This window comes from Solea solea, chromosome 11 (genome assembly GCF_958295425.1).
Source record: "Solea solea chromosome 11, fSolSol10.1, whole genome shotgun sequence".
NCBI classification, from domain to species: domain Eukaryota; kingdom Metazoa; phylum Chordata; class Actinopteri; order Pleuronectiformes; family Soleidae; genus Solea; species Solea solea.
Window position 1 is genome coordinate 25,440,627 of NC_081144.1, and position 144,179 is coordinate 25,584,805.

General features: G+C 42.5%; 2 protein-coding genes across 3 annotated transcripts; one reads left to right on the forward strand and one right to left on the reverse strand.

Moving 5' to 3' along the window:
* Positions 1–4,279: 4,279 nt before the first annotated feature.
* cacna2d3a (calcium channel, voltage-dependent, alpha 2/delta subunit 3a) lies at positions 4,280–114,161 on the forward strand. Of its 2 annotated transcripts, XM_058642736.1 has the most exons (37): positions 4,280–4,853; positions 5,596–5,677; positions 19,784–19,900; positions 25,156–25,215; positions 41,319–41,481; positions 43,004–43,135; positions 43,848–44,059; positions 45,685–45,759; positions 48,728–48,817; positions 49,494–49,607; positions 54,197–54,275; positions 58,234–58,367; positions 61,056–61,073; positions 64,052–64,123; positions 64,407–64,487; positions 66,227–66,301; positions 67,565–67,648; positions 67,930–68,001; positions 68,433–68,494; positions 68,572–68,639; positions 69,287–69,332; positions 69,921–70,018; positions 70,556–70,649; positions 70,730–70,825; positions 70,935–71,056; positions 72,187–72,264; positions 91,395–91,456; positions 91,714–91,758; positions 91,845–91,907; positions 93,126–93,196; positions 96,523–96,598; positions 96,958–97,010; positions 97,373–97,428; positions 100,668–100,782; positions 109,026–109,138; positions 110,914–110,996; positions 111,842–114,161. In XM_058642736.1, the coding sequence occupies exons 1-37, from the start codon at positions 4,735–4,737 to the stop codon at positions 111,932–111,934; spliced, it is 3,273 nt and encodes a 1,090-aa protein (XP_058498719.1). In that variant the 5' UTR covers positions 4,280–4,734; the 3' UTR covers positions 111,935–114,161. The 2 variants fall into 2 exon arrangements, with proteins under 2 accessions (XP_058498719.1, XP_058498721.1); XM_058642738.1 differs by lacking the exon at positions 61,056–61,073 and having other exon boundaries at positions 4,281–4,853.
* Positions 76,786–85,946, reverse strand: LOC131468463 (leucine-rich repeat and transmembrane domain-containing protein 1). Its single transcript, XM_058642739.1, has 4 exons — positions 85,387–85,946; positions 81,074–81,467; positions 80,791–80,996; positions 76,786–79,161 (listed from the first exon to the last, which is right to left on the reverse strand). The coding sequence occupies exons 1-4, from the start codon at positions 85,391–85,393 to the stop codon at positions 78,557–78,559; spliced, it is 1,212 nt and encodes a 403-aa protein (XP_058498722.1). The 5' UTR covers positions 85,394–85,946; the 3' UTR covers positions 76,786–78,556.
* Positions 114,162–144,179: the final 30,018 nt, after the last annotated feature.

Below are 144,179 nucleotides of genomic sequence, written 5' to 3' on the forward strand. Positions count from 1 at the left end.
GAGCGTCGTGTACGCCAGAGCGTCGTATACTGTCAGTGCATCGCAAACCGCAGTGTCACATCCGTCAGAGCGTCACATACCGCCAGAGCGTTGTATACCGCCAGAGTGTCGTATACCGTCAGAGTGTCGCATACCGCCAGAGTGTCACATACCGCCTGAGCGTTGTATACCGCCAGAGCGTCGCATACCGCCAGAGCGCTGTATCCCGCCAGAGCGTCGCATACCGCCAGAACGTCGTAATCGTCAGAGTGTCGCATACCGTCAGAGTGTCGCATACCGCCAGAGCGTCGCATACCACCAGAGCGTTTGTATTGGCGGGGACTTGAGCTGGCAAACCCCCCGGCTGTGGAATCCTACACAATCTGAAAATCCTCAGTAAAAGAATTTCAGCCGAGTCATGTTTGTTTCTGGTTTTTGGGACATTATTTGTGACACAGTTGGTGAAATGAGTTGTTATTACGACTTCATACATTCATAAATAGTCTTTAATGACGACAGGTTTTTGGTAACGGTATCGGCAAGTTCCTTTAACAGTTATATTCCATTTAAAAAAAACAACACTTTACGCATTCAGTCAAAGTAAATGTTAAATATCAGCTGAGTCATGGTGGTCGAGGCACTCAGCAGGTTCACTGTGCTCTCCAGAATCTCCTGTGATTACACAGCTGAGGAAATGGTCGTGGGTGTGTGAAGATGAAGATGAGGTGGAAGAGTGGGTCATTAGTCTTTGATGTTTTTTATTCTTTCCTCAGATGTGACCCATGACTCATTCTCTGTGTGTGTGTGTGTGTGTGACTTTATTATCCTAGAGTATATGAAATCATGTGACTTTGTTGGTGCTATAATAAATTCAGATTGTTCACACAACCACATTAATAACCAGACCATACAGAACACACACACACACACATCACCTCCTGCACCAAACTCCATAGAGAAAATCAACAATTTAACGCCACAGCACACAGGAGTAGTTGTGCTACCGTGTTATTTTTGCGACTTCAGATTTTCTAATCCGGCGTTCAGATTAACTTCAGTGACACAAACTCACCACAAGAGGCAGCAGTTGTCCAGCAGCTCCTGTGTCTCCATGGACTTTGGTGCAGGGAGAGTGACAACAAAAAAAAATCAGTCTGCTGTGCATAGGGTTCCCATGGATCCTTGAACTCCTTGAAAGTTTGGGAATTTGAAAAAAAAATTGTTTGAAAATAACACTAAATAGACATGAGTCATTGAAATCCTTGAAGGTTTGTGAATTAAAATAAATTCAAGGACCTTGAAGGTTTTTGGAAATCACCCTAAACAGACATGGGTCCTTGAAAGTGCTTGAATGTTGTGCAGTAAAGTGAAGTTGATATTGAGGTAAATGTCTCCCTTGTTTGTGACGACGCCACCTACTGTTTGATGCCCTGCGTTGCTTGATGTACGTAGACGAGACGACGCAGGACAGACGTGGAGACATCATGACTCACTGTCCACTGTCTCTCTCTCCGCTGCTGACGTGAGATTCCGTGCAGAACAATGAGCGAGTAAAGTTAAGAAAGAGAGAGGAAAAAAATGACGACGTGATGATTTCTGTCTCACCAAAGACAAAAGACAAAGACGGACTTTGACTTTGAGGACAATCACTTGTCCATCACTTAAAAGTGGATCTCGGCTGTTTTCCCTCACAGAAAATCCCGTCCTCTTCCTTTAAGCGTGGTCAGATTTTGAAATCCGTCACAAATGACGCATTTACTTTCCTGGTGTTAGTTATTTTTCACTTGTTCATCAGTCGCTGCACTCACAGCAGCTTTTATTTAGACTCTCAAACGTCCTTGTTCACAAAAACACTTTGCACTCAGGGGAGCTTTTAGCCTTGTTAAAAATCATACTTTTTATTTGTTTTATTTGTATTTTTGCAGTTTTCTTGGTATAAAGAAACCTTTTGTGTGTGTTTGTCATGTGTGACGTCGGTGTGTAACTTCAAATATCCCTTTTAGTTTTATGGATATTTTATATTAAACATACTGTATTGAAACATATGGTGTCAGTGTAAAGCTGAAAATCAAACGGGGAAACAAATTTGAGGGTGAAACAAAAAACCTTAAAGAGCCATTTTAACATTTGACTGATGGATCAGTGGAAAAATAACAGAAACTGTTTTGTTTTTTATTGTTTAAAAAAACTGTCAAATTTCATTCATTCATCGATTATCAAAGTAGTTGCTGATTAATTTAATAATCGATTCATAATAAAATAATCGTTGCATTGTTGTCCCCACGGGGACAAGTCCTCGTCATGTGACTGTGTCAACAGAGTTAGGTCCCCACAACAGTAGTAATACCTGGACACACACACACTTTCTAATAATCTGCCTTCAGCTTTCATGTCAGATTAACTCGTTCACTCTTATGTCGAGTTCACTGAAGCAGAATTTTACTGCTGACTAAAGACAGACGGAAGAATAGAGAGTGTGTGTGTGTGTGTTTTCTGTCATAAACACTGACCTTGTCAGGACCGGTCGTCCTCATGGAGACATAAAACCTGGTCCTGATGAATTGTGGTTATAGTTAAGGTTAGTGTGAGTTATTAACTGGTTATAGTTAAGGTTAGTGATGAGGCTTTGGTTGGTCTCACATTTTTTTGGGTCTTAAGACCTGGTTTTAGTGTGAGGGTCCTCACTTAACATGCAGAAGTGTGTGTATTTGTATTAATGTCTTTGTGGGGTCCATGCAGATGTGTGTATGTTTGTATTAATGTCTTTGTGGGGTCCATGCAGATGTATGCGTGTTTGTATTAATGTCTTTGTGAGGTCCATGCAGGTGTGTGTGTTTGTATTAACGTCTTTGTGAGGTCCATGCAGATGTGTGTGTGTGTTGGTATTAATGTCTTTGTGAGGTCCATGCAGATGTGTGTGTGTGTGTGTTTGTATTAATGTCTTTGTGAGGTCCATGCAGATGTGTGTGTTTGTATTAATGTCTTTGTGAGGTCCATGCAGATGTGTGTGTGTTTGTATTAATGTCTTTGTGAGGTCCATGCAGATGTGTGTGTGTGTGTGTTTGTATTAATGTCTTTGTGAGGTCCATGCAGATGTGTGTGTTTGTATTAATGTCTTTGTGAGGTCCATGCAGATGTGTGTGTGTTTGTATTAATGTCTTTGTGAGGTCCATGCAGATGTGTGTGTGTGTGTGTGTGTGTGTTTGTGTTTGTATTAATGTCTTTGTGAGGTCCATGCAGATGTGTGTATGTTTGTATTAATATCTTTGTGAGGTCCATGCAGGTGTGTGTGTTTGTATTAACGTCTTTGTGAGGTCCATGCAGATGTGTGTGTGTGTTGGTATTAATGTCTTTGTGAGGTCCATGCAGATGTGTGTGTGTGTGTGTGTTTGTATTAATGTCTTTGTGAGGTCCATGCAGATGTGTGTGTTTGTATTAATGTCTTTGTGAGGTCCATGCAGATGTGTGTGTGTTTGTATTAATGTCTTTGTGAGGTCCATGCAGATGTGTGTGTTTGTATTAATGTCTTTGTGAGGTCCATGCAGATGTGTGTGTGTTTGTATTAATGTCTTTGTGAGGTCCATGCAGATGTGTGTGTGTGTGTGTGTGTGTGTTTGTGTTTGTATTAATGTCTTTGTGAGGTCCATGCAGATGTGTGTATGTTTGTATTAATATCTTTGTGGGGTCCATGCAGATGTATGTGTGTTTGTATTAATGTCTTTGTGAGGTCCATGCAGGTGTGTGTGTTTGTATTAACGTCTTTGTGAGGTCCATGCAGATGTGTGTGTGTTTGTATTAATGTCTTTGTGAGGTCCATGCAGATGTGTTTGTATTAATGTCTTTGTGAGGTCCATGCAGATGTGTGTGTGTGTTTGTATTAATATCTTTGTGAGGTCCATGCAGATGTGTGTGTGTTTGTATTAATGTCTTTGTGAGGTCCATGCAGATGTGTGTGTGTTTGTATTATAGTCTTTGTGAGGTCCAAACAAATATACAAACCTGTCTTTGTGTGGACATCGTTGGGACATGTAGTCACATCCCCATGATTTTAAAGGGCTTTTTTTTAAGAGTTAAGACCTGGATTTAGGGTTAGGCACTTAGTTATGATGGTTAAGGTTAAGGTAAGGGGCTATAGGGCATTATGTCTATGAAGTGTCCTCACTAAGATATAAAAACGTGTGTGTGTGTGTGTAATAGAGCAGCATCCTCAACATCCTCTGATTCTGGAGAGGAAGTGTGTGAGTGTGCGCGTGTGTGAGAGGCTGCAGAGCTCTCTCTCTCAGGAGGAGTGGGCGTGTCCATCTTACGCGCTGCATCGTTTGATGATCTCCTCTGTTTCCTCCTTTGAACCTTCACTCTGCTGCGCTCTCACTGTGTGTGTGCGTGTGTGTGTGTGCTCCGTGGAAATTACACAGCAGTCACGGGAGCAGCAGGAGGAGCAGGAGGAGGAGGAGGAAGAAGAGCGGTTTCTCTCGAGCTCTACTTTCCGCCAGTGAGAGCGCAGACGCCGCGACATTACGCGCACTTTGGCTCAAAGACGCACCGCAGCGCGAGGACATGATGAGCGCTCCACGCTGTCCTCATATGTGACTCCTCACCTCCTCCTCTTTATTCTCTTTATTACCTTATTTTTTTTCTTGTGGAGGAGAAGAGAAACAAATCCACGGTGGCGGCTTAAAAAAAACCCACACACTAAAAACTCGCTGTGTGTGTGTGTGTGTGCGCGCGCGCGGGGAAGATATTTGCGCCCTGAAGATGCGGCTGGATCAGTGGCGCGTGGTTTCCAGCGCGTGTGTGCTGTTACTTTTCTTCAGCGTGATCTGCAGCAGAGTCTCGGATGTGTCGTCCACGCACCAGAGCATCCCCGCGTCCGTGTGAGTACACGAGTCGTGTCCACGCGGCGGCACTGCACTTCTTTAACAAGTTAGAATAATTAACGTATTGTTTTTTTTAATTAAGTCTGTAACAAAACTCAAGGTAGAATTTAAATAAATGCAAATTAAAGTATTACACTGTAAACTATTCACAACATTTACAGTAAATTAAAGTGAAATGACAAAGTGTTTATTGGAGCTTATTTATGAGACTTGTTTGTTTTCTTTTTCACAGTGAAATCACACTAAATAGAAGAATAGAATAGAAAATACAACGAATAAGCTCTAAAATTAAGTAATTAACTAAAAGTATTACACTGTAAAATAAGCTGCTGTATAATTTTAAAGCATTAAAACTTCAGTCATGACAAACACAGGTTCATATTTTTACTTATTTAACAGGAATAAAATATAAATAGAAGTACATCTGCACAAAACTCAACAAATAAGTAATACAACATTAAAATATTGCCCGGTAAAAATATTCCACTGTACTTTAAATAACTGTGTTTACAGTGAATTACTGAACTATATTGTGTACTTTTCCTGTACGTTACTGTGTCATTTTATAGTAAATGACGATGTTGTGTTTTTTTGTCCTAAAATAAGTTAAGCCTTTAATTTTAAAAAGCATTACAAATATTAAGAACAGTTTCTGTAAAGTGAGCAAAATGAAAATGTAGTTGAGTTTTTTAATGTTTAAAAATGTGCTGAAGTCGACTCTGTTGCTGTGTCGTTGCAGAGTGAAGCTCTGGGCTTCAGCGTTTGGTGGAGAAATGAAATCCATCTCTGCAAAGTATTCTGGTTCTCAGCTGCTGCAGAAGGTGAGTTTGAATCCGTCGTTTCTTCTTCTTCACCTCAGTGTCTTCTGCTCGGCGAGCGGCTCCGAGAGGAAAATAGTCAAAGGTCATTGTAGATGATTCTGTGAGGACTGGACGAGTTCCCACGGCTCCTTCAAATCCTTCAAATGTATGTTTTTTTAGTTCCTGCTCTGACGACGTTCAGCTGGTACTAAACTGTGACATCATCAGGCTGCTGGCCTCTGATTGGTCAGAGAGTGTCGTCACTGAAGAGTCATGAGCGCGAAAAACATGCGTTCATCGGCAACATTCAGCAAATGTGTTTTCACAGTCTGGAGTGGATTCACAGACCGCACCATCGTCACCACGTTCACTGGGATTTCACTTTCTGTCAACGTATCCGAACTCATGATTCTAATGATTCTAATGATTCTAATGATTCATTTTCACCCAAAACAACTGCTTTACAAGTCACATGTTGGTGTTTGTGTCAGACGAGAAAGATGTTCCCACAGGTCCTTGTAAGGTTGTGAATTTAAATAGTTTGTGTTTCTGCACTTGCCACTATGACCAGCAGAGGCCGACAGAGGCTTGTTGCGTCTGCTTTGTTTGTGTTTGTGTCGCAGAGAAAACTGCCCTCGGTTCAGTCGCTCCGAGTTTGCTTTCACGCTTCAGTGAAACAAACTTTTAAAAAACGTATTCGCCTCATTTTCTCCCGGCCGTCGTTCTGCACACACGTCGGTGTGTTTACCCACAATGCCCTGCGCTGTTGTCCGCGAAAACCGAGACCTCCGTTTATAGACGAGCAGAGTTCACTTCTTTGATGCTTTAAGAAGAAGCTGCTGTGAACGCAGCCTCAGTCTCATCATCACTGACGTTAAAGGCAACAAGAGCCTTTTCTGAAAATCACTGTTTAACATGTGAGTGAGTGAGTGAGTGAGTGAGTGAGTGAAGTGCTGCTGAGTAATTTTCTGAGTGGAGAGAAAAATGTCACCGTTTCTCCGTCAGAGTGAGAAAAACCTGCTGCTTTTACAGCCACTAGAGAAGAGTTAATGTGAGGCAGAGACTCTTTTAAAAGCTTATTCACAACATGTGCCTCTTTTTAAACGGCTGTCCATTTCTCCAGCACTCTGGCAGATGCTTTCACACACACACACACACACACACACACGCCTCGCTGCGAGGGTTTCTGAGTGTGGTGGAATGCAGATTTCTCTCTAATGCAGGGTCAGTTGTTGAGTTAACGCCGGCTAATGGATGAAGGTCAGAGCTGAAGATGACCTCTGAGTGGGCTCACGCGTCATGTCGTGTGTGTGTAGAGGCGTGGATGTGCCGTGTCGTGTGTGTGTGTGTGTGTGGCAGCTGTAAGATGTGATGCAACAACAATCATCAGCGTTTACTAAACTCAGAAACAGGTCTTAATTAAATCAGCAGCACCGTGGAGCTTAGTCATTACTGTATATTCATCATGTAGGCGGCCTGTTTGTGTCAATATCAAAAAATACACAAATATCAGTTTAATCATTCATAATTATTGTATTTTATTTGTTTGTTTGCAATGATGGGAACTTCTCTGTCAGATTTATCTTTGAGATGTTACCAACGAGTTCCAGAGTTAAAGTTACTTTGGCCCCATCATGGGTCACCATGGAAACCACGGACAAACCCGCCTGGGACCCATATTGTCAGCCCGAGGTTTATTCCCGGTACAGTTTCAGATTAGCTTGTGTCAGAGGTTTCCCCTCCAGGGCGAGCTCCATTTTCCATGCATTACAAGTGTTTACATGCAGGAGGAATCAGATTATGAGTCACATTATCCAGGTGTGTTAGTCCGACTAAGATTAGCTCCATTTTAGTCAGACTAACAGGTTTATATTAGGGCTGGGCGATATCTCGATATTTAAATATATATCGATATATTTCTAAACGAGTTAAAACACAGGACAATATCGCTTGTATCGATATCGTTCATTTTGTGTTAAAATGACAATAAACGGGACTCACACCTATTTCTCCTCTCCCCCACACACACACACACACACACACCGGGGCGTCACACCCGTGGGGGAGGTGGGTGTTTTAACACACCTCCCAATGAGCCCAAGAAACGTCAAACATTAATGTTTGCACTTAAATACACATTTAGGTGATTTTGTGTTTTGTGAGTTTTAACTTAGAGCAACAGTTAAAAAATACGATGGTAGTTGAAGGGTTAAGGTTGTGGTGATCCTTGTCCCTTGTCCCTGCAACATTTAAGGGCTTTTTTAAGGGTTAATCTTGGTTTTAGGTTTGGGTTAAGTGTTGTGATGCTTAATGTTACGGATACAAAGATGACGAATGCCACCGTTCATTTTCTCTCACAGTATCTATGATTCCTCCATGTACCAGAGGAAGGTCACGTACCACAGTTTGAGAACCAAAAAAAAAAGTAATTATCGTTATCGTCAAAATCCCCCCCCCCCCCCCCCCAAATATTGAGATATTATAATGTTTAAAAATGAATAACATGGTTTTATCAGCTGCTGATAAAACAGACGAGTGTCTTATCTGTTTGACGGGATAGACGAAAAAAAGGGAAATTTCCCCCTCTCATCTTTTCTCTTTTCTTTTTCCGCCTCCATGAAGCAGATAACCCTCCCACAGAGCGACGACCTGCTTCTGAAATGGAAATGAAGGCCTCAGGGTTAATTGAGTAAAGAAAAGACCTCTTTGTGAGGGAAGAGCATCTTTTCTCACAGAAAACACACTCTGTAGTAAAAGTGTTATTCAACGTGTCCGTTTGTGCGGAACGTCCACATTCATGACACGTGTGTGACGGAGTCCAGGTCCCGGTTCAGGTCCTGAACGCTGGGCATGAACCAGGGATTCTCCCTGAGGTCACAGATGCTTTTAAAGAGAAGAAGAAGAAGGAGAGAACACACACACACACACACACACACACACACAGACCTCTTCAGGACCTTTTCTGTCATAAAAACTGACGTTTACGTTCACATTCCTGTTAAAAGTCTGATCTTAGTCAGACTAAGACAATAATTCACGTTAGTCTGACTAAAATGGAGCTAGTCTTAGTCTGACTAACATACCTGGATAATGTGACTCCTGCATGTGAACACTTAGTCAGACTGGAGTCAGACTTGGTGTTCTACCAAGTCTGAGACCAAAACCTGTTCCTAACGAGGCTGGTTAAATTTAGTACTGTGTATTAATACTGCTGTTTATTATTAAATTTACAACTTACAGATTTTTGTTGTAAAACAATTATGTGATTAAACAATGACTAAACCCCCCCCCAAACACACGGGGAGAAACAAAGAAACCATTTCGTGTTTGAGCACGTCATCATTTTCATCAAACACTGATCAGTATTTTCTGACATTGTAACGACTCATCGATCGACGATGTAAATAACTGTTCAAACAAAGACCTCAGGAGACTGAACCTCGGCTCTGACGTCAGCAAAGTTCCGAAACATCAAGACTTATGTGTTGTGTCATGCTAAATATGATGAGTCATGTTATTTTAAAAGCTGTAACGTTCGTCATCATTAACAAAATACAACTGAACATTTATTTTTTTACGCCATTTTCATAGTTTTAATTCAGATGGAGTTTATTCATCCTGTCATCTCACACTCACCTCTCCTATTTCCTCCTTTCCTCCTCTTTCCTCCCCCCTGACCTGATCTGTCCTCTCTTCCCACGCCCCAGCCCACTTCCTGTAACCATCGGAAACAGCTCCTGTTTCAAGGTTATACCAGTCACTGTGTGTGTGTGTGTGTGTGTGTGTGTGTGTGTGTGTGTGTGTGATCAATGAAGTTCTGCGCAGTACTCTTGTGTACAAATACAGTTCCTATGCAGTATTTACTCTGCATTGAATTCCATTCCATTCCTTGTCACTAACTTTAACCAGGTTCTGCCTCATTAGGACCAGGTTTTTGGTCCCCATGAGGACAACTGGTTCTGACAAGGTCAGTGTTTATGACAGAAAAAAGTCCTGAAGAGGGAACAGATACAGGAACACACACACAGAGTTCTTAGTGAAGACATTCCAACCTTTACCATCACACATGTACACACACACACACCCTGCACGTCCAAGTCCTGTAGTATCTGACTTCACCATCAGGTGGCGCTACAGGTCAGGACGCATTCCTACCAAAGAAGAAGAGAACGATGCTTCATCTCCCTCGGACACGTCTGGTTCTGACAGGTCCGTCAGCTGGGTCGAGGGTCGCCAGTTGTTGTCGAAATGTTTTTTTCTGCTTGGTGGGTGGGGCTTAATACTCCACGTCCCGGTGGGACGGAGATTCAGTTTGTGCATGCGCCGTCCACGTGCATCCAGCGCGTTCTTTGTACACGGTTCCAAAATCTGGGCTGCACACGCAGCAGCCTGCGCGCTGAACTTTGTCTGTCGCATACATCGCGCCTGTCGCCTCACCCTAACCCTTACCCTAACCCTTAACCCTTAACCCTTAACCCTAACCCTTGCCCTTACCCTAAACCTAACCCTGCGCGCTGAACTTTGTCTGTCGCACACATCGCACCTGTCGCACCCTAATTCTAACCTCAACCTAATTCTAACCTCAACCTAACCCTAACCTCAATCTAATTGTACCCTCAACCTAACCCTAACCTCAACCTAACCTCAACCTAATTCTAACCTCAACCTAACCCTAACCTCAACCTAATTCTAACCTCAACCCAATTCTAACCAAAACCTAACCCTAACCTCAATCTAACTCTAACCTCAACCTAATTCTAACCTCAACCTAACCCTAACCTCAATCTAATTTTAACCTCAACCTAACCCTAACCTCAACCTAACCTCAACCTAACCCTAACCTCAACCTAATTCTAACCCTAACGCTAAAACCAGGAAGAAGTACTTTACAGATGTGGGACTGAGACAAAATGTCCTCATGATGATAGGTTGGTACTTTTTTTGGACCTCACAAAGATATAAGTACAAGTATAAACACACACAAAAAACTTGTTTTTAACCCAGGTCTTAACCCTGTGAGGACGAAGATATGTTTGTACGTTCTTTGGACCCCACAAATATATTAGTATAAGAACATGTGCACACACACACACACACACACACACACACAGACGTGTGTTTGAGACACATTAAATGTCTCCCACTGACAGCCTGAATTAGCTCTGTGTGTTTTAGCCTCCTCGCTGCTATTCTGTTCAAATCTTTAATTTCATGTATCATTGAGCAACCTTGTCTATAGGAGTGTGTGTGTGTCTGTCTCTGTGTGCGTGTGTGCGTGTGCGTGTGCGTGTGTGTGTGTGTGTGTGTCTGTGTGTGTGTGTGTGTGGCTCTGTGGAATCAAAGCACTGCGACTCGACGTGACGTGTGGATAAGACGAACCATGATTGTGTTGCATCGACAGCAGAGCAACTATTACGTGTCATTATTGATAAATCTGTTGGTTAGTCTTGGCCAGATAATCCAATTGTCACAAAGTGATTTCGCTAAATGTAAAAAGAATCTGTTTGAAAACTCTTAAACCTGTTAAAATCACTTTAGCAGGAACTTTGGAAAAACCCAAAAATTCAGCCGAAGAAAACTACTCGCGATTCGGTACTTTTACTTCTCAGTCCACGTCCTCAGGTCGTTTCCTCACTTCCTCCAACAACGGATTTCTCTGCTTTTTCGTGTTTCTCACGAGACCTGATTCTCAGGACTGTGGGTCGACGGCTCTAATCTTGCCCCCGATCTCTTGCCCCATTAAGTCGTAAAACCTGGTGTCGATATTTCAGACCCAAATGAACTGAACCAAGGTAGTAAACACACCAGGATTTAACTGCACTAACACACACACACAAAGGAAAAGAGCAGAGGATGATGGGAAGGTGTAATGATGTGTGACAAGAGTGTGCTGGAATCGATTTGCCAGACTGTGGAGTGTGTGTGTGTGTGTGTGGTGTGTGTGTGTGTGCGCGCGTGTGTGCTGCAGCCTCTGACGTCTCATAGAAATATTGTGAAGATTCATAAACGATGATGTTCTCACTTGTTTTTCTTGGTTAGAGAAGCCGAGCAGAACGCAGTCAACATGTTTCACATTTTTCAAAATTCAAAAATGGTTGCCAGTTCAGCGTGGAGTCAGTCACTCAGGGGCCATTAGTGTGGTGTGTGAGTGCTGCAGTGGGTGAAATGTGCTCTGTGAGTGTGTGAGCTTTTCCTGCCTCTCAGGAACAGCATGCAGGTGTTAAGGGATGCCCCGCCCACAAGCACACCTGAACCTAGAGGGAGGGAGCACAGTCGGACAGAAAAGTAGGCCGTCACAGTGGGAAAATGTGTGTGTGTGTGTGTGTGTGACACTGACAGCTGAGGCGTTTCAGTGTAACCGTGTGTCAGTGACGGGGAGACGGTGTGTGTGTGTGTGAGTGTGTGTGTGTGTGTGTGTGTGTGTGTGTGTTTGACACTGACAGCTGAGGCGTTTCAGTGTAACCGTGTGTCAGTGACGGGGAGACGGTGTGTGTGTGTGTGTGTGTGTGTGTATGTGCATGTGTGTGTGTGTGTGTGACACTGACAGCTGAGGCGTTTCAGTGTAACCGTGTGTCAGTGACGGGGAGACGGTGTGTGTGTGTGTGCATGTGTGTGTGCGTGTGCATGTGTGTGTGTGTGTGTGACACTGACAGCTGAGGCGTTTCAGTGTAACCGTGTGTCAGTGACGGGGAGACGCTGCAGATTAGATTTAGCTTTGGGAAAATTGAATAGCTGTCAGGTTTGGTTCAGCACGGCTGCCGATGAGGTGAGCGATGGAGGTGTGTGTGTGTGTGTGTGTGCGCGCGTGTGTGCCCTGGCAACTGCCCCTCCTCACCCTCTCATCACTTCCTCTCTCCCTCCCTCGTTCTCATTGACCAAACTGTGATCGAGCTGAATTTGATTCTGCTCATGGGGAGGGAACACGGTGTGTGTGTGTGTGTGTTCTTGTATTTGATGCCTCTTTAGGACTTTTTTGAAACACTGACCTTGTCAGGACCAGTCGTCCTCATGGAGACAGCTTTGTCTGGTCCCTGCAACATTTCATTTAACTTAAGGGCTTTTTTAAGTGTTGTAAGAGAAGCTGTTGATGGTTAATGTTTCTAATCTGAGCCACAGTGAAATATAACAATCATTTCCTGTTCCTCTGAATGACCACAAACTGTTTTTTAAAGTATAAAGATTTGTCAAACTTTTTGATACAAGTCCTTCAACCTGTGAACCTCCTGAAAGAAGAGGTGAAGACATGTTAGGCTGAGGTCAGAGGTCAGGGTTAGGATTAGGCCAGTAGTAATTCTGGTTAGGGTTAGCGTTAGTCTCCAGGAAATGAATGTAAGTCAATGTAATGTCCTCTGAAGTCATGGAAACCATGTGTGTGTGTGTGTGTGTGTGTGTGTGTGTGTGTGCGTGTGCGTGTGTGTGTGAGAAAATGACACATGTGTCACTGAGTTAATTACTGAAGCGCATCCTGTGCTGCTATACTTTCATGTGCTAGTGTTGTTAGCTTTAGCCAACGCACAACCAGTTACTCACACTGTAATTAGAGAGAGAGACAGTTTCACTGCTTCATGTCTCCTCACGGTGGCGCCGCTCAAATGAGTGAGTAGAAACTTGTGTGTAAGTGACTGAAGAAGACTTTGTATCACTGTGTGATACTGATTATCATTGTTGTATCGTGATATTATTGGTATCGTGTATCGTATTGTTCGTGACCCGGGTTCCAGACCCGGGGTTCCAGACCCGGTCAGAACAAAGGTGTTTCTGCATGGAGGTCACATGTTCTCCCTGTGTCTGTGGGTTTGCTCTGGCAGGTAAACTGGACTCTAAATTGGCCGTGAGAGTGGGCGGTTGTTTGTCTCTGTGATGGACAGGTGACCTGTGACTCCGCCTTTCACCCTGTGCCAGCTGGGATTGGCACCAGCGCCCACATGTGGAGGAGAGAGCGGTAGAAGATGGATGAATGTTTGCACCTGAATGTGATTCATAGTGTTCATTAAATTCCCGTTGAACTTTGCAGTTAAAAAAGTTTTCACCGTGTCTCAGATTCGCTTCGTTTATTTCCCTCATTTCTTTTGTTAGCCTTTCAAAGTAAACTCAAATAAAACCACAGTCCAAAGAAAAATAACTTCCCCCTAATAAATCTCCACTTGGCAGGGATGAATGTCGCCTTTATACCTCCACCGCCGCCACTTCCACTTTCACGCTGGCTGCTGCTCGAATCAATCTGAGTCTGTGGGAACGTGTGGAGTGGAATCGTGGAGCGGAGGACGGCCACACTCACGCAGCTGCTGAGGATGACAAATGTTTTCCAGGCACACGGGCGACTACAGATACACCGAGGACAATGAATCAGTTCCATGTGAATGGATGAGCGCTGCTCTCTCTGCTATTATGTTCTCTGGTGAATGTGAATTATGGCTGTTTATGAGAGGACGTGGAGACTGAGGCCACTTCCTGTTTGAAGGTTTCCAGAGAGCCACGCTTTGCTTCAGAATCCATCATTTTGACGTGGATCAGAATCACAATATGTTTTAATGAGTTACATTCGCTCCGTCAGGACGGAAATGAAGCTCAGAAACAGAAAATAAGGAACAACATAGAACGCTCCGAGAGATGACTCGGCACTTTTCTGAGGTTCTGTGACGATAAAAAGAACAGAATGTGTTTCTAGTTCATGTTTCACAGTTTAAATTATAGGTGTTATGATAATAATCTGTGTCTCTACTGCCCTCTCTGGTCAAACACCAGCTGGTCCTCCACTAACCGCGAGGCTTGTTGTCCTGACTCCTCCCCTTTCTATAAACCCAAGAGCTGTCACTTTGTCGCAAGCGCCTCGTCAGGTGTCAGACCACGCCCCCTGCACTGCTCCTCCCTCCTCCTCTACCTCCCTCAGCTCTCAGCCCACTTCTTGGCATTTTTCAAAATCAGGCACTGGGTAGAGTTAGCTGCAGTGAGTGGATTTAGTTTGACTTTTTAGGACCAAATTAACCCGTCCCTGCAGTCAGGGTGGAGCTAGACTGGCTCCACCTACGACAGTCAGCTGACTAGACTACAGGAAATGCCACGCCCTCTTTGACACCTGCAGTCTGTTCTAATACAAAGTTTGACTTTGTGTTGTTGAGACAAACCGCTTCATTGTCATCGTCTGTGGTCATCGCGCCGCTACGACATCATGCTACGCGGCAGCCCACAATCCCCGCCTACCAAGTAAAAGTAGTGATGTCAGTGGAAACACAAGCCTGACCGAGGACTTTACCGTTCCAGACCGTACCAAACTGAACTGAGCTGAACCGATCTGAACCGTACCATGATGGAAACACAGCATAGTGGCCCTTTTCCACTAAACAAGTGATCGAACGAGGTCCAGCTGATACTAACATGTGACGTCATCAGACTGCCGGCCTCTGATTGGTCAGAGAGTGTCGTCACTGAAGAGTCACGTTCACTGGGATTTCACTGCAGTGTCTGCAGGACTGAACCATTCTGTCAACTCATCTCAACTAATGATTCTAATGATTCTAATGATTCACTTTCACCCAAAACAACTGCTTTACAAAAGCAACTCAGCTGTGTAGAGTCGAGTAGAGGAGAGGCGTGGAAGTGAAGTGCCATCACTAGGGCTGAAACAATTAATCGATTATTAATCAATAACTAAATTAATCGACAACTATTTTGATAATCGATTAATCTGTTTGAAGCTTTTTTTAATGATTAAAACAAGATTTCCGATTGTTTAAATGTGAATATTTTATTAGTTTCTTTGGTCTGGAGAACAAAGAAATGATTAAAAGTTCATCTTTAGGTCTGTGGACAAAACAAGACATTTGAGAACATCATCATTTCCAGGTTTGACCGATCAACATTTTAAGGTTTTCTGATATTTTATGGACCAAACGATTAATCGATGAATCGAGAAAATAATCAAAAGATTAATCGCTTATGAAAATAATGGTACCAGGTACTATTTTTAGTCCCTGCTCTGGTGAGGTTCCAAAAGCGTGCTGAGTTGGTAACTGTGTGATGATTGTTGGCGTCCCAACAGCGCCGAACTGTAGATCAGTTAAAACTACTTAACAATCCTAAAAACGTGGGTTAATCTCCAACAACTACCAGGAGTCTGCTGTAAAGATGGAACCTAATCATGCCGTGGGGAGGCGAGTAGAGCCGGTGGAAATATGCCATAAGCATTTCCTGCCAACATGGCGGCGTAAACAGTGTCATGTGATGTCTGGAGATAACTTTCACTTTCCATATCTGTCACTTATTCAACCGTTGAGGAATCACAGTCCTGAGAAGCTGACGCTGAATCTCGCCTGTGATTGGATGCTCGCTACGCTAAAGTCCTGAGGTTCTACCGTAATGACGAGTGTATGAGTGCAATTACAGTTCTATTTCTCTGCTTTCCGGCATCCATCCATCTTCTACCACTTTATCCTTCACATGACGGTAACGTTGACCTTTACAGATCACGTTGCTTCTGTCGCTTTGCACTATTCAATATAAGAAAAATCCGACTGTACCTAACTCAACAGGCTCCAGCTGCTAACAGGCCTCCCCACGTGTGCTGTGAAACCACTACAGATGGTCTAGAACGCCCCTCTGTTCATTGACCTCCTCTGGCTATTGTGAGCCGCCCGCATCAAATTTAAATCAAGCTCTTGAAAATCCAGCTCTTCCAAGAGCATCTTCTGTCTTAGCACTTACCTTAGCTCCTCCCCTGCACCTTAGCCCCTCCCCTGCAGTCTCACCCTCTGTCAGTCCATTATTCCTATCAAGTGAAGTTCTTTCCAAGACTTCTGTGGAGCTTATTCCTCAAACCCTGGACAGATTGCCACAATGGTCACAGAAGGGTGAAAGGATTAAGTGCTGGATGACCGTGTGAAGGTAGATTTCCTTGTCGCGTTCGTCGTCCTCCATCGATCTAACGAGACGTCTCTGCTCTGTGATCAACTGTCCTCGCTGACGGAGAGCCACGATGAACGTGTGAATGCTCGAGGTCTCGTTTTTATGTCTGTGTGTGATTTACATTACATTAAATTACATGTCATTACATGTCGTTACATGTCAGTTCATGTCATCTAGCAGACGCTTTTATCCAAAGCGACTTACAAGGGAAGTGAGTACAACCTGCCAGGGGTGGAGTTGAACTTGCGACCATGAAGTCTTTGCACACAGGGTCTTAACCACTGAGCCTTAACCACACCCCCCATGATTTGCATTTACACTGTGTGTGTGTGTGTGTGTGGCCTCACTATCTGCAGGAAGTGTGTGCGTGTGTGTGTGTGTGTGTGTGTGTGTGTGTGCGTGTGTGCCACCAGATATGAGACCAACATGCTTTCGAGGCAGGGAGGACAAGCGTGAAATGAATCGTTCCACTTCATCTCCGTCCAGTGTTCTTCTTCTGAGGAAACAATTTGTTGGTCGTCGTACACGAGGAGAGAGGAGGAGAGAGGAGGGAGGAGGAGGAGGAGGAGGGAAGAGGGATCCACAAGTGATTAGGGCTGCAACAATTATTAGATTTTAATCGTCAACTATTTTGATCGTTCATTAAACTGTGTGTGTGAGTGTATTTTTCAGCTTCTTAAATATTTAAATTTAAATGTAAATATATATATATATATATATATATAAATCATTTGTGGACAAAAAACAAGATGTTTTTGACAAACACAAATCAATATTTATAAAAAAACAATGGATTTGTGGAGAAGTTAGTCGACAAATTTTTAGGTGGAAAATAAAATGTTTTCATATTATTTCTAAGAGAATTCAGATATTTTAAAGCTTCGACAATTTCAACACATTCTGGATTATATTCTGGATTATTTCTTGATCAGTGATGGAAATAATCCTTTATGAAGCTGAACAATCAGAAATAACCAGCAGACAAAGAGGAGTGGTGCTAACTCCTCCCTTCTTTCTTTCCTTCTTTCTTCTTTGTCTTTTCTCGAGCGTCTTTGCCCTGGAACATTTTTTCCCTGATGCTTTTAAGCTTCACGTATTAGTTGTTTAAAAAGAGCCACATCATTTCAGTGTCTCGGTCAGGACATCAAAGAGTCTGCTGAGTGGAATTATTGGCCTCTGTTTCTCTGCTCGTGTTACACACACACACACACACACACACACACACACACACACACACACACACACACGCTATGGGGGTCATTTAATGCCAGCACACTATACTAAAAACGCGTGTACAGCGTCTATGCGATGACATCAAACCTCTAACATGTGTGTACATTCATTCACTTTCAATGGACAGACGGGCGTCATGTAGGCGTCATGCAGACGCTGCACACATGTTGTCGCACATGCGCCTACGTGACGGGTGAAGGACGCCTCAAATACGTGACATGAAGACCACGCGTGACTGTTAATGAGAAATCAAACAGCCAGGGGTCATTCGTGCCGTGTATATACATATATATATATATATATATATATATACATATGTATACATATATATATATATATATATATATATATATATATATATATATATATATGCATGTATATGTATATGTATATATGTATATATATATATATATATACATATATATACATATATGTATATATATATATATATATATATGTATATGTATATATGTATATATGTATATGTATACTGAAATAGCCTAAACTGTCACATTGGTCTCTCTTGGTAACACATGGACTGCTTGAATTGTGAAGCGAAGCAGCTGTTAAACTCAAAATTTGTCATCATAAAGTAAATCATTATTTGTATCATATTGTGTATCGCGCGCCTGTTTTTCAGTCTTTATGCAGGTGTAGGCGACGCGGTTAAGGCGGTTTAGTATAGTGTGCTGTCTATACTAAACACACACACTTATCCGAGTCAAACCTCAGACTCAATCTTCAGACAGAAGCAAACGAAACAAACAGCCGCTCTGCTTTTTGTGAATGATGAACTGAACCACACACACACACACTCACACACACACACACTCTGCCTCTTCTTCCCGCTGTGAACGTTTGGCTTCATTTACTGAGAAACATTGGAGTGAAAAACACATAGAGAAAATGAAAACACTATTTATATTTAGCTTTGATTCATTCACACACACACACACACACACGTTTGATGGTTTAAAATGATTTATTGTGAGTCATAATTTAAACATTTTGTGCAGTTATTGGTTTACATGTTTCTTTTCTGGCTGATCTGCAGAAAACCATGTCTGTGAAATTAAGATTAAACAGTTTCATTTAAATAAACGATCACATAAAGTAGTTTTTTTTCTTCACTGAACAAAGTCTCTGCAGTATTTAAAATAAGTGTGTGTGTGTGTGTTTGTGTGTGTGTGTGTGTGAGTGTGTGTGACAGCTGTACGGTGATAGAGGTAAAGTGATGGTGCGTCAAATGAGCTTGGATTAAGATTCTGTTGCAGTGTGAACTTTTTCCTCTTCATCAAACCCCATTTATGTGTGTGTGTGTGTGTGTGTCACTGTGTGTGTGTGTGTTAGTGAGATTAGTGTCACTGTCGTTGGGTTAAGTCGCTGGTTAATCTCAATTCTCTGGTTTAGATTTAAAGCTGTACAATGTGAAGGTGATGATTTCCTCGTCTAAGCTGATTGGTTTTTCACTGGAGAAACAACGTATAGAAGCTTTATTTACTTTATTTATTTCAAATTCTCAACATGTGACAAGAGGAGCTCTGCTGTTATGACTGAACGTGCAGTATTACCTGTGTGTGTCACAGCTGCTGCTCACTGTGTGGCCTGAGAGAACCTGGGGATCTCACAGTCAGACCTGGACCATGTGGTCAGGGACAGGAAGTCTGGGACCTCATGCTCGAGCAGATCCACCCACGTCCTGACGATGTGTTTGACAGTGAACACAGTCAGTGTGTGTTTAACGCTGTAAGATCTGACAGGTTTGTCGCTCCATGGTTCTCAAACTGTGGTGCCTCTGGCTCCATCTTAATCTAATGTCACTCGACCAGTGTGTGCAGAACATATGAGGAAGATGATGGGAGAATAAATCTGCCTCGTTTCTCAGGTGCTTCTTGAGAACCACGTGGTCATGTGAAGGTCATGTGACGGTCATGTGACGGTCATGTGACGGTCATGTGCTCGTGCTCTAACATGACTGCGGCTCTCTTGCAGAAATATAAGGAGTTTGAGCGAGCGGTGCGCGTGGAGGAGATGGACGGTCTGCGGCTGGTGAAGAGGCTGGCCGAGGACATGGAGGAGATGTTTGACAAGAAAGCTCAGGCCATGAAGGTAACACAACACAACACAACACAACACAACACAACACAACACAACACAACACAACACAACAGTCTCTGCCCCTGGACGACAACTCCAGGAGTGAGAGGGAGTGAAATGAGTGGGTGAAGAGCTTGTCTCTGACCGAGGGGATTAATGTCTGAAGAAGTGCTGCGGTGTCACAGTGTGTGTGTGTGTGTGTGTGTGTGGGAGTGTGTGAGTGTTAAAATTAGATTTAATTATGATTAAGGATTATTCAATTACTAAATTAAGCACCAACTATTTTAATAATCGGTTTTATTGTTTTTATAATAATTCAAATAAAATATATTCTCTTACTGACTGCTCGGTGCATCGTGGTCGTTGTGTACAGTCTGTGTGTGCGTGTGTGTGTGTAGGTGTGAGTGTGTGTGTGTGCGTGCATGTGTGTGTGTGTAGGTGTGAATGTGTGTGTGAGTGCGTGTGTGTAGGTGTGAATGTGTGTGTGTGTAGGTATGAATGTGTGTGTGAGTGTGTGTGTACATGCTTGCGTGTGTGTGTGTGTAGGTGTGGGTGTGTGTGTAGGTGTGAATGTGTGTGTGTGTGTGAGTGTGTGTGTGTACGTGCTTGCGTGTGTGTGTGTGTGTGTGTGCGCGTGTGTGCGTGTGTGTGCGTGTGTGGAAGTGTGTGTGCGTGTGTGTGTAGGTGTGAATGTGTGTGTGTGTGTGTGTGTGTGTGCTCTACCTCTGCAGCTGATCGATCGTATCAGGAGCAAAATGTTGCTCTGCACAGAAATTGGATTTCTCGGCTGCGAGGACACAAGAGAGGGAGTGAGGGAGCGAGGGAGGGAGCGAGGACACGAGAGAGGGAGCGAGATGCAGATAGTGAGCAAACAATTTCCTGCTTTAGTTTTGCTCGTGTTATTATCAGGACTGCATTAACAAACTCAAATTTCATTTGTGACAAAGACGGACTTTGAGGACAATCACTTGTCCAGATGCATAAAAGAGGACGCCATCATGGACCGAGTCTTAAGCTGAGTCAGCACTTTCTGTCCTTGAATTTGAAGGAATTGGTCCTGGGAAGTCCTTGAAAAGTCCTTGAATTTAATGTCAACCAAGGTGTGGGAACCCTAGCTTGCACACCTCTGATTTTCCAGATACCATAACAAATGTCCCTCACGTGACGTTAACGGTCAAACATTTCATTTCCCAGAATTCATCGCTGGTAACATTGTTGCGTTGTGACTCAGTCAAAGCTGCAGTCGATGATTCCAGGCCGGCAGACTCTTTTGTCTCATGATGAATTGTCCCTCTGCGTGTCCAGGAGTCCGTCTCCTCTGTCTCTCCATGTTATGACCTGAACTCTTCTGTGTGACCTGACGTTGACCTCTCTCTCTCTCTCTCTCCCTCTCTCTCTCCCTCTCTCTCTCTCTCTCCTTCCATTTCTCCGCTTCTTTTTTCCCTTTCTCGTTTCAATTTCCGTGCAGCCTCTCTCCGCTGTCCGTCACCGAGGTCTTATCTCTCGTCTCTTCATCGATTCTCCCTCTTTATCGCTTGCTGCCACCTGCTGAGAGACAGCGGCGTCCTGTGCTGTTTTAAAGTGTGTGTGTGTGTGTCGGGCCGCTGATGTCACTCTTTTTTATGGATGTCCCGATATCCGATATTGATATTGGATATCGGTCTGATATCAGCCAAAAAACAAGTATCGGATTATATCGGACTGCCTCTAAAAATCTCCAGTCCATTCCGCTCCAGCTCTTCTGTCCAGCAGACCGTTGTGATCACATGGGCTCTGTGTGTTGGATGCATGTAAATCACATGATCACAACATATACGTAGAGCAGGGGTCTCAACGTCACAGCCCTCCAGTCGATATCCTGCGGCCGGACGGATTATCAGGACATCATTTTTATTTTTAATCACAAACAGTTCATTTTTCCCTAACTGTTGGACTTCTTTTCACCTGACCGGCCCCTGCCGGACCCTGCCGGACCCCGCCGGACCCCACCGGGACCCACCGGACCCTGCTGGCCCCTGGCTCCCTCCTGACCAGACTAGAAGTTCACTGGCCTCCAGGTCACTTTGAAGCCCTGGCGTTGAGTAGAACTTAGTACCTCGTACAGTCACGTGTCTATAAACCTGAAAGAGACTTAAATGAGTTTTCCTCTGGCTGAAGAACACGTGAACACGTTTGTTATCGACGCTGAAAAGACGTGGAACTATTGTAACGCTCTCTTTGAAGTCTTTCATGTGACAAATGCACTTCAAAGCAGAGTGGAAGCTTTCGCTGCCGGGCCTGTTTCTGCTGTTTCTGCTGTAATGGTGTTCAGGTCTGCGGTCTGTGCGCTGTGTACCTGCTGATATCATTTACATGACGTGTGCAGTGTGCAGTCCTCAGCAGCAGCAGCAGCAGCAGCAGCAGCAGCAGCAGCAGCAGCAGCAGCACACACACATTCATTCATTTTCATTTTCCTGACACGCACGGTGAATTTAACGTCTCGACAACGCGGCGCGACTCGTCTTTGACTAAAGAGACGTTTCCTCGTATTAGATGAAAAGTGTCAGTGATTAAATGGAAATGTTTGGCTTCTGTGTCAGTTCTGCACTTGTACTCGTCACGACCAGCTCATCAGTGACTGCAGATATAAAAACTGTCTCTAACAGTTATGACGATGAAACAAGTAAACGTAAAGTTATTGCGTTTAAATGTAAAAGTTATTGCGAGTAAAGCAAAACTTCACTCTAGAAAGTTTCCCTTCCTGACCACAGGGGGCTCCGGGAGAACCTGATAGGATACATGTGTGTGTGTGTGTGTGTGTGTGTGTGTGTGCGGGTATCACTAATGTTGTGGGGACCTAAAACTGTTTACACAGTCACATTATGGGGACTTGTCTTCCTTGTGGGGACAAAAATCGAGTCCCCACAACGTAAATGACTACATTTTAAGGTGAAGATATGTTTTAAGGTTAGGTTGAGGTTAGGATTAGGATTAGGCCACTAGTGACTGTTGTTAAAGTTAGAGTAAGTCTCCAGGAAATGAATCTAAGTCAATGCATTGTCCCCTCAAGTCATGAATGTCCAACTGTGTGTGTGTGTGTGTGTGTGTGTGTGTGTGTGTGTGTGTGTGTGTGTGTGTGTGTGTGTGTGTGCGTGCGTGCGTGTGTGCGTGCGTGAGTGTGCGTGTGTGTGTGTGTGTGTGTGTGTGTGTGATTGACAGCCTCTAATGAAAAGGCAGTGGTCTTTTCATCGTCTTCTTTCTGGTTGTTTTTCTGTCACTGAGTCGTCAGCGTGAGACGGGATTGTTTTCTGGAAAGATGAAAAGGAGGAGATGGAGACGAAAGTTTGTGAAATGAAAGTGAAGAAAGTGTGAAGGAGGAGGAGGAGGAGGAGGAGGGGGGGGAGGGGGAGGAGATATGAGAAGGGCAATGAGGCTGTGTGAAGCACTTCATATTCTCTTTCTGTCAGCAGAACTGCTGTGAACTTGTCAAGTATTGATTATTGATGCTTCAAACACCTCTCTCTGTCTCTCTCTCTGTCTGTCTCTCTCTCTCTCTCTCTCTCATTCTCTCTCTCCTTCTCTCTGTCTCTCTCTCCCTCTCTCTGTCTGTCTCTCTGCCGTTCTGTGTCGACTCGGCTCAAAGTGCTAAAGAGAGGAAACAAAGTGTCACAGAGCACTTTTCCTTTTTGTTGATGCTGCAACTCTTCAATATTAATTGCTGTCCCTCGGTGCTATTGATGGGCTGACCTGAAGCGGACCGGGCCTCTGGCAGAACCCAGACCCTGGGGCCCTGAACTGATGCAGGAGGCCAAGGACAGTTAGCATTTCCTCGCTCAGGCTTCTCATGTCAAGAATGTCTGAAGTTACTTTGTGAAGAATTGTTTCCTTGTTCTCGGTGTTGGTTTGTAGAATTTATGTAGAAATAACTGGACCTGTTTCAAAGACCAGGACGGTCTAGCTCCACCCACATCAGTCAGCTGATTGGGTGACCCGTCAGCTGACTCACCACATAGTTTTACTCAGGTAGCCCAAGGGAAGGGTGCCAAAGAATGGAAATGCAAAAAACCCCACACGGAACTGAACCAAACCAATCACGTCACAGCTTCCCTTCTGGTCCCGCCCCTCGAAGGCGAGGTGGATCAGAGAAGTCGTGACACATTTCAAACTTTAAAACAACTGAGAAATCTCAGGACATGGCAACCCTTCCCCGACGACTTTAAAGTTCTTCCATGAACCATGTATCAGTAGAAGATGATGTTCAACATTTAAAGTGGGAGTGGACACCAGCGTGATGAACAGCTACATAAAAACAGCTTTAATAAATGTGTGTGTACCTGCACCATCATGCATACCATCATATGCAACCATAGTCAGAGTGCAGGTGTGTTGCTATGGTGAGTAAAAGGATTGGCCAGACACTAGATTACAGTGGTTGCTTTCCAAAACAACCAACACACACACGCACGGACACACACACACACACACACACACACGCACGGACACACACACACACGGCTCCGCTGAAATAAGCTCCCTGATTGCAGGAGTTTTTTACGAGTGAAACAATTTGAATGGAAATGTGAAATGGAAGTACATCAGCACAACTCACAGACACCAGCAGCAGCTGCAGCTGTGAACCGGAGGACACACAAACATGTGCATCACAGCTGGAGACAGAGACAACTGTCCTCGTGTCCTCGTGTCCTCGTGTCCTTCACCACACACACACTCGTCTGACGTCGTTGTCCATCGTCGTTGCAGTGGAACAACATGGATCACATCCCGCTTCATGTAAAGACACTGTTCTCAGTGGAAACACAAGCCTCAGAACCGAACCATGATGGAAACACAGTGAGAGTGTCCAGTGAGACCAGGTCCTGGATCAAACAGACCCAAGATTCACTTGGTTAAATGAGAACATACCAGTGTCAACACGGTCAGACCTTTAAAAACTCTAAAGCAGGCACACTTCTGTTATCACCTCAGATCGGACAAAGACGACACTGAGTGTTTCCTGAGTGACTGTGTGTGTGTGTGTGTGTGTGTGTGTGTGTGCGTGTGTGTGTGAAGCAGCGTGAAACGATGATGGAGGTTTTTGTGATGATGTCCAAAGAACCTGAGGCAGTCATTATCTTTACTGCTGCATTTAGGAAAATAGTCTTTCTGTCACAACATGGCTGAATGTGTGTGTGTGTGTGTGTGTGTGTCCTGAGGTTATTTATGAAGCCACGTGTGAATCTACAGTCTGTGCAGGTGTTTCTCTGACCTTTGTTTCTCTCCTCCTGCAGAGACTGGTGGAGGCAGCAGAGGAAGCTCACCTGCAGCACGAGGAGGATCCAGACCTACAGGTGTGTGTGTGTGTGTGTGTGTGTGTGTGTGTGTGTGTTTATAGCATGGTTTGAATTGGGGGGGGGGCAAGGAGGTCAGTCTCAGGAGTTTGATGAGGTTCCTGAAATAAAGAACCTGATAATAATATTCTCCTTCACTCCACTGACAAACTCATGCTATTCCAGTTGTTGCCACGCATGTGTGGGGGCGCTGCACTCACATCACCTACATTTTTATTGTCACGCTCCCTCTTGGTGGAGCGGTGTCAGCTGCACTGAGGACACACAGGTGCGAGTTTACCTGTCATAGGGGAGAAACAACAGGAGAGAAACAACGGTAAAGAAACGACTGGAGAGAAACGACGGGAAAGAAACGACGGGGGGAAAAGACGGTAGAGAAACGACATGGGAGAAACGACGGGAAAGAAACGACGGGAAAGAAACGACGGGAAAGAAACGACGGGGGGAAAAGACGGGAGAGAAACGACATGGGAGAAATGACGGGAAAGAAACGACGGGAAAGAAACGACGGGAAAGAAACGACGGGAGAGAAACGACCAGAGAGAAACGACCAGCGAGAAACGACGGGAAAGAAACGACAGGAGAGAAACGACAGGGTAGGAGTAATCGATTTATAAGACGGGAGAGTAACGACAGGGGACAAACAACATGAAAGAAACGACATGGGAGAAACGACGGGAAAGAAACGACAGGGGAGGAGTAATCGATTTATAAGACGGGAGAGTAACGACAGGGGAGAAACGACAGGAGAGAAACGACAGGAGATAAAAGACAGGGGAGAAATGACAGGAGAGAAACGATGGGAGCAAAACGACGGGAAAGAAACGACAGGGGAGAAATAACGGTAAAGAAACGACGGGAGGGAAACGATGAGAAAGAAAGGACAGGAAAGAAACAACGGGGAAATAAACGACCAGGGAGAAACAACGGGAAAGAAACAACGGGAGAGAAATTGATTTATAAGCTCCTCCTCTGTAGGTGGAGTCACACATACTATACTCAGACCTGAGCGTGATTAAACTGTGTTTCATTAAATGAACATCATGTCTTTAGCTCATCGTTAGGTTATAAATCATTCTTCTTTAAATGTAAATATTATGAAAATGTGTTAAATGTTAAAACAGAAGCTGTGTCGTCGTCGTGACAGAGCTGGAGTCGTACGGGATTATTTAATCTGACTGTGTTTACATCAGAGCTGAAGTTGTACAGGATTATTTAATCTGACTGTGTTTACATCAGGGCTGGAGTCGTAAAGGGATTATTTAATCTGACTGTGTCTACATCAGAGCTGGAGTCGTATATGATTATTTAATCTGACTGTGTTTACATCAGAGCTGGAGTCGTAAAGGAATTATTTAATCTGACTGTGTTTACATCAGAGCTGGAGTCGTAAAGGAATTATTTCATCTGACTGTGTTTACATCAGAGCTGGAGTCGTAAAGGGATTATTTAATCTGACTGTGTTTACATCAGAGCTGGAGTCATACGGTATTATTTAATCTGACTGTGTTACATCAGAGCTGGAGTCGTACGGTATTATTTAATCTGAGTGTGTTTACATCAGAGCTGAAGTCGTACGGGATTATTTAATCTAATTGTGTTTACATCAGAGCTGGAGTCGTACATGATTATTTAATCTGACCGTGTTTACATCAGAGCTGGAGTCGTACAGGTTTATTTAATCTGACCGTGTTTACATCAGAGCTGGAGTTGTACAGGATTATTTAATCTGACCGTGTTTACATCAGAGCTGGAGTCGTACGTGATTATTTAATCCTCCAAACCCCAAAAAACATAAATCATGAATTATTTATGGTTGAAATCCACACATTTGAAAACTTCTACATCTCCGTTCTGCAGTTCAGCTTCATCCTGTGTGTGTGTTTGTGTGTGTGTGTGTGTGTGTGTGCGTGTGTGTGTGTGTGTGTGTGTGTGTGTGTTTGTGGGCACTTTTGAGTTAGCTGGGCAGCAGAGACAGAAGCTTGACTTTAAAGAGGAAATGTGAGGCTAAACTGACCTGAGGAGATTGTGTGTGTGTGTGTGTGTGTGTGTGTGTGTGTGTGTGTGTTTACTGTGTCAGCTCTTTAACACGTTCCAGTGGAAGCCCCTGTGCTTCTGTGCTGTCATGGATTATTAAGGAGGATCAATTATTAAATGTAACCACAGAGTTTGTGTGCAGCTCTAAATCTTCTCTCACGGCACTGACTTTATTTTTCTTTCTTTTTTTTGATGTTCAACAAAACCTGGAAACTCCAGGTTGCTGCAAATGAAGTTTAAAATTTGAAATGATTTGATTATAGAAACCATGAAAATATGGTCGACAATACAAAGGAAATGAAATATATGATATATAATATCTGTAAGTATATGATATATAATATTTAATATCTGTATATCTGTAAGTATATATAATATATAATATCTGTAAGTATATGATATATAATGTTCAATATCTGTCAGTATATATAATATATACTATCTGTAAGTATATATAATATATAATATCTGTAAATATATATTATATATAATATCTGTAAGTATATGATATATAATGTTCAATATCTGTCAGTATATATAATATATACTATCTGTCAGTATATATTATATATAATATCTGTAAGTATATGATATATAATATATAATATCTGTAAGTAAAGCTACATAAACCGTGCACTGTGTACTGTGGATGTTAGGGGTTTGTTTATATACAGGGTAAATCTCGAAACCATTTGAACAACTCAAACTTTAATTTAACCAAATAATGATTTTTATAAATCTAAAACTCCACAAACACGATGAATGGGAAACAATAAACAAAGAACTGAGGTCATTCACACAGGAAGAGTCAAACATGGATGTCAAAGAAAGCAAATGTAATCATAAGAGATGATGTCACTGCAAAATACAGTAAAACGTCAGATTCATGTGGGAGGAGTCAGGACTTCACGCATATATTTTGGAAATGTGTGAAAACAGAAATAAAAAGAATTCTGGGTTTTCACTGACATCTTTACTCTGATGGACAGAGAACATCGTTCTGCAAAGGAAATGATCACAATTAGTAAAAAATGATTTATTAATTATTATGGAAAAAACTACAGTGAGATTAGAACTGAAATCAGAAAAAAAGTCAGAGAGGACGAAAACCAGAGCTCTAAACTCCTCTTTTTGTTTTTAAAATTGTATTTATTTTATTCACGTGTTGCTTTTTGGTTATTTATTTATTTATTTTTATTTTCTCACCAGCACCTGGTTTGGTTTTGTAAGAACACGTTTCTGTACTCTGTGTGTGTGTGTGTGTGATTTTATCTTCATGTCTTTTACTGATGTGGAATAAATGAAAAACCCTGTGTTGTATTAAAGGGGCAGTTCAGGTTTATGGAGAGTGGACGTATGAGACGCTGATGTAATCAAATCTTTGCCCACTTAAAAACGTGTTCACCGCTCTACGGTGATGTTTTCTGACCGCTCACTCTCCCACACCAAACCCCAGAGAGAAAATCAGTGATTCCAGCTCACGCTGGTCCTCTGCTGCCTCATGTGGTCACTTTGTGTCACTGAATCTGAAGCAAGGATTTCAGATTTGAATTTAGTGATGGAGGATTAACAAACTTCAGTTTCCTGTTGGAAAAACAACAACATTGTTTACATACATATATATATTTATATATATATGTATACATATGTATATATACAGCGGAGAAAATAAGTATTGAACGCGTCAACATTTTTCTCAGTAAACATATTTCCGATGGGGCTATTGGGATGAAATTTTCACCAGATGTCTGTAACAACCCAAGTTATCCACACATACAAAGAAATAAAAACAAATGAGTCCACAAATGAAGTTGTGTGTAATAAAGTGAAATGACACAGGGAGAAAGTATTGAACACATGAAGAAAAAAAGGTGTAAGAAGGCACAGGAAGCCAGTATTTAGGAAGCAATCCTGCCCCCTATCAGTGCAAATTAATATTAGCTGGATAAGTCGTAATTGGTGGCCTATAAAGGTTTCTCATTACCAAGGTGACACTCAAGAAGAATTTCAAGATGGGTAAAAGCAAAGAGCTGTCCCAAGACCTTCACAAGCCTATTGTAGACAAACATACTGCTGGCATTGGTTACAGATGTATATCTAAACTTCTGAATGTTCCAGTGAGCACTGTTGGAGCTATTTTTCGGAAGTGGAAAGAACATCGTTACACCATTAACCGACCACGACCAGGTGCTCCTCGCAAGATTACTGACAGAGGAGTCCATAGAATAATTAGAAGAGTTGTCCAAGAACCAAGGACCATTCGTGGAGATCTTCAGAAAGACCTTAAAGAAGCCGATACAGTTGTTTAAAAAAAAACAATAAATAATGCACTCCACCGCCATGGCCTCTATGCACGCTCACCACGCAAGACACCACTGCTCAAGAAAAGGCATGTGGAAGCTTGCTTAAAGTTTGCTGCACAACATTTGGACAAGCCAATGTTATACTGGGAAAAGATAATCTGGTCAGATGAGACCAAAATTGAACTCTTTGGCTATCATAACATACAATATGTTTGGAGAAGAAATGGAGCTGCACATCACCCTAAAAACACCATACCAACAGTGCAGTTTGGAGGTGGGAGCATCACATTTTTCAGCATCTGGCACTGGCAGACTTCATGTAATTGAAGAAAGGATGAATGGAGAAATGTATTGTGATATTCTTGATTAGAATCTGCTGCCATCCACAAGGATGCTGAAGATGGTGGACATTTCAGCAAGACAATGATCAAATACAAAGCCAAGGAAACAATCAATTGGTTTAAAAGAAAGAAAATCAAGCTGTTAGAATGGTCCAGTCAATCACCTGACTTGAATCTGACTGAATACCTCTGGAAAGAACTGAAGATCAGAGTTCATAGAAGATGCCCCCTGAACCTTCAAGATTTGAAGACAGTTTGTGTGGAAAAATGGGCAAAAATCACAGCTGATCAATGTGTGCGACTAGTTTCTACATACAGGAGGCGCCTTGAAGCTGTCATTACCAACAAAAGCTTTTCTACTAAGTATTAAATAAATTTCAGCAAGTGTATTCAATACTTTCTCCCTGTGTCATTTCACTTTATTACACACAACTTCATTTGTGGACTCATTTGTTTTTATTTCTTTGTATGTGTGGATAACTTGGGTTGTTACTGACATCTGGTGAAAATTTCATCCCAATAGCCCCATCGGAAATATGTTTACTGAGAAAAATGTTGACGCGTTCAATACTTATTTTCTCCGCTGTATATATATATATATATATATATATATATTTGAGTATATATATATATATATATATATATATATATATATATACTCAAATTGTCTTTGAAAGATTGTGTTTTTGACCCTAAAGCTTTTTTCACACTGTTTCATGAGGGTCAACAAATGGACGCCGAGCAAGAGTAACTACCCTCAGACACATTAGACAAGGATTTGTTTTTATATTTGTAATTTCCTGAACACAGTTGTCTGGTTCTAGTCTGGTCTGGTCTGGTTCTGGTCTTACCCACTGACTTCTTGTTTAGTTCAGATCTACTTCCTTCTCATGTAGAGATTTGTTGTGGTCTCGTCTGGTTTGGTTTTGTCAGTTTCTCTGGTTTTGGTCTGATCCAGCCTTGGATCAGGATCGCCTTCAATGACTTTCTTTTTTCCGATCACTTCCACTCTTTGTTCTAATCTGGTCTAGTCTGGTTGGAGTTGGTCCTGCTTCAGGTCTGATGTTTGCTCTGGAATGATCTCTTCTGGTCTGATGTGGTTGGTTCCAGTCTGGTCCACGTTTGTTTGGATGTTCTCTGGTTTAGTCTTTACAAGTCTGTGTGTGTGTCCTTAGAAGGCTGTGTGGACCAATTGTCAAGCAAACCTATCTTTGTGAGGACATTTTGACCTTGTGGGGACCTTTTGGCTGGTCCACACAACTTTAACAGGTATTTTGAGGATTGAGACCTGGTTTGGGTGTTAGGGTTGGAAGTGGGTTAGTGGTAGACTAATGGTCTGGGTAAGGGTTTAGGGAATGCATTATTTCTATGAGTGTCCACACAAAGGTTGCAAAACGAGCGTGTGTGTCCGTGTGTGTGTGTGTGTATTTCTAATAGCGTACAACACAGAGAATAAGCGTTAATTATCAGCAGCTGTGCTACAAAATAATGTGGTCCTCACTGTCACGTGAAAGCTCCTGTGTTAGTTTTCAGGGTTTCTTCCAGAAATGTTTGTTTTCCTTCTTCTTTTGCTGTTGGATCCATATTTTATTTATATTTGCTGCCAGAGGTCTGATAGGAATTTCCTTATCTGTGCTTTCCAGAGCTGCTGCTCTTGCTCTGCTGCTGCTTCCATGTGAAATTGGCTCAGTAATCTGCTGCCGTTTCCTCCCTCGCTGTGTTCTCCCTGCTCTCTGCACACAGACCTGATACTTAGTGACGACTCAGAGGAAAAGCATCACTCTCTCTTCAGCAGGCTTTTGTCGCAGCGTGAACTCGTGCTCACTGTGATCATTCAGTTAATATATATATATATATACAGTATATATGTGTATATATATACACATACACATATATATGTGTATATATATACACACATATACATATGTATATACACATATACGTGTATATATATACATATGTATATATACATATATGTGTGTATATATATACATATATACACATATATGTATATACATACAGTATATACATATGTGTATATGTATATATACATATGTATATATATATACACGTATATGTGTATGTATATATACATATATGTATATATATACACATATATACATATATTGTATGAATGAATGCGTCTGACGGAGACAAAATGTCTGAAAATGAAAGGAAAATAAAGTTTTTATTCTAATTTTGAAGCAGTTTTATTAAAGAAAATCAACATATTATTGATTAACTCCTGATCAAGGTTGGTTTCACGTCCCTTGTCTAAAATATATGGATCAATTACTTCAATAATTTCCTACTATTTTTTTAATTCATCAATTTGGGTTTTTTAGTTTCTGTGATTTTTCAACATTTTATAAACCAAAAATTATAAAGTGTGTGTGTGTGTGTGTGTGTGTCTCAGCTTGTTAACACAGTGATCAGTGACTGCATTAGTGGCTCCGCTTCACTCTGATGCTCCAGCGCCATAATTGACTTACTCAACACACACACACACACACATTATTGAAAGTGCCAGGCTGATGGAGGCGTTTTAATCCAAATTAAAGGCCACATGCTGTGAATTTAAATAAGTCTTTTATCAGACTCATTAAACATTGTTTGTTTAACTTTATTTTCTATATTTCCTTCTTTGTTTTACTGAGTTTGTGTGTGTGTGTGTGTGTGTGTGTGTGTTCACACCTGCCACCAAAAGTGTCTTCTGTCATCCACTTGTATTCAGATCTCCAGGGTTCCCACAGGTCCTTGAAAGTTTGTAAATAAAAAATTCAAGGCCCTTTTTGGAAATGACCCTTAATAGACATGGATCATTGAAATCCTTGAAAGTTTGTAAATGAAAAAAGAGTTATTGAAAATAAACATGAGTCATTGAAATCCTTGAAAATAAATTAAATTTGACTTTGAGGACAATCACTTGTCCAGATGTGGAGCTGCTGAGGACGCCATCATGGACCGAGACGCTCTTACAAGTTGTCCTCCATCTTAAGCTGAGTCAGTACATATGTCCTTGAGAGAATGGGTCCTGGAAAAGTCCTTGAATTTGATAGAATCTCTCTTTATTCTCTGTGAAGACAAAGTGATGTTATGAAATAAGAACAAGGCTTATTTTAAAGATCACAGATCATCAAACACTGTTATTTGACTTTCAGCTGTTTCAGTATAAATGTTGTGAGACTGGCAGAACCAGACCAGAGTGAAGACGCATCCAGGTCTGGTGTCGAGCAGGTGCAGTCGTCTCAGCGTCTGCACTTCTTTCTTTGTCCTACTTTAGTTGATGTTTAGTTTCAGGTCAAAGCTGGTTTGCAGCTGCACTAAATTCTCTTTCTTTGCATTCAAGTGTTCACAGGAAGCTCTGAGTCTGTGCTCGTTAGAGAACAAGTGGAAACACTTTGGCCGATTCTTTTTTTATTATTATTATTATTATTTCTCCGATTAAATTTAAAATTTAAAATGCTGAAATCCCTCAACAGTCACGGGAACAACATGTGTATATATATGTATATATATATACAGTATATATATATATATACATATATATACATACCTTGAAAACCCTCAGACTTTGGTAACTCTCTGTATTAGAAGAACTAAATGACAAATAAAAACAATCATGTTTGATTAACTGACGCAGGTTTAAGGTGGAGACTGAACGCACTTTACTCGCTCACCTTCAGGTGGCAGCGTTACCCGCGATGAATGGACTCATAATCCTAATCACACTGGATTAATTATACTGATAGTCGCTGCATTTGACGCCTTAATTGACGACTTTATCTGTGTTTTGCACCAGGCTGTGGAGGATGAAGGTGAGGGGATGAAGGTGAGGGGATGATGGTGAGGGGATGATGGGATGAAGATTTAGCCCATGTGAAGGTTACTGTGGTGAGGACAGAGAATCTTTTCATCTAAAGTATGAATCACTCATTATCTTCACTCAGAGAACTCTGTCTGTCTGTCTGTCTGTCTGTCTGTCTGTCTGTCTGTCTGTCCGTTCGAGGTCCGGCAGTCATGTGGCGGCCATGTTGGCGGGCAAACGTGAACAGTATTCATCCTGTCAGAGTTCACTGTCTCTTTAAATCCATTAGATCAACTCATATTTATCCATTTATCACTTTTATGATGAAACAGTTCGTATATAAATTTCCTGCCAGAGGGGGCGCTAGCTTGGTCGTGTGACGTCAGCTACCAGAGCCACATTTATTTCTATTGTGTATGTTGTTCGCTGGCATCACTTAGATCTTTCTGTGGGGAAATGACGGTTTAAAGCGTGAAGAAGAATTCGATGCTACATCGACATTTCGGACATAAGAAGTCTTTAGAAACTTCCTGTCTCCAGTTTCTGTTCCCATTCAGTTTAGGTAAGAATGTAGCCACTGATGTTCTCATGGTTGTTTCTCTGCAACATCTTCATCTTCATGTTCATGTGAGATGTTGGTATCTATGAGCAGGTGAATCACAGAGCTCTGCTCTCTGCTCTGCTCTCTGCTCTGGTCTTTGTGGGTGTCCAGATTTCTGCTGGTTGGTCTTTCCAGCTCAATACTCCCCTCTGGAAAGGGTAACCAGAACAAGTACGGCGGGCACAACTCGACTGTCTTTCTGAAGGTTTATTCCACATACACGGTTAAGCAGCAGTCAGTTAGCAGTTAGACAGTTTGTTAGCTACTAACCACAGTCAGTTAGAGAGTCAGTCAGAGAGTCAGTCAGGTTATAAAACCGACAAGTCGTACAGGTTCTGATGATAGATTGATTTACAAAGGCGCATACGAAAGCAATACATAACAAAACATGGCTTTGACGATGCACCTTAAAGGCACTTTAAAGGCAACGGTGCTTTGAAACCAGTTACAACAATGAACAGATAAATAGAATGAAAGACAAATAGCTTTGCCTGCTAGAAAGTTCTACACCTCCCACTTGGCCTACTGATTCCTAAATCCAAGTAGGCCACAACAACCACAAATTTTGCCTTTCGAAATGGCTACATTGCTGGGTACGAACGCGTTACACACAGTTTTACCTTTCAAATGGGTACATAAAGCTACATCGCGGGGTATGAACGTATTACACACAATTTTTTAACTTTCAAATGGGTACATAAAGCTACATCCTGGGGTATGAACGTATTACACACGATGTGAATGACAGATACAAATAACAAATAAAGGTTTCACATTGTCCTTGATGACGCAGTGACGCCCTTTACCGAAACACACCACCACCTCTCATGAAGGATGGTGGAGGGGGGGTCTTGATCCTTTTTCTTTCCGAAACACACCACCACCTCTCGTGGAGGATGGTGGAGGGGGGGTCTTGATCCCTTTTTCCGAAACACACCATCATGTGGTGGGGAATCTATTTCTGTTCCTCCACTGGCAACAGAACCACCAGCCTTCTGACATCTCTGTGAAGGATGGTGGAGGGACGGTTCTCCTTTTCTTTGCCTTTCCCACTTTGTCCACTGGAAACTGGACAACTTTGGCACGTCCTCACTTTCACATCTCGTACTACGCCTTTCACATAAGGATGGGCCTCCACAACTCGATCGAGCCTAAACTGGCCTCTCAGTGCATTCTGGTCAGCCAACCACACTAAGTCTCCCACCGTGACGTTCCTTGCAGGTGCGTGCCACTTCTGTCGAACGAAGAGGCCCGGGCCCGCCAGCTGGCTCCACCGCTTCCAGAACTTGTCAACCTTAATCTGGACCGCTCTCAGGCGCACAACGGGGTAAGTCAGGTATTCAAACCTTCGAGAGTCCCCGCTAGGCCCAGCAAGGCCAAGCAGAAGTGAGTTGGGAGTGATGACTCCTACAGTCTCGTCTTGTACCTGGATTCTTGCGCCGATTGGTCTTTCGTTTGACAGATTAGCTGCCAGGTAGGGGAGAGTCTGGAACTGCAGTGCTGTCAGGTGACTTTCCACCCCGATGTTGCTCGACGCTCTCCTGAGTGTATGGACTGCTGGGTGAAACACCCACGACCAGTCGGTCCAAGTGGCGGTTGCTTTCTCCTGGACTTGATCCCTGTCGATGTTGCTAAGGAATTCGTAGAGTTCCTTTAAAACTGGCTTGGCGCCCACGAAGTTGGTCCCTTGATCCGACCAAAGTTTTCTTGGGTGGCCCCTGAGAGCCGTGAAGTGCTGGTACGCCTTTAGGAATCCATCCGTCGACAGATCTTCCACAACGTCAGCATGCTTTGCTCTCGAAGCCATGCACCTGAGTACCACACCCCGGACTTTCATCTTTATTCCCCGCCTCACAGTGTCTCTGATGACGTAGCGGGATGACGTAGGGGGATCTTGGAATGCAGTTTCAAGTTCGGTCGCTGTCAGTACTACCTCCCACTTTGCTGGAATAGGGGCTCTCCCTATACGAGCAACCCACTTCTTTACAGCCTTTTGGGCATAACTGACCCCTCCACAGAGCTTAGCTAGAGGGTTGTACCTTTTCAGACCCATGAGTGCGGCTCCCCACAGTGTCTCATCTTTCTTGGTCTCAACAGGGATCGATTTTGGCTCCGACTGGAGCCCTGCTAGAGACTTGCTAACTCCATCTGTGAAATTCCGGCCTTCACCACCGGAATTTAACAACTTCTGCGCTTGGGTTCTGGTGAGGGCTGCTGCAAAGTCTTTCTTCTGGAGTTTACTCACTGTCTCTGTAGCATCAGCTGCCACTTTTGTGGCAGATTTCATAGGCCAATCTTCAACTGGACTAGACAGGAACTCGGGACCCTTCTGCCACGCGGAGTTTTCGTCTAGTCGCTCGGGTGAACACCCTCTCGTGATAAGATCAGCGACGTTGACTTCACCTGGGATCCACCACCAATCAGTTACGGGCCCAGCCTTCTGGATCTCTCCGACTCTATCTGCAAAGAATGTTTGAAATCTGTAACTGTCTCGCTGGATGGCTCCCAGCACTGTCTGAATGTCTATGAAGTGATACCACTTTCCCACAGTCAATCTCCCATGCTTCAGCATGTATTCCTTCAGGCGTGCGGCGAAGACAGCCCCACAGATTTCGACTTCGACTGCATCGCCTTTTTGGTTTAAGGGGGTTAACTTGGCCTTTGAGTCCACCAACCGGGTAACTACACCATCTGACGTTTCCCATCGCAGGTACAGTATGGCACCGTAAGATTCACAGCTTCCGTCAGAGAATGTGATTCCCCAGGGCTTGCCCCTCCAGCCGGAGTGTGTGAGGTTTCTGTGGAACTTGATGCTCCCCAAGCGAGTGTACTCCTTGAACAGCTCGATCGGTTTCCCTCGGAGTTCGTCAGAGAGGGACTCATCCCAAGTGTCCTTAGTGAACTTGCCAGCCTCCTGGGAGGCCTTCCTCACAGGAACTACACCTTTTTGCTCCACAGGTGTTGTTAGATCGTTTGGGTCGTACAATCCAGTGATCTGGCTCAGTAGGACGCGACGAGTTAATGGGTTTGGTGCTTTTACATCCACTTCTCCTTCAGTAAGTAGAGTCATTTGGTCAGGCTTTGCCTCGTCCTTCCTCCCACTTTGACCAGACCGGACCCAGGGCTTGAGGTAGAAGCCCCTTGCTTTCAGGATCTTCTCCACTCCCTCTAGGATCCTCCTCCAGTCGACCGGCTTCTCATGGTAGCTGGGTCTCTCAGAAATGTAAATGGGGATTGGCTCACTGAACTTCAAAAGCTCTACTCTTGTGGGTAATGACTTTTGGCCTTTCAGGAAAGGCGCCAGGAACAATAAGAGCTTCTCGAAATGGTTTCCCTGGAAGGCATAGTTCTTGGGGCTGCTCCCATGCGCAAGCCACTGTGTTAGCATTTTCTCAGAAAGTCTGCTCTCTAAAGGCAGTATCACCAGGTGCTTCTGCTCTTGTTCAGTGAGCTCTGGCTCCAATGAGCTGTGGCTTCTCTTCAGTTCCTTTGTCTGAGCCTCCAAACCTGTCTGGTTTGGAGTTAGCAGTGGTGTGGTTAGCAGGAGTTGGCTGGTGTTGGTAGCCAAGTCCTCCTGTGCTAAGCTCAGTCTTTCTTCTGGTGCCTTGAGGTCTTGATGCAGAGTAGACTCTTCTGACTCTTTCTGGTAGAAGTCAGACTGAAGCTCAGTGAGATTCTCCTGATTTTGCACCAAGGTCTCCTGCAGCTCTGCAGTTCTGGTCTCTTCTGGTGCCTTGAGGTCTTGATGCAGGGTAGACTCTTCTTCTTCTGACTCTTTCTGGTAGAAGTCAGACTGAAGCTCAGTGAGATTCTCCTGACTTTGCACCAAGGTCCCCTGCAGCTCTGCAGTTTGGGTCCCTTCAGAGCTCAGCAGCTCAGGCATCTCGGCCCTCAGTTTACTCTGCTCCTCTACCTTCTTGACACTGACTTCCGTTACTTTCTGTAACTCTGTCACTTGACCCTCCAGTCTCTTCTGCTCTTCTTCAAAGGACTCTGTGGGACCCGCTTGCGCCTGGATACTCTCCCAGTCAGCCGTCCTGCTCCCAGAAATCTTAGGCAAGCTAATCGGAGTGATCTTTGCTTTGGGTCGGGCCCACTGAGAGCTGTCTTCTCCCCCTGTGACTGTACCAAAGTTGCTGGTGGGCACAGTTCCCCTTTGTCCCATGCTGGTGTTGGTGGGAGCAGTGTGAAACCTCGGTGGTGTACTGGTGAGGGTTGGAGGCTGAGTAAAGCTGACAGTGGGTCCATAGTTAGGTTGTTGAGGCTGTTGAGGAGGTTGATGAGGGGGACTGGTGCCAGCTACGGTGCCCTGCCTAATAGCCGAGTGGGTGCGAACAGGTGGGGTGGTACTAGCATGAGCTACTGGTCGGGTATGCCCATCTCCCCGTTTGTTATCCCGGCAGCATGACCACTCATCCATCAGTTCCTCCTTTTTAATTTCCAATGTTAAAAGGAGTCTCCACTTTTCTTTCCCGTATGGCTGATAGTCTCTCCAAACATGCACAGTGTCTCTGAGTTCGTGGAGTTCTTGATCCAGTCCCTTCCTTCTGGCCTCTTGCTGACACCGCTGTAGTGCGCTTTTCCTGCCGAGTACCTCGGCCTGGTCGAAAGCTAAATTGAACCGTGCCACAAGGGTGCTTATTTCTGGCTCAGCATCCTTAAACCACAACATTTCCATTGTCTCATGGTACCTTTGCCCAATGGCGTCCCTCTTTGTCAGAGTGTCTCTTAACTCACAGTTGTCGTCCGTTGAGTCTATTTGTTCCAGTTCTTCGATATATTCACTGCAGGCGCCGACGAAAGTATCATAGTCGTTTTCCAACCCTGCCAACTCTTGCGACAATTTTCCTGTGCCTAGACGACCAGCTTTGAAATTAAGGCAGTTTATACGCGTCGCTAGGCTCCGCTGTGCATTTGATCGCTTCCGTTGTAGGTCTTCCAGGTCTGGCTTGTCGTCTGCCATTTTTGTTCTTTGAACTCCGGAATTGGAATTGTTCAAATGATTTGACTCTCTGGTTCGTTGCCAGTGACTTGTTCAAAGGATTCAGTTCTTTGCAAACGACACGTCTTTTTGGCACACGAATGTCAACGCCCCCAACTGTCGACGTCTCAATGTCACAGTCTGTGAGGCTCTTCGCCCAGAAGAGCTCTTTGTTCCTTGTGCAATCCTCACAACCTTATTCACGGCTGCGTTAGCTCTTTGTTCCGGCTTCTCCTCTGTGAGGCTCTTCGCCCAGAAGAGCCCTGAATTCCAAGTGCACAACCTTATTCACGGCTGCGTTGGCTCTTCTGTTCCAGCTTCTCCTCTGTGAGGCTCTTCGCCCAGAAGAGCTCTGAATTCCAAGTGCACAACCTTATTCACGGCTGCGTTGGCTCTTTTGTTCCAGCTTCTCCTCTGTGAGGCTCTTCGCCCAGAAGAGCTCTGAATTCCAAGTGCACAACCTTATTCACGGCTGCGTTGGCTCTTCTGTTCCAGCTTCTCCTCTGTGAGGCTCTTCGCCCAGAAGAGCTCTGAATTCCAAGTGCGCAACCTTATTCACGGCTGCGTTGGCTCTTCTGTTCCAGCTTCTCCTCTTTAGTAATTCACGACTGATTCGCTTCACCAGCGTCCTGGTGCTCCACGATTGTCGTCCTCCGCTCGGCTGTCCGTACTGCACTGATACGTTGCCAACAACGGTTTTATAACTGTCCAGATTTCTGCTGGTTGGTCTTTCCAGCTCAATACTCCCTTCTGGAAAGGGTAACCAGAACAAGTACGGCGGGCACAACTCGACTGTCTTTCTGAAGGTTTATTCCACATACACGGTTAAGCAGCAGTCAGTTAGCAGTTAGACAGTTTGTTAGCTACTAACCACAGTCAGTTAGAGAGTCAGTCAGAGAGTCAGTCAGGTTATAAAACCGACAAGTCGTACAGGTTCTGATGATAGATTGATTTACAAAGGCGCATACGAAAGCAATACATAACAAAACATGGCTTTGACGATGCACCTTAAAGGCACTTTAAAGGCAACGGTGCTTTGAAACCAGTTACAACAATGAACAGATAAATAGAATGAAAGACAAATAGCTTTGCCTGCTAGAAAGTTCTACAGTGGGCTCTGCCTCCGTGTGATAACTCAGACTTCAGAGGTTTTGGGATGCAGCGAGTCCTGTGCTATATTTATCTCCCGCTATGATTTATTAATAATCTCCCCAGTTTGCGCAGCAGCAGATTTTTCACCTGGAGTCTGAGACTCAGCAGAATTATTGCATCATGTATGAGATGAGCCATGGATTCAAGTTACCACGCCATGACTCAGCACTTTAGCGTCCTCTACAGTCATAACATGAATCAGCATGTCGGAAACGAATCTATTCATATTAATATATCCTTAAGATTATTATTATATCCTTCAGATTATTATGAATATATCCTTAATATTATTATAATTATTATATCCTTCAGATTAGTATTATTATTATTATATCCTTCAGATTATTATTATTATACCCTCCAGATTATTATTATATCCTTCAGATTATTATTATTATACCCTCCAGATTATTATTATATCCTTCAGATTATTATTATTATATCCTTCAGATTATTATGATTATATCCTTCAGATTATTATTATTATAATATTCTTCAGATTATTATTATTATTATACCCTCCAGATTATTATTATTCTATCCTTCAGATTATTTTTTATTCTATACTTCAGATTATTATTGTTATATCCATGTTTTTGGAACTCTGCCCGGAGGTCAGGTCTTGTGGTGTGATGTTGGCATAGTTCTCTGACCTGTGCGTTGCTCCCGGGCTCTACAGCGCCCTCTAAGGTAAGACGTGGATGGAGCAAAAACGTGGTGGGAACATGTCTCAGCCCGGACCACGGCCTGGAAGTGAAGGAAGTGAATTTGGCGTCCATCTTGGCGATTTGTCTAATCGCGTTTATCGTACTAGTTGTCGTCCAACACTCAGCGTTTGGTCGTCAGTGTTGACTCATGTCTTCTGTGTTTGGACCTGCAGTACAAATACTTTAACGCGGTGCTGATCAATGAGGAGGACGAGGAGGGGAACAGCGTGGAGCTCGGCGGTGAATTCATCCTGCAGCCCAACGACCACTTCAACAACCTGTCAGTGAATCTCAGCCTCAGCGTCGTCCAGGTTCCAACAAACATGTACAACAAAGGTACGTCTGAAATCTACACCTGTGTTTGAGTCAGTGCAGGTCCTTGAAATCCTTGAAAATCAGAAAAACAGACATGGGTCCTTGAAAGTGCTTGAATGTTGTGCAGTAAAGAAGTTGATATTTAGGTAAATGTCTCCCTTGTTTGTGACGACGCCACCTACTGTTCAATGCCCTGGAGACATCATGACTCACTGTCCACTGTCTCTCTCTGCGCCGCTGACGTGAGATTCCGTGAAGAACAATGAGCGAGTAAAGTTAAGAGAGAGAGAGAAAATGACGACGTGATGATCTCTGTCTCACCAAAGACAAAAGACAAAGACGGACTTTGACTTTGAGGACAATCACTGACATTCTGTCCTTGAATTTGAGGGAATTGGTCATGGAAAGTCATTGAATTTGAACTTTAACTCTAACTTCAGTTTACCTCCACGTCGCCGTCATCGAGTCTTTCAAATCTCAGCTCACAAACCTTTTTCTGACTTTAATACTGAGTGAAAAATCACAGCTGCAGATGTGAGTGAATGCATGAATTGTTGATGATTGAACGACAAGATGTAAAAAAATGAACGGCAACTGTAACTCTGTAAATCAGTGTTTGTCAAACGTTTTTATACCAAGTATCAGCTGAGAAAGTATTGATGTCTCTCAGTGAAATGTTAAAAAACAGAGCGAGGCACAATGTCTTTGTTTTTGTTCACAGTTTTAATTTGAATTTCTTTGTTTATGGAACAAAGAACCCAGAAAATATTCACATTTAAAAAGCTGAAAAATCACAGAAACGTCATTTAATTCTGAAATGAAATTATTATCAAAACAGTTGACGATTAATTTATTAATCGATGAATCAAATATTCATTTATGACGTTAAACACAATATTTTTGTGGAGAAAAAGACATTTTAGAGACCAAACAACCAATCACTTATAGAGATAATTAATAAACAGGTTATTGGATGATGAAAATAAGTTTCTGCAGCAGCCTGGAAATGAAGGCAGACTCCGCCCACACACTGTGTGTGTGTGTGTGTGTGTGTTTGAATTAAAGCTGCATTAGTTGAGATGATTTTTAATCACAGCTCCGGGAGACGACTTCAAAAACTGCACCTGAACAAAACATGGATCAAATCCAGCTTCTTGACTTTGTGTGCGCGAGTGGATCAGTGTTTACTGTCAGGAGACACACACACACACACACACACACACACACACACGCTCGACTAAGTCAATCTTTTGTTGTCTTGACTGTTGACAGAACGTTGCAGCGACAGAGAGACGATGATAAATCTGTTTGACCTTTCCTTTCTGTCCATTAAGAACTCGTCTGTCTCTCTCGTTTATTTTTAAATCCTCTTTCATGCAGAGCATATTTACAGTTACTGTCACAATATGTGTTTGGAAGCAGTGAAAATATCGGGCGTCTGCTTTCGCGGACCTTGTGTACAAACCTGGCAACCGGGCAACAACATCGTGGACGTTTATAAAACAACATGAAAAGAACACGTTTGTTTCCCCCTCATTCTTAGACTCTGCCATCGTCAACGGCGTTTACTGGTCTGAGGCCTTGAATAAAGTGTTCGTGGACAACTTTGAGAGAGACCCTTCACTCATATGGCAGTACTTTGGCAGCGCTAAAGGCTTCTTCAGGCAGTACCCAGGTAAGTGTCTGTGTGTGTTATTGTATTTAAATGGACAAAGCTCCTCCTTGTGTTGTCTCTTTACAACGACGAGGCAGGACGTGGTCCTGGACTTAGTCTCCGTTAGTGTGGTCTTAACTACAACATTAATGTTTGAGCTTGTTATTGTACAAGCTCAAACTTGCTACATTTTAATTTAACTTTTTCCCAAACATTACTACGATTATTATTTATACCACACAGCGACACATCTTCACACATGACGACTAAACTACGACACAGGGTTTGTTTGGAAAGGTGAGGAGGAGGAGCCCAGAGTGCAGGTGAGGGAGGGTTTATGTTGGCCATGCCCCTTCTCTTCAGCCAATCTCAGCAGCAGTGTTGTAATGTAACAACACAGTACAAATACTTTATTACTGTACTTAAGTAGAGTTTTCACATATCTGTACTTTACTTCATTATTTATATTTCTGACAACTTTTACTTTGATATATTTCCCTCGACCATCGTAGTTACTACAAAATAAAAGCTGAGTTGGTGACGTAATGCCTGTTTGTTGTCACTAGTTGTTTTTAGTGGCACCAGGTAAGACCAGCTGTTAGTATCACTTTCAAGTATTTTATACAAGACTGACTCAACAGAGATGAGTTGTTTTTTTTAGAAAACACCAGGTGAATGAAGCAAAGTTCTGATGGTCAACCTTCAAACTCTTTGGCGTCCGTTGCTCCTCCAGGAATCAAGTGGAAGCCGGACGAACACGGGGTCATAGCGTTCGACTGTCGTAACAGGAAGTGGTACATCCAGGCCGCCACCTCGCCGAAGGACGTGGTGATCCTGGTGGACGTGAGCGGCAGCATGAAGGGACTCAGACTCACCATCGCCCGGCAGACCGTCTCGTCCATACTGGACACGCTGGGAGACGACGACTTCTTCAACATCATCGCTGTGAGTCCACGCCCCCCTGCTCTGCTGCTGCATACACACAAACGCTCCTTCTGTAACGTGTAACAATCAATATTGTTAACTATCGGTGAAAATGGACATTAATTGACACGCAAATCAGAACTGGTGAAGGATTTGTGGTCCAGAATGGCTTAGTAGCGCCCCCAGTAGGCCAAAGTTGGAAACATGTCTCAGCCCAAGATGAACAAAAAAGTCCACAACTCAACAGGAAGTTGACCAATTTGAAATCGGCGTCCATCTTGGAGATTTTTACGTTTTTTTACGTTTTTTTTTTTTTTTACGAAGTCTCCGGTAACTTTGCCAGACATTAAACCATCTGAGAAACATCAGCACTTCCTCTGATCCCATACGCTGGTTTATACAGTAGTTGTGTACCACTGTTGGTACACGTACCACAGTTTGAGAACCGTGGTTTAACAAACTCAAACACACACACACACACACACATTTGTCCTCAGATCAGAGGAAACACTGTAACGAATCATCTCTCTCTTCTGTCACACTCAAACCAATTAGCTGTGAGCTGAATGAAGATTTGAATTACGAACGAGACGTTTTGATTGGATCCTGAGCCTCAGGCTCAGTGTGTGTGTGTGTGTGTGTGTGTGTGTGTGTGGTTCTGATGCTATTTAACATCAAAAACAAATGGAGTCACTTCTGCCAGCCCCCGTCTTTCCTCTCTCTCTCTCTCCCCTCCATCCCTCTCTCTCCCTCTCTCTCCCCCTCTCGCTCTCTCTCTGTCTTCATTAGCATTCAATATTCTAATCTGTGCTTTTGAAAAGCAGCGAGGATAAAGAGGATGTAGACAATCAGGCAGGAACATATTGTTTTTCATCAGTTCTTTTAATTCACGCAGAGAAGTGAACGATTGTCAGTGACGGACAGATGCATGTGTTCATAATCACCGTCTGTGAAAGAACACACTTTCATTCTTGTTCCGAGTCCAACATGAGCATTAAATTCAGCTTTATCACAAAATGGCAGCCACTGAGAACAGTGTGTGTGTGTGTGTGTGTGTGTGTGTGTGTGTGCGCGCGCGTGTGTGTGGCCTATAAAAATCATCAACTTCTTACTTTTTCCAAAGCAATCTTAACTTAAGTAGACTTTTCAAGATTAAACTAAAAAAGTTTGGAAGCAAAAAAAACCATCATGTTTTGCGTGATGATTATGGGATGTTTGTTGCCCCTGACCAAACGTACTCGCCGACCCCTGACCTCCATGTTTCTGGATTTGAGACCAAGCTTTGGAAACAACCTTTTTAAAACATGAAAGCAAACATCCATCCTTCCATCGCGGAGTCACGCCCTGGACAGGTCGTCAGTCCGTCTCAGGGACACAGAGAGAGACAAACAACCATTTACTCTCACACCTATGCTCAGTTTACAGTGTCCAATTGACCTAATCCCCAAGTCTGCACACCCGGAGAGAACATGTGACCTCCTGCAGGTAGACCCTGGTTCTGACCGGGTCAGGAACCTGGGTCTTCAAGTCTGTGAACGTCATAAAAGTTTCTAACGAGAAGAAAATCATATCTGCTATATTACTACTGTAGTTGTATAAGAAGTTTGTTTGTCGCCGCTTCATTGATTCCTTCTGTTTTGTTCCAGTACAATGAAGAATTACATTATGTGGAGCCGTGTTTGAATGGAACTCTGGTTCAAGCAGACGTGGCCAACAAAGACGTAAGTCTCTTATTTCTTTATATTCCCTCTCCATCCATCCATCATTTATGCAGCTTATCTTCTGAGGGTTGTGGGGAAAGCTGGACTCAGTCCCAGCTGACTTTGAACGAGCCGCAGGTCCTGAAGTGTCAGGACCACAGATCCACAGAGACAGCAGAGGTGAAACGAAGACAAAGAGATGACGACAAACAAACTAAAGAACAGATTTCACATGGTGACCTCGTGGTAAATCATGGACTCAGAATAGATTTACCAGGAGTTGATCTGCACAGAACGGCAGAATCTGAATTGAGAAACTCTTAAACTCGGTAAAACATCTTTAGTGACGTTAGCGACCACAGTCTAACAAGTCGACTTAATCTTGACGTGATATTCCAACTTTTTCTCAGTTTTATCTCAACTTGACGACTTAATTAAACTCGCCATGGCAGCAGTTATTTACATCACGCTGCCCATTGCTAATGCTAATAACATGCTAAAGTGACACTGACCTTTCCTGTAACAACAAGGCTATCTTTCGTCGGTAGAATCCAGAGTTGAATGATTGCGTCCAGACTCTTGTAAACTTTCAGAACAGAAAGTTGAAGATCTGGATCCTGCAGGTCTGGATTAAAGGATCATTCAATCCCAGGTGGAATCCAGCAGTCTTTGCCTGCCAACATGGCGGCTCATAGACACAGTTACTGGTGTTTGACCAGAGAGGCAGTAGAGCCGCAGAGCTTTATCACATAAATATATCGTTTCAACACTAAACTGTAAAGATTTGCATGTGTCAACAAACAGCGTTCATTACAAACACATTTCACACCAGGAAACAGTGGTTTAGACGTTTAGTTACACTGTAAAATAAGTTTCTGTTTATTTCTCCATGAGTGTTGACCGTGGAGCAGATGTATGCATATGGATTAGCATTATGTGTGTTAATTCCAGCTGCTAGTTTAGTGCAGTGTGAGTCAGACAGCTGGGGGAGGGTGAGACAGTCTGCACTCGCAGATAAGGCTAATGTCTCTTTACTCTTTACAGCTGAGGGCAAGGAAGTGTCTGTCACACTGAGACGCACTGATCTGTCTTTGCAAAGTTTACTCATCTCACACCCAAACTTCTTATTTCTGCACAAACTGGGTCTTAAAGAGACAAACACGTCCACTAGGCTTCATTTGTCTCATCAAACCTGAATCTGAGGACGGAAAGTGATCCTTTATTTTGAGTGTAGTTGTTTGAGCTGCGATCACAAGGAAAAACTGATTTTTGCCGCTTCACAAAATAATCACAAAAACACACTAACGCTGTCTTCAGTCTACGATATCTTCAGAACATGTTCACGTCTTTATCTCACTGTGAGACGGGAAAGTGAGGCTCGTAAAACGCTCACTCTCCCACACCAAAGGCCAGAAAGAAAACCAGTGACACACACAGGAGTTGTTGATCCACTGCTGCCTCCATCACTGAGTTCTAATGTCTGATTTTGTCACTTCGGCTTTTGAAATCCTACATTTGGATTAACTTCAGTGACACAAATTGACCACACGAGGCAGCAGAGGACCAGTAAGCTTAAATCACTGATTTTCTCTCTGGACTTTGGTGTGGGAGAGTGACAAACCTTGGTTTCACTGTCTTACAATAAGATTTCGTTCTATTTTTTGCATTTAAAATGCATATATATTTCTTTTTTTATCAAAATTCTTTTCTAACCTTTGGCTATAGCTGAACATGCATTTATCAGAATGACGCCTGCTTCCATGTTGATGAAAATGACTCCACAGGAATCAGAACATTGAGATCTGATGAAATCTTCATGAGCATGAATGTTGTCATGGTTTTGTACCTTTTGTATTTCAGAACCTTGTTGTTGTGCAGCACATAAGGTCGAACACATTATGTATTTCACACACGCACACACGCACACACACACACACACACACACACACACACACAGGCACTTTAGTAAACTGCTGCTACAGGGATTGAACGTTGCCCGCTGTGCCGAGACAAATCTCCTCAATCTTTACCCGCACACACACAAACATGCACTAACACGCACACACACACGCGCACACACACACACACACACACACACACAGTAGGAAAAGTTGACTGCTCCAGGCTGCTCAGCCTTTTGTTGGAACCGATTAACCCTTTTTATCCACATCAAAGAAAAAGGTTATTTTTTTGTAGAAATGCTGGAGGTTGTTTGGTTTGTGCATGTTTGTTTGTGTGGTTACTACTGGTGTGTGTGTGTGCGTGTGTGTGTTCTTATTTGTTACCTCTAGTAGTCCCCATGGAGACCAAAAACTTGGTCTGAATGAGGCAGAACCTTGTTTCTGAGGAACTAGTGTAGGACACAGATGTGAATGGTAGTTAGGTTAAGGTTAGAGTTAGACACTTTGTTTAGGCTGTGTTTGTGTCTTTGCACCCAAGTGAGTGGGTGTGGTTAGGGTTAGGGTTAGCTCAACCATCATTAACTCAACCATCATTAACTCAACCATCATTAACTCAACCACCATTGGAAAAACCCAAACAACAATCCGTCACAGAAGATCAACACAGCTCCTACCTTCATCCCCATGGCCAAGAAAAACACCAACTCATTCCACGGTTCATATAGGTCCTTGAAATTCTTGAAAGTTTGTGAATTTGACTGAAAAGATTCAAGGCCCTTGAAAGTTTTTAAAAATCACCCTAAACAGACATGGGTCCTTGAAAGTGCTTGAATGTTGTGCAGTAAACAAGAGAAGTTGATATTTAGGTAAATGTGATGACGCCACCTACTGTTTGATGTACGTGGACGAGGACAGACGTGGAGACATCATGACTCACTGTCCACTGTCTCTCTCTCCGCCGCTGACGTGCGATTCTGTGCAGAACAATGAGCGAGTAAAGTTAAGAGAGAGAGTGAAGAGAGTTGTCCTCCCGTCACATTCAGTCCTTGAATGTGATGAACTCTGTCATTCATGTTTTATTTTTCCAGCATTTCCGGGAACACCTCGACAAGCTGTTCGCTCAAGGCATCGGCATGTTAGACATCGCTCTGACTGAGGCCTTCACACTCCTCGGTGACGTAAGTAACACACACACACACTGAAGGCAAACAGTCTCATGCACTCAATTAATGACTGTGCTCTAATTAACTGGTAAATCAACAGAATCCTCCAAAAAGTGAGTAAACAAGACACTGGATGACCCGGCTGACTGGCTGTGACGTCTCATTATGAGCAGGCGATTAATCAAGTGCTCGTGCTCATAAACAGACAGATACACGTTTACCTTCCCGCTCTGAAGCCTCACTCTTCAACATCATGTGTTCATTACAAACTTACAGAGTCACGGTGTTCATGTGTTTTTATTACAGTCACTGTTTCCATGACTACATGATCACTTAGAATAGTTTGGTCGCTCTTTCACCTTTGTCTCTACGGAGCTCCGCCTACAGTTTCAGAGTTGATATTTTTATGACACAGCTGTAAACATCCATCACCGTCCATCTGACCCTCAGCCTCAGAGGAGAGGAGGCTGACTTTACGCTAACAGACAGTAGGGGGCAGTGGAGACAGCCCCCCCCCCATCTCCCCGCAACAAGACATTTAAGCATCACAATGACTCTGAAGGTTAAAAAGTATAATTCACACATAGCAAACGCTTTTTTAAGATGTATTTTCTTTGTGAGGAAGAGAAGCTGTGATTGGTTGTCGTTCACCTGCAGTGAAACCGCCGCCTCCTCTTGTTTCTATCTCCAGTTCAATGAGACGGGAAGAGGCAGCGAGTGCAGCCAAGCCATTATGTTGGTGACAGATGGGGCAGTGGACACGTACGACGCCATCTTTGCCAAATATAACTGGCCAGACAGGAAGGTATTCAACACACACACACACACACACACACTGGTGACTTTTATGGTGAAGTCACCTGAGAACTAGAGAGCGGTGGATTAATGAGTGAATTAAAATCATGGATCCATTTGAGTCTTTTTAACAGGCTCAAGTATTGTTGTCAAAATCACAAGACCATCAAGACCACATTTCACTCAGTCCCTAAAAGTCTTTTGTCTTTGTGTTTCATGTAAACTCTGTTCTTGGCCTTGTCTCCATCTTGGTCCCTCAAAGACTTGGTCTCAGGCACACGCTGGTCTTGGTTGTGGTCATGGTCATGGATGTGGTCTTGCCTAGTCTTGATCTTTGTCCGTTTTCACAGTCTATTTTTCTCTGGACGAAACAAAGCCTTGTTCACTAGTGATAAGGTTAGTGATAGTCATTAACTGGTTAGTGATAGTCATGAACTGGTTAGTGATAGTCATTAACTGGTTAGTGATAGTCATCAATCTTTCCATGTGTCCTTTGAAAATGTGTTGTCGTGTTGTGTTGTCGTGTTGTCGTCGCGTTGTCGTGTTGTGTTGTTGCGTTGTCATGTTGTTGTGTTGTCGCGTTGTCGTGTTGTCGCGTTGTCGTGTTGTCATATTGTCATGTTGTCATGTTGTTGTGTTGTTGTGTTGTCGCGTTTTTGTTTTGTTGTCGTGTTTTTGTGTTGTTGTCGCGTTGTCGTTGTTGTGTTGTCATGTTGTTGTGTTGTTGCATTGTCGTGTTGTTGTCGCGTTGTCGTGTTGTTGCGTTGTTGTGTTGTCATGTTTTTGTTGCGTTGTTGTGTTGTTGTGTTGTCGCGTTGTCATGTTGTCGTGTTGTCGTTGTTGTGTTTTCGTGTTGTTGTTGTCGTCGTGTTGTTGTGTTGTTGTGTTGTTGTGTTGTCGCGTTGTCATGTTGTCGTGTTGTCGTTGTTGTGTTTTCGTATTGTTGTTGTCGTCGTGTTGTCGTGGGCCATCGCGCTGACGATGACGCTGGGAGACGCTACAGAGTGGTGACAGATGTTCTCTCACCTCATCACTTACAGCTGTTTTTCACAGAGTGTCTCGTGGTCTCTGTGTCACTATTGTTACTGCCATGCTGTTAGAACCTGGAGGCTTCAAGACTCCAAGTCCTGGACCAGTTCTACCACGAGCCCTAAGAGACAGGCACAATCGTCTTGTTGGCTCTGGCTGGAGAGGTTCTCCCTCTCTCTCTGTTTCATTCATGAGAGTCAGTTTTGGGAATCCAGAAACCTGGTCCAGTTCTCAGAGAGAGGGTTTTAGTTGCCCCAGGCTTTTGTTAAAGTGATGCGTGTGTTGCTGTGTGTAGCAGCTGTTCATGTTGATGTCACCTGAGCTGAGAATCCAGCCAGACCCATAAATCTTCTTCTTCACGAGGGCTATGATGTGTTCAGGTTAGATTTGGTGCTTTATCTCAACATTAGATCAGATTTTTTGGAAAGTAACTCACACATTCTCCTGCACCAAAGTCCACTGGGACTCTGGAGCTGCTGGTCTACTGCTGCCTCGTGTGGACACTTTGTGTCACTAACATAAAACCAAACAAAGGTTTTTAATTTCAATGTAAATTTGCACTCACTGATGGAGACAGCAGTAAATCAACAACTCCTGTTTCTGTGAGGTAAAATTGCTGATTTTCTCAGAGGACATTGGCGTAAGACTGAGATTATATTTATATTTAGATAACATCTTACTTTTTATTGATAAAAATAATAAAAATCCAAACTATTCTGTGTCCCTTTTATTGTATTTGTCTCCAGTGGCTCGTTGTAGAGGAATCTCTGGTTCAGTGTCTTGGTGATGATATGTTGTCACAGCACATAATCTGTGAAGATCCTCTTAATTCATCCATGATTGTAAGAGCTTCAACAAACACATGGCTCATTCTAACCTCTCATTGTTGTTGCTCTATTGTGGACTGTAATGACTTTCACTGTGAATAAGTGCAACTGTCTGACTGTCATTTACACGCAGCTCTAATTATCTCTAATCTAACTCTTTTCACTCAAATCTCCGCCGGGTGAATGACTTCAGCAGCGTGTCGGGGTGATTTCATGACGGTGGTCAAACTGCAGCAGACCGCTGATTAAATATGAATGATGGAGGTTTACAGGCATGCCAACGTCAACACACCTGACTGCACCAACTCTGTATATGTATATATACATATATATATATATATATATATATATATATATATATGTATATATATATATATATATATATATATATATATATATATATATATGTATATATACATACATATATATGGACAGGAGTGAAAAGGCACATGAACGCTTCTTTACATATTCATGAACACACACAAGCACAAAAACCTGAAGACAAGTTTCAGGCCGATGCACATGTGTGTTAATTGTTATTTCTCTAATCTTAACCATAACCAGGTAAATTCTACTCTAACCATGGTCTTGACTCAGCTTCATTCTGATCTTGGTCATAGACAAGGTCTTAATCTTGGTCTTGAGTCCATCTTGGTCCCCAAAAGTCTCGGTCTCAGGCACACTCTGGTCTTTGTCTTGGTCATAGTCCCTGAACATCTTCGTCTCAAGTACACCATGGTCTTTAGTCCCTAAAAGTGTTGGTCCCAGGCACACTGGGATCTTTCTCTTGGTAATAGATGGGGTCTTGACCTTGGTTTTGACTGGTTTTGGCAGTCCCTTAAAATTTGGGTCTCAAGTACACCTTGGTCTTGGTCTTGGACATGGACATGATGGACATGGTCTTGATCTTGACTCCATCAGTCCAGTTAATAACTAACACCAACATGAACCATTACCAGTTAATACCTAACACTAACATGAACCATAACCAGTTAATAACTAACACCAACATGAACCATAACCAGTTAATACCTAACACTAACATGAACCATAACCAGTTAATAACTAACACCAACATGAACCATTACTAGTTAATACCTAACACTAACATGAACCATAACCAGTTAATAACTAACACCAACATGAACCATAACCAGTTAATACCTAACACTAACATGAACCATAACCAGTTAATAACTAACACTAACATGAACCATAACCAGTTAATAACTAACACTAACACGAACCATAACCAGTTAATAACTAACACCACCATGAACCATAACACTAACATGAACCATAACCAGTTAATAACTAACACCAACATGAACCATAACCAGTTAATAACTAACACCAACATTAACCATAACCAGTTAATAACAACACTAACATGAACCATAACACTAACATGAACCATAACCAGTTAATAACTAACACCAACATGAACCATAACACTAACATGAACCATAACCAGTTAATAACTAACACCAACATGAACCATAACCAGTTAATAACTAACACCAACATGAACCATAACCAGTTAATAACTAACACCAACATGAACCATAACACTAACATGAACCATAACCAGTTAATAACTAACACTAACCATAACCAGTTAATAACTAACACCAACATGAACCATAACCAGTTAATAACTAACACCAACATGAACCATAACCAGTTAATAACTAACACCAACATGAACCATAACACTAACATGAACCATAACCAGTTAATAACTAACACCAACATGAACCATAACACTAACATGAACCATAACCAGTTAATAACTAACACTAACCATAACCAGTTAATAACTAACACCAACATGAACCATAACCAGTTAATAACTAACACTAACATGAACCATAACCAGTTAATAACTAACACTAACATGAACCATAACCAGTTAATGACGAAGCACATTTCAAATCTCAGCCCTAAACTGAACCACTTCCTTAGAAATAAGGTTCTGCCTCATTAGGACCAGGTTTTGGTCTCTATGAGGACGACTGGTCCTGAAAGGTCAGTGTTTATGACCGAAAAACAAACACACTCACACGCGCACACACACTCACTCACAGTCACACTCACACTCACACACTAACACACACACACACACACACAGGCTGTCAGAGTGAAAAATGTAGGCATGTGTCCTGTGGCAGCTGCGCCCCCAGAGGCTCACATCTGCTCCAATCTGGCAACCTGCTCTTCTCTGGCACGCACACACACACACGCACACGCACGCACACACACACACACACACACACACACACACACACAAACTCACACACTCACACACACACACACACACACACACACACCTGCTGTCACTTCTGGCAGTTTTGAGTTGAGAAGGTGGTCAGGAACGAATAACACAAGTTCAGGTTCATGTTTTAGATTATTTATTATGATTATTATTATTATTATTAGTAGTAGTAGTAGTAATATTAATACTAATACTAATACTAATCATATAAAATATTATTTTTATTATTGCAATAACACTATTGCAAACAAGCAAACATAAAACAATACTTATAAACGTCAAAGAAACCAAAAATAAACTTTTATTAATCCCTAGTGGAGTCTGTTAAACAGAGAGAAGAACTGCTCATCACAGATAAGCACTGAGGATTCACACTGTTATCTCTTCTTTATGGTGGTGTGTGTGTGTGTGTGTGTGTGTGTGTGTGATTAAAATGACTGACTGAAGTTATCTGTTGTCTCTTCACAGGTCCGCATATTCCCTTACCTGATTGGTCGAGAGTCGGCCTTCGCAGATAATCTCAAATGGATGGCATGTGCTAACAAAGGTGGGAAGTTAGCACGCACGCACACACACACACACACACACACACAGACACACGCACACTGGTCTGGTGTGTGAAACTGAAACCAGCTGCCTGCTGTCACACACACATGCTAATGCTAATGAGTTGTGACACACACACACAGATTCATCTTTTTGCTCTTTGTGTGCGTGTGTGCGTGTGTGCGTGTGTGTGTGTGTGTGTGGTCATCTCCATGTGCAGAGACACTTTCATTCAGCTTCTATATTTAGCTGGACGGTGGTGACAGAGATGGTCTGGATCCATTTCCTCAGGCTGCCACAGATAAGACACGCGAAGCATAGGTCACACAAGTGTGTGTCTGTGTGTGTGTGTGTGTCTGTGTGTGTGAGTGTGTGTGTGTGTCTACCCTCTACAAATAAAACATACAAACCTATCATCGTGGTTGAGTTTCTCATGAAAATGTCCTGGCCAGAACTTGACTCCTAAACGTTTTTGTCTCAGGAACATTCTGGTCTTAGTCTTACACCTTGGTCGTGGTCTTGATCTTGACTCCATTTTTGGTCCCCACAAATGTGTCTCTCAGACACACTCAGATCTTGGTCTTGCTATTAGATGAGGTCTTGACTTTGTCATAGTCCCTAAAAGTGAACTAAGAACTGACTTTGTTCTTCTTCTTTTTGCCACCTCGGTAAAAAACCACATGTCTGTGTTCTTGTTGCGTAAGTACAGGACTTATACACAAATGTTCTAAGTACGGGTGTCCACGCACTTTGCCTCCTATGTTCAACCTCCACCAGCTATCATCTATTATTTACATGTTCCAGGGTTCCAGGGCACCTTGTATGTGTTTTTGCTGACATGTCAACAACACCAAGGTCCTTTAAAAATATATCAGTGGCCTGTTGGTGACCCAGCCGTGCTGAGCTGTCCTGTCCTGTATGTAAGACAGGTGCAGCGTGTCACTGGGAGCAGGAGCCACTTATTCTTCGTCTCTCCGGCCCTTGTAGCTCAGCGCGAAGGACGACCTCAGCCTTCCAGTCGTTCTTCACTCACGGCTGTGATGGATGATGCATTCTGAAGTCCAGTCTTTTTCCTGAAACTGTCTGGAAAGCGGCATGTGTGCAAAAGTCAGTCCTGCCAGCTTCTTCATCAGAGATTCTCTACAAACATCTGGAGTCTGTGTGAGGACACAGCCGGGGAAACACGCTGGATAAATCAGTAAGTTGACTTGGGTAATTGTACTTCCTCTGTAGTTGTGCAGCCAGGATCCAGGACCGTCTCCTGTTAGCTGCTAATGTCTGTCCCAGTGTTTATCGCCTGTGAAGAGCAAAGCCAAAGACTGAATCCACAAAGAAGAATGCACCATACTGTACCAAACTGTACCAAACTGAACCGTACCAGGTCTGTGCTCTCTGAGGGTTTGGTGGTCTCTGTCTCCTCTTGTGTCCGTTCCTAAAACTATATGTAGGTCAAATACTTGGTGAATTGAAGTGCAGTCCACGTCTCTAGATCCAAAGGTTGCATCCTCCAGAGGCTGCATTTGAAGGATTATCGTGTCACTGCTCTGCGACTCGGCCGTCCTACTTCAAAGTCCCCTTCAAATGTGCCACATGTGTCCTTCTGTCCTCAAGCTACAAGGAGACATCCAGTGATCCTGCATCCTTCCAGACAGTTCCCAGTCTTACATGTCTTCCAGTTTCCTTTTGAAAGTTCACATGATCATGGTCCAACGTGATGAAAAGTCATCACTACATTTTGTTTATACCTTTTTAAAACTATGGAACATTGCAGCACAGAGACGCATGCAGGAAACATTGGTTGAGTTTTTCTTCTGGAAATTGTGTGTGGGCACAGAAGTAACTAATAATATTAGTAATAATGACCATCATGTGATAATGGGAATGTTTCCATCTGTTGGAGCAACATAATTCAATCTTACCCAATTATTTCCCTGTGGCGGTCATTTATGAGCGGAACAAAGCGCTCTAAATGAAGTGAACGTGTGACATCATCAGGTCATGAGGCGATGACAAGAACATACAAACATTTCTCTTCAAAAAAGTTGTAGAATCAGTCAGATTCACTGGAGTCTGATAGCAGCAGGTGTTACATCCATCAGCAGGGTGAGGATTTGCTAGGTGACCACGGTGACTCACAGGTCATGTGTCATTTTTCTGGAGACCATTTGTTGCCCTGGTGGCCACGGCTCAAAATTGCTGTAATTTTCAGTGCAAATCCACTTTCAGGTCAAGTTAGGAGTCAGTTGCATCCTTGTCGCTATGACGACTGCAGTAATCACGGCGGTTTTCATTTGGTTAGCGAGTAAATCGGTTGTTTCTGGTCACAGATGTTGACTGATGGATCTTCTCCCTTGTTATCTGGTGGGGGTGGGGGGTCGGGGTTTACGTGGCATCCATCATACTGTGACTCTGTGACTCTCTCTGCGTCGTCTCCAGGATCATTGACCCCTAAATCTATTTCCCTCAGCTGTGATTTTATCCCAGAGCTTCCTCGTGGTGGTGGAGGTGTTTTGGTTTTTTAACAGACGGATTGAAATGATCTCACCGTGTCCCGGATCCCCCCCCCCAACCCCGCTGAGATAACAGTATATTCCTTCCTGCACATTAGCATCATAATGGCGGCATTAACGCTGTAGGAAATGGCATCACATTTGGTTTAACTGAGATGGGATTTTCTGTTACATTTCCATAGCACTTACCCTTTCACAGAACCATGCTGGTCTGCACTCACTTGTACAGCACCGCAGGGAATTGTGCAGCTATCGCTTCTATGTGCTCCGTCTGCTTCACCAAGCAAATACCTGCGAGCTGCCACACAAGCTTCTCTGCTCTGTGACCGAGCTGAACAGATATCTGAGCTGAGCTGATGCTGGATGTGACACAGGTTTGCAGAAACAGAGCATCGACATGTGTGTGATTTAGGGACTCCTGATGTCAGAGGTGATGGTTTCTTCAAAAACTGGGCTAAATGGTGGACTCTTCCATGGTTGCAGTGCTAATCCCAAGCATCTGTAGCCGCCGTGTTAGCATGCTATTAGCATTAGCATGTTTCTCACTTAATTTACCACCTGAGGGTTCCGTGTTCACGCACACTCACCAGTGCTTTCTGCTCTTCTTTGATTTCCTGAAACTTTTCACAATATTATTGGCCGCAGATGTTGGGCAAGCTGTTTTTTTTGCAATCTAGTTTTTGAGCCGAGTGACAGTAGGAAGTGGTGAGCCACGCCCCTTCCTTGCTTTAGGAGTCTAACGCTTCTTTGGTAGAAGCTCCTAGCTTGGGTGAAACTAGCTGACTCTGCCAGTGATTTGATTTGTAGAATCTCTTAAAAAAAGGGAACTTTGCACAAATGTTCCAAAGATGCACAAACATCTAACTCAGGTCTTGGCTCCCTGTTGGTTTCTAAATTGATTTTCGCTCACTAGAGTTGGGCGCGTTCTCCGTTGCTCTGTGTACGTCATCTGTACAATGGGTCTGGTTGGTTGTAGGTCTATCCAGTTGAGGCATTTTCAACTACGTCTGTTGTTGGTCACGCCTCCTGAAAGTAGGAGGTGACGTCACCCTTTTTCTCAAATGAGCCAGGCTACGATGTTCCCTCAGAACCCAGTTTTCATTCCCGTCGCTGAAGGTTCTCATTCATCCAGGTCATCATCATGTTTAGTAGTTAGCTGTGTTAACTGCTAAAGATTCATTCCCTCTCCTGTTTTCAGCTTGCCGACTAATCGTGGAACCTTCCAGAACCCTTCTAACTCTTTCCAGGCATGTTTCAGGTGTCACATTTTATTTTCTGTATATATCTAGAACTTCCACGAGAGGTTTTATCTCCAGAGACGGTTTAAAAAAAGAAACACCTGGGAATAAAGTCAGTCAATCGTCTCTCTTGTGATATGACCACAGCATAAAGGTTGTATGTATGTCTGAAATAACCTCTCTCTTCTGTAAACCCCTCTCTGTCCACCAGGCTACTTCACTCAGATTTCCACGTTGGCAGATGTGCAGGAGAACGTGATGGAGTATCTTCACGTGCTGAGTCGTCCCAAGGTGATCGACCGGGAGCACGACACGGTGTGGACCGAGGCCTACATCGACAACACCGTGAGTGACTGTCTCCTCCGATCACACGTGCCCCAGTGCATTGTGGGTCCTGTACCCTTGAACGATGAAGTGAAGAGTAAACTTGTGCATTTTCAGCGTATAATCCAGTGGAAGGTAGTGTGGATAAGAAGGCAGTAACATGTTTACAGCGCGTCGCTCACTGTGAATGTGTCAAAGAGTTTGTTCGCAGCAGATGGAGCCATTAAGTCAATGAGCCTCCTGTGTGTGTTTGGGAGCTGTGTAGCTTTAGTAGAACATTGGTGAGTTCTGATTGTACCATTACCAACACACACACACACACACACCCACACCATAAACATCGATAGAATCAGCATTTACTCACAAATGACTGCAGTCACTGCTCTTTTTACACCAACATTAGCAGCTATTCGTGCTTGTTAGGGGTAGTCAACTATTTTGGAGTATTATCAGGGTTCCCACAGGTCCTTGAAATCCTTGAATGCAAATTTGAAAAAAAAAAACACCTAAAATGCAAGGCCCTTGAAAATTTTTGAAAATCACCCAAAATAGACATGAGTCATTGAAATCCTTGAAAGTCTGTGAATTAAAAAAATTCAAAGGCCTTGAAAGTTTTTTGAAAATTGAAAGTTTTTGAAAATCACCCTAAGCAGACATGGGTCCTTGAAAGTGCTTGAATGTTGTGCAATAGAGAAGTGAAGTTGATATTTAAGTAAAGGTCTCCCTTGTTTGTGACAACGCCACCTACAGTTTGATGCCCTGCGTTGCTTAATGTACGTAGAAGAGACGACGCAGGACAGACGTGAAGACATCATGACTCACTGTCCACTGTCTCTCTCTCCGCCGTTGACGTGAGATTCCGTGCAGAACAATGAGCGAGTAAAGCTAAGAAAGAGAGAAAAATGACGACGTGATGTCTGGGGAATCTCTGTCTCACCAAAGACAAAAGACAAAGACGGACTTTGAGGACAATCACTTGTCCAGATGCAGAGCTGCTGCACATTCTGAGGGAATTGGTTCCTGGAAAGTCCTTGAATTTGATGTCAAACAAGGTGTGGGAACCCTGTATTATACATGGGTTCTATAAAGTGGCATTTATTTTTATTTATTCGAGTAAAAAGTGTTTTTTAATCAGATAATTTCATCCCTGTCCATTCTTAACGCATCTGTGGTGGAGATTTAAAAATAATCTGTTTCATGCTCAGTTATATTTTGTGTCCATGGAGTTTGAACAGCAGCTGTTTCTAAAGTTACAGATGAGTTTTATTAAGCTTTTAATGGAACTCCTACTTTGATCGATCCTGATTGTTCAGTGGTATTTTTTATATTCTTTTTTTGGTTCTTTTTGTTACCGTTTTTGAGAAGAAATTCAAGCAAAGCATTCACTTGTTTAGGGCGAGTACAAGAACAGGACTATTTTAAAGCCGTGAATATAATGTGATAATAAAATAAAGCACTTTGGTCTTGAGCAATAGTACATTTTAACCAAAACTTTAACATATTTTAAATATTATGTAGATTCAGTTTGGCAGTTCATCTTATTTGTGATGAATATAATATATACTGAATATTCTTACACTCAGACTCAATCAATCAGTTGATTTATTACATATTTATCTATTTTCTAGTAAAAACATTTAGTAATTGAACCCTTTAAACAGAAAAAGTCTTAATTATGAGATAATGTATCTCATAATTTTGTAAAAATTGTAAATGTAGTCGTGATTGATCATCGCTCACCACAGACTGTGAAAACTACAGCACAAGGAAATCAAATCCTGTTCATCATCGCTCTTTTCTTTTCCTTTCATTTTCCTTCAGTCCCTTCATCACAGTCGAAGTGTATGCACTCAGCTGTGACTCAGCAGTGACTCAGCAGTTTCAGCTTGTTTCCTCCTCTCCTGTCATTGACCCTGTCCATATTTTTGAAGTTGCAGTCAAAGTCAATTAGGGCTGCAACGATTATTCGATTAATCGATTATTAAAAATGGATCCTCTAAAATGTGGATATTTCCTGGTTTCTTTGCTCCTTAAAACAAAGAAGTCATTCAAACTGAATCGTGTTGGTTTGAGAACATTGTCATTCCCAGAGTTTGTCAAACACTGATGATCAATACTTTTATGAACCAAACAACTCATCAATAAATTGAGAAAATATTCTACAGATTCATGGAAGTAGTAATTTATAATATATATATATATACATATTTATACATATATGTATATATGTATATATATATACATGTGTATATATATATATACATATATATGTATATGTATATATATATATATATATACATATATGTATATGTATATGTATATAAAACAGTGTCATCAGCATATACTGTAACTGTAAGACGCAGCTGGAGGTTTCTTTGCTCGATAAAACAAAGAAATCCTTAAAAAGTGAATCATTTTTGGTTTGTGGACAAAAATGAGACATTTGAGAACATCATCATGTCCATGTTTGACAAACACTGATCAATATTTTCTGATATTTTCTGACGTTTTTCGGACCAAACGATTCATCGATTATGGAAATAATGGTTCGTTGCAGCCTTAATGTCTATGCATCCGCTGCAGCTGCAGTTCCGCTCAGTGGAAAAATCCACTGAAGGACTTTGTGACTCTTCATGACACAAAAGTACTGACTCTGTCTCCTCCCATCTTTTCCTCTCTGCTCCTCCTCCACTGATCTGCTCTCTTTAGCTCCCCCAAGCACAACAGGTAAAACTAAACTCAAATCAAAGCCTGGCTTGAGGCCGTCGCTGTGTTTTCACCCTGGTGTGCATTTGTTTTTCTGCATGTGCATTTTGGCCTCTGATGTGACGTGATGTGATGTGAGCTGCAGGCGTTTGAGTTTGGTGACCGACACTGACCCATGGTGTTTGACGGTGTCGTGTGCAGTATGTTGCTCGTCAACAGTTAGTGGTGTGTGATATTGACAAAAATGATTTCTCCTGATTTAAGCTGTGAACAAAACAAGTGGAGGTTTTTATCTAAAAGGTCGTGTAGAGTCAAATTCAGAGAAATAACTATGATATGTTAAAGAAGAAGAAGAACTGTATGAAAAGACATTTTATTCTCTGCATCTCACACACATTTGTCTTTGAAACAACATCCACGTTATCATCAGACGGCTGTTGTTAACTTAAGACAGAGAACACAGATGACTGAAGATGTTTTAAGACACATTTTAGTTACTTTTTTTAACCTAAACATTTACTAAATGAGTCTTTTTGTACAAGACTGGGACAAGCAGTTCCCCGCCAGGGCAAGGGCTGAGGGACGAGCCACTAATCACTAAGGGTTAGGGAGGTGTGGTTTAAGATAGTCTATTACATGTTTACATCTAAGCATTTAGCCGACGCTTTATCCAAATGACTCACAAGAGAGAAATAAGCTCCATAGAAGAACTTGGAAAGAACTCCACTATAGGGTGAGAGTGCAGGGGAGGGGCTAAGGTACAGGGGAGGGGCTAAGGTGAGTGCTAGGACAGAAGATGCTCTTGAAGACAGATGAGTTTAACTTTCTGTTATTATTATTCTAGTGTTCAGGACGGTTTCTCGGTATCACACACCTCTATCAGACGTGGTTGTTGTTGGACGACAGAGTTTGTGCTGCCTGTGCTTCATCAGTGTGAGCGTGTGACTGTGTTTGTGAACGGGAGGCATTGGTCGGGGTCTGTGTGATGTTCAGTGTGTGGGCTGAGATTAGCTGCTCTGTAATCTGCCCTCGCCTCATCAGCACACAGTCACATCACAACATGCTTCTTCTGCTGAGTGAAACCGGACTGAGACACGATCCTTAGCTTTAGCATAGAACCTGCGGCCTGTGACAACAGTGATCTGAAATCATTCACTTGTTTAAAAGCCAAATCATCAAATCTGCTAATAAACGTCATATTAATAACGTCAGATGAATCATTATTGGAGTAACAGTGGTCTACTCTTCCTCTGCTACTGCTCTCCTCCCATTCTCCTCCTCACCTCCAGCACCATCCATCATTCTCTGGATCATTTGGCTTTGTTTCCCTCTCTGTTAGATGAGCTGACACTGGGGCTCGCGGTGATGGGAGGGTGGAGGTGGGGGAGGGAAGAAAGGGTGGAAGAGAGAGGAGGTGTGTTTGAGGACAAGTGTAAGGACAGTGAGAGGAAGTGAGTAAGAAGTCAAAGGAAAAGACGAGACAGTAGATTTACCTTGTGATGATGAAAGGGAGCAGGAAGAATAAGACCTCCAGAGCTAAAGTTCTGGTTCTGATTGAGGGAACTGAGACCTCAGTCCAAAAAGGTCTTTTTGTTTTTTATACGCCCCCTGCTGGCTGTGGTCCAAACATGTCAAGGTAATGAAATGTTTTCTGTCATCCTGAACAAAACTTAAACTCCTGTCGTAGATAATCCCAGAACATCCGTGCACAGAGGCAACATGGTGGAATAGTGGCGAGCACTGTTGCCTCGCAGCAAACAGACACTTGGGTTTCCTTTGGGTTCTCATGCGGAGGTTCATTGGATTCTCCAAATTGCTCGTCGGTGTGAATGTGGGAGTGAATGTTTCTGTGATGGACAGGCAACCTGTGCAGGGTAAACCCCGCCTTCAGCTGTCAGCTGGGATCGTCTCCGGCGACGCGGATAAAGCGGGAGACAATGAATGAATGAATGAATGAATGAATGAATGAATGAATGAATCGGTGCAGAAAGAAAACATGACATGAGGTGGGTCGTTCCCAGTGCCTCCTGCAGGCTTCAACAAACACCGAAGGAAGGAAGCTCAGTCTCTTTGTCTCAGCAACAAATATGGAGATATCATCGAGATCATTTCCCTCAAACACACGTCCTCTCATTTCTTGTCCAAGGCCAAAATCTGAGTCATACGGACTGTCACAGCGCGACAGAGTTATCCTTATATCCAGGAAGACGTGTGAAAACATGAACTGGACTAATGTTCTTGTCCCAGTAAACAAGCAGGGAATGAAGTGAAGTTACACAATTTCAAGCACCGGTCCAGGTTTTTCAACGATCCATTTAAATCCATTTATTATTTATTAAGCTGAGGGAGTCCGTGTGGATTCTGCTGTTTCTCTCGTTGTCTCCGTCTGTGTTACAAAGGAAATTTGATTCAGTACATTCTCAAATGTCCGCTTTTAATCCGAATTGTTTCTGACATTACTGAGTTTTTTATTTTTTGACCCTGAGCGTGAGGAAGGACTCACATTCTCTTTTACTCTGACTGATGCAGACAAACACACGAGCACTGATGATGCAGATTTAGCTCGGGTAAACCCTGACCTTGCTTTATAGGTCGCAGGTTTTGTATGATGAGTCTTTGAAGAGTGACCCCGCTGGGACTCGGGGCAGGACGTTCTCTCCTGGGTCAGGATAATGAAGCACAGGTTTAAAGGACACTCGTCCCCCGGGTGGACACGAGTCAGGGTCACCTGTAATGATGTGATGATGCCGAAGTTCACTGTGACATCATCATTCATCCTCTGCTGAAGTTTGTTTTTGGATTATCTGAAGAACGAGGGCCAGTTTGGTCCTGGAGTTGTGACGTCGCACACACACAACTGTTGTGGGAGAGCTAATGCTAATGAACCTATTTCACTCCTATTTTTGCAAATATTTAATGAGCAAATAATGAGCATGAATAAACATCATTGACTTCCCTGTTTCTCCTCATTCCATCACGTCTTCTATCATGTGACACAGCTGGACGACGGTCAAGTTCCAGTCCTGATGACCACGGTGGCGATGCCAGTGTTCAGTACCAAGAACGAGACGGTGAGTTCACACTGAGCGAGAAAAACTCTGTTTCACAACTTCTCTTCCTGCAGCTTTAATTAAAGAAAAAAGAAAAAGGATGTAATCACTTCCAGCATAACGAGATTCAGAGAGAAGAGATGCAAATTGTGAAATAATGGTTCATTATGTTGGTGTTTGATAGACACTAATTCCAGTTTGATTGGAGTCTGTAAATTAGGAAACATCAGAGCGTCACTAATGGAAAACTGTTTATGAAACGGTGTGAGACTGTGTTACATCAACCTCTCAAACATGTCCACAGAGAAACCGCGGCATCCTCCTCGGTGTGGTGGGGACAGACGTGCCTGTGTCCGAGCTGCTCAAGACCATTCCCAAATACAAGGTACTTCAACCCACATGGAGGCTCCTTCACACCTGGCCTTAGATCAGATCCATATTTGTAGAAATTGCAGTAAAAGTATCAGTATGTGTAGGAATGGCAGTAAAAGTATCAGTATGTGTAGAAATGGCAGTAAAAGTATCAGTATTTGTAGAAATGGCAGTAAAACTATCCGTATTTGTAGAAATTGCAGTAAAAGTATAAGTATGTGTAGGAATGGCAGTAAAAGTATCCATATTTGTAGAAATGGCAGTAAAAGTATCAGTATGTGTAGAAATGGCAGTAAAAGTATCCATATTTGTAGCAATGGCAGTAAAAGTATCCATATTTGTAGGAATGGCAGTAAAAGTATCAGTATCAGATGTGATGTTTGTCACATCACATCACATCACATTACATCACATTACATTACAGTACATAACATTACATTACATTACATTACATTACATTACATTACATCACATTACATCACATCACATTACATTACATTACATTACATCACATCACATTACATCACATTACATCACATCACATCACATTACATCACATTACATTACATCACATCACATCACATCACATCACATCACATCACATTACATTACATCACATTACATTACATCACATTACATTACATCACATCACATCACATCACATCACATCACATTACATCACATCACATCACATCACATTACATCACATTACATTACATTACATCACATCACATCACATTACATCACATCACATCACATCACATCACATCACATCACATCACATCACATCACATTACATCACATTACATCACATCACATCACATTACATCACATTACATCACATCACATCACATTACATCACATTACATCACATTACATTACATTACATCACATAACATTACATTACATTACATTACATCACATTGCATCACATTACATCACATCACATCACATTACATCACATCACATTACATCACATTACATCACATCACATTACATCACATTACATCACATCACATTACATTACATTACATCACAGTACATTACAGTACATCACATTACAGTACAGTACAGTACATCACATCACAATACATTACATCACGTCACGTTACATTACATCACATTACATCACATCACATCACATCACATCACATCACATCACATCACATTACATTACATGTTTGTGAATGTCGTGAAATATGAGTCGTTAGTGAACTCTAATAAAAACTCATGTAAAACAAACGTGTCAAAGAAGTCGGAAAAGCAAATTCACAACGCAGGAACCTTCTTAGGAGCTTGTGAATATTATTATTCGTACTAGTAAGCGTTAAAGCAGTTACACACACATACAAACATATCTATGAGTAAGTATACAGTAAGTAATAAACACAATTGTGTTGTTTTTAATCTGGACTAACATCAGAGCGTCCTGACAAACACACACAAATCACGTCCGTCTCTGATTCTTCAGCTCGTTCCTCCAGTCATGACGAGAAAATTATACACATTTTGTGTACGTACGTGTCCTGATAGTGTCCCCGTCACGTCCCCGTCACATCCCCGTCACGTCCCCGTCACGTCCCCGTCACGTCCCCGTCACGTCCCCACTGCTAACTTGTCCCTCTTCATTCATAGATATGAAGGTGAATGATTTGTTTCTGTGTGTGAACACATGACTGCAGGTACAGTTTAGCACAAACGCACAATGAGCTGCAGAATTGTCATGTGTGTGTTTTTGTGTTTTGTGACTAGCTGGGCATTCACGGCTACGCCTTTGCAATTACCAACAACGGCTACATCCTCACGCACCCAGATCTGCGTCCGCTGGTGAGTCATGTGATCATGTGATCTCATCACAACCGCACACACACACACACACACACACTGAGGTTTTCTGAGGTTGTGTGTTTTACTGACAGGTCGTCACAGTTAGTCTTTATATGTGGATCTATAAAGTCTCTGTTCATGAAATCTATAACGTCTTTATCTCACTGTGAGTTTGTAAACCACTCACTCTCACACACCAAAGTCCAGAGAGAAAATGAGTGATTTTAGCTGCTGCTCCTCTGCTGCCTCGTGTGGTCACTTTGTGTCACTGAGGTCAATCTGAACAAAGGATTTTAAACACTGTAGTGACAAAATCAGACATTAGAACTTAGTGATGGAGGCAGCAGAGGATCAACACCTCCAACACACAACACACATGATTGTTTTGATTACTGCTCACTCTTGGCTTCGTGTCGAGTCGGTCGCTGATGTTGATTTACACAGTAAGTGTGTGTTTGTGTGTTTGTGTGAGCTCAGCGTATGCACCGGGCCACAGACAGAGATAGAGCACCTGCATGGCTGTGATTAACTCTATTGTACTCTCTGCTCTCACAAGAGGACGGGGGGGGGCGGAGCAGAGTAGTGACGGAGTGGAGGGATGAAAGGAGGAGAAACGGAGAAGAGAGACAGTGAGACAGACAGATGGTTTTAACGGTGGTCTAATTAAAGACACTAATGATCAGTGTTAAACAGCTAATGAGAGGTGGGAGGCTGACACACACACACACACACACACACACACACACACACAGTGGCCTGTGTTACTTTGATTTAACGTCCAAATCAATCACATGGAAAACGAGAGTAACGTGACTCACACGTTATTTAATCGTTCCATTCTTCCCTCGATCGCTCACTGTTTGAAACACGTTAACTCTTCCATTTCCATGGGAATAATAATAATAATAATAATAATAATAATAATTCACAAGTGTCAAAGTTCTGATTCATTTTACATCACATTTTTACTCGTGATATAAAACAGCAATAATTGTGCAGAAGTCACAAATTAGAAATTGAAATAGCAAATTTCACAAATTCAATCTGACTTTTTGCTCAGGTGTGTTTTTATAGTTGAAGGTGAAATTTTCATTGTGTTTTTGTATCAGATTGTCTAAGTTGTGCTGAAATAGAGGATATAAGACGCTGTTACACATTCTTATAGCTTCTGTATAAACTGTAGGTTTTAACATAGTCATGGAAAAACGCTCCGAGTTTAAAAACAAACGAGTTGTTTCTCTCTGTGTCTGTGTCTGTGTTCAGTATGGAGACAGCAAAAAGCGGAGGAAACCCAACTACAGCAGCGTGGACCTGTCTGAGGTGGAGTGGGAGGACAAGGACGACGCGGTGAGAAACAAAAGAATCCATGTGATCATAATCACGTGTTCTCTGCTGTCACTCTGTGAAGCTGCTCACTCCCCTGCACCAAAGTCAGTCGACAAAAACCATGATTTTAACCGAAATGACGCGCGAGTGCCTGGTGACACAGAGTCACTGATGAAGGCAGCGTCGAACCAGCAACCCCCGACAGCTGCTGCTGTGGTGCAGCGGAGTGAGAACATGACCAACAACAGGGACCTGGATTCAGTCTAAACTCTGCCTTTAATCACAGTTGTTGTTGTTTGTAGCTGAGAAACGCGATGGTCAACAGGAAGACGGGGACGTTCTCCATGGAGGTGAAGAAGAGCATCGACAAAGGGGTGAGGACACGGACGCGCATGTGTGTGTGTGTGTGTGTGTGTGTGTGCGTGTGCGTGCGTGTGCATGTGCGTGTTAGAGCCCCTTATCTTCACCATGCACATGTTGCTTAATACAGTAGAGACACAGCAGCAGTGATTCTCTTTTATTATTTGCCTGTGAAAAACAGAGAGGTGTCCAGGTGTGTGTGTGTGTGTGTGTGTGTGTGTGTGTGTGTGTGTACGTGTACAGCCCCCCCCCCCACACACACACACACACACTCTCCTGATTCGACCACAGCAGCACATCCATCTCCTCTGTGACCAGTCGTAAAGCATGGACGCTGTTGTCCACTAGATGGAGCCAGAGTCCAGGGAATAACCTGACAGCCTCGTCTCACTGTGTCTCACTGTGTCTCACTGTGTCTCACTGTGTCTCTTCCTGTGTGTCTCAGAAACGTGTGTTGGTGCTGCACAATGATTATTACTACACAGACATCCAGGGAACTCCTTTCAGGTGAGACGCCGCCGTCCATTTCCCTGTTTCTTCCACACAACAATGACTTATTGTTGTTGTTGTTTTGATATCGACAGTCTGGGAGTCGCTCTGTCCAGAGGCCACGGGAAGTTCTTCTTCAGAGGGAACGTCACAGTGGAGGAAGGTGAGGAAGTGATTTCTCGTCTGGGATGAAAACCACTGTGTTTGAGCTTCAGCACAATCAAACATCTCCCGCCCGACCTTCACAGACTTTGAATTGTTTCTACAGTGAATTAGTGTCCATTCAGTCTGTGGAGCAGTGATGAGGTCACACACTGATCTCAGGTCTGGCTCACAGGCTCTGGATGGGGTGAAAGGTCAAGTCAAACCAGGTCTTTACAGTCGTGATTGTCCTTCATAGACGAGGACACCTGAACACATGTGAACACACAGTGAAGAAGAGTTATCTTTACTCACACACACATTCAGGTCAGGAAGTGAAAGGTCAAAGGGTTTCTGGGCTTTTCCTCGTCTCGACAGAGTCTCTGTGTCTATTTTTATGTCAAGACTCATGCATGTTAATATTCACGACGCGGTGTGTGTGTGTGTGTGTGTGTGTTTCTCCAAACATGTCCATCAAGAGGAAAACCCTCTGAGCATGACTTGGCTCTTCCTGATCTAATCAGACCTGTCACGTCCGTTCAGAAAACACATTTTTCATCCCCAGCGTGTGTGTGTGTGTGTGTGTGCGTGTGTGTGTGTGTGTGAGGTGTATGAGTTCACACGCAGAGCTCTTCTCTCTGCGATACACTCGCTCTCTTGTCGTTACAGGACTTCACGACCTGGAGCATCCTGATGTGGCGCTGGCAGACGAGTGGTAAGAACATCATGTGACACCACCGTCGGTCCGGATCCGAAACACACTTACGTGTATAATCCCACTGTAGTGTAGGACAGAGAGACAGCAGCGTGAGGCTCTGCACGACGTGGACTCGATGACTCGTGGTCACCACGATGGGGAAGAAACATCTAAACAAATGACAGTAAACGCTTGTCAAGCTAATTCTCCTAAATCCACGTCTGCAGAAGCTTTTAATCAAATTTAAACTGACAAACAAGAACCGTCAGAGGGCAAAGAACTTCTCCAAGACTGAAATACCACTGGATCCAGAACTTTACCTTCTTACAGCTCGCACCATCTTTACATAATCACGACAAACTGGACTGAACCAAGATACAGATCCATAATCTAGATCAGATCTGGATGAAAGAATCTGATCACACACACACACACACACACATACCAAAATCTGTTCCACTGTGTGTGATTATTTTAGTTTACTTGTTGTTAAAGTTGTTTACAGAAGGAAAAACCCACTCAGGTGAAAACAGGACGTAAGACTCAGCTTTGAAAAGTAAAGAGTTAAAAGAGTTAATGATCATTGTAACAAATGTGTGTTTAAAGGACCTACTGCAACACTGACGAGCACCCAGAGCATCGTTACCTGGCCCAGATAGAGGCCATCAAACTCTACCTCGGTGGTTATGAACCTCACCTGCAATGTGAGTTCAATCCTCCACAGCCTGACTTCCTGTAGTGTTACTGTGAGCGCCCCCTGTGCTGAGAGGACACTCACTTCATCAGACAGCTGTTTTTGACTGTAAACCACTCACTCACTCTCCCACACCAAACCTCAGAGAGAAAATCAGTGATTTTAGCTGCGGGGACACAGGAGCTGCTGCTCCTCTGCTGCCTCGTGTGGTCACTTTGTGTCACTGAGGTCAATCTGAACAAAGGATTTCAAACAGTGAAGTGACAAAATCAGACATTAGAACTTAGTGATGGAGGCAGCAGTGGAAAATCACTGATTTTCTCTCTGGACTTTGGTGTGGGAGAGTGAGTGGTTTACAAACTTCAGTTAAACATTGTTTAACAGTGAGACAAAGACGTGAAGCTTGTTGTTAAGTCACTGAAGTCTGTGTTTCCTTGTGTCCCAGCCTCGGTGCAGGGTCAGAACCTCACACAACCACACTTTTAAAGAGAATCAGTGATTTAAAGAGGATTCATGTGTGAAATCATAACTTTTCTGCTTTGTTCAGGTGACAAGGAGCTGATTCAGGAAGTTCTTTTTGATGCAGTAGTGACCGCCCCGTTAGAGGCTTACTGGACCAGCCTGGTCCTCAACAAGTCTGAGTATGTTTTCAACTGTTTCTCAATTTGTTACTCAGGAAAAAAACAAATATGATGTTAAGTATTTGTATGATAATCCACAGGAACTCTGATAAAGGGGTAGAAATTGCTTACCTGGGCACAAGAACCGGCCTCTCCAGAATCAACCTGTTTGTTGTTCCTGACCAGCTCACAAACCAGTATGTTGTATCAAGACTAATCCAGCTACTGTTTTACAAGTGTCGTCATCAGATATAAACTCTGGTTTAAAGTACCTTTGAGTCATCTCTGCTTCCTGTCTGCTTCAAGAGACTTCCTGACAGCTGAGGACAAAGAGGGCGTGTTCAACGCCGATCACTTTCCCCTGTGGTACAAGAGAGCGGCAGAACAAGTTCCTGGAACTTTCGTCTACTCCCTACCTTTCAACACAGGTGACTTCCACATTTTCATTCCCCCCTCTGCAGTCAGTTTCTTCAGTTTTCTTCTTCTTGATGTACATTAGAGAACAGCTCATTATTTGGCAATCAGTCTGTTGGTGGATATGTAGAAAAGCTGATTATTTAGCAGTCAGTCTGTTGGTGGATTTATAGAACAGCTCAATATTTGGCAGTCAGTTTCTTGGTTAATATAGAGAATGGCTCATTTTTTGGTAGTCAGTCTGTTGGTGGATTTATAGAACAGCTCACTATTTGGCAGTCAGTTTCTTGGTTAATATAGAGAATGGCTCATTATATGGCAGTCAGTCTGTTGGTGGATTTATAGAACAGCTCACTATTTGGCAGTCAGTTTCTTGGTTAATATAGAGAATATCTCATTATTAGGCAGTCAGGTTCTTGGTGGATATCAAGAACGGCTCATTATTTAGCAGTCCATCTCTTTGTGGATGTATGGAACAGTACACTATTAATCAGTTTCTCGGTGGATGTATAGAACAGCTCACTATTTGGCAGTCTGTTGCTGGATTTGTAGTCAAATCAGATATCAGTTGAGAAAAGCCATCACTAACGATTTTATTTGTTTAAATAAAACTCGCCTCTGTGACTCCACCATGAGGTCATTTGAAATCTGATTAGTTTGTCAAAAGCACAAATAAATTTATGCAAAAAAAAAATTTTTTTGCTTGTTTTCTCTCGCCACACATCCTTTCCTCTGCTTCCTCTCTTATTAATTCTGGACTGTGTTCTTGTGGAAACGACTGATTGCTGTGGGCTGTAATAAGATACGATAGGAAGAGGTTCAGTCCTTTCCACACTGACTCTGCCCAAAAAGACACACACACACACACACACACACACACACACACACTCACACATGTATATCAGTTTAGCTGGTTTCTCCTCCACAGGGAGAGTGTGTTCTCGTCTGTCGTCGGCCTCAGGCTCTACATCAGTGATGTGAAAGCCTCTTATTTACTCGCGCCGACTTCCTCTCAGGACTGTGTGAAACACAACTCTGCTCAGTGTTTCTCTCTCCAATCACTCTGTGGTCACTTTAGAACAGAATGTTAGAAATGATTATATGACTATGATGCAAACTGTGTGTGTATGTGTGTGTGGCTCAGGATCAGAAAACAAGAGTGTGGTACTGGCCAGCACAGCCATTCAGCTTCTGGATGAGAGGAAATCACCCATAGCTGCGGGTAAGTGGGAACTGAAGTGTCTCTCTCTCTCTCTCTCTCCCTCTCTAACACACACACACACACACACACACACAGTCTGTTTGCCATGACTTCAGATGACATTACAGTGTCTTGCATTCATTTCCTGGAGACGTACTCTAACAATAACCATAACCATAACTACCACTGACTAACCTTTAACCTGACCCAACCGTAACCTTTACAGTCAGTTTCTTGGTTGATATGGAGAATAGATCATTATTTGGCAGTTAGTCCGTTGCTGGATTTATAGAACAGCTCACTATTTGGCAGTCAGTTTCTTTGTCGACGTATTCACTATTAAGTATATTAAGTAATTTCCTGGTGTACGTATCCACTATTTGGCAGTCGATCTGTTTGGTTGTGTTTACAACAGCTCATTATTTGGCAGGCAGTCTGTTGCTGGTTATATAGAACAGCTTACTATTTGGTAGTCAATTTGTGTTGTTTAAAATGGTGCATTATTTGGCAGTCTCTTCTTCTCCTGTACTTATGTCCTTCACAACATCCATGAACCTTGTCTGTGGTCTTCTTCTGTTCCTCCTGACCAGCAGCTCCATCTGTAACATCAATATAATCACTGTCCGTGCTCTGCACATGAGCAAACCATCTCAACCTTGACTCATTTACTTTATCTCCAAACCGTTCAACCTGGTCTGTCCCTGGATTATGTGCTCATTTCTAATCCTGGTCACCCTCATCTCGGGATCTTCAGCTCCGCCACCTCCAGCTCCAGTGCCTCCTGTCTCCGAGTCATGCATCATATCAGGTCTCAGACCTCCCCTTTCATTTCTACTGCTGTCCGTCTGTCACATGAGCCATGACACTCGTCTCCACCCAACCTACACCCTCGTCTTCACCTCTCTTGCGCTGACTTTGAATGGTTGACCCCAGGTTTCCCACTTTCTCTTCCTATTCTTACTTTCATAAACACATTTTGTACAATCCTTTCTTTTTTTTTGAGTGTAGCCGAGAGGATTACTTTGTGGCCTCTGCCTCATCTCACATCTCCATGACTCAGACGCCCCACAACGTCGCGCCCATATCACGCAACTGAGTGCAATCAGTGTGTTGATGGTTTGCAGCGAGGATCCTGGCTCCAGAGGGAAAGAAGCAGCACATTAGTTTAATTTATTAAATAGAAGAAACCGAGGGGGAAAGTGTGAGGTTAGAATCAGAGGCAGATGGTTTCACAGTAGTTTTTTTTCTTCATCTCATGATATGAGCTCATTTACGATCCACCTCACCCCAAAGGCCTGAGGATTAGTCTCTGCTTTTCTTCTGCGAATTCTGAAACTAATCTCCTTTTTTTATGTAATTGAGCTCAAGAGTAAAAATCCCCTTCAAAATAGAAATTTAGATCATCAGCAGCAGTAATGTTGTCATCATACAAGCTGTGATGTTGTGAAACAATGGCAGATTCTTCTATAGAAACCACAAGTCCATATGATATCAGCTGCATTGTCCAGTGTAACAAACTCCTAAAGCTTTTTTTCTCAGGTGTAAACAGTTCATAAATGTGTCTCGTTTTTTGTTTTTTGTTCATTCAGTTGCAAATATTCAACGTTTAGTGTAAAGTATTTAAATTAATCATATATCTATATCTTTAGTCCACGTCGTTGTTACACAGGGGTTTTTATTGCTTGTTGTCCTAGACTCCTCCTCTTTTGAGTGTCTTGGTATTTTTCAAATCCAGTCATTGAGTTAGCCTCAGAAGACGAGTCGGTCGAGGTTTGCTTGAAACATGTCGGCATAAAGAAACAGATGTCCACAGCTTTAAAGAAGACGGTGTGTCAGGACAGTGGATCAGTGGCAGAGTAAGTCGTCTCACACTGGATTGTCTTTGATTCCCGCCTCTGCTAGTTTACATGCTGATGTGTCCCTGGGCGAGACATGTGTGCCGACAGCGAGTGAGTTTGAAAGACGTATGAACGTGAAGCAGCTTTGAGCGGTCAAAATATTCAGAATAGATTATAAATTCATACAAATGCAAACCTTAACATTAGATGAATAATAATAATAATAATGATGATAAAAAAAAGAAAGGGCAGACAGTGAAAGAATTATTTCACGGTGCCTGAATGTGTTGACATGGAAGCAGTGCATTGTGGGTACTCTCACTCTTAGCCAAGGGGGAGAGCAGTGGAGCAGAAGGACAGAGATGGAAGAGTCTGTATTTAGTATATGCTGCCCACACAACACAGTTCTGTCAAATCAGAGATAAACGTTCATGCTGACGCTGATGTCAGAGCGCTGTCTGCCTCCTGCTCAGGTGCCGTTTGTAAACGCTGCACCATGCGTGATGTGGCTTTTATGTAAGAGTCCGATGAGAGCAGCGCTGTCGAGGCGAGAATGCTAATGCAGCACGTGGAGCTGGTTCAGGCCAGTTCTCGCTGCCCCGCGCTCCACTGAGCCGCAGACTCGGGAATATACGCTAACTTAACAGGACAGGCTGATGACATCACACACACACACACACACACACACAGGCCCTGCAGACATCGCCTGAGTCACAATGTCAGTGTGTGTGTGTGTGTGTCACATCCACAGCCCACGTGCAGCAAAGTCCACCACTGTGATAAATGCAGAGACATTGTGTTCAGAGTGTATTACACACACACCACACTGTACATAAACTTATATCATTAAAAACACAGTGAAAATACAAACGTTTCTGTTGTTGTGAGAAGCAGAGTTGTGGACGTGTTGGAGCCTGTCCAGGGTTTTCTTGGGGATCCCAAACAGGACGGCGTTGCAGTCGTACAGGCGTGATGAGATGAAAGCATGGATGAATCAGGGAGATATTTTTGAGATGGAAAAATGCAGATTTAGTGACAGATTTGATGCGTGTGTCAGAAGATAATGACACCCAGGAACCTCCGTGGACAGTGAGGTGGAGAAGATCAGATCTCCAACCCTGTGGAGGAGAGACTTTGGAGCGACCACAATCAACTCTGTCTTCCGGCTGTTTAGTTGGAGCAGGTTAGAAGTTCTGTAAACAGCTGATAAGAGATTGTGGACGGAGCTGACGGATTACCATCGCCATCATCATCACCATCACCATCATCATCATCATCATCATCATCATCATCATCATCATCATCACCACCATCATCATCATCAGCTACTCCTCCTGCAGTTTTGAGAAAACCCCCACACATGTTACAGTATATCAAAACGTGCAGCTTGACCGGGACTGGTGTGCTATGACTTTTCTAACCGTTTTAGGTAACCATGGCGACAAAAATCGCAAAAAACTGTGATTAATTTCCACATACACATGAATGGGAAACAGAGGGGCTTGTGAAACTCTTTCTCCCTCTCTTGGTGTTTTAAAGGGTGATTCCACCAAAATACCACTCTGTCTAAATACTTTAAGAGGTTCAATCCATATTTTCAGATATTATAACGCAGGTGTTCGGAAGGGGGAGGGGGCATCAGGGAGTGGGAAGGCTTATGAGTTATTCTCTTTTAAAGGGTGATTCCACCAAAATACAAGTTGTCTTCATCTTTTAAAGGTTCAATCCTTTAATCCTTTAACAGCACAAGTCCTGCACCCGACGAAACATTCCGCAAGAACAGCAGGCACGCTCGAAAATTTCGGCACGGAATTGTCGATCTAGTTATCATTATCATTATCATCATCACCACCATCACCATCATCATCATCACCATCACCATCAACATCACCATCACCATCACCATCACTATCACCACCATCACCATCATCATCATCACCATCACCTTCAACATCACCATCACCATCACCATCACTATCATCACCATCATCATCATCATCATCATCATCATCACCATCACCATCACCATCACCATCATCATCATCATCACCAACATCCCCATCACCATCATCATCACCATCATCATCACCACCATCACATCATCATCACCACCACCACCATCATCATCATCACCAACATCATCATCATCACCGTCACCATCATCACCATCATCATCACCAACACCATCATCATCATCATCATCATCATCATCATCACCATCATCACCAACACCATCATAATCATCACTGTCACCATCATCACCATCATCAACATCACCATCACTATCATCATCATCACCATCATCACCATCATCACCATCATCATCATCATCACCACCATCACATCATCATTACCACCACCACCATCATCATCATCACCAACACATCATCATCACCAACATCATCATCATCACCGTCACCATCATCACCATCATCACCATCATCATCACCAACACCATCATCATCATCATCATCATCACCACATATATATGTATATATACACAGTATATATATATATATATATATACACAGTGTATGTATAGATGCATAGACAGGCATCTTAGTCTGGACATACAGCAGTTCTGGAGGAAGTCCGTAGAGGTTGTTTGTTATACTAACGCTAAACGCTGACGTTTCTCAGAACTTCGGCCTCCGTCACTCACACAAGAACACGGCAAAGATAATGAATAAAATTCACTCCAACATGGACAAAAATACTCCTCTTTTTAATAAGTTTCTTCATTTTTAAAGAAGCATGCCTCCTCCAGTGGATTGTCAGAACACATACAGTAATCAAATGTTTCCCGTTTTTATATAATACATACTGAAGGACGTGTGTGTGTGTGTGTGTGTGTGTGTGCAGAGTCACTGAGAAACACCAGAGGTCCAGGTTTCATTGTCATCATTTTTGTTTCATTATTGCTTTGACGAATTTCCTCCGTCGTCACGGAAAAATATTCTTTGAAAACACTCAAAACACGTGAAATGATGTCACATTATCAGGCACAGACTTAAATTCTCTATAAAACACAGCATGTGCAGACAGCATGCATGAACCTGGTGACCTGTTGAGTTGTAAAAAAGTTGGCCAGATGACGTCACACAACCAAAACGACACATGTAGGCAGGAAGCGGCTGTTGGCGGTATATTCCTCTGCAGTAATGGCCGGTTGCTTACTTCCGTTACTTTTCAGGTTCATGTTTACGTCCTCACACGCTCGAGCACAAATGTAACACAAACGTTCAACAGAAGTTCACCGGCCTTCTGTGACTCCTCAAAATCAGACTCTAAATTAAGAACGACAACCAAAAGACAACCAAAGTCTGACATGTTAAATACTACTCTACACCTACATACTTACATACATATATACACTTATAAATATAAAGCCATTTCTTCTCATCTGTGATATGCATTTCTTGGACAGAATGGAATTGATACGTTTGGATTTCTTTGGCCTGTTTTTTCCGTCAAACAAACCCTGTCATCAGTGCATAGTCAAAAAGTCTGAGAAATGAGGTGAACACACAAAAACAAACGCACACCAGGGCTGTCACCTTTTTCTTTTTCTTTCAAAAACAAGTTTGAACTCGGTCTGCACGCAGTCGTGATCGGCCCTCGCGTTCAGCAGTTCCCTGACCTCACTTTTAAATCCGCGAAACCTCCCGACAACGTTTCACCTGTGATGTGTCTCGCTCATTTACGTCGGGTGCAAATTACCAAAATTCCAAATGACCGACTTCCTGTTGAGTTGAGGTCACGGTTACGATCGACTTTTTTGTTCGTCTTGGTCGATAACATCTCCCCACCAAGTTTGGGGAAATTCGGTGGAACTCAATTTTGCCTCTGTTTTCACCTTAGGGAGCGCTATAGAGCCCTTGAGCAATGCACAGTTCTGGGAACTATGCCAATGTCGCATTTTCGCCAGTCTGAACTCTATGCCAAGTTTCAAGAGTTTTTATGCTCGTTAACTTCAAAGACACGGAGAGAAGAATAATCTGAAGGATGACGGCTCCTCGCATGTATTCCTGCCAGGAGCCGTTTTGGCCCCTGTCATTCGTGGCTCTGGCCCTCGTGAAAAACAAGAGCAATTTCCCCAAAATGAGGCTGATTTTACTTTCTTTAAACCAGTGTATGCACTGTGTCGCCTACAAGCTAAGCTAAGCTAACAGGTGAGTCAGCTCTAGAACCCAAAATACTTACAAATGTTCTCTTTATAAATGTCTTTGGTCGCTCAGAGGACCGTCACGCTTGCTTGTGCTCAGAGCGCCCTCTGCTGGACCTCTCTGTAATTCCTTCAGACAAGTCTGATGTGCTTCTAGGCTGAATGTTTTGACCTTTCAGATAAAAAGTGACAACCCTCATTCATACATAACACATTCACTCTCTCTTTAGTTCATGCACACGCTCACATATGGCATCCAAACACATTTAGGTTAAAGGGTTGAGGCGTCCAGGCTTCCTGTTAGCGTCTCTTAGGCGATAGCGTTCTCCAGTGGCTCCTTCTCGTCCGCCGTGGCGTTATCGGCTGCCTGCGCCGCCGCCGCCGCCGCCGCCGCCAGCTCCTCGTTCTTCTTCAGCTCCCGCTGGTATCGGGCCATGACGGCGGCGTAGGCGCAGCCGTACACGGCAGCGGCGAGCATCATCAGACACACAATCCCACACACCACGCCCGTGATGATGACGGTGGCGATAGCATGGCGCAGGTTGACAGGACGCGGCCTCTGCTTAGGTTCACACTCTGGGATACTCCCTCCTCCTCCTCCTCCTGCTGCTGCTGCCGCTGCCGCCGATGCTCCTCCTCCTCCCCCTCCCCCTGCTGCTGCTCCTCCTCCCCCTGCTGCTGCTCCTCCTCCAGCACCACCAAAGCCCTCCCCCATCGCCACGGGGATGTGCAGAGCGTGGTTGCCGTGGGTGTGGGTGCGCAGCAGCCTCTCTGACTCCAGGTGGTGGATGTTGGCGAACAGGTAGTGGTAGCTGGTGGTCATGCAGACGTGGAACAGCTGGTAGGGGATTTTCTGCAGGTCTCGGTCCTTCATCTCCTCTGGCTGAGAGCACAGGACCTCGTCCACCGCTCCACCTTGACAACAGAGTTGAACAGTTCAGTTACTTTGAGGCTCAAGCTACGTTCACTGCGCTCTCTCACTGTTAGACGACCTGTACTCACTCTCCTGCACCAAAGCCCACAGAAAAAATGATAGCATTATTAGCTCCGGGGATATAGCTTTAATTACAGAAACAGTCTGATTCTGTTTGAATACAAAAGTAAAACTCACTGTGACAGTTTGTGTGTGCGCAAATTTAAGATTTTATAAGTTATACATTCTTAAATGTTGCTTACTTAAGTAAAGGAAGACTCATTTCAGTAAATATTAGGAATTTGGCTGCTTGTTTAAGTGGACGTGACGACACTGAATCATATCACTGTTGGAATCATAAGCAGAGTTTTTTTCTTCAGTCAAAGAAACAAACGTGAGCAAAGTTCTCTTGTTTTTCTTCAAACAAGAACATTTGTGTGGTGTTTGTCGTCGTGCTGCTGGTGCAGTGATAACATGTGAATGTTGTTTCTCTGTGTGTTGCTGAGAGTCAGGACTGTTCATGTTGCTCTCGCTCTGTCACACACTTCCGCTCCGCCTGCCTCATTAACCGCTGCCTCTCCGTTCAGCACATCCTTGTATCTGCGACCCATTGTTCTGCTCCGCGCTAATTAGAATTTTCAGCGTTTCAGGCGTGTCAGGGTGAGACAGGACTGTGGGCGGGGCGGACACACGCTTATTTTCTATTATCTAACCGACGCAGGCAGAGGTTTGTTGTAGCGTGGAAACATCATGTGTTCATCTGTGTTTGTAGAGATCAACGGCAAAGTAAGAAATGCTGTGGTGAATAAAGCTCATGTCACTTAGATCATGGATCATATTTAGATGAGATAATAAAACCATTACTCTCACTTCCTGTTTCTATTACTGGTTATCGTCAGAACCATGGAGAACCCTCAGGGTTTTAATAAGAACCACATTTGGAAGCAGAACTTTGTGTTATTATGGTCCTGGTCTTTGGACCAGTCTCCCTAAATACTCCACCTTTTTAACCTGAGTTTTATTATCTGACACAAATGAGTTTATTTGACCCTTTAGTGTCGGCTCCTTATTTTATCTTTTGTTTTCTTTATTTACTTTGTTACTTTTAGTACAGATTTACTGTTTTTAGTGTTTTACTCACTTCTCTCTTACTCTTTTATTACATAAGAGGTTTTCAGGATTTTGAAGTCTTCTTCACGTTGATCTGCAGCTGGACATTGTTGCTTTGATGTCGCGTTCATGACTCTCACATTTCAGTATGAGCTCGGCTCAGCTCACTTGGAACCGGGTCACAGTGTAAAATCTTCATTATAGACCAGAAATGTCTTTTATAGAAAAAGACATTTCTATAAAATGAATGATTTTTTTTATATAGTTCAGGTGAGACTGTGTAAGATGAGACTTCCCTCCTCAGTTCAAATGAATGTTGCCATGGTGACCTCATCCCTCAGTGTAAACTTGTCACTTTCCTACATGAGTTTGGAGAACAACTGTTTCCACTCTACTCGTCTCTGGTGTTGAAGGTCGGCGTTACCATAATTTAATATTACCATAATGAAATATCATGGCCGACATGAAAGCAACATGGCAGACGCTCCCCAGACTTTGCCTGGAGCAGCTCGCGCTCTAACCTTTAAAGAGGAACGTCTCCAGCCACAGTTTGAGGCCGATGAGCTGGCAGTCACATCTCCAGGGGTTTCCTCGCAGTGTGAGGTTGTCCAGACGGGTCAGAGCCTCCAACACGGAGCGGTCCACTCGTGTTATCCTGTTGTGTGCCAAACCCAGGTGGCTGAGGTTCCTCAGACTGTCCACAATGGCTCCGGGTAAACCCCACAGGCTGAGGAGAGTCAGAGCACAGGAGTGAGTGAGCAACAAGTCACAGCGCTTCTGGTTTGAGTTTTCTTTTGGCTTAACCTGTTATGTGAGAGGTCCAGGTGTGTAAGGGAGCGGATCGGTCCGAGCAACCGCTTGTCCAGCTCTTTCAGGTTGTTGTAGGCCAGACTGAGGCGCTGTAGAGTCCTCAAACCCAGCAGAGCGGTGGGCGAAACAGACGCGATGGAGTTGTTGGACAGATCGAGGATGCGCACGAGCGGTGTCTCCCTGAAGGCCATGGACCCCACGCCCCGGATGCGGTTGTCCTGCAGGTACAGCTCCTGCGTGTCTGGTTGCAGTCGTCGGGGGATGTCGTACAGTCCTTGACCCCGGCAGTCCACCACTTTGGTGTCGCTGTTGCAGGAACACTCCTTTGGACAGGCATGTGATGAAGAGAGGAGGGAGAGGAGGGAGAGGAGGGCACACGCGAGTACCACTGAGGAGACAACGAGGACAAAACATGTTTCACTGCTGTACACACAAACTCTTCAACTAAACCACAAACACGACTTTAAAATACAACATGTGGACGCCGGGCCACGACACTTTCCTCAACATTCTCTCTGTGAATTACTTTCATTCAGTGTGTCGAGCAGCGATGAGGTCAGACAGGTTCTGGCTCACGGTCTCTGTTCCAGTTCATCCCAAAGGTGCTAGATGGGGTTAAAGGTCAGGTTCTGTCAGGTTCTTCCACACCAAAGTCAAACCATGTCTTCAGAGTCCTCACTTTGTCCACTGGGACGCAGACATGGTGGAGCAGGAAAGGTGGACACAGCGTAGCCTCAGATACAGACGCTGGTCACTGAAAACACAGCTGCCTGTAAGTTTGTAAAGCACTCACTCTGCAGCTGCTGCTCCTCTGCTGCCTCGTGTGGTCACTTTGTGTCACTGAGGTCAATCTGAACAAAGGAGTTCAAACACTGAAGTGACAAAATCCGACATTAGAACTCAGTGATGGAGGCAGCAGTGGATCTACAGCTCCTGTCTGTCTGTGTGTGTGTGTGTGTGTGTGTGATGTTAAAATCACTGATTTTCTCTGTGGACTTTGGTGCAGGAGAGTGAGTGGTTTACAAAGAGACAGAAAAACCAGGTTCCTGTCTAACAGTGGGATAGACCTGTAGAAGACATTACTACTATCACCTGAGCTTTTGTTAAATGGCTAAAATGAGTTCTTTCACATTCTGAGAAAACACTTTTCTTTGTCTAATCACCAGAGAAAGTAAAGTTGTAGCTGCAGTGGAAAGTCCCGCCTCTCGGCCGTGTGACTCCAGCTCCGCCCTCTGACCCCTCACCCACTCTCTGCCCACACACAAATCCATACGCAGCAGATACTGGGTGTCTGATTCCCTTTGAGATGACTTCACATCTCCATTCCTGCTGCTGCATTACAGCAGTATTTATAGCAGCGGCTGGACTCGGGCCGGCGGAGCGCTGAAGTGAGCGCTCAGTCAGGCCAGGCAGCACCTGCACATGTAGCTGCTACTGCAGCAGATGAATAAGCTGCACCGTGGGCTTTGGTTTCCATAGGCACGACGGTTTAAATGAGCAGCTCGGTAGCCATTTTCTCAACTGGGAATATTTAGTACTTTCCCATTTGGGAATTATGTAATTTTCTCCTGTAGCAGGCGGCGTCTCCCTCTAGAATCTCCGACCTATCCGTGCATCTGTGAAGAACAACAACAACAGCATATGCACTGTCTCTCTCTCTCTCTGTGTGTGTGTGTGTGTGTGTGTGTGTGTGTGTTTCCTGCTAGTTTTGTGTTAAATCGAGTTGAACCTGTGATTTAAAGCCGCAGTACGTAAGATCACTGGAGTACTTCCTGGTTGAGGTTCTTCCACATGATTGTGACTCTGTTGTTAGAATTTTCTTCCGTTTTCCTCGGTTTGTTTGCAGTGTGTAGGCAGCTGCTGTCTGTGTTAGTGCAGTGATCTTTTCCACCAGTAGGAGGAGCCTCTTTGTCCTCTGATCTGTCCTGTGATTGGTCAAAGTCAGGGACAGAATGATCAGAGAATGTCGACAGACCTCTCAGAGGTCGTCGTCTCTCAGATGATCACATTTACTAAATGGTTTAATGTTGTTATTATTATTTTGTTCATCCTTCAGCTGAAAACACTGTGTCAGGCAAAACTATCATAACCCCACTGAGGGAGTGTTTGTGTGGTTACAGCAGCAGAGCAGAGTGCTTAACGTCTTAAGAAGCTTTGAATGGATTTAGAATCAATAGTTGAAGATTCATTTAAAGTCGATGAATAATCGAGTCACACCTTCTTTATGTGATGAAGGTTATTTACGTGTTAGAAACTATGAAACTGACTCTAAATATGGTCAAATTCTGCTATCACACAAATAATTAGGATTTTGGATTTTTAATACCATTGTGTTAATTCTGTGTATTTTTTAATGAATATAGACAATATTTAGTGTATTTGACACATTTATTTTCTACATAATAAATATAATTATATAATATACCAAACATGTCTGTGGACAAACATTATCTCTGTGTCGTATTTATAAACTGACAGTCTTAAAGGTGCAGTACGTACGATTCAGTCAGCTGTACATTTAAAGCCCATATTGCAATTTTTTTTAATATCAGTTTCATATGTAGTCTATTTTGGTGCAACAACAACAACAACAACAACAACAACAAGACGACTTAGCATGAGAACATGGTTGAGTTGAGATGTTAGTGTTAATCACATGCTTGTTAATGAATGGAGAGTGTGTTTATGCCAGAATGTTCAGTCACATTCACTGAGACACACGTGACTCACACACACACACACACACAGAGACACACACACACACGCGCGCACACACACACACACAGATACAAACCAAACAAACTCTCATGCATACGTTTAAACGCGTAAACAGAGCAGAAGAAGAAGAAGAAGCAGAAGCTCTGGAATGAGGTCAACACAGGAGAGTATCCCTCCAGCCACACACACACACACACACACACACACACATTCTCTTACAGCATTCTTAGTGAGGACACTCTTCACTAAATTTCTTACCCTAACCTAAAGTCTTAATTGAAAATAAAGTCCTTTATAGTTTTAAGGACAAGACAAAAATGAATGTCCTCAAAAAGACACATTTGTATGAAAACTTTGTCCTCACACACCTACACACACACACACACACACACACACACATATGTATGCACACACACTCACAAACACATGTACACACACTCACACAGAGAGACAATATTAATATACAGTTGTAAACATAAAGTTTTGTGCTCATATGAATACACTGAATACACACATAATGCAGTAATAATATACTGTACACACATACACAGTCTGACTATATGTAGTATACAACATGTCTAACTGCATGTATTATTTCTAATAAATGTACACAACTGTAATAATGATAATAATAATGAACATACCTGTTTTAATGAATTTCACTGAATATGTATACAGTGAAATATGAGGATATTTTGCATGCTATATAAATAATGAGAGGAAAAGATTCAGAATAAAAGTTAAATGATAAATACACACATGTGACAACGTTATTTATATAAGGGTCTGGGAAAATTGATACAATGAAGGATTACGATCATTTATCTGACAATATTATTATTATTATTATTATTATTATTATCACCTTTCAGAGAAGAAGTATCGATTTTTTTCTGCATACGTTTTGTTTATTTGACAAACATTGACGTTTCAGTCCACTAGATGGTGCTCACTCTCACGAGTTTATCGCAAATACTCAGTACTGTATCTCGCCATATCGTGATAATATTGTATCATGGCGTCTCTGGTGATTCCCACCCCACCCCTGTACATACTGTATATAAATTGTACTATAACTAATATATAATAAGAATAGATTAGAAAGAATAAAATGATAAATATACAACTTTGACTTTATACTAATATACATATATATGTGTATATACATATACAGTGTATATGTATATGTATATATGTGTATATATATACACATATATACATATGTGTATATATATATGTATATATATATGTATATATATATACATGTACCCACACATACACACATGTAGGTGCATATATATCATAATAAATACACACAGGTAAATTTAAAACACATCACATGACTCACAGTTTAAAAAAAGACACAGACGATGGAGACACTTTGACAGTGAGACAGTTTTCACCGTGTTGTTGACATGTAACATGTAACAGTATCAAAGTCAGTTCAGGGACACATATATATATATATATATATATATATATATATATATACAACTATATAATATATATATATACATACACATATATATATGAGATATCATGACTCGGCAGAAACAGCAGCAGCATTAAAAACAAAAACACTCTCTCACCTCTCATCTCTGTCGTCGTCGGGCTCGTTCTCTCGTCGTCTCTTCTTCTTCTTCTTCTTCTTTCTTTTCTTTTTTTTTATCGCCCTCTCTGGATTCCAGTCCCGCTCTTCTTCAGGTCTTTGTCCATGAGACAGAGAATCACCTGAGTCTCACCTGTGTGGACCGACGAGGACAGAGACAGAGTGTGGACGGCAGGAGACAGTGTTGACCTCAGGATCATCGCTGCACGTCCACAAGAGAGTGAGAATGAGAGAGAGAGTCAGGGAGACAGAGAGAGAGAGAGAGAGAGAGAGAGAGAGAGAGAGAGCAGGAAAAGATCAGAGCGTTGAGCTTTAAACCAGCTACTAGATCTCTCTCTCTCTCTCTCTCTCTCTCTCTCTCTCTCTCTCTCTCTCTCTCGCGCTCTCTCTCCTCTTCTCCCGCTCTTTCTCGCTCACTGTCTCTCAGCCACAGATTCTCTCTCTTTAATTCTCCTCATGCTTTTTCTCTCTCTCTATTTCCTGATTTCTTCTTGTTTGAATCCAAATCAACACTCTCTCTCTCTCTCTCTTTATGTTTTGCTTGCTCGCTCTCTCTATCCCCAGTTGTATTGGTGTGTATGTGCATGTGTGTGTGTGTGTCATCTCCCATTGGACAGCTGTGTCTCTTAAATCACACACACACACACACACACACACACACACATTCTCGCGCAGCGTTCATACTGAGGACACATCATTAGACACAATGCATTTCCCTTAACCTATATCTAACCCTTAAACAAAGTCTTAACTCCTCAGAATCCCTTTAAAAATGTGACAAGGAGACAAACATGTCCTCACTTCCTGTGGTTTATGTGCTTTTATACGTCCTTAATGACTCGAGAGGGCGAGTGTGAGCGTTAAAGAGCTTTTACACACCGACACAAACACTGTTCCTGTCCTGACCACTCATGATATGATGTTAATAATAATGAAAAATAACAAAATCCAGAGACAGACAAGGCTGTGATGTCACATGATGGCGAACATGTGACATCACAGGATGTTGTTGTTTTTATCTTTTTATCTCTTTCCTGTTTCTAACGCAATGATTTTCAGACGATTGTGACAAACACTGAGCAGATATGAAGGTGTCATCGCACTTTTCATGATGGAATACACACACGCACACACACTCAAACACACACGCAAACACACACACACTCACACACACACGCACACACACACACAAACACACACAAACACACTCACACATACATATATATAAATAATTGTCCCGCCCTTCAGCAGAATATAAGGATAATAAATTTGAGCAGACATGAGGACAAAGACAGGAAAGGACACGGCAAAGCTGAGGTCATCGTCATCACACTCATCATTAAAACAATGATTCAATCATTCATCTCTGTCCAACCCTGTCTGTCCCTGTCCGTCTCTGTCTGTCTGTCCCTGTCCGTCGCAATCTACAATATTATTATAGATTATATTATAAAGGTTTTGGTCCAACTATGTACAGACACTTAATATTATTTTAATAAATGAATGAATGTTGTGAAACCATTTACATAAACACAAAATAACTAAATCTCCTGTGTGTGTGGATGTGTGTATGTGGATGTGCTGGGGGGCGTGTCCTGTCAACGCTCCCGCCCACGCTCTAACATCTTCAGAACACGCCGCGGTGACAGCGTCCCCGCTCTGCTCGCCATGTTTGAGTCTGTGTTTGGACACAAATGCAGATCCAGATCTAAATCTGCCTTCTTCTGTGTGTGTGTGTGTGTTTCTGTATTCATTGACTCTTAAGGACATTTTTTCTGTCCTTGTCAGGACCAGTTGTCCTCATGGAGACCAAAACCTGGTCCTAATGAGGAGAGAACCTCATTACTGGGGAAGTGGTTCAAGTTTAAAGACTAGGATTTGAATTGTGGTTATGGTTAAGGTTAGTTAGTCATTAACTGGTTATGGTTAGTGTTAGTCATTCACTGGTTAGGGTTAAGGTTAGTGTTAGTTAGTATATAACTGGTCATGTTTAAGGTTAGTTAGTAATTGACTGGTTATGGTTAGTGTTAGTCATCCACTGGTTAAGGTTAGTTTTAGTTAATATAACTGGTTATGTTTAAGGTTAGTTAGTCATTGACTGGTTATGGTTAGTGTTAGTCATTCACTGGTTAGGGTTAAGGTTAGTGTTAGTTAGTATATAACTGGTCATGTTTAAGGTTAGTTAGTCATTGACTGGTTATGGTTAGTGTTAGTCATCCACTGGTTAAGGGTAAAGGTTAGTGTTAGTATATAACTGGTTATGTTAAGGTTAGTTAGTCATTGACTGGTTATGGTTAGTGTTAGTCATTCACTGGTTAGGGTAAAGGTTAGTGTTAGTTAGTATATAACTGGTTATGTTTAAGGTTAGTTAGTCATTGACTGGTTATGGTTAGTGTTAGTCATCCACTGGTTAGGGTTAAGGTTAGTGTTAGTTAGTATATAACTGGTTATGTTTAAGGTTAGTTAGTAATTGACTGCTTATGGTTAGTGTTAGTCATCCGCTGGTTAGTGTTAAGGTTAGTCTTAGTTAGTATATAACTGGTTATGTTTAAGGTTAGTTAGTAATTGACTGGTTATGGTTAGTGTTAGTCATCCACTGGTTAGGGTTAAGGTTAGTGTTAGTTAGTATATAACTGGTTATGTTTAAGGTTAGTTAGTCATTGACTGGTTATGGTTAGTGTTAGTCATTCACTGGTTAGGGTAAAGGTTAGTGTTTGTATATAACTGGTTATGTTTAAGGTAAGTTAGTAATTGACTGGTTATGGTTAGTGTTAAGGTTAGTGTTAGTTAGTATATAACTGGTTATGTTTAACGTTAGTTAGTCATTGACTGGTTATGGTTAGTGTTAGTCATTGACTGGTTATAGTTAAGGTTAGTGTTTTTATAATAAAATAAATACAAATACCTTGAGTCACTCTCACTCATCTAAATCAGTGTGTGAAGTTTATGTGAGGAAGACTTTGTTTTAGGATAAGATTAAGGGTTATGGGTTAGGTAATAAGTAAGTGATGGTTAAGTTTGGTGTAAGGGGCTATGGAACACATTATGTCTATGAATGTCCTCAGTAAAACTGCTGTACAAGAATCTGTGTGTGTGTGTGTGTGAATAGGAAAATATTTAACCCCAAAAATATAAATATACTAATCTGTTTATAGCTGTTTTTGGATGTGGACAGTTTTGTCCTCTAATGACTTGAGAGTGTAGTAAAAAAAAAAAAAAAACATAAATCAGTGTTATATTGATATTATGATATTGATATTATATTGATCTGTATATTTCATTATATAGAAAATAAATGATTAAATGTGTCATATTCACCAACAGATCCAGAGGAAGAATTTGTCCTGAATGACGCTCGAGGGTTAACCACATCATTTTTAATGCTAAAATATAATTATTATTGTTATCCATGAATTTTCAAATTGACTGATTTACAAATAAAACCTGATAAAATAATAAAACACATTATAATTATAGTTTACTTTACATTCCTGAACACAAAGCTGAGTTTTAGTGGTTCAGTGTTATGATTGATTCATTTCTGACTCATAAAAATAAATAAATAACTAACATTTTGAGCAAGTTTTTTCAAAGATTTCTAAAACATATATATATCAAATGAACGTGTTAATCTCTGTTTATATGAACTCACACAGGCCTTAGATTATGCATCATCTGAACTCCTCATCAAATCACCGCTGCTGCTGTTTTGTTAGTTCTGGAATCTCCAGGACGTGAAGTGATGCTTAAACTGAGGGAAAGATCATGTGATCATGTGATCATGTGATCAAGTGTGGACCAGAACGTCCTCTGAATGGACACAATCCTTCACAGAATCCCAAATCTCTGCAGGCTTTAGCGCTCGTCTGCGTCTCTGTCTGGGATTGAAGTGGTTCGAGCCAGATGATGATGATGATGATGATGATGGGGGGGATTTGATGTCTCTTCATAAAAGCGGCTCAGGGCGTAAATACCCCCAAGTTTTTAAATCATACCCAGGGAAATGAAATGTTCTTTCAGCTTTAGTGAAACAGATTGAAGCTAACAGCTAACAGCTAACAGCAGAGCTGTCTTTACCTCTTTATTGTGTTTATTGTGTTTATTGTGTTTATGTTGGACTGTGAGTTCTTTTCCCTCCTGAGCCAACATGCTCTTAAACCATTTCATATCAACTGTGGGATTAGCCCCCCCCCCCATCCTCGGTGAGCGTTTATCTTTTATTGGTGCGATGATGCAGGGTTTTTACACCATGTGTGTTTCCACTGCGGCCGCCCAGCGTCTTAAATTAGACGCCACTCCTGGGTTTTCCATGTAGGTGTAGAGATGCTTGTTGCTGCTGCTGCTGCTGCTGCTGAAAGGATCTGGCAAAGCTTATGATGGGATAATCTGCACCTGTTTCTCTGGGCAGAGGCTAAAACAGGCCGCCAAAGCAGACGCAGCAGCAGCAGCAGCAGCAGCAGCAGACGCTTCAGCAGCAGCAGACGCTGCAGTAGCAGACGGAGACGCTTCAGCAGCAGCAGCAGAAGCAGCAGTAGACGCAGCAGAAGCAGACGCAGACGCTTCAGCAGCAGCAGCAGAAGCAGCAGTAGACGCAGCAGAAGCAGACGCAGCAGCTTCAGCAGCAGCAGACGCTTCAGCAGCAGCTTCAGCAGTAGCGGCAGCAGCAGACGCAGCAGCTTCAGCAGCAGTAGACGCAGCAGAAGCAAGTGGCTTCAGCAGCAGAAGCTGCAGCAGCAGCAGCAGCAGAAGCAGCACTTTTTGCTAAAACAATCACACACATGCAGTCACAGCGAGGATTGAACGTGTGATGTCGATGTTTTCTCAGCTCTTTTTTGGATGTCGTCCGTTTGAACGCAGCAGTTTTAAATAAAATCCTCTTTTATTAAAAACGCACGTGTGTCACGAGTCGCTGAAGAAATCATGGTTCGAGTTACGAGCTCGACTTTAAAACCTCGTCCATTTTTGTGTCACAGACTTTGATTTTCTGCATCTTTGAGGTTCCTGAGATAAACAATAATAATAATAATATTAGTGAAGTCTGTGTTTATGTTCTGTGAATGCACTTCCTGCTGTTGCCACTCACACGTGGGGGCGCTGCAGTCAAATCACCTACGCTTTAATGTCGTCACTGAGTTGGACACTGTGTGTTTGTCGTTTGTGGGACACGTTCAGTTGTGTGTTTGCTCACCGTGGTCATAAGACAGTCAGGCGGTTAACAACTGGTGGCCCGTGGGCCAAAACTGGCACCCTGACATCAATGTCTGGCCCAGCACATGTATAAAAACAATCAGAATGTCATCCCGAATTCAGAGCTTTTATTCTGAAAAAACACATGACCTGATCCAAATAGATTGTGTTGTTAGATTTGACAAATAACTAGGTTTGGTTCAAAAAATCTAAATAAAAGAGAAGATGAAGCTTATAAACTAAATCTAGTTCTCTAATCTAATCTCACACACATTTGTCTTAAAAGAGTTTTTTGTTACAAGTTTAAAAACACAAGCTTACTTTTTCTAAACAATACTTTTACTACCAGGGTTCTCAAACCGTGGTATTTACCAGGGTTTTTAATAATGTATTCTAAAGTTGGTGATAATGAGTTTAATATTCTCTGTTCTCTGAACCATTGTTTTACCAAATGACTGTTTATTTGTACAAGACTGGAAGAAAATCACGTTTTACCTGATGATGAAATCATGTTTAAGTCCAATGTTACATTTTATGGAATTTTCTTTAAAAACAACAATGACAGTTTAAAACATTAATATCTGCAGTCACACAACTTTTTTTCTTTGTTTTTATATTTTTGCTCGTGGGAAAAAAAACATCTTTGTCCCTTTGACTCTTTGTCTCTTTGTCTCTTTTTGTCTTTTTGTCTTTGTCTCTTTGTCTCTTAGTCTCTTTGTCTCTTTGTATCTTTGTATCTTTGTCCCTTTGTCTCTTTGCCACTTCATTCGTGTCAGTGACTCAGTGTTGTTTTTCTTTCAGCCGTCGGTATCCAAATGAAACTAGACTTCTTCCAGAAGAAGTTCTGGACTGCCAGCAGACAGGTACACACACACACACACACACACACACACACACACATGCACACGCGCACAAACACGCACACACGCACACACCTTGTTCTTCATGTGTTTGTTGCTGTTTTTGAACTGAAGTAAACAATATTCACCTGTTAACGATCTATTTGAACACACAAAAGTCCACCAGTGTTTTTTTATTTCATGATAAAAAGCAGATGATTTCTCACAAACAGTGACAGTGTTTCATTTGTAATAATTATTGTAACCTGTTGGTGTCACAGTGTGCAGCTTTAGACGGGAAATGCTCCATCAGCTGTGATGATGAGGTCAGTGTTTTTGATTCTTGATCACATGATGCTGTCACGTCTGTCTGACTCTGACTGACTTTTTTAAATAATGTCCTCTTTAACAGAACATCAACTGTTACCTCATCGATAACAATGGATTCATTCTGGTAGCAGAGGATTATACTCTGGTAACACACACACACACACACACACACACACTGACTTCCATTCATTTGGACAAAAAGTTCCATCTTAAATAAAAAAGAAATTCATCTTTTATCAGTTCCACTGGGGAACTCTTTTGACCGGGTGGGGACTTGATCCAGTAACCCTCCTGTTACAAGACAAGTTTCCCTTCCACTTGGGCATGTGCTGCCTGGCCATACCATAATCAGTTAATGACTAACCCATAACCTCAATTCAAATTTTAGACCTATACTTATAACCAGTTCCTCAGAACTGAGGTTCTGCCTCATTAGAACCAGGTTTTCGTCTCCATGAGAAATACTGGTCCTGACAAGGTCAGAGTTTATGACAAAACCTAAACATACCTAAAAACTACCTTAACAATACCTAAAAACTACCTTAACAATACCTAAAAACTACCTTAACAAAACCTAAAAATACCTAAAACTACCTTAACAATACCTAAAAACTACCTTAACAAAACCTAAAAATACCTAAAACTACCTTAACAATACCTAAAAACTACCTTAACAATACCTAAAAACTACCTTAACAAAACCTAAAAATACCTAAAAACTACCTTAACAATACCTAAAAACTACCTTAACAAACCTAAAAATACCTAAAAACTACCTTAACAATACCTAAAAACTACTTTAACAATACCTAAAAATACCTAAAACTACCTTAACAAAACCGAAAAATACCTAAAAACTACCTTAACAATACCTAAAAACTACCTTAACAAACCTAAAAATACCTAAAACTACCTTAACAAAACCTAAAAATACCTAAAAACTACCTTAACAATACCTAAAAACTACCTTAACAAACCTAAAAATACCTTAACAATACCTAAAAACCTCCTTAACAAAACCTAAAACTACCTTAACAAAACCTAAAAATACCTAAAAAGTACCTTAACAATACCTAAAAACTACCTTAACAAAACCTAAAAATACCTAAAACTACCTTAACAATAACTAAAACTATCTAAAGGACATAAATAACAAGCAATAAAACACTTCTATGATAAATAAACTACATGTTGTTCAAAGTTTCTTATTTGAAGTTTTCTTTATGGTTTATCTTTTTTAAACGTGTTTTATGAACAATAGAGTTTTCTGATTCTGACAGAAAATAAACGGTCATTTCCTGACTTAACAAGGTCAGTTTTTATTCCTAATTTAAAATGTGTCTTCATTGCTTTTCTGTCACAGACGGGGAAGTTTTTTGGAGACGCAGAGGGAGCGGTGATGAGTAAACTGCTGCACATGGGCTCGTTCAAGAGGTGAGGAAGTGAGGAAGAAGTGTGTGTTAATGTATGTGCATGTGTGAGCGCTGACGGCTCTGAACGCAGCCCAACTCTGACCCCTCGCTTAAGGGATTACAGCAAATCTGTTCCTGAAATGAAGGAATTAGGAGAAACTTGAAGTCGCACACACACACACACACAGGTGGTCGTACGGCGGTGAAACGCCAGCAGCGGTGGGCGGTGACGTTTGAAACTCAGGAGGAAAGTTTTCCCAGAAGCCGTCAGAGACGCAGACTCTGAGCGTCATGTCGAGCTGCTGTGGGCCGACAGAAAAGTCCACATTTGAGAATAAATTAATAATAAATAATATATTATTAATATATATATATATATATATATATATATATATATATATACACTGTATATATAATATAATTTATAATAATAATAAAGACGCAACGGAAGCTCGTGACCACATCTCCAACACTCAGCATTCACAGCTGTTTTTATTACTGTGAAAGCAGAGGTTTACATGTGTTTCTCAATCTTTGTTACACACGTTCACCTGGACTCCAGGATGAACACATGAGGCTCTGCTGGTTTAAGAACATTAGTTTACTGTATAAGTTCAATTTTGGTGAAATGTTAAGGTCACAAAGATATGGTTTGGGCCATAAATCCATGACTTATGCTCAGCAGGATTCAGAGTACAAACGTTCACTTGGACTCAAGGATGAACTGATGAATCTTTGATGGTCATACATCAGTGTTGTCTTCAAGAAAACACAATGTTTACCTTTGGAATGTGGTATTTTAGGGACATCATGGACTAATTCAGTATGTCTATATTTGGAATGAACGTTCACTTGGATCTCAACATGAACGTAACAAAGTTTGGTGGTGAAAGGTCATTGTTAGCCCCCCAAAAATATATGGATTTTATTTTCACCAAATTCAGCAAATTTGGAACAAATGTTCACTTGGACTCTGAACGTCGGTGGTCGTACGTCATTCTTATCTTAAAATGATCCCAGGAACAACCATCTAATGTCTTCATGTTTGTCATACATGTTCATATGGATTTAAGGATGAACTTATATTCACCATTTTGTATTAATGTTCACTTGGACTTAAACGCAAACTTAAAAAGTCATTTTTACCTCAGAGAATAAGAATTTTTCACCTCTAACTAATTTCACCAAAACTTGGCACAAACATTCACTTGGACTCATGAATGAAATGATTACATTTTGATTGTCAAATGCCATTAATGACCTAAAAAAAACAACACATTTGTTCCTTTGTGAATGTGACATCTCAGGAACAATTACACACACTGATGTTCACCTGGACTCAAAGATGAACTGATTAGATTTTGTGAGTCAAAGGTCAAACAGACTGTCAAGAACGTCAAACCCCATAAATATTTTTTCAAATTTGATAGAAACGTTCACTTGGACTCATGGATGAATTCATTCAACCCAGATTTGTCGCCTTGTGAACGTGAGATCTCAGGAATAACGTGTTCAAATGTTATCAACATGTTAATTTGGCAGCAGGTCAAAGGTCAAACTCCCTGTGAACACAAATGTTCACTTGGACTCAAACATGAACGGAATAATGAGTTTTTTGGTGACAAAAAACCCTTTGTTCTTACGTTTGTGTGTCATTTTACAAGCGAAACCAAGAAAATCCTTTTCAGACGTACGTGTGTGTGTGTGTTTGATGTGTTCGACATGTCTGGTGTGGATCCAACAGATCAAATATCTTAACAGGAATCTCATTGCATTTGGCAAAAGCCTCAGTTTGGGACTGGAGGATAAAACGTTTGAGGCTCAAAGTCCATTAAATGCAGCTTTCATGCACTAATTACAACAACAAACACTCATGCACATCTTATTAAATTCCTTTTTCAAAGATGCAAACTCCAGCTCGGTTAAAGCGTCCAGCCGCGTGACAGTAATTCTAGTTGCCATGCCGTCTTAGCCCATAATAATCACGGGTGACAAATCATGGCAGACGTGGACGACCACGCCTGTTTATGGTGAGGATGAGACTCATAAAAACAAGACTTTTCTTCTCTTTCTTTCTCTCTAATGGCACATGATGAGGGATTATTTCAAATTGCGTCCGACGTATGACGAATAAATAATCTGACTGTGAGTCAGCGCGGTATTAGCCTGATGAGTAAAACAGCTTATGGACATTAACGCTAATGAATCCGATACCATCCGTCTTAACTCGGCTCCATCTGCAGAGAATTAAACCAGACGCACTTTCTGTTTCATTCAACAACAAAAAACTACTCAACAAAAGTCTCATCTAATGAAACATGCACAAGTCTGTTTGTTTGTCTTTTCTAAATCACACACACAGGAGCGGCTGCTCCTCTGCTGCCTCGTGTGGTCACTTAGTGTCACTGAGGTCAATCTGAACAAAGGTTTTTAAATGCTGAATGAAACAAAATCAGACATTAGACCGTAGTGATGGAGGCTGCAGTGGATCAACAACTCCTGTGTGTGTGATGTTAAAATCAGGGATTTTCTCTCTGGGCTTTGGTGCGGGAGAGTGAGTGTGTGTGTGTGTGTGTGTGGGAGAGTGAGTGAGTGGTTTACAAACTTCAGTCTGTCAAGACGTGAACGTGTGACATCATCCTGCGTATTTTAAACGATCGACTCTTCATACAGTGAAACTTTGAAGTCTATTACATGCTGCGTTCAGGAGCTCGGAGCTTCTTGGTTGGGTGTCAGTGAAGGTTCCCCCTTGGTCCCTTTTGCGCGGGGCCCCAAAATCCTTTGACACAGCCCTGCTTGTACTCAGATACAAATATGTGACTCAGGTCTGAGTTACACCATTATGTGGCCTGGGTTAGGGCTAATTGGTTCCTGCCGGTGTATGAGCGCGTGCGTGCGTGTGTGTGTGTGTGTGTGTGTGTGTGTGTGAGAGACACGTTCATACACAAGTGTATTACAGTGTGTGTGTGTGTGTGTGTGTGTGTTTCCAACTCTCTTTAATAACCTCAGACAGAGTCAGACCTCACACCCTCAGGGTTTTTCTAAGCTCTTAAATCCTCTGATATCCTTCGTCCAATATCATCTGCACACACACACACACACACACACAGAGTATATATAATCCTTAGGTGAATCTTTCCACAGATGTGTAACTGCAGCGCTGTTAGAATGTGTACTTTTATTAAGTGTTCAAAATAAGTTTAAATGAAGAGAGGGAAATTCACCATGACCACTTTACTGTGTGTGTGTTGTTGTGAGGCTCGTCAGTGATAATCTGTCACACTCCTATACCTCAGATAATCTCCTGCATCACTTGAGAAGTCAAACCTGTGGCTTGTTCTCTTTCAGAGTGACTCTCTACGACTACCAGGCTCTGTGCTGGGTGTTTTCAGAGAGCAGCGACAGTGGACACACACTTCTGGACGTGAGTCCAACATTTGAACTCTCACCTCTGTCACCTGAAGACGTCTGATGGTGTTTTTACAGGGTTTTAAATGTTCATGCTTCTCCTCCATCAGTGAGTGTTTGTTTTACTTCCTGCTCTGACGAGGTTCAGCTGAACATGTGATGTCATCAGACTGCCGGCCTCTGATTGGTCAGAGAGTGTCGTCATGAGCGCGACGTCAACGCAACAATGTCCAACTGTAGATGACAGTGAATCTGCAACATTTAGCAAATGTGTTGAACAGAGGAGTCTCCGCCCACTTTGAGGAGGAGCTATGAAGTCATGGAAAACATCGTGATGGAGATCGTGTATAACTGAATGTTGTTTTCTTCCCACAGCCGTACTTTGCTTTCTTCTCGGCTGTGAAGTGGATCCTGACTGAACTCATCATGTAAGACGTCTAACACTTTCATTCTGTCACCACTTCACGATTTAATGCGTCACGTCACTTTCCATTTAACGTGAAAACAACTTCATGTGTTCGACAGCAGTGAGTTTATTGATTTATTGATGCATCTATTGGTTTATTTGTCATTTATCTGATCTGTGCTGTGAGTGATCAACACATTCACAGAAGTATTAAACATGTTTGATTGATCGTTGTGTTGATTTCAGGGTTTTTCTTGTGTGAGAATCAGCTGTGGATCAGCGCTCATGTGATTGTCGGGAGTGTGTGAACACTGTGTGTGAACACTGTGTGTGAACACTGCACACTCTGTTGTGTTGTAATAATCTGTGTTTGTCCACGTTCAGATTCCTGGTGGAGTTCAACTTGTACAGCTGGTGGAATTCTGACATCACAGCCAAAGGTGAGAGATTCTCGTCTTTACCTCGTTCAGGTCATTTCTCTGTTTCACTGGATTTATGTGTTTAATGCTGAAATAGAATAGTGCATAAAAACTCCAGGGCTCTATAGCGCCCCCAGAAGTCGGGTCATGGTCAGACAAAAGTCATTTGGTGAGGCTGTCGGGCTCACTCCAAAGTTTCTTGAGGAATTTTTGGGGAATTTTTGACGCGAGAGAAAGTGGTCAAAATTGCATTAAATGCAAAATATTAGATTTTTTCTATCGTGTCTAAGTCGCACATAGTTGTTCCGATTTTAACCAAACTTGGTGAACTTGTTGTTCTCATGATTCCAAACAACTTTCTAATGTACTTCCTTTAGCGCCGCCCACCCAGAAGTCGGCCATTTTGGAAAAACAAAGAAGGCTAGTCTATGCATTTGAACAAACTCGTCTGTTCTCGACCAGACATGGGTCCTTGAAAGTGCTTGAATGTTGTGCAGTAAAGTGAAGTTGATATTTAGGTAAATGTCTCCCTTGTTTGTGACGACGCCACCTACTGTTTGACGCCCTGCGTTGCTTGATGTACGTAGACGAGACGACGCAGGACAGACGTGGAGACATCATGACTGTCCACTGTCTCTCTCTCCGCCGTTGACGTGAGATTCCGTGCAGAACAATGAGCGAGTAAAGTTAAGAAAGAGAGAGAAAATGACGACGTGATGTCTGGGAAATCTCTGTCTCACCAAAGACAAAAGACAAAGACGGACTTTGAGGACAATCACTTGTCCAGATGCAGAGCTGCTGCACGTCAATATAACAGGACGCCATCATGGACCGAGACGCTCTTACTAGTTGTCCTCCCGTCTTAAACTGAGTCAGCACATTCTGTCCTTGAATTTGAGACATTCAAATTGTCTTCTGATTTCAGGTTAGTTTGAACAGATAATCTGGCCAAATAATCCTGTAGTGTGAGGGATTAACAGATGAGATTTCACCAATTTAACATCATCGGACTCCAAGTACTAATCGTGTTTGATAATTATGACTTGAACAGACCTCAGTGAAGGCGAGAGACACAGGACAAACTGTGTCCCACAAGACGTATCACAACTGAACGGAGACGTCTGTTTATATTCTGAAGTCACGTTAAATCACGCAAGATTCTGTGAGATCTCGAATCCCTGAAATCTCCTCCCTGTGTGTGGTCCTAAGTCTCTACTGGATCATCTATTCACCCGGGGGACGACCCGGAGGACGACCCGGGGGACGACCCGGAGGACGACCTGGAGGACGACCCGGAATCCTAAGACTGACTGTTACAGACAAAACTATCAGCAAACAGGAGTTTTGCCTCTAAACTTCCCACCGATGATTGACACGGAACCTGACCGGTCTGAGACGCTGTTCGTACAGAGAAATCAAAGAAATCATTCAAAACGGAATCTTTTTGTGTTTGAGGACAAAACAAAACATCAGTTCCAGGTTTTTCTGCCGTTTTATGGACTAAACACGTTCTCAGTTAATTGAGAAATAAATGTTTAGTTGCAGCCGTGATGAAAACAGGATGATTTTACGACGTGTTTCCTCTCACACTTTCTTCAGCGAGCGTCCTCATGTGGATCATTTGTGGCTGTTTTGATGCTTTGATGCTGTGATGCTTTGATGCTTTATGAAGTGTCTGCACTGACACGGCCAAAACTGACATGACAATAATTCATATGTGAACGTCACGAACGGCATAAAAAAAACCTCCTAATCCCGACTGAAGTCGAGCTGCGGGCAGTTTCACAGCTGAGCAGCTCCGGGCCTTAGCCGCGCGTTAGCATATCTGTACACAGCAGTGTGTGTGTGTGTGTGTGTGTGTGTGTGCGTGCGTGCGTGCGTGCGTGCGCGTGTGTGTGTGTGTGTGTGTGTGTGTGACACGCGCAGCACGTAACATAATCCACACGACCTGTGGAGTTGAACTAATCCCAGACATTTGCACATGTACACTGTCTTTCACACATGTTCAGTTCATGTAACTGCACACACGCACACACACACACGCATGCACACACGCACACACACACACACACACACACACACACACACACACTAATCCTCCATCGTCTCTTCCTTGTCAAAGAAAGGTCATAAAACAGATTTGAATGTGTTTAAATGATTTTATAAACCTTTTTTTTAAAGAATATGAGACGACGTTGACATAATAATGTCACATGTTATCGTATGTTTTTATCATAATTATTATTTAAACAGAAATTGAAAGTCACTGTAAAAATAATAAATAGATAACAATAAATGTTAGAAGAAATGATTATATTCAGTTATTTATTCTTCATCTGTGACTTATAAAGGAACCTTAAACCTCTGAGTCGCACACCAGCAAATTAAGAGCAATAAATAAATAAAGATTAAATCATGTAAATAATTAAAGGATAAACATCTTTATTTCAGAAAATGTCTAATATTCAATCTTCTCTCTTTGTTTTTGTCATAATGGAGCAAAGAAACCAGAAAATCTCCACGTTTAAGACGCTGAAGTTAAATTAAATTGTCACATTATGAAATTGTTTTTTAGTCTGTTTCTTTTTAAATGTTTGTTTTTTTAGATAATTTTACACATATGGATAATAAAGTTTAACCTTTACCATCAACTGCAAATGATTTCATTCATTTAGTGATTGATACATGTTTATATCCATTTAAATGAATATTGTGTTATTACGCTCACTCTTAGAAAGGTTGTAAAATCACAAAAGTGAATGAATGAATTCACACTTTCATATTCAAAGTGAAATGTGCTGAATAAAACCAAACAACTTTACATAAACACAATTTATTTAAGATTTCTTTACTACGTTCAAACGTTTGTTTGCCTCTTACCGTCCTGCAGTACTGTTTCAAACCTCTGGGTGGCAGTAGAGTTCAAGCAATGTTGCATGAAAGTTTGGTGTGACTCTCCTCAGGAGGATGATGAGGAGGAGGAAGCAGAGAAACGCTGCTTTCTCTCAAACGTGTGTGTTAGTGAGGATGTGGTGTGTTTAAGTGTCAGCCTCGACTGCATTTGCATAACTATTTTAAATATAGATTTGACTTTGAACTGCTCTGCCTGTTCCATGACTTTCCCACCAAGTCTGACTCCGTTTTTTCCCCTCTTTTTCTTGTCTCTCTTATTTTTTTGTTTCCTTCCCTTACCTCACTCCCTCCCTCCCTCCCTCCCTTCCTTCCCTCCTCTCTCCTCCCTCCTCTCTCCTCCCCCTCAGCTCAGAGGATGGGTCGGAGCACTCAGGTTCCGTGTGACACAGAGTATCCGGCCTTCGTGTCGGAGAGAACCATCAAGGAGAACATGGGCAACATCGACTGTGGCGGCTGCATCAAGTAAAGAGACACACACACACACACACACACACGCACACACACACACACATAGATGATTTGTTGACCATTAGGAATCAAACAAAAATGTGTAAAATGTGAATATAAGAGCAAAACACCCGAAAAGCCTGAAAATAAACCTGCCACTTTATTAGGTACACCTGTTCAAATACTTTATAATACAAATCTCTTAATGAGCTGAAGGTCAGGAGTAAAAACAAAAACAAAACAACAACAGTTTGGGAAAAATAGAAATTAAAATGATATATCCTGATAATCATCAGTTAAAAACAACATTTCAGAGTAAAAGCGTGAATAACAAAAACAAACAGAAATAAAATAGTAAATCCATCACATGTAGACACATATCATGAAGAGGACATCATGAAGGTGATTTAAAGGACCAGCACGTAACATTTAAGGGGTTCTTCACCCTGACGTGCTCTGAGAGAGAGGAGTGAACACAGAGGCTCCTCTGTTTCTTAGAATAATCTGTCCCACCTCTAGATGTCGCCAAATCTTTCACAAAGGACCTTTGACCCCAACCCCGCCACACACACACACACACGCACACATACACACACTAGGATCAACAACAACGCTTCCTTTAAAAACGGGGGAAATGACTGTGAGTGTGTGTGTGTGTGTGTGTGTGCGTGTGTGTGTGTGTGTGTGCGCGCGTGTGTGTGTGTGTGTGCGTGCGTGTGTGTGTGTGTGTGTGCGTGCGTGTGTGTGTGTGTGTGAGGGCTTCTCTGTCAGGCAATTGTGGGGTTTTCTCTGGAACCCTGCTGTGGAACCATCATTGCTCCCAGCTGTGGAGTCACTGTGTGTGTGTGTGTGTGTGTGTGTGTATGTGTGTGTGTGTGTGTGTCAGTATCTGTGTGTGTGTGTGTGTTAGCTGTCGGTTCAACCCCTCAAGGTCAGCAGTGTAACCACTGCCCTCAGTGCCAGGAGTAAAATACAGTTTGGGTGATGGATGCAGTCACACACACACACACACACACACACACGCCCACACACACACACGCCCACACACACACACATTCACACTCAGTGTCACGTACATGACATAAGTGAGTGAGCAGCAGTTCTTTTGTGACAATGACACAGAAGTGGGATTAGCGATCAGAGCTGAGTGAGTGAGTGTGTGTGTGTGTGTGTGTGTGTGTGTGTGTCATAAATCTTTTTTAACGAATTTGACAAAATAAAATGGTAAAATTGAGGTTTTAGTTTGCATTATATGGAACTTTATAGCTCATATTAGTAATCGAGGATATTGGTGATAAACATGTGTTTCACATTAGTGTGTGTGTGTGTGTGCGCGTGCACATTGTAATAATTGACACAGTGGATCCATCAGCGTCTCGTCTTGAATCGTCTCTCTGCGATGATTTAAGCGTCTGTGGACTGTAACCTGAGCTCCGGGACGAAGTTCGTGTCACGTCTCCAACCACAGAAAGTCATCGAGGGCTTTATTAGCTACAATATTCACGGATATCTATCATGAACCTCCACAAGCTGCAGCCTTTTCTTTGCTTCTTTTGTTTCCCTTGACATGAGAAAGGTCCTGAAAGGACACAGTATTTTAAACGAGATTCTTTAGAGTGAAGATGTTTTCAGCTTTGTTTGATCATGGGTTTTTCAGCTTCTTAAATGTGAATATTTCCTGGTTTCTTTGCTCCATAAAACAAAGAAATCATTAAAACTGAATCATTTTTGGTTTGTGGACAAAAACGAGACATTTGAGAAACATCATCATTTCCAGGTTTGACGAACACAAGAGAAACAAGAAAATAATGGTAAGTGAGGACATGAGGACATGAGGACAGGCCTGCTCGTCCTGTGGTCCACTTAAAACGTACATTAAATATTAGAAAGACATGAAGCATAAAATCAAACGCAGAAACGAATAATAAGAAGAAATCGTATCATTATAAAAACAATAAGAGCTGAATTAAAAAGAACCACAGGAAGATTCATCTGTTGATTGTTTTCTTGTTTCATTGATTTTGATGTTTGGTCATAAAATGATGACGATGGTTTCAAATGTCTTTGTTTTTGTCCAAAACCAAAAATTGAGTGATTCACTTTGAATGATTTCTTTGTTTTGTTTTAAACAGCAAAGAAAGGACAGTGAGACAGGTGTGAGGGTGTGAGACAGGTGTGAGGACAGCGAGACAGGTGTGAGGACAGTGAGACAGGTGTGAGGACAGCGAGACAGGTGTGAGGACAGTGAGACAGGTGTGAGGACGTGAGACAGGTTTGAGGACAGCGAGACAGGTGTGAGGACGTGAGACAGGTGTGAGGACAGCAAGACAGGTGTGAGGACAGTGAGACAGGTGTGAGGACAGCAAGACAGGTGTGAGGACAGTGAGACAGGTGTGAGGACAGCTAGACAGGTGTGAGGACAGCGAGACAGGTGTGAGGACGTGAGACAGGTTTGAGGACAGCAAGACAGGTGTGAGGACAGTGAGACAGGTGTGAGGACAGCGAGACAGGTGTGAGGACGTGAGACAGGTGTGAGGACAGCAAGACAGGTGTGTGGTGAAGGTGGGTCCTCCTTGTTTGCAGTAGTGATGGACAGACAGGAGTCTCTGTGGACTCTGTGGACAGATGCCTGCCAAATAATGAGCTGTTCTCTACATCCACCAACACACTGACTGCCTAATAATGAGCTGTTCTCTACATGTGACTGTTTGATTGATTTGATGTTTTTACTTAAGAATAGATTAGCAAACATAACCACTGTGATATTTTAGTGTAACTGATAGAGTGTTTTTTATTTACTTTTACACGTATCATAACCTTTTTATTAGTATAATCCCCGTCATGTATCTTGATGGTTTTGTGGTGTGGATTAATGCAGCTATTCAAAAATCATCAGTAGACTTTGTAATATGTTAATAAATTCATTCCCTTTTTTGATTATTTGATATTTAACATCATGATCCATCCCAAGAGAAATGGAAAGAAAATGACGACGTCTCTGTGAAACGCCGCCCGTGTGTTTATTGAGATTTTATTGGAGCCATTTCAACTCAGTGAATTAGTAATTGTTAAATTCCACTGAGTAATTACTGGTCACCGTGTGGGATGATGACAGTCACTTATGTAACGACTGCATCACTGGATTCTACAACAGCAACGCTCACAACTCAACGAGAACGCTGCCAAAAACTGAGCTGCAGAAAAACCACTGATGTGGAGGTTTAAAAACCCTGTGGATTAAAAACACTGGAGTAAACCCCCTGTGGATTAAACACAGTGTGGATTAGAGCAGTGTGGGTTAAAACCCCTGTGGATTAAACACAGTGTGGATTAAAAGCAGTGTGGGTTAAAACCCCTGTGGATTAAAAACAGTGTGGATGAAAAGTAGTGTGGGTTAAAACCCCTGTGGATTAAAAACAGTGTGGATTCAAAACCATGTGGATTAAAAACAGTGTGGATTGAAAACACTGGAATAAAAACAGTGTGGATTAAAATCACTGGATTAAAAACAGTGTATATTGAAAAGCCCTGTGGATTAAAAACAGTGTGGGTTAAAACCCCTGTGGATTAAAAACAGTGTGGATGAAAAGCAGTGTGGGTTAAAACCCCTGTGGATTAAAAACAGTGTGGATTCAAAACCATGTGGATTAAAAACAGTGTGGATTCAAAACACTGGAATAAAAACAGTGTGGATTAAAATCACTGGATTAAAAACAGTGTATATTGAAAAGCCCTGTGGATTAAAAACAGTGTGGGTTAAAACCCCTGTGGATTAAAAACAGTGTGGATTAAAAGCAGTGTGGGTTAAAAACCCTCCGATTCATTTCATGTGGCTCGACATTTCAATCAATATATCAAGTTATACAAGATTATTATTTCTCCATGTTTTTTGTGTAATTAAGTATCATAAATACATTGTTATTGTGAAATATGGACAGTATATTATTCATTTTATTTTGAAATTCTGACAAATATCTGTCATCATGATGCGATAGCAGCCCAAAAGTTCCTCTCGACTGCCCCCTACTGGCCAGATTAGATGCTCTGTGGCTTTTTGAGACGCCTGCTTTATTATGTTTTGGATAAAACAAAATCATAATAATAAGACTGTAAATAATGATGGACTGTAATGATTGGAAAAATAGATACATATACATTTTTGTTTCACTTTTTGTACGACGGAGCCAAACTGAAGAGAGGAAACATGTTTATCTTTCAAGAAGTCGCAATATAATGAGACGTTTTTTTATCATTATTTAATCAAATCAGTATTAATGTGTTATGTAGATAAAATCCAAATCTTTGTGATTCTTTCTTTAAAACAGACTCAGTTTATTTAAGTGCTGATTTTAATGATCACGTGACAAAAAGATGTATTTATTTCATTGTGAAGCACAAACCCCTTGAATAATAATAATAATACTTTTGACTTTATTCCCAAAATATTAAAAAAGAATGTGTTGAGTGTGTGTAAGTTTATCGCAATATATAATTTCGAAAACACGCGATAACATCGTATCGTGGTGTCTCTGCTGGTTCTCAGCGCTCATTTTCTGTTCTGTGCAAACTTCAGCAAAGTTTAAATGAGTGTGAGTCAGTGTCGCTGAATGTGTGTGCGTGTGTGCGTGTGTGTGTGCAGATTTTTAATTAACCGTGACAAGTTCATTATTTTTCTACTTAATTCCATGGAGACGGAAAACAAAACACAAGGCAAAGTTAATCCAGTGCATCACTGTTATGACGCCATGCTTCCCCCGGGGGGCGCTCTGCCCAGTGTGAGAATCACTGTGTTACTGGTGGAGATTTTGAAAGAAGGTCCGGCGAGCACAGCGTCTGCGACACCGGTGTTACACCTGGAAAGAAAGCCCAACGCCTTATGGCATGTGATCAACGAGACAAACCACAAAACCCTCTGAATTGTTATTTCCACAAAAGCAGTGATTTCAAGTCCGCCTGGTTCTTTGTGCAGAAAAGATGAGTTTTCTTACTCTCCTCTTCTAAAACAACAGCTTAGAATATTAAGACTTTAATCTTGTAAATTTACGACTTTATTCTTGTAAATATACGACTTTAATTTCGTAAATTTACGACTTTATTCTTGTAAATATACAACTTTAATCTCGTAAATTTACGACTTTATTCTTGTAAATATACAACTTTAATCTCGTAAATGTACGACTTTATTCTTGTAAATATACAACTTTAATCTCGTAAATGTACGACTTTATTCTTGTAAATATACGACTTTAATCTTGTAAATGTACGACTTTATTCTTGTAAATATACGACTTTAATCTCGTAAATTTACGACTTTACTCTTGTAAATATACAATTTTAATCTTGTAAATTTACGACTTTACTCTTGTAAATATACCACTTTAATCTCGTAAATTTACGACTTTATTCTCGTAAATATACGACTTTAATCTTGTAAATTTACAACTTTATTCTCGTAAATATACGACTTTAATCTTGTAAATTTACAACTTTATTCTCGTAAATATACGACTTTATTCTCGTAAATATACGACTTTAATCTTGTAAATTTACGACTTTATTCTTGCAAATATACAACTTTAATCTCGTAAATGTGCGACTTTATTCTCGAAGTCTGTGAATTTGTGTCTCTAATACTCATACTATTACTAATAACGTCTCTGTCGCCCTCTGTCTGTTGTCAAAGGAAAGGTATTAAATGTCTTTGTCGCTGTCGTGTCAAGATCTCGTGTGTGTGCGCGTGCGTGTGCGCTTGATCTCGTGTGTGTGCGTGTGCGCGTGGGCGCTTGATCTCGTGTGTGTGAGTGTGCGTCTTTTCCCAGCACTCAGTGTGTTCAAGGCCAGCAGCTGTGCTGTCAGGATACGTTTCAGTCTTTTCTCCAGGAACACTTGCTCTGCTTTGTATCAGCGGGCTGAGCGGAGCCGAGGCACGGCGCGGTGCGGCGCGGCGCCTGAACACAGATTATTAAACCTCTGCAGATCCTAATTCACTGTGATTGAACCTGGCTCGGCCCGGTTGGGTTTGGTTTGGTCGGTCACAGTGGGATGGCTGCATTAGGATGCGGTGGATCGGTGCAGCTCGGGGATCGGAGGCTGTTTGTGGTCAGGATAAATTGGTCATGGTATTAAATTAGAGAGGATGGAGATATTCCTGCAGATTTGGGATTAGTTTGGACCCATCAGGTGTCACTGCGGGAATCTGTCCCCCAGAACTACTGACTTCTACTTCCACTGGGGTTTTTTGTGTCTTTTCATCTCAGGGATTAAATAAAAGTTCCATATTAAAGTGGAACAGTGTATGATTTCAACCTTCAAATAATATCTCTCAGATTATTTCGATGGTGCGTGAATTTACAGCAGGGTGAACGTCACCACAGTCAAACCTGAGCAGGTCTACAAAATTCAACTTTACTGCGCACCTGTAGGGGGAGCCAGAGTGAATACGACGATGTCTTACCCACTAAATATTAATAATAAAAAGTCTGGGTTTTCTAAAGTACACAGAACGTCTGTCGGCATTAATCCTTTCATATATGAATTCATAGATATGTTCATATTAATTTTGAGGTAAATAATTGTGACATTAGTGTTGTACAAGTCGTCGTGCTGCCACCACCTGGTGGACTGGAGTGTAGCAGCTTCTCAAACATCATCACACTGTCTGTCTTCATCCAAGTTACTACATTTAATTATTAATAATAAATAAATAAACGTCAAAAACTCACATTTTTAAGTGCAAACACTGGTTTGAACACTGGCTGAAACAGTTACTCCATTAATCAATTATTAATTATTAATTGATTACTAAATAAGTGTGTTTTTTAAATAATTAAAACCAGTTTCTGTCACTAGTCACCCGTGTGTGTGTGTGTGTGTTGCGTGCAGTGATGGCTCCGCCCACGTTAAGTAGGTACTTTTTTTGTAGTGGAGATGCGACCTAATCGTGCCGTGTCATGCTGTGCCGAGGCGAGTAGAGCTGCTGGAAATACGCCATTAGTGAATGCTCATTATTTGGCACTCCTTATGTTGGTGGATGTAGACAATAGATCACTATTTGGCAGTAAGTCTCTTCATGGATGAATAGAACAGCTCATTATTAGACAGCCAGTCTGTTGCTGGATTTTTGAATAGCTCATTATGTGGCAGTTGGTCTCTTGGTAGATCTCTAGCATAGCTCATTATTTGGCAGGCAGTTTCTTTATCATCTGCAAACAACATAACACTGTCCTCAGACCTGTCTCACTGTCGGTTTGTGGACAAAAACAGGTTTGACAAACACTGATCAATGTTTTCTGACATTCTCTAATTACTGGATTTATCGAGAGAATAATTGACGATCACATGATGTGAGTTTGAGGTGAGTTAGCATCGCTGCAGAGCTGAAACGCTGGTTTCCAGGTCTGGAGGGAACTTCCTTGGACCTGAAAGGTCGTTCCGTTTGAAAGAAGCAGGATTTTTGTTCCTGCTCTCGTTGAACAGAGTCAGGAAAGTCCACACATGTGTGTTTATTTGATTTTTCGTGTGTGTTCACACGTGGACGTTCTGTCTGATAAAAGCCTTTGGTGGTGAACGTGATAGATCACACAGCTGTGGTGGAAGAGAGGGAGAGACAGAAAGAAGAGATCATGTTTACGACCTCTCCTCTTCATAAAACTTATCCACGCTCGTAAATCAGCGTCCAGAAGGCCGAGGCGAGGCCTGATCTCTCTGTCCGGTAAAACTCTGAGCACTGACGTGTGCTTCCCATTTGTCTTTGGAGTGTTTTATATTCCTCAACACTTCATCGGAGAGAATATTACAAAGACAAAAGACGGGGAGAGGGTGAGGAGGACGCGAGGGGACGCAGCGAGTTCCAGGAAAAACTGTGTGTGTGAACTTTTAAATGTACGTCTTTTGTTGTGAGTCTGTCCAATTGTCTCTGTCGCTGCTTAAAGCTGATGGTGAAACAAGTCATCGTCCACTGTCCTGTCTCCTCATCACGTCTCTTCATCACCTCTCCTCATCACATCTCCTCATCACGTCTCCTCATCACGTCTCCTCAGAATGTCTCCTCTCTGCCAGGGGAGAATGTGAACATAACACAAATCCTCCTGACACATGGAAATTTACATCAGACTCATGCACCTCGCCAATCCAACTCTGACCTCCCTCTCCCTCTCTCCCTCTCTCCCTCTCTCCCTCTCTCCCTCTCTCCCTCTCTCCCTCTCTCCCTCCCTCCCTCTCCCTCTCCCTCTCTCCCTCTCTCTCGCTGTGATTGGCAGGTCCTTTGTGATCCAGCAGATACCCAGCAGTAATCTCTTCATGGTGGTGTTGGACAACCAGTGTGACTGCAGCATGTTCGAGCCGATCACCATGGACCCTGTCGAGATCATCTATATCCTTCACAGGGGGGGGCGGATGGATGGATGAATGACTGGATGGATGAATGACTGGATGGATGGATGAATGAATGACTGGATGGATGGATGGATGGATGAATGACTGGATGGATGAATGACTGGATGGATGGATGACTGGATGGATGGATGAATGACTGGATGGTTGGATGACTGGATAGCTGGATGAATGACTGGATGGATGGATGGATAAATGACTGGATGATGGATGAATGACTGGATGGATGGATGGATGACTGGATGGATGATGGATGAATGACTGGATGGATGACTGGATGGATGGATGGATGACTGGATGGATGGATGAATGACTGGATGATGGATGAATGACTGGATAGATGGATAGATGACTGGATGGATGGATGAATGACTGGATGGATGGATGACTGGATGGACGGATGAATGAATGACTGGATGGATGGATGGATGGATGAATGACTGGATGGATGAATGACTGGATGAATGACTGGGTGGATGGATGACTGGATAATGATGACTGGATGGATGAATGAATGACTGGATGGATGGATGACTGGATGAATGACTGGATGGATGGATGAATGACTGGATGGTTGGATGAATAGATGAAGGCTCAGTCCTCTCTTTTCATCATAAGTAAACGCTTACACAGAGCAGTACCACAGGGACCTGTAGAAGGCAGTGTGGCTGCTCATGTGAGAACCTCTCTCATTAGTGTTAGAGGCTGATTTCCAGGTTATTTCCAGGTTATTTCCAGGAAAGTAAAGATAACTGTAGTCAACATCCTCTGTCCTCCTCTCAGGGATGGACAAACTTCCTCTCAGGCACAGAATTCAACACTCATGAACTTGAATATCTTGTTGATTTTGCGTGTTTGTGTTGCGATGTGGTCCAGAGTAGACTGCGCGGTGAATTCTGAAGACATGAAACTGGCACTGGACCGTAGATTCCTGACAACATGGCGGTGTAATCATGTGAATCATGTGACTCGATGTAAAGGAGACGTGGACGTTATTGTGCACATGTTTCTCTTTTTCTACCTAAAGGAAGCTCAAATGAGCCTTGAAATATTTTCCAATATTCAACAAAACCTGTTCCCAAACGTCTCCCCATTGAGAACAATATCAACATTACCTCATTATCTTTATTAACTTAGTTTTTCTTTTTGTTATTGGAGCCAGCTCTCTTCTTCAGCTGTCACAATCATTGTAGTTGACGGGGAAAATGGAGAACATTTATTTTGAAGTTGTGCTTTGGGGAGTTTGTTTGTCTTGTACCCCGTCTGCCAATGATCGAGGGTTTGGGGCGACATTGATCTGAAACAGGAGGGATTATGTGTCCCAGCTGTCACAGGAATGTCTCAAGGATTTTCAAGGAAGAAGTGGAAAAGGTTGCCGGACACGTACGGAACACCGGGAGGATGAATGGATGGATGGATGCGTGTTTGTGAGAATGGACAGTGATCTATAGCAGACTCAGTCTCACCACGTCCTCCTGTAACAGCGTCCACACAGTCCAGTCCCGCTCTTTGTGTGTGTGTGTGTGTACAACACGTCCACCGCTGATTATTTGGCTGTTGCCGCGCTAAAACATCCCGAATGTCTGTGTGTGTGTGTGTGGTGTGTGGTGTTGTTCTCAGAGACGCACATTCCTTTGCATTATGAGCCGGGAGAGTAGAGGCCTGCAGAGACCCGGTTCTGCAGAGACGCGGGTCTGCAGAGACGCGTCTCCATCATATACTAAACGTCTGTTACTGCCTTGACTTCAGCTGCACATAATGAATCTCTGAAGTGCGAGAGACTGAAGACGCAGAAGGACAGGAGGCGTCCAGATACCTGTCACCCCTTTCACCCCGAGGTATTTTCACACAAACACACAAACGTCTGCTTTCCTGTTTCACCTTTCTGTAAAAAAACAGTTTCACTTTTTTTTCCCTAAGTTTTGTCGATTTCCACAGAGTCTGGGAGGTAAAAATGTAATAATAATTACAACAAAAGTCTTTTGTATTTCATTAACGTTGAAAAGATGTGCAGTAACTCTCATTTTTATCTAAACAAGCTGAATGAACGACATTGGTGATGATTTTTGGTCATTTTTATCCAGAATATGAGTTGAGATCATCGCTGTAATGCAGCGCAGTGTCTTTAAAATCACCTCAGACTTCACTGGTTTCCTGTGGATTATACCACAATACCTATCTGGAAAAAACAAACATTTACATCAGTTCTGAGGAGTCAGGTGTTTATTTATTATGTGTTTATTATGTTTATAAGTGATGAAATGATGTCACAGCAAGTTGTAAACTTCACTTCGAAGGTTTAGTTTTCTTTCTGTGGGTTTTTTAGGTTTTTCAGGTCATTTTTACCTCAAACCTCTGATGGAATGTTATCCAATGTTTTTAAGTGGACGCAAACAGATTACAGGATTATAAAGATTGTGCTTTTCACCACTGCAGCGTGATGCCAAGTGTAGACGCAGTTGTTTTTGAATTTTTGTTTAGTTTCTAAGTTTCAGGTTCAGGTGTCAGTTTAAAACGCCTGGATTTGCTCGTCTGTAGACGTGTGAACACGAAACATAACTTGTGTCTGCACAGACGTCTGTGGTTTGCAGAAACACATGTTCCCGGCGAGTGGTGTGCTGAACACGCGGTCCTCTCTTCACGTGTTTCATTAAAACATCGCTCCATGCCCTTGTTTCCTCAGGAGAACTCGATGGAGTGTGGCGCAGCTGTGGCTCTCAGCCCGTCTCTGGCTGCTACGCTGCTCTGCGTCCTCCCGGCGCTGTTCCCTAGGTGACCAGAGCTAGCCACGCCCCCCCATCCAGCGCTCAGCTGGGATCGGCTTGGCTAAAGTATTGTGACAACTACAGAAGAAGAAGAAGAAGAAGATGAAAACACTCCTGCTGCCCTGTTTTTGAAAACTCGCCCAGTTTCATCTCAACGTCTACAAAAAGCCCAAAAACAGACCCAAAATTTTAGCTGCCGCTCCCTCACCTGACTCTTCCCTTCCAAATGTGTTAGACTATGTAGCCTTCAGTTAGCATCGAACCTGAAAAGTTATTTAGTTTGTCCTTTGTTGGCTACTGTAAAAAAAAAGCGTGGGTCCATAATGGCGGCCACCGTAGCGCTAACGTTGCTCCTTATCGATAAAAAAGGTAAATTATAGTTTCACGAAAAACTATCGTCAATTTCTGCCAAGAGAAAATGACTCAGCACCGTTTTACAAACTGGACCTTTAACCTCGTTTACAAAGCAGTGTGTGTGTGTGTGTGTGTGTGTGTGTGCGCGTGTGTGTTGTGTCCGAGGTTCTGACAAAAACAAGACAAAATGTGGGCAAAATTGTCCGTTGGACGGTTTCATTCACTGGTGCTGGTTCTGTCAGCTGAGGAGTTCTTCAACCCTCATCTTTTAAGTCCTTGAATGTTTGTGAATATCAGCCTAAACAGACATGGGTCCTTGAAAGTGCTTGAATGTTGTGCAGTAAAGAAGTGAAGTTGATATTTAGGTAAATGTCTCCCTTGTTTGTGACGACGCCACCTACTGTTCACGCCCTGCGTTGCTTGATGTACGTAGACGAGGCCGACGCAGGACAGACGTGGAGACATCATGACTCACTGTCCACTGTCTCTCTCTCCGCCGCTGACGTGAGATTCCGTGCAGAACAATGAGCGAGTAAAGTTAAGAAAGAGAGAGAAAATGACGACGTGATGTCTGGGAAATCTCTGTCTCACCAAAGACAAAAGACAAAGATGGACTTTGAGGACAATCACGTGTCCTCTGCATGTTTCAGAAACAGCTGGGTCCTCTAGTCGAGCGTCTTCGTTGTATAATGATAATAAAGATCCTTTTCCTTTATGGAATTACATTTGTGTCACGATTATCAAACAACACAAAAAGGAACCACAAAATCAGAAATAGACAAATATAAAATATGGGTTTCAGCAGGCAGCTTCTTTAGCCCCTCCCATGGTCAGAGTCACAAACACAAAAGAGTCGGAACAAGCGAAACTTCTGATCATTGCAAACAAAAAGTGTTTTTCAAACAAATCACGCTCACTGTCTGCCAGTTAGTCAGTGATTCAACGAGTCAGTGACTCAGTGATTCAGTTATTCAACAAATCAGTGATTCAGTAATTCAACGAATCAGTGATTCAGTAATTCAACGAATCAGTGATTCAGTGACTTAATGAATCAGTGACTCAGTGATTCAGTGATTCAACGAATCAGTGATTCAGTGACTTAATGAATCAGTGACTTAGTGATTCAACAAATCAGTGACTCAGTGATTCAGTGATTCAACAAATCAGTGATTCAGTGACTCAATGAATCAGTGACTCAGTGATTCAAAGAATCAGTGATTCAAAGAATCAGTGATTCAAAGAATCAGTGACTCAATTAATCAGTGATTCAATGAATCAGTGACTCAGTGATTCAACGAATGATTCAGTGACTCTGTGATTCAACGAATCAGTGACTCAATTAATCAGTGATTCAATTAATCAGTGATTCAGTGATTCAGTGATTCAGTGACTCAGTGACTCAGTGATTCAGTGATTTGACTAATGGGGTGGAGTGGCTCAGTGGTTAAGACCGGTGCCCTGTATGCGAAAGACATCGTGGTCGCAATGGCCGCAGGTTCGACTCCACCCCTGGCTGATTGTACTCAATTCCATTGTAAGTGGTTTTGGATAAAAGCGTCTAAATGCTAAATGACATGTAATGTAATCAGTGATTCACAAAATTTTTCATGGACAATAATGACTCCAAGGATTTAGAATGATAATAATAATAGTGAAGATGAAGATGAAGATGATGCTGAGACTGTAATAAAATGTTTGTCTAATAATCCGTTTTCATTTTTTTGTTTCATTTAAATGTCTATGAAGAAAAAAAAAGAAGAATTTTTATTTATGATTTGCATAAACCCATAAACTGTGACTCTGACATGTCTGAGTGGTTATTAATATTCAGAGCTTTTGCCTTGTTTGAGTACTTTTTTGAAATAAAACGATGTTTAAAATTGATTCTGTCGTTGAACTGTTGCCACGGGAACCACGGAGCGTCTCATCCCCACAGGTCGCTGTGCTGTTGTTGGCCGAGTCGACGGATTCGTACGAATCCACTGAAATAGTCTGAGGAATGTTTGGCTGCTTCTCCGTGTGTGTGTGTGCATCTGGTGTTTTGTTCCTCTGTCATTCATGCACGCCCTCGACCCCAGAGGCTCATCACAACCCCCCCCCCCCCCACACACACACACACACACACACACAGAGACAATAAAGCCCATGTCGCTGGAATGGAAGGCCAACCACAACATACATCTGTATTTATTTAGGATATAGACACAAACAATCAAACTTTCTGACAAACATTCCCATTTGCACATGTATGCATGAGCGGCTTCACTCGCCCGCTCCGCCAACTCGTGTGTATGGTTTAAGTAAAAGGGAAAAAACACAACAAAAGTTTTGTGTTATTCCCAGAAGGAGGCCACTCTGCTGTGGTCTCCACGTCAACACCGAGGTCCGGGTGTTCATGCTCCACCACTTCCTCCTCCTCCTCCTCCTCCTCCTCCTCCTGCTCCTCCTCCTCCTCCTGACGAGGTCGTTCTCACCACCCCAGTGGTCGATGACTCGCTTCTCCAGCAGTTTCTCTGTCCTCGTCCCCCGAGCACAACTGTCCGACACTCTAATTATTCTCAGCTCTTCTTGCTCCTCCTCCTCCTCCTCCCCCTCCTCCTCCTCCTCCTCCTCCTTCTCCGCTCCAAAGACTCCCTGACTTGCTGATGGGCCATTTATCACTGCATAATGGGATCGAGGCTGTTTTGAGTCAACAGGCATCGAATCCATTTCTGTGATTCCTTTACGTTTGCCAGATGACTTATGGGAACAAAGTGTGTGTGTGTGCGTGTGGGTCTGTGCGTGTGCGTGTGTGTGTGTGTACACAAGCCAAAGCAATCTTCTTTCTGGGGAGATGCCACAATGGCCGACCCCCCGTGCCACAGCGGGGTCGTGCGAGTGCTAAGTCCTGGTCTGATGTTTGACCCGGTTTCACGCGTTCATGCTAAAATCACGCAGGTGAAAATGAGACTCAGATCCCGACGTGACGATAAGTCTCGAACAATGACGTGTGTTTTGAAGACAGGGAAAGAGACGAGGTTCACTTTGTCTCAGAGATGTGATGTCATCGCTCGACGTCCTTGAACAACCTGGTTCTGGTCCTGGTTTTCTTTTCTAGTTTTTGCAGCCGATCAACTTAAAGACATTCTCTTCCTTCCTCTTCTTCATTTATAATCGACACAGAAGACGGGGACGGACGGGGCCTTTCGTAACGCTGCAGCACCACAGGGAAACTGTAGGGGCAGCGTAGAGTCAAACGTCAATAAATGAAATGGTTTCAAAGAGCGTCTCTGTGAGATGTTTACGGGACGTCTTCGGTTGAGTGGTCTTTTTACACCACACCGCCCTCTACAGGAAGTATGGTGTAAAGTCTCCATCAATGCTAAAGACGCTCTGAGGACTCGGTCAGTAGATACGAAGACGCGCTTACAAGTTGTCCTCCCATCTTACGCTGCGCCAGTCCTTGAATTTGAGGAAATTGGTCATGGAACTTCCTTGAAAAGTCCTTGAATTTGATGTCAACCTCTGTGTGGGAACCCTGGAATACTTGAATTAACCCAAATAACAGCATTGAATGTAAAGCACGTTGTCAAAAGTCGCGTTGGACGTGAGAATATAGAGAATGCCGCTTGTCCTGTGATGGACTGGTGACCCGTCCAGGATTGGACCTGGGATTGGCACCAGCGCCCCCTGATGCTCATGTGGAGGATAAAGCAGTGGAAGATGAACGGAAGATAAAACAGTTTTTTATGATTTAAAAACAGGGTTTTAGCTCCAAATTACAGGCGAGAAAATCCACGTCCATCAAAAGAGTCGTCTTTAAAGCCACAGTGAGTGAGTGAGTGAAACATCACTGAACACATTCCTCCACAGGGATCCGAGCGTGTCTGGTGTTTGTGGTGGGGAGGGGAGGGGAGGGGAGGCGAGGCGAGGCGAGGCGAGGGGAGGGGCGGGGCCCCCGAGAGAGGAGTCACCGATCACCGGGACACAAAGACCTGGACGCGGCCTCATCCATCAGCTCACGCTCGTCCTGTTTGCTCTCCATGAGAAGTCTGCGTCGCTAACATGTCGGAAGACAGATGAACACACACATTCACACGTTCACACACACACACACACACACACACAGGCGGTCACCCAGAGGGCAAAGCTCTTGGTGTTACCTCCAGTGGTGGTTTTGCTTTGAAGACCACAGATATGTTGAAATGGGAGCGATTGTGAGCGGCTGAACCAGACCAGGACCACACACAGGCCCGGTGACCACAACACACCACAGAAAACACGGCATTCCTCAGGGCGCTGTGTGCATCCACTCTCACGCGTTTTCACAGAGGATTCGTTTTCCACAAGTGAATCATTTTAGAGAAACAATGAGAAGTGGTTTATTTGCTCAGCTTTACGGTGTGAACTGTGTAAAAGCCGACAGCTTCAATTCTACTCTCAAATATATGCTACGGCAGCCTTTTCACTTCTGTTTTCTATGCTAATATCCACCCATCATGGTAACGTGCTCTAATTATGAAAATGTTAGGTTTAGACTTTTAAAAAATCTGGATTTTTATCCCTTATTCTGACAAAAACAACAAAAAAGCATCATGTCAACACCAGCTTAAACACAAGTTTGTGAACCACTCACACACACACAGGAGTTGTTGATCCACTGCTGCCTTTTTCAAATTCAGCTTTTAAAATCCCTTGTTCAGATTGAGCTCAGTGACACAAAGTGACCACACGAGGCAGCAGAGGAGCAGCAGCTCCTGAATCACTGATTGTCTCTCTGGGGTTTGGTGTGGGAGAGTGAGTGGTTTACAAACTTTATTTTGCACTTGGAAAAGAACAGAGGCAGTCACATATTGACTTCATGTTTACTAAAGGTCATCACACACAGGGAGAAACAGGGTTTTTTCATGGGTGAAGAAAATATTTAAAAATATAATGTGGGAGAAAATGTAGTTTCTGGATGTCCTTGTTCACCTCCGGGTTTTTTCCTTCTGCTCTGCATGACCACACGGTCAGAGGCTGCTGATAATGACCAGACCTCTTGACCACCACACACACACACACACACACACTGGAGATGAAATCCGACCCAAACCCCAAAGACAAATTTGTTCTTGCAGGTGCCAGGAGACATGCTGATGCCAAGGTTGAGAGGTGCCAGCTGAAAACACACACACACACACACACACACACACACACACACACATATATATATATATATATATATATATATATATATATATAGAGAGAGAGAGAGAGAGAGAGAGAGAGAGACTTGGTTGTGACCCCATGCTGTGACAGGAAGAAAAGTCTTCAGTGCTTATGGACTTCTTGGTGAGTTTGAAGACCTGACAGCCAGCTGAACTAATACTGTGTGTGTGTGTGCACGTGTGCGTGTGCGTGTGGAGAGAAACTATATCTCATTGTTTTGCTGCTATTATTAGCTGTAGCCTGCAGTGTACACACACACACACACACACACACAGTGTATATGTGATGAAAAGTCGATCATAAATCACAGAAACCAGAACAAATCAAAGCATTCCATCTGGTGTTTGTGCAAACACACCGAGGGGCACATTTTCTGCACATTTTCTGCACATTTGCATATTGGGCGGCGTCTTTGTAGCTGCGGCGCTCAGCGGCGGCCGCCAGCGCGTCAGCGTCTACGCAAAAAAAAGCCTCATTCGGTTACACATGGAAAGCTAAGCAGCGGCCCTGGAGGCGCATATACATGTTGGCTCCCTCTAACAGGAAGTGGCTAAATGGAGGCCCAGGAGCAGCACAGACCCCCCCCCCCCCCCCCCCCCCCCCCCACCATACCCGCCTCACTTCTGCCAATCAAAGGCACCCGGGCTGTTTTTAGAGTCATGTTAGAACAAAATGGTCAGTGAGGAGCTGGAGTGAAGGTCAGTGAAGCGACAGAGGGAGGAGGCGGGAGGAGGCGGGAGGAGGCAGGAGGAGGCGGGAGAAGGCGTGGCTGATTGTAGCAGAGTAGGTGGTCTCAGGGCGGAGCCGTGATTCAGGGGGAAAGTTCAACCTCAAGCTGTAAATCAGAAACAACATTATGTGACACAGTTTCAGCACCATCGACTTCACTCGTCCATCACTGATAGAACCTGCTTCCTGCTGTTTATTTACAGCTGATACTAACATGTGTGTGTGAGTGAATGTGTGAGTGAATGTGTGAGTGGATGTGTGTGTGTGAATGTGTGAGTGGATGTGTGTGTGAATATGAGTGAATGTGTGAGTGACTGTGTGAGTGGATGTGTGAGTGACTGTGTGAGTGGATGTGTGTGTGGATGTGAGTGAACGTGTGAGTGACTGTGTGAGTGTATGTGTGAGTGTGTGTGTGAGTGAATGTGTGAGTGTGTGTGTGAGTGACTGTGTGAGTGGATGTGTGTGTGAATGTGTGAGTGGATTGTGTGAATGTGAGTGACTGTGTGAGTGGATGTGTGTGGGAATGTGTGTGTGAAAGTTAGTGAACGTGTGAGTGGATGTGTGAGTGAATGTGTGAGTGGATTGTGTGAATGTGAGTGACTGTGTGAGTGAAAGTGAGTGAATGTGTGAGTGGATGTGTGTGTGAATGTGAGTGGATGTGTGAGTGAATGTGAGTGAATGTGAGTGGATGTGTGTGTGAATGTGAGTGAATGTGAGTGGATGTGTGTGTGAATGTGAGTGAATGTGTGAGTGAATGTGAGTGGACGTGTGAGTGAATGTGTGAGTGAATGTGAGTGGATGTGTGTGTGAATGTGTGTGTGAATGTGTAAGGGCTGGGCGATATCTCGATATTTTAATATATATATCGATATATTTCTAAACGAGGTAAAACACAGGACAATATCGCTCGTATCAATATAATTAATTTTAATTAATTAACAATACATGGGTTGCAAGTTCGCACTCCTCTCCCTGCATCCCTACACACACACACACACACACACACAACGGGGTGTCACACCCATGGGGGAGTTGGGTGTTTTAAAACCCACAGTTTTCCCAGTGAGAGGGTTCACAACCCACTTTTTCTGCAATTTTTCCTCAGTTTTTGCCTCATTACAGTCGCTCTGTTTCTGCGCTCACTGCGGCTGCCCTCCCTCCCTCTCCCCCTCCCTCTCCCCTCCTCTCGCCCTCCTCTCCCCCTCCCTCTCCTGTTGTTGCCTCAGACATGACACCGGATTTGAGTGTGACCGGCTGATGATTGGCTGTTCTGCCTTAAGTCCCGCCTCTCTTGGTGTGTTAGATTTATCGTTCAGCTCGTGCTGAGGAGGCGGGAACTAGCTGGTGACTGTCAGTCACTTTTGGACATATGGAAGCCCGAAGTTGTCAATATTGATAATAGAATATAAGACATTATTTAATTATCATATCAACAAGCTGTGTTAAATATCTCAGTGAAATAATTGAGAAAATTGTTCAATGTTCATGTTTGTTGGTCTGTTTTTATTTCTGTTAAAATTGTAACAGTATTGTATTTTTAAATTAATGACTATATTATTGTCATGCAGGAAAGAGAGCATTTTTCTTCAGTGACCTCTGACCTTTGGCATGTGGCCCAAACGGACTGACAGATATGACTTTTAGTCCATATCGTCCAGCCCTAGAATGTGTGAATGAATGTGAGTGAATGTGTGAATGAATGTGTGAGTGAATGTGTGAATGTATGTGTGCGTGAATGTGTGAATAAATGTGAGTGAATCACTAGTGTAAAGGAGGAGGAGACGTCAGAGACAATGTAACAAAACTTCAGCCTCCTGTGACCCAAGAGTAATAATGAATCTGTCATTGTGTGTGTGTGTGTGAGTGTGTGTGTGTGTGTGCGTGTGTGTGTGTGAGAGAGAGAGAGTCTACAGAGAATTTCTCAATATCATGTCACATAATATCTGTTCAAATTAGATTTTTGGAAACAGTGACTGCTCTCTCTCACACTCACACACACGCTCTCACACTCTCACACGTACACACACACGCACTCACACTCTCACACGTACACGCACTCACACTCTCACACGCACACACACACACACACGTTGGACATTCATGACTTGCGGGGACATTGCATTGACATACATTAATTTCCTGGAGACTTACTCTAACCTTAACCACAATTACTACTGGCCTAATCCTAATCCTAATCCTAACCCTAACCTCAACCTAACCTTAAAACATATCTTCACCACAATTTAGTCATTTACGTTCTTCTTCTTCCTGTAGGTCATAAATCCTGCTGTGATGATGATGATGAAGGCAGAACATTGATGAGTCTTCCTCATAGAGACCAAAACTTGGTCCCAATGAGGCAGAACCTCATTTGAATTGATTAGAATTGTGGTTATAGTTGAGGTTAGGATTAGAGATTATAATCCTGTTGAGTTAGAGTCCAGTGGTTGTGTGTTATTTATTTCCCTCCTTTAAATCAAACCTTAAAACTCACTTTTATCATTTTACATCTACAAATGATCCCTAAATCTAGATGTGATTGGTTTGTATTTGGACTGAATTAAACTGGATTAAACTGAATTGGATCACATTAGAATAGACTGGATTAGATGAGTTCAGTTTAGTTTAGTTTAGATGGCATTAGTTTTAAGTCATTTATTTTACTTAAATTAATATGAGATTAAATTTATTTTCATTGATTTTTATTAGATTAAATTAGATTAGATTAGATTCGATTCGATTCGATTCGATTAGATTAGATTCAATTAGATTAGATTAGAAATTTGGTGAGATTAGTTTACTTCAGATTGGTTCATATTACATACATTTATATTAGATTAGATTTATTTTTGATTGGTGTTTGATTAGATTAGATTAGATTACTCATGGATCTCACACAGGGGAAATTCAAATGTTTCAGTTTCATAAATTATGTGTGTGTGTGTCTCAGTGTGCGTGTGTGTGCGTGTGTGTGCGTGCGTGTATATATGAGCGTATGTGTGTGCGTGTCTCAGTGTGTGTGTGTGTGTGTCAGTGTAAGTGTGTGTGTGTGTGTGACAGCTGTGTTGATTATTAGTGGGTGTATGAAGTGAACCGTTAATGAGCCGTGTAATCTCACAATCCTGGATTATGTCACTGTTGGAGAAAGAGAGTGGAGACACCATCTGATTTGTCCACAATGGAGACAAGAGGACAGAGACAAGAGGACAGAGACCCAGACAGAGACAAGAGGACAGAGACTGTCCTCTTGTCCAATAAAAAAATGGACACAAAGTTGTAAAAAAGTGTAAACCGTGAATTTTAAAAACCCTGTGTGTGTGTGTGTGTGTGTGCGCGTGGATGTGAGGATCATTGTCGACTCTAAACTGTAGGAGTCAGTTGCTATGGATTGGTGACCTGTGACCCCGCCTTTCGTCCCGTGTCACCTGGGATTGGCTCCAGCTCCGTCCTCCTCCTCCTCCTCCTCGTCCTCCCTCAGGAGATGTTCTGGAACTGTCTTCATCAGCAGAAGATCTCACAGAAACTCGTGTGTATTTATTTCAGAAAGCCCTGATACCTCAGGTCGTGGCTGTGAAATCCCGTCTGGAACTTTAAAGAAACTCCCTGATAGAAAACACATTTTCCTGCGTCGTAAAACATCCGTGAGACGTCCTCGCGCTTGTGCAACACAGAAGGTGGTGATTCCAACACCACACTTACATGTTTGTGTATTTAATCCTTAAACATGTCATTTTTTATACACACACACGTATGTATATATATACATATATATGTATACTGTATATACATATGTGTAATCTGACCAGCACTACCGTGTCACTCACAATCTGTGACGACAGCTGTGGCCTCAGGACGTACCAACACAACACCTCTGACACGTCTCTGAACATGTAGTACTCGATCACTCGATCACTTGGACTGATTTATTTTGGTGACCTCAGAGATCACATGTCTTCTCATGTGAGCGTCGGATCTCTTGTTCAGTTGGACTAAAGATGAACCCTTTAAAGATTAAGATTTGAGGGTCTTGTGTCACCGTGTGTCACCAAATGTTCACGTGGACTCAGTGATGACCGTCGTAGAGGTTGAAGACTGAAGTCCTTCTGAAAACATAGGAAGAATGTTATTATTCATTAGTGGCAGGAAGGACTCAAGTCACGTGTTTGTTTCACGCAGCCGTGCTGTGATGACCCCGCCCACTTTGAGGAGGAGCTATGAAGTCATGGAAAACAAGGCGACTGAGTCGAGTCGAACTGTTTCAGGGAAAATCACCATGAGAAGTTAGAGGTTGAAAACTAAAGTCCTTACATTCACTTGGACTCTGTGACAATGTGATCAGAATTTCAAGGGTCAAAGGTCACTGTGATACACTGAGATGGTTCCTCATGTGCATGTGATTGTGGAGACTTGAACCTGCCTTGTTCAGTGGAGACAGTCATTGTTTTTGTGTCTTTTACTGTGAGACTGTAAAGTTTTAGCTCTGTTTTCCTGTCGTGCTGAACCTCAGTGTGTGTGTGTGTGTGTGTGTGTGTGTGTGCGTGAACCTCAGTGGACCAATGTCAGCTCTGCGTGTGTGTGTGTGTGTGTGTCCAGGTATTACTAATGTTGTGGGGACCTAAACCTGTTTACACAGTCACATTATGGGGACTTGTCTTGCTTGTGGGGACAAAAATCAAGTCCCCATCACGTAAATGTCTACATTTTAAGGTGAAGATATGTTTTACGGTTAGGTTAGGATTAGGATTAGGATTAGGCCAGTAGTAATTGTGGTTAAGGTTAGACTAAGTCTCCAGGAAATGAATGTAAGTCAATGCAATGTCCCCTCAAGTCATGAATGTCCAACACATGCATGTGTGTGTGTGTGCACGTGCTGCATGCGCGCGTGTGTGTGTGTGTGTGTGTGTGTGCACGTGCTGCATGCGCGCATGTGTGTGTGTGTGTGTGTGTGTGCACGTGCTGCATGCGCGTGTGTGTGTGTGTGCACACACGCTGCGTGTGTGTGTGCACGTGCTGCATGTGTGTGTGTGCTGCATGTGTGTGTGTGTGTGCACGTGCTGCATGTGTGTGTGTGTGCTCGTGCTGCATGTGTGAGTGTGTGCGCGTGCTGCGTGTGTGTGTGCGTGCTGCATGTGTGTGCACGTGCTGCATGTGTGTGTGTGTTTGTGTGTGTGCACGTGCTGTGTGTGTGTGTGTGTGTGTGTGTGTGTGTGCAGCTGCAGCAGAGTGAGAACCATAGTGAGTTGATGAGATGTTGTTGGATCAGATCCCGCTCAGATAAACCGTGTCATACATCATTTTTCTTCTCTTCCAAAGCCGCTCAAATGTTGCCAGCAGCCTTGAATCTGACGTCTCTGCCTTTTCAGGTCGTTCCTGGGTTTAAATCCGCGCCTCACCTGATCTGTCCTGCTCTGACAATCCACATAAAAAGCACAGTGTCCCCTTTATTTTGCGCCTGTATCCACAATATTCCTATTATTTATTGGACCAAAGTCATGAAAACAGTTCATTTCTCAAGTCTCGTGTTTAGGTTTCCATGGCTGATGTTTGATATCCGTGTGTATCAGTGAGTTTTGTCACTCACTCTAATGACTGCACGATGCTCAGCTGCTCAGTCACTGCTCGGATATTTCACTTTCTTTAAGAAACAAAGAGAAAACACGGCTCGTAAACATCGATGTCCGTCACACTCTTTCATTTGGTGGAATGGATGGTTTTATGAAGACATCCTGGTGTCACAGGTGGATGAAACCAGGTGCTGCTTATTATCACCATCATTTAACCCTTCTGTTACCACGGTGTCATATTTCTCCAACTTTGACTGAACTTGGAAAATAGTTCTGGACATTTGTCGGAATCTCTGCGTCGATAACGCAGTTAATGTACGGAGGAAAGAATCCACCACAGAACAGACCATTAAAAACCTTTTTAATCACCTTTTTTTCTGTGTTTACATGAGATTTTTGAAGTCTGGACGCTTTTTTGCCTTTTTCTCTACAGAGCTCCCCCTACAGTTTGGGAGAGACACCACCATCTTTGTCCTTGCTGTCATAAAAGACCAGAGACTTCACCACACTCCGGTTCAGAGGCCCTGATGTTCTGCGAGGCTGGTTATCCACTAACAGACAGCAGGGGGCAGTGGAGACCACTGATGGGCAGTGACACGTTACTGTAATCCCATTCCTTTTTACAGGATTTATTTAAAGAATACAATTACGGTGAAAGGTCGATTGCTTTATAACGTATTCAGGTTGTGCATCATGTTTTTGAAAAGTAACCAAGTAAAGTAACGAATTACTTTTGTCATTAGTAAAGTAACTGGGTTACTTTCTTGGAGAAGTAATCAGTTATGGATTACTATTTCCAAGTAACTTGAGCAGCACTGGTGGAGACAGCCTTCAGTCTCCCTGCAACAAGACTGAAGATGTTAAATTAGGTTAAAAAAACTGGAGCGTGAGTCGTTCCATTTTCAAATTGCTTTCATATTTCATTTGATATCTGCAAACAATCTTGTGTCCCCTTCACCCCTGATTGAGAACAACTGGTATAAAAAAATACATCTAAAGACAATTTCCAAAAGTAAGAAATAGTCTTGGAAAAAGACAAAGTGTCCAGTGATAATTAAAAGCACTAATATTTGCCTGCAGCTGTAATGTGAGCGCGCGAGTGTCAGCTGAGCTGAACACCTACGATGTCATGTTTTCATAACATGAACGATGTTCTGTGATAAAACTCAGCAGAGTTTATTTTCACAGACGTTTAATGAATCACCACTGACTCATTCATCTGTCATTCTTCTCTTTCACCATCACATTCATACGTTCTTAGAAAAACCTGGACGCATACAGGTCTGAGTTTCTCTGGTTTGAGGACTTCCTTCATCTCTCTCTCTCCCTCCCTCCCTCTCTACCTCACTCTCTCTATCTCTCTCTCTCCCTCCCTCCCTCTCTACCTCTGTCTTCCTCTCTCTCCCTCCCTCCCTCTCTCCCTCTCTCCCTCTCTCTCTCTTCTTCTCCTGTTTGTTTTTTTGGAATTCACCTCCGTAATTTATTTCCTGCAGGAGAAAAAAAAGGCTCATAAATCAAAAGCACTTTATATAAAGAGAGATGAAAGCCGCCTGCATATGGGATGTTTTAGACCACATTCTTCGACATGTAATAAAAGAAATCTGGAATTTTCACCTCAGGTCTGTATCAATAAAACAAACGTGGAGCATCCTGGCACTCACACAAGTTGATTTGTTATCGGCGAGAGTGGACGAGCCTCTGACTTCTATCAGAGGACAGTAACAGAGTGTGATCTGTGTCCGCGCACACATCAGTCGCCTTTGATGACGCGTTTCCACTCGTTTGTGATCGAAAACTCTTAAATCTCTCGCTCTGGACACCGACAGTAAACTCATTTCTTGGTTTCCCAAAACAAAAGCCGGCGTAGACTAAATATGCCGCAGCTGGAATTTCTTATAGCGACACATACAAACTTCACTCTTTCACGTCATATTTCTGCGATCGCAGTGCAAACAAATTAAGCCTAGTTTGATGTGTGTGTGTGTGTGTGTGTGTGTGTACACATGTACCTGTATAAATCTGAGGCCTGTAAGTGATGCGGGCACTTGATATTTTTCCTTTCCCCTCCTGTCACATTGAATCCGTCACCGTGTTACAGCGCTTGACTTCTAACAACATAAGTGCTGCTCGGCTGTTTGTGTTGTTTTAGCCCCGCGCAGTGATCACATGACTCTGTCTCTGTAACACAACACACACACTTATTTTACACCGAGCTTTTTATGTTTTATAACGAATGGGACGGACGATTTCCTCCTCAGTCTCATACATTTGTGTTGTTACCTTTAAGCTGTGGACTCATGTGAAACACCTGGATGGCTGTGTGTGTGTGTGTGTGTGCTTGTGTTTGCGTGTATGTGTGTGTGCGTGTGAGTGAGTGTGCGCGCGTGTGTTTGTGCGTGCGTGTGCGTTTGTGTGTGCGTGGGCGCGTGTGTGTGTTTGTGTGTGTGTGTGCACTGTGCTTGATTTGTGTTCTCTTGAAAACCGTCTGTGCTCAGGGGAACACAGTCATATATTATCGTAGTGGAGAAGACAACCATGTCCGTCTCATGTCTCTGTCTGTCCCCCCCACCCCCCGCCTTCATCTCTACCTTTTGTCTTTGTCCTCCAACTTCTTTTCCTCAGACGCTTCGAGCCTAAAACGGCCAACAATGTGGTTTAAATATCATTTCATTTCTGTCTGCCTTTTAGAGCAAAGACATCCAGGTAAGGTAAGGTAAGGTAAGGTAATGTAAGGTAGGATACGTAAAGTAGGTAAGGTAAGGTAAGGTAAGGTAAGGTAAGGTAAGGTAGGATAGGTAAGGTAGGTAAGGTAAGGTAAGGTAAGGTAAGGGAAGGGAAGGGAAGGTAAGGTAAGGTAGTTTAGGATAGGTAGGATAGAATAGGTAGGATAGGTAAGGTAGGTAAGGTAAGGGAATGGAAGGGAAGGTAAGGGTAGGTAGGTTAGGGTAGGTATGATAGGTAGGATAGGTAAGGTAGGTAAGGTTAAGTAGGTTAGGATAGGCAGGCTAGGTAAGATAGGTAAGGTAAGGTAGGATAGGTAGGGTAGGTAAGGTAAGGTAGGTAGGTAGGTTAGGGTAGGTATGATAGGTAGGATAGGTAAGGTAGGTAAGGTTAAGTAGGTTAGGATAGGCAGGCTAGGTAAGATAGGTAAGGTAAGGTAGGATAGGTTGGGTAGGTAAGGTAAGGTAGGCAGGTTAGGTAGGCTAGGTAAGGTAAGGTAAGTTAGGTTAGGATAGGTAGGATAGCTAAGGTAGGTAAGGTAAGGTAAGGTAGATTAGGATAGGTAGTATAGGTAAGGTAGGTAAGGTAAGGTAAGTGAAGGGAAGGGAAGGGAAGGTAAGGTAAGGTAAGGCAGGTTAGGATAGGTAGGATAGGTAAGGTACGGTAGGTTAGGACAGGTAGGATAGGTAAGATTGGTAAGGGAAGGTAAGGTAAGGTAGGTTAGGATAGGTAGGATAGGATAGGTAGGTAGGATAGGTAAGGTAGGTAAGGTAAGGAAAGGTAAGGTAAGGTTGGTTAGGATAGGTAGGATAGGTAGGGTAGGTAGGGTAGGTAAGGTAAGGTCAGGTAAGGTAGGTAGGTAGGTAGGTTAGGATAGGTATGATAGGTAGGATAGGTAAGGTAGGTAAGGTTAAGTAGGTTAGGATAGGTAGGCTAGGTAAGGTAAGGTAAGGTAGGTTAGGATAGGTAAGGTAAGGTAGGCAGGATAGGTAGGCTAGGTAAGGTAAGGTAAGTTAGGTTAGGCTAGGTAGGATAGCTAAGGTAGGTAAGGTAAGGTAGGTTAGGATAGTTAGGATAGGTAAAGTAGGTAAGGTTAGGTAAGGAAAAGTAAGGTAAGGTAAGGTAGGTTAGGATAGGTAGGATAGGTAAAGTAAGGTAAGGTAGGTTAAAATAGGTTAGGTAAGGTAAGGTAGGTAAGGTAAGGGAGGTTAGGATAGGTAGGATAGGTATGGTAGGTTAGGATAGGTAAGGTAGGTAAGGTTAAGTAGGTTAGGATAGGTAGACTAGGTAAGGTAGGATAGGTAGGATAGGTAAGGTAAGGTAGGCAGGATTGGTAGGCTAGGTAAGGTAAGGTAAGTTAGGTTAGGCAAGGTAGGATAGCTAAGGTAGGTAAGGTAAGGTAAGGTAGGTTAGGATAGGTAGGATAGGTAGGATAGGTATGGTAAGGTAGGTTAGGATAGGTTTTTTTATTTTTTTTATTTCTCCTTTATTTAACTAGATAAAAGACCCATTGAGATCAAGATCTCTTTCACAAGGGTGACCTGGCCAAGAAAGGCAGCAGCACACATCATAGTTGAATAAAAACAGGAAGGCAGCAACTACAATACAAACATGGAAATACAAGAGTACAGCTAGACAAACATAAAGTGCAAGAGTTGTGGTCACAGTAACAATTTAAGAACACAGGCACTGTTCAATGGATTTCTGTTGTCTGACTAGGTTAGGATAGGTAAGGTAGGTAAGGTAGGTAAGGTAAGGTAAGGGAAGGTTAGGTAGGATAGCTAAGATAGGTAAGGTAAGGTAGGTTAGGTTAGGTAGGATAGGTAAGGTAAGGTAAGGTAAGATAAGGTGAGGTAAGGTAAGGTAAGGTAAGGTAGGTTAGGATAGGTAAGGTAGGTAAGGTAAGGTAAGGTAAAGACAAATTTTCCTTGGACATTTGTGTCCCTGTATAAAAGCAGTTGTGTCGTAGGACAAATATATATTTTCAAGTTCACTGAGCGTCCAGACCTTTATTAAGTCTGGAGTCTGGAGTAAAGGTCTATGGTCTAGTAAAAGGTCAATGGTCTATTAGTTATTAATCAATCAATGGAATAATCAACTCAAACAGAATCTGTCAACCTTTAATCTGAGGACATGCTCAACTGTTTTCCACCATGACACCGTGATGGTGTTGTTCCGCCCCTGCAGAAGAAGACCAGTAAAACCAGTCCCCCGTCCCAGCCTGCAGACACGCTGCAGACCTGCACTAATAACTCAGTGTCCACACACCGTCTCTGCGTCTTCTTTAGTTGGACGTGTGGAGCAGTTTTGGGTCTCGTCCATCTCATCTTGTGTAGATAGTATTTCACTGCACTTCACCGATTGAAGGCAGAAAAACCCGAAAAAGCTGCTGATGTCAGAGAGGTTGGAAAAGATGACACAAGCTATGCAGCATGTGCAGAATTTATATGGATATTTCTGTGTGTGTGTGTGAGTGTGTGTGAGAGCATCTGTTGCTGGTCTGTGCATGAGTGTTTATGTGAATGTGAACATTCATGAATGTGTATGTTGGACCAGGATGTTGAGACTCTGTACGCTGGCCTCTATAAGGTGCAGGTGTTTTCAGTCAGACCGTGGTTCCTCAGTCCTTACCCGAGGGTTTTAAGAGACTGACGTTCCTTTGAGACCTGTCCCTCTCTGTCTCTCTCTGTCGCTCTCTGTCCCTCTCTGTCTCTCTCTGTCGCTCTCTGTTGCTCTCTGTCCCTCTCTGTCTCTCTCTGTTGCTCTCTGTCCCTCTCTGTCTCTCTCTGTCGCTCTCTGTCTCTCTCTGTCGCTCTCTGTTGCTCTCTGTTGCTCTCTGTCCCTCTCTGTCTCTCTCTGTCCCTCTCTGTCGCTCTCTGTCCCTCTCTGTCGCTCTCTGTTGCTCTCTGTCACTCTCTCTCTCTGTCCCTCTCAGTCCCTCTCTGTCACTCTCTGTCTTTCTCTCTGTCCCTCTCAGTCTCTCTCTGTTGCGCTCTGTCCCTCTTTGTCGCTCTCTGTTGCTCTCTGTCCCTCTCTGTCTCTCTCTGTCCCTCTCTGTCGCTCTCTGTCACTCTCTGTCTCTCTCTCTGTCACTCTCTCTCTCTCTCTGTCCCTCTCAGGCTCTCTCTGTCTCTCTCTGTCCCTCTCTGTCGCTCTCTGTCACTCTCTGTCTCTCTCTCTGTCACTCTCTGTCTCTCTCTCTGTCCCTCTCTGTCGCTCTCTGTCCCTCTCTGTCGCTCTCTGTTCCTCTCTGTCTCTCTCTGTCCCTCTATGTCTCTCTCTCTGTCACTCTCTGTCCCCCTCAGTCTCTCTCTGTTGCTCTCTGTCCCTCTCTGTTGCTCTCTGTCGCTCTCTGTCGCTCTCTGTCTCTCTCTCTGTCGCTCTCTCTCACGTGCACATCTATGAGATCTCAGCAGTCAGGTCCATGTATTGTTTCTCTTTTCATTCTGGCTTTCTTCTTTAAAAAACAGGAAACTGTACTTTTCTTTGTTTGTGTCCAAAAAAAGCTTGGAAGAATAAGGAGGGAAGAGCCATAAAAGGCGTTGTGTGATAGTAAAGCACATGAGGAGGGAAAGTGAGGGGAGGTATTTAACCTTGTCAACCAGAAATGATATTCCTACACAACCAAAGAACATTGTGATTTGTAAGGAATGTATATTCTGAACCAAAATTACATTTTGGTTACCTTTGTATTTACCTACCTTCCGACATTTTTATCTACCTACCTACCTGCTTAGGTGCCTACCTTCATATCTATCTATCTACCTAGCTTCCTTCTAACCCACCTACCTTTGTATTTATCTACCTTTCTACCTACATACCCAGCTTTTAATTTACCTCATACCTAACCGACCTCATACAAACGGTGGGTTAGTGCTACAAGCTTTAAACATGTAAGTTTACTTCTGTACAGCAGTATCTATACTGTGTATCAAAGTATGAATATAAACGGTGGATTAGTGCTACAAGCTTAAAAACACTGGAGATAGATGAGCTCCAGTGGATTCTAAACAACGTCTCATGCATGCTTTACATTTAGCCTTGAAAAGTCAAACATCCACTGTTTCTGTTTCATCTTGTTGTTTGCTGTGAAATCAGCTTCCGTTTTCTGGCAGTGGAAAATGTCTGTCCTTTCCAAGTCAATAGATGAAGTGTATATATTTTCCATAAATGAGATAACTGGCCTCGCCGAGCTCTGACCTCAAGTCAGACTATATGAAAGTCAAAGTATATGTGAGCGCTGTGGATTCAAAAACACGTTATTACTCTGTATGTCAGGGATGAATAATGTTTTCCATCTCTGGAGGGTGAAAGTCTCTGGAGGACGTCACACGTCACCATGTGTCTGGTATGTGTTTGGGTGTTAATATGTTGCTTGTCAGTGGGTGTGTGCTAATGTTCTCACATTTGTCTGACAGTCTGAGGCCCAGTGTTGTTTTTTTTTTTTTTAAATGTAGTCTTTTCTGTGTGTTTTGGCCTGTTATATACACTCAAACTCTGGGTTAGATCTCTTAAAAAATGCTGATGTAGTGAAGATTTTCTATAATCGCCCTTCAGTTAAGCGTGTAGTGTCGTATAGAGAAGGAAAACTGAGTTTCTGTTTGTTTGTTTGACAACATCACGTATCACATACTCACATATGTTGCTGAAAAGTCCAAAAAAAGCAGTTCCCCCCTCCAATGTGGCGCCACCATCAGTCTGCCAATAAGAAACATTTCAATTTGTGCATTAAAAACACCTGAGTGGAAACACATAAAACAAAAATAAACATCACATTCAAGTGTTTATGCTTGAATGAGGTGGAAAAGTTGGCATATTGATAATAGTACACATCAGTCACCCACATATGCATGGGAACACAGTTGGATGGATTCTTCAGGCGTCGGCTGTAGGCGACTGGACTTGCCTGAGTTGAGTTGAAGATGTTTCACCTTCATCCTTCATCCTTCTTGAGCTGCTGGGAAGAACCAGGTGTTTTGTTCTGATGCTGGTACCTGTCCAGAGAATCATTTGTTCACCCCTCCCAGTTTTAGGTTGTTGGTTTCACCTGATCCTTTTAGAAGGAGAGCTCAGGACAGCATCATAGATGTCAAGTCCTGATGGTTTCTCCAGGTTAACTGAGAACCTTCACGGACAGTTAGATGAGTAGCTACCTGCCTACCTATCCACCTTATCTGTACTGCCTATCTTCCTTCACCTATACCTATGTATACCGACTTATACACTTTCCTACCTACCTCATATACATAGGAAGGTTTCATACTCTTCGTACTACCTACATACCTACCATCGCAGATACTTAGTGCCGTGTTTCCACTGAGTGGAATGATTTGGTTCGGTTTGGAACATGTTTTTTTTGTGTTTCCATTCGGAATAGTACCAAAGTAACTGACCATTTTTCGGTACCCTTCACTTGGCGTGCCAGAGTAATGGTTCGGTACGGTACGGGTGGAGCTACACCCAGGACAGTCAGCTGATTGGGCGACAGAAAAGCATCACTCCGCGCAATCTATTCTCATTAAACGCTTGACTTTGTCTTGTTGAGACCGAGCAGGAAAAAAACAAGCTCTTGGATGTCCTCCATCTTTGTCTGTGGTGTCACGTTCGATGTTCGTTATTAGTGCACCGGAACAACTTCACACTACGTATGAAAACACACTCTGTCTACCAGGAAGTAAAGCTACTGTTCTCAGTTGAAACACAAGCCTGACCAGGACTTTAACGTTCTGGACCATGATGGAAACACAGATTATGTTTATTCTTACGCACTGACTCAGATATCTCTATCTACTGACCGATCTACTTACACTAAATGCAAAGAAGCAAACAGTTTTAGAAATCACTTTTTAAAGTATAACCAAACCTTGGAGCGCTTCTGCCTCGACGCCATGTTGGCTCCATACCAAACATCGCGTAAATGCAACGAAGGTGGAATCGATAGCGGAAATTGTTAAGCGAGCAGGCAAACGGTTTCAAGTAATCGAGCCACTGGGAGCCAGCTCTCAACAAGAACCGGTTCTTGATTCCCAACCTTAATGGTACTTTTACTCAGTCAGGAAAAAAAGTGGTATCAGTCCATCTATAGTTCCCCTGAGTTCCCTCTGCAACTCTGATCAAGCTCAAGGGGGGGGGTGGGAAGCCACTCCATGTGCTTATACATACACATACTTAACCAGCCTGGTGCCAGAAGCTATTCATCAGGCCCTCATAGCCGGGCCCTGTCAACCTCCAGCCTCAGGCCTGTAGGCCTCAATCCAGGGGCTGGAGTTCCGGGCTCCCCGCCAGTCTGTCACGGCGCTGGGCCTGGAGCCAGCCTTCCATCAGCTTTGATGTGAGCTGGATCAGCACACGGCTCGACTGTGGAGGGGTGGCCCCTCACTCAGCACACTGAGCGGGTCACTGAGCTACCATGTGCTGAGCAATGTGCATATACATGAGCACAACGTGGCTTTTTTTATTCATGTGATCCTCGTTATAGAATTAAGTTAACGCTTGAACGACTTTGTATTCTCGTATGATTAAGTGGGCTTAATTGTTTGATTTGGAGGCTTTGTAGAACTCCAGCTAATTAACATTGCAATAAATAGACTTGTTTTTTCTTTCTTTCTTTTTCTTTTTCTACGGCTCCACATGCCGGGGTGTCATTTGTCAGATTTTCATCATGTTTGGAGGCTGAAATATGGCGTTCCATGGAACAGGAGGCCTGAGAGATTGATTACAGCGGCAGGAGAGCAGGCAAAGGTGATGAACGGTTGAATTATATCGTGTTTTAAAGTGGTGTGCCAACTCTCATCTGCATAGACAGGTTTCTCTCTCACACACAAACACCCGCAGGCTGCCACGTAAAATAAAAAACACACACACACGTTTACACGCCACAAAAACACGAACATCCGACGACGAGTTGAGCAACGGATTTCACTCGACTGTAAACAACATTCCTGTGTGAGAAACAACACACGTGTGCTGTGATTGACAGTTGAGAGGAAAACTCTGTGGTATTTGAGTTTAATGGAAATCATTGGTTTTTTTTCCGCGGCTGGACCTTGACGTCGTGAGACGAGGAAGTGCTGGACTGTAGCATCACCTCATATCTCTGTCCGTCCTCTGCTTTCATGTCTCACTGTTTCTTTATCTTCTGTTGTGTTTTTTTCTTTCCGTCTGTTTTTATATCACGAGGAGTTTTTACTCATTTCTGACGAGGCGTCACTCGCTCACTCTGGATGTGATGCAACATATTACACTTCAGTGATAATGTTACAATATGATTTCTTACAATAAATAAAGATACAGTATGTTTTTACAATTTTTTACAAATGTTACAATATCAAATGTTCCAAAACAGTGTTTGGACGTGATATTAGTCACGATAAGTATTACGACGTTTTACATGGAAACACGACAAATTACGACATGATACAATATGATATTTTCCAATACGTTATGGTAGTTTATGTTATAATATGTCACGAAGCATTAAGATACAGTAACATAAAATATGATACGATACATGTTACAATCCACAGATGTGGGTTTTTCTACAGACGATGCATATTTCTTATCCTAATAAATTCTTTTCTAATACATGTTGCTGATAAAACATGTTAAATCATAACAAATAATACAAAACAAGTTCAGTTATTGTACAACATTCAATAATAATGTAAAAACTAAATATTAAATTGGTCGTCAAAAACTAAAGTTTTAGTGATTCAACAGCTTTTACCAACTCTTAGAGATCTAAAATATGTTTTTTTTAATAATTTTCTGATGAATAAATAATAATCTGCCAATGCTGATTATTAAAAATAGGCCCAATTAATCATAAGTTAGTGAGTGAAATATAGACTCTGTCTTTTTTCCATGTTGCAGAGTTAATGTCCGCCTTCAGTTATTGTATTATAAACAAATAATTGACCGTTATCCACGCGGCGTTCCGTTGCTTCTCTCTTTCCCTGACGAGCCGAGTCGTAACAATCGGGTGCGGCGCTAAAACAACAGCGAGGGATACGTTTGTGCTCGTAAAAACTGCAACTGCGGTGCTTTTCGAGGCGGCGTCGCTGCCAAATCCGACAAATAAACACGACATACAATACGTGGGAATATTAGGTGGCCTTTCCCAAAGCCCCCCTGTGAGAACAGTCCCAGCCAATAGGAAGTGTGAGCGCTCCACGAGCAGACAGAGAGTCTCACACAGTCATGTTCACCTTTAAAAAGAGGTGTTAGGTTTATTGGATGTAGCAGGACATTACCTGCGTATCCCAGCGATTCCATTTTTCCGTCTGATTCATTAACCACAAAGGCCTCAGTGTAAAGCCCCTGTTTAAACACCTTATTTCATTAAGTGCTTTTTAATGAGAGCACTCACCAGCACGGGTGTCAGTCACCAGGAGAGAAAACGGCCAAACGCTCTTGGAAAAATGTGCTTTATTACATATTTCTGAGCGACGGTAAAAAGTTACGAGGAGCGTTTGTGTCGATGCTTCCCTCGTTCTCTCGGTTCCGTTGCATCCTGTGTGACCTTTGTTGGGGATTTGTTTGCATTTCTGTTCCCACTGAGGCAGACAGTGGAACGTTTGCATGACTGGGCCTTCATGCTCACTTACAGTAATAATATGGTCCAATTACTGTGTTTGTGTTCGTCTGTTTCTCCCATTTATTTGACTTTTCCTGTGCAGCTGCTCATCTTTCTTGGCTCTGAGTGTTAAAGGGTTAGTTTGGGTTAGTGTTTGGGGGGGGGGGGGAGGTATTACATACAGGTGACTGCACTCTGTGCTGAAGAGCAGCCGCGGGCAAAACACAAGGCTACGATGGAAAAGAAGTCAGATTTCTTTTCTTTTCTTTACTTTTAAATAAAAAAAATGTGTGCAATAAAGAGCAAGTTCATGCTGTAAGATCAGAGCTTGTAATGAAGGTTTGAGTCTGAGATCCAGGATGTTCCTCAGATGTTCCTCAGATGTTCCTCAGACCAAAGGGGCTGCAGTGGTCTTCTGTTGAATATGTGTTGTTGTTTTTTTCACTAAAGTTTGGTTTAGTTTAGTTTAGTTTAGTTTAGTTTAATACTAACCACAGAGTAGAGGTGTGAACATATTCTTAAACCATCGCGATATAGAGTTTATATAAAGTGAGTGCAGCACTTTATATGAACTCTGTTTATATAAAGTCTAAAGATCTAAACTATGCCTTTAATCCATTTGCAGAATTTTACTCACAACATCACGTTACCGTGTATCAACATCATCTATCGCTCCAATAATCTGTATTTATTAATCCATAATTTGCTTTAATTCAGCGTGACCGCTCTAATGACGGAAAGATTCATTTTCTGTTTTTCTATCAAACGTTTTCACACGAGACGTCAGGTGATGGATCACCGTCGACGGCCGGTGACTCACCAGAATCTCGCTGTTCAACAGCTGAACTTCAACACTTCACTGATTCACGCTTCATTAATGCGTACATTAACGCAGATGACTTCATGTTCGGGGAGAGCGTCCGTCTCTGTGCGCGTCCGACGACACTTTCTCTCCTCACTGCGATCCCATCCACCGCCGTGATTGCGATGTATTACACGAACTTAAGTGAACTTTGGTTCGATGTCTTTGTTTTTGTCACTTTTCAGAATAAAAGCAGATGTTTTTGAGACGACTGAGGGTCACGTCCTGTTCTTACACTGAGAGTCTGACACAGAGTTCTTAAATATTTCAAATGTTATCATCTGAAATAAACGGGTATTGTTTGGCAGATGCCGTGCTGCCAGCAGGTGGCGCGCTATGCCCTCGACTGAGTTTTCACGTGCTGATGATTTCTGGCCGTGTCTCTCGTGTCACATAAAAAGTTTGAGATGTTTGGTCACTTAAATTCTGATGGTTGCCGTGGCCACGCCCCTTTTAAATCTGCAAGACCTTTGGGTAACTTTTCGATAAACCTTACGTTAACGTGCGATTAACGTGTGATTAACGTACAATTAACGTGCAATTAACGTGCAATTAATGTAATATTAGCTTGCAATTAACGTACAATTAACGTACGATTAACGTGCAAGTTGCCAAGATGGACTCCAAATTCAAAATGACCGACTCCACCAAATTTTGTGAAATTTGGTGAACCTTAGTTTTGGATTTGGACACTTTTTTTTTTTGTCTCTACGTGTCCCTGTGATGGACTGGTGACTTGTCCAGGGTGTGACCCCGCCTCTCGCCCCTTTGTCAGCTGGGATTGGCACCAGCGACCCTCATGTGAGACGATGAGTGAGTGAGTGTTTCAGGAAGAGGAAGCTGCGTATTTAAATGTATTAACTCGTCGTGTTGTGACATCATCAGTCGACGAGGACGAGGACGGAGGAGGAAGTGGAAGGAGCTGCTGTAACTGGGCAGAGTGGCGCTGATGTCAGTGCAGCCCCAGGAGCCCACTTCACTGTAATCCACCCTGGATTAACAGGCTGACAGAATCACTCAGCTGCTGCCTCTGACCTGGCACTCACACACACACACGCACACGCACACACACACACACACACACCATCACCATCACCACGTCCACCAGAGAAAAGGAAACAGAGAAAATCCCAAACGATGACAGTGCGAGTGTGTGTGTGTATGCGTGTGTGTGTGTGTGCGTGTGCGTGTGCACGAGTGTGTGTGTTGTATGAGAGCAGAGCAGTGACTCGGCAGAAACACACAGAGCGTCAGTGTTTATCAGGACGATGAAGAGTGACAGAAAAATCCTGTAAAACATTGAAGAGCGGGAAAATCTTCATTTGCTCCTTTTTCTGAAATCCTTAAACTCATCGTATGAAGGTGAATATGTTTCCACATCTGTGAGCCATAAAGCTGAGGATGAGCTGCAGCGCGCACACACACACACACGCACACACACACGCACGCACACACACACACACACTCTCATCCTCCTGCTTTACATTTCTTCCTGTAATTCTCTCCTGCCATGTTCCTCTGCTTTGCATCAGTATTTATTGAATCATGACTGTGAGGTGGAGGGGGAGGTAAATTTATTATTAAGTTACCGTGGTAACCACTTCAACATAGCATAAGATAAACTTAAGGAAATAAACATGATTAGGGTAAGAACAACAGATGAATGTCCAGAGTCTTGTTGTGGGGAGCAGGTACAGCAGGGTTGGCTGTCTCCACTCTCCACTGCCCCCTACTGTCTGTCAGCGGAACAGCAGCATCACAAGATCAGGGCCGCCGACATGGAGTCGGCAGAATCAGGAGGCAAGAAGCAAACACCTGAGCCAGGTAACGACGTTAATGAGGAAGAGGAAACCACACGAGTTAACACCGGAGCGGGGATGTGGACGTGGACAAGGACGAGGACGTGGACGAGGACGAGGACGAGGACGTGGACGTGGACGAGGACGAAGACGAGGACGTGGCTCCATGGCCGTTCGCCGGCTCCATTGAAAACAGTGAGTTTTTCCAACAGTGAGGACAAAGAGGTAGACGATGGATGTTTAAGGTGGTTTACTCCTAAACTGTAGGGGGAGCTGTGTAGAGAAAAAGGCATTTCTGGTCTGTTCTGTGGCAGGTTTTTTTCGTCTGTGTAAGAATTGCAACACAGAGCAGAGATTTGGTCGTGTTTTCTTAATGCTGTAGTGTTTGGCTCTCCAGGGCCACCGTAGAACAACAACACGCCGGCCGGAGCTCTGCGGTGCAGTTTGGTTCAGATCGGTGCGAGGTTCGAGTTTGTGCTACTTTTACAAAATAAATGAGGCGTGGTCGTTGTCATGACACGGAAGACACACACACACACACACACACACACACAAAAGCCTCAGTCATACACATTGAGAAACTGTGACCTCTATGTTTAACCCTTCTATTTTCAGGAGGAGTTTCGCCCCATTGAAACAACTTGTGGTGTGAGCGGTTTCTGGGGGGGTGGGGGGGTGGAGGAGGTGGAGGTGGACTGAGATAGAACTGGCAGTAAGGACAGAGAGACAGAGACAGAGGAGGGGGGACCGGAAACTCTGTGGCGTGGACCCGTCCCTCTGATCCAGTGCAGACTGTTCCCTCGAAAACACACAAGCCACAATCCCAAATAGCTCTCGTCTTCATGCTAAAGCGAACGGAACAAACTTGACTCTTTCTGCTGTGAGCTTTGCCAGAGCTGCTGCTGCTGAGTGAGGTTCTGTATCTGTCGTCCGTTTCTCCACCAGAATGACTCCACGTTACTTATTCACGTGACGACAGACGTGCACATCAGTGTGATAGGGATTCAACCACTGAGTGAATGATGACAATGATAATCCCTGGTTAGGGTTTAATATATATATTTTTTTTTAAAAAAAAGCATGAATCATGGCCTTTTTCATGATTGTGTCTCAACATCATCTCTTTAAAAAGTCCTCATAAAACTGTAACATCCATTAAAGGCGACATAGACCAGAAGCTCCAATTAACGCTGCTGGCCAATCACAACACAGTCCACGTTCTGGGGGTGTGGTTTTGGTCTGAAACAGCGCGGCTGACGAGAGCGTCAGTGAGGAGATATTTTGATCGGCTCGTTTGCAGCGACTAGGAGGTTTTTAACCATGAAAACAAGTTAATATATGTAAGTAGACCTCCATAACTAACATATATGTGTGACTATGAAAACAAGTTAATATATGTAAGTAGACCTCCATAACTGACATATATGTGACCATGAAAACAAGTTAATATATGTAAGTAGACCTCCATAACTAACATATATGTGTGACTATGAAAACAAGTTAATATATGTAAGTAGACCTCCATAACTAACATATATGTGACCATGAAAACAAGTTAATATATGTAAGTAGACCTCCATAACTAACATATATGTGACCATGAAAACAAGTTAATATATGTAAGTAGACCTCCATAACTAACATATATGTGACCGTGAAAACAAGTTAATATATGTAAGTAGACCTCCATAACTAACATATATGTGACCGTGAAAACAAGTTAATATATGTAAGTAGACCTCCATAACTAACATATATGTGTGACCATGAAAACAAGTTAATATATGTAAGTAGACCTCCATAACTAACATATATGTGACCATGAAAACAAGTTAATATACGTAAGTAGACCTCCATAACTAACATATATGTGACCATGAAAACAAGTTAATATATGTAAGTAGACCTCCATAACTAACATATATGTGACCATGAAAACAAGTTAATATATGTAAGTAGACCTCCATAACTAACATATATATGTGACCATGAAAACAAGTTAATATATGTAAGTAGACCTCCATAACTAACATATACGTGACCGTGAAAACAAGTTAATATACGTAAGTAGACCTCCATAACTAACATATATGTGACCGTGAAAACAAGTTAATATATCTAAGTAGACCTCCATAACTAACATATATGTGACCATGAAAACAAGTTAATATATGTAAGTAGACCTCCATAACTAACATATACGTGACCATGAAAACAAGTTAATATATCTAAGTAGACCTCCATAACTAACATATACGTGACCATGAAAACAAGTTAATATATCTAAGTAGACCTCCATAACTAACATATACGTGACCATGAAAACAAGTTAATATATCTAAGTAGACCTCCATAACTAACATATATGTGACCATGAAAACAAGTTAATATATCTAAGTAGACCTCCATAACTAACATATATGTGACCATGAAAACAAGTTAATATATGTAAGAAGACCTCCATAACTAACATATATGTGACCGTGAAAACAAGTTAATATATCTAAGTAGACCTCCATAACTAACATATATGTGACCATGAAAACAAGTTAATATATGTAAGTAGACCTCCATAACTAACATATATGTGACCATGAAAACAAGTTAATATATGTAAGTAGACCTCCATAACTAACATATATGTGACCATGAAAACAAGTTAATATATGTAAGTAGACCTCCATAACTAACATATACGTGACCATGAAAACAAGTTAATATATGTAAGTAGACCTCCATAACTAACATATACGTGACCATGAAAACAAGTTAATATATCTAAGTAGACCTCCATAACTAACATATACGTGACCATGAAAACAAGTTAATATATCTAAGTAGACCTCCATAACTAACATATACGTGACCATGAAAACAAGTTAATATATCTAAGTAGACCTCCATAACTAACATATACGTGACCATGAAAACAAGTTAATATATCTAAGTAGACCTCCATAACTAACATATACGTGACCATGAAAACAAGTTAATATATCTAAGTAGACCTCCATAACTAACATATACGTGACCATGAAAACAAGTTAATATATCTAAGTAGACCTCCATAACTAACATATACGTGACCATGAAAACAAGTTAATATATCTAAGTAGACCTCCATAACTAACATATACGTGACCATGAAAACAAGTTAATATATGTAAGTAGACCTCCATAACTAACATATACGTGACCATGAAAACAAGTTAATATATGTAAGTAGACCTCCATAACTAACATATACGTGACCATGAAAACAAGTTAATATATGTAAGTAGACCTCCATAACTAACATATACGTGACCATGAAAACAAGTTAATATATGTAAGTAGACCTCCATAACTAACATATACGTGACCATGAAAACAAGTTAATATATGTAAGTAGACCTCCATAACTAACATGTATGTGACCATGACAACAAGTTAATATATGTAAGTAGACCTCCATAACTAACATATATGTGACCATGAAAACAAGTTAATATATCTAAGTAGACCTCCATAACTAACATATACGTGACCATGAAAACAAGTTAATATATGTAAGTAGACCTCCATAACTAACATATATGTGCGATACAAGCATTCATGTCACCTTTAAAACACACCCAGATGTTCTTGTTACACTGTAACGTCCACGGAAACACCTGAGCGTCCTCATTAATCTGTAAAAACACAGCCATGTGTCCCCATAACACGGTAAATACCATAAAAACACACCAAATGTCCTCACAATACTGGTAAATTCACACAGGATGTCCATAGAAACACTGTCATTTCTGCTGCTCATGAACATCTTGTTATAAGAGAAATTCTCTGTCAGATGTTTGTGAACAGAATCACTTTACGACACAAACGTCACATTCAGACATTTCCTCTGTGTGTGAATGTAAAGTTTCCCGTTGTAAATAACAGCAGGTCAGTTACGGTTCACACTGGTCTGTGTGTGTTTCTGGTGTCTGTTGTGATTAAAAACACAATGATATAAAGACTTAACATTAAAGCAGAAGAAGAAGAAGCAGAATTGGCCAAAGTTCAAGCTGAGGTTTTTTTATTTTTCTCCACAGATGGTAAATGTAGAGAAGTATTACATCAATATGTGCAGCCTGGTATATTTCATCTTCTTCTTCTTCAGTAGAACATTAGTTCAGGCTTTTCCACAACAGGAACAGAATCAACAAAACATTTATGAACGTATAGATTTGTGGTGAGCAGAGTCGGCCTCAGCGCCTCACGTTGAGCAGCTGCTTTGTTTTAGGAAAACACGACGCGTCGCGTCTTGGTCCTGAAGAACGTCAGAGGAAGCAGCAGACGATCAAAGCGCTCGCTCTCTCCTCTCCACTGTCGTCAGTGACGTCGCCGCTTTCTTTGTTTTCTTTGCATAGTTTCAACTTTAACAGCAGCAAATGTTGCTTTAGGACGGGAATTTCTGTCCGTTTACGTTTATTTACTGCGAGGAAAGTAGATACAAATATAAAGAGGGTGTGAAACAGACGAAGAACAGTCGGAAAAACTTTCTGTTTCACATGGAAACAAGTGCAGGAGTTTTTCTTCATCGTGAGGTGTTTCGTCGCCATGGAAACGCTGTTTTAGGAAAACAAGTCGTCATACTGTTGTGTTTGGAGATTATCTGACAGTGTTGTATGGTGGCCCTGGAGTGTCAAACAAAACAACATTAAGAAAGTGCTACAACTCTAGGGCCACCGTAGAAGACATCATGTTCTGATTTGTAAACCACTCACTCTCCCACACCAAAGTCCAGAGAGGAAACACACACACACACAGGAGCTGTTGATCCACTGCTGCCTCCATTACTAAGTTCTAATGACTTGAAACTGTCTGAAATCCTTTGTTCACATTGACCGCAGTGACATAAAGTGACCACACGAGGCAGCAGAGGACCAGCAGCTAAAATCACTGATTTTCTCTCTGGACTTTGGTGTGGGAGAGTGAGTGGTTTCCTGTTAGAAAAGGCTGCCATCATATCCTTAAGGAAGAAACTTATCGTCAACCTCATTCCCTCAAACGTCACAGCGCTATCACGCTGCTACGCTCGTCTGCAGAGTGGAAATAAGTGGTGAAAGTGTGGTGGAGACAGGTGAGCTCACACATATCTGTGGTTTAGTCCAACTAACCAGGCTGCACTGGCGGCAGTGGCCACGCCTCCTTCTCTCTGAGTGCGGGCTGCACTTTACAAAGTGCTCTTTGCGGTCAACACTTAATTGTGTGTGCAAAGCTAAATGGCAACCTTATCACCCTGCGACCGCAGAAGCCAAAAGACGTCATTATTCTGTAAGTATTTACCCGTATTATCTCTCACACTCTGAGTGAGAGTCTGCCAAAGTAGTGTTTAGAAAAGGTGAAAGACATCTGGAAGGATCTGAGGATGAGCGTGTCTGGTACCTGTGCACCTGTGGGTGTCGTGTTTCGCCCGCCTGCCGTGCACCTGGATTTCAGAGAAATTCCCTCTGGCTCGCTCAGACATGATCAGAGGAGCCTGGTCCAGCATGAGCCAGCACTCTCTGACCTCTGAAACCTCTGTTGACACAAGGTTCAAATATATCAAAACCTTTTCCTCCTCTTTCTTTTTTATTCACAACAAGCTACAGCTTTGTTTTCATGGCAAAGAGCAGGAGAAATGATCCAGCAGGGACCGTCTACAAAGGGCAGATTTAAAAATTTTTTAACAACTACACCATATTACAGTGAAGTGTCGTCAAACCTTCTGGAAACTTCACTGCTGTACTGTACGTACCTACACCACTCCGTTTGAAATAAATATGGTTTGTGACTGTTTATTAGTAATCCTTTTTCATTTTATTTTGAAAAACAAATGAATGAATGATTCAAAAAGTCACGACATTTGTCGATATTTTGTTGCCAGGGTCTGTCAAGTATAGAAGCCCATTTCGACCAAAAAAATAAAGAGGTAATTAAGTAATTAAGAGATAAAAAGTCATAATTATGAGATAAAAGGTCACAATTATGAGGTATAAAGTCTTAATTATGAGGTAAAAAGTTGAAATTTTTATATTTTTGTATATTCTTATTATCAAAGCTAAGTTTTACCAAGTCTTCTTCTGTGATTATATACATTTATAATGTCTTTTTCCTCCTCCGCCTCTAAGTCTTTATTCTCTCTTGACGTTGTATCTTGTGTGTTTTCTGAATGTTGGCCCGTGTGACACCAATCACAAATGTAAACACTTGTCGTGATGTAACACAAGTGCACACATGTGGGGCCAATTGACAGGGTCACATATGGGATGTGCTCCTGAAGTCAGTATCATTTTACCAGAGTAAATATTAGTCAATGTCAGGAGCGTTTACGCTGTAATGGAAGTCCTCCAGCTCCTCTCTTCTCCTTATTACCCCCCACTCTCTCTCGTGTTGCCCCGTCCCTCATTACCCAATCTTCTCCCCCCCTCTGTGTTCTCTGCATCTCCTCTCGAGCGT

What these genes read in the sequence shown, in the direction of transcription:
- cacna2d3a (XM_058642736.1), top strand. Translation starts at nt 4,735, where the DNA reads ATGCGGCTGGATCAGTGGCGCGTGGTTTCCAGCGCGTGTGTGCTGTTA. An exon ending in CTTCTTCAGGCAGTACCCAG is followed by an intron (nt 43,136 to 43,847) that starts GTAAGTGTCTGT and finishes TTGCTCCTCCAG; the next exon opens with GAATCAAGTGGAAGCCGGAC. An exon ending in GACTGTGGCGGCTGCATCAA is followed by an intron (nt 100,783 to 109,025) that starts GTAAAGAGACAC and finishes TGTGATTGGCAG; the next exon opens with GTCCTTTGTGATCCAGCAGA.
- LOC131468463 (XM_058642739.1), bottom strand. An exon ending in CTGGACCTCTCACATAACAG is followed by an intron (nt 80,997 to 81,073) that starts GTTAAGCCAAAA and finishes GACTCTCCTCAG; the next exon opens with CCTGTGGGGTTTACCCGGAG. An exon ending in GGAGACGTTCCTCTTTAAAG is followed by an intron (nt 79,162 to 80,790) that starts GTTAGAGCGCGA and finishes TCTGTTGTCAAG; the next exon opens with GTGGAGCGGTGGACGAGGTC.